Genomic DNA, 144,179 nt, shown 5'->3' on the forward strand with positions numbered 1-144,179 from the left:
CAGTGAATAACTTGCGTTCAGCTCAAATATAATGAACAACTTACGAGGCAGTCAATTGAACAGGTATGAGATACTATTTAACAATGTTCAATTCTCATTAGAGAGTTACCAATTATAGTCATGCAGTAAAAAGTTATATTGTACGGCAATAATGCAAATTGTTTTATTAAATTCAGAATAAAAATGTGTGTATTACCCAAATTGAAATGCAAGTGTCCGATCTATGAATTTATGTGAATAACTGTAAGAGAGACGATGCCGTATAAAGCAAATGGTTACACTCTACTATTTAAAAAAGAACTGATCGTAGGCAGGCAATTTCGCTACAATATTTCATTGGTATAGCGCATCAAACGTTTTTCTTTTGATATACCTATGTGTACGTATTATATACATGTACCTGTTTTTTTTATACCTTTTGGGTGAATATATTTTCTCGCTCATCATGCCATTCAGGAAAAAGTGGCAACTTCAAATTCACATGTATCTTTTGTATATAAGTACACGTGTACATGTAATTCAATTCATGTTGTGGTTGATGTAATACAAATGTTATACAAATGTGATTACATGTACATCAATTATACTTGTTAGTATGGATTGGAAGTTTTCTTGTAAGTGTATCTTTTTATGATATACAAATAATATGTAGACGTACTTTACCGTTTATAATGGAATTCAGGAAAGAAACTGTTATAGTTTTATATGTTTTATGGCATTTTATATTAAGTGTCCCTTTTACAATTAATAATACTGTGTTTGCTCCGTCACAACTTACAAGTCCATCCGGTTTATGACCTTTTCATTACCACCTAGGACAATACATTAAAAAGTGTTTACCGTATATTATTTATAAGTAGAATTATAGATTTTTTACAGATTTCGGCATGTAGTGAAGTTTGTCATTAAATGCTTTATATTGATGAATGTAGACATTGGATCTAAAAAGCTCCAGTAAAAAAACAAGATTACAATTTTTTTTATAAATGTAACCCTCAACTGGGCTCGAACCACTGACCCCTGGAGTAAACGTCTATCTCTTAGACCACTTGGCCATCCGCGCTCATACAATGATTGATAAATTGTATACTATATATAAGCAATTTTCGTAGTATCACAAAATATAACGACAACAGCAAAACTCTCCAAATTATTAAATCGTTTCGCGTTGCAACGCTTTATAATTTTCAGGGATTTAAATCGCCAACAGATGCAAATAATGGATATTTTAGAGCATTGAAAATGTTCAGTATTACTGTTTCCTCACAAATATCATAACTAAAACAAAACTGTGTGAATCTGAAACAATTTTTATTTATTTTGTCAATTTACCGAAACGTGAAAAGGCCCCTTTAAAGCGTGTTCATCCACATACAAACGGGTTTTGATGTTGTTTGGTGTTTTTTTTTTTGTTTTTTTTTGGGGGGGGGGGAGGGTTAAAATAATGCATACAAGCAATCACTTTTAGGGTTTAACAGGGTTTTTAAATAATGTTGTGTTGTCTTATTCCAACTTCAAAGAATAGTTTGTTTGTTTTACATGAACATTACATAGACCATCATAGGTTACCTTTGATCGAAGAAAGACACTCAAGATGATAGTTGTTTTCCTGTTGCATGAACTAAATAAGGTTAAACAAACACATATTTTGCATTTTAACTACGTTTTCGAAGAAATTGAAAATTCGGCAAGCCAAGTCTCGGCGGATGGCATCAAGCTGGTGGTTAACAATCAATAACCTTAGTTTGCATTGACCAATTTTGATGACACTGGACAAAGACAGCTTGCATGGAGACAATGCTTGGGATTGTATAAGGGGCGTCTCGTATGAATATCAAGGTCGCTGTTTCTGAAAACAGAAAAAAAGTTTCCGCTTAATGAGTTTTGATTAAGATGCTACAATGAAAATATTTGTGGTGGTAGCTTACATGGGATTGTTCCTGGGGCCAGTAGGATCATAGTCAAGGCATTTGTAGATAAAGTAAAACAATGTAATAATAAAATAGATAGTTTCCAATAGATAACTTAAGTTGGCCAATCTTGATAAAACTTGCATGGAGACCTCGCGCAAGATTGTATTCAGGGTGTGAGGTGAAGGACAAAGTCACTGTAAATAAAATAGAAATTGGGATATTCACAATAACTTGATTTTTGATAGAGGTATTTTAATGAAAGTGTGTGTGCGGGTAGCTCATATCAAGACCTATTAAATTGGGATTACATTTCACCTCAGGAAACCCGATACCATGTGAGTCGTATAATACCATAGGGGACAGTGCTGTGTATTTTGGCATGAACTTATAAAGGGTAAGTAAATTGGAAAAATTAAAATTTTCAAAGTCCAAGTTGAATAACTGTGTTCTTATTCCATCATGCGGATGATTCCGATTGATAAACTCCTCTGCACGGGCTTGATAACAAGAATCTTGTCAAAACAAACAAGAAGCACAGTTAAAGTGCATTTAATTTGAATGTATGGACTAAAAGCGTACAAATAATTCAATTATGTGTTTTTTATTTACCATTTTTAACCCAAGCCTGGTATTTTTTATGCGTATTTAATGACCTTTCGTTAGTTTAGTTCAAACCTATGTATTTTAGCTCGATCGCATTTAAAGTACTTACTTTTTATTTGAAACGCTCCCGAGTTCTTTTCCTGGAGGGAATAGAACCAGTATAACGTGTATATGTGGGGAGTTCTAAAGAACGCTCCCAAAGACTACGTGGTGATGGAACCCGTGACCTCCCGGTCGCTAGGCGGTCACCATGTCAACTACGCCACGGCGACATTTTGTTCTTGCTAATTAACAAAGTCTGCATTATTCCACTCAATGTTCTCATGTAAACAAATGCATAAGTGACAGCGCATTATTTTTGCGATTAACGCGTATACGAGAGAAGCGACGGTAAGCATATGAAGTGTATTACATGAACAATGAAGGGGACCTTATCGTACTTTTGCTACTCGTATACGGAAAGAGCATTTTCTCCATTCCTGGTTATAAGTAGATTGAAATCAAATATTTTGTGACGATGATCGTTTAGTAAAGTCCAACTATACTGACAAGTACTAAGAAGTGGGGTCTCTTAGCGTAGTTTATAATCAAGGCCTCGGGCTAGGTTTAGTGTGCTTGGGAAGAAGTATTGTCCGAAATTTTCTCTTTGTCCGAATTTGGATTGATCCTAACGGTTGAGTGCAGAAGCTCAGAGACTGTAAGAAAAGAAATATTTGTGTATATACTACAGTGTACATAGACGGTGAAGAACTACACGATACTGGTGGTGGGAACGATGACCTTTCGTTCAACTCTACTGAGATCTTGTAGAGGTTCGTCTACATAGGCGGTGAAGATATACAATAACAACAACAACAACATGGCCGCAAAAAACTGTTATTGTTGGCGTCAAATAAATCACTTTCAATAGCCTAAAATAACTTTTTATTACATAATTAACAGATCAGGAAAACACTCATACTTCCTTTGTAATGTGCATACAAAAGAAAATCCACTAACCCTGATAAAGAACGGTGTACAGATTGTGTGCTTTGTCTCACGTAGAACTTTTCGCGCCTGATGGTCACAATATACTAAATAGTTTCAATATATAATTTAATAAGCGAAAATAAATGCAATATTTCGCACATAGAGACCCCCATAACCATACCTTTTCTTAAAGGCCATTCTAAGCAGAGTCGATTTGTACAATAAAAAAGATATGTCATGTTGGAACCAAGAAAGAACTTGTCAAAAGTCAAAATCGACTGTGCTTGAAACTTTTTTCCCGCCGTTTTTTAGTTGAATGTAACTTTTTTCAGTGCAATATTTTACTATAGTCTCTATGTTTATCATATTTCAGGGATTTAGTAGTGAGCCCCAATTCACGCCCTACTACTTTCTCCAGAAGATAAAGCTAGAACAATAGTTTAAAGTGGGCAGCATGCCTTCGAATCAACTATGATATTTTTTTAGAGAGTACAGCCCATGAAACGGTTATTTAGTATACTGTAACCTATGATTTGCGCGCTCGATCTGCGCAGTTAAATACCATATCCGGTTACTTCGTCTATTTCAGAGAATGATCGTGAATATTTGTTTATTTTTCATTTTCTTTTTTCTGGAATATGTTGTTAACGCAAAATAAAATAACAATATTTTAAAATGTGCTGATAAATACCAAATAAGGTCTTCAAAAAATGTCTCAGAAAAAAAACTTCTTACTGTCTCCGTAAACACTCGTATCTTTTCGGCCTAGACCGTCAAGTGAGGAACTTATTTTCGCATGAATATGTAAACAATAAAAACTATGTCGTAATCCAATGCTTAGAAATTTTTCTTCCATAATATTTGTTTACCCTTTTTATGACACTGTCATGTTATATAGTGATGTTCTGTATTTATAAGGCGGATTATTGAGAAGAACTACTTTTATTGCGCATGAATTAAGTGGTAAATCGGAATTTCGGGAATTTGGTTTTTTGGCAGCCAGCCAATTCGGATAGGCTCAGAAATTGGTATCATTACTATAGCCTTGGGGCTACGCCGGTGCAATCCACTTTTATTGTTGTTTTTTTTGTTTAAAGATAGTCTCTTCTTAGCAAAAATTAAGTTTAGGCGGAAGGTGTTGTCGCTGATCAGCCTGTGCGGACTACACAGGCTAATCTGGGACGACACTTTACGCACATGTATTAAAACCCCTTTTCACAAAGCACTGCCCAAATGTTAACTCAGGACTGAAAGTGAACTTAGTGTGGGGCTTTAACCAATAATAGTGACACAAGCATGACACTCACCGAGCTGAACCATGCACCTGTGTGCGGATTGTTACCATTAACAGCAATTTAAAGATTACAATCATTTAATAATTTAATCCAATATAGATAAGAAAGATGAACATCATTCTGTATTGATTTAATACGAATAATTGCATACACTTGACACATAATTTTAGCACGGTCGAAATGATTAACTATACTATAAATAATTCAGTCCCATAACTGCACACGCTGAACCACTAAAACTTGTCTGTTCGGAAAACGCCCGAATAAAAAATATTACGGAATACATGTATATGTATTGCTGTTTCGCGTTTTCCGTTTGCCTTTAATGTTTTTTATTTCATGTTCACATAGTTTGTATGTGTTTTATCTGCCAGCCCGTACTAGACGTTAGAGCAATCTGCATTCAGACTGCACACAACAATCCGCTAGATCTCAATTATGTAACAGATTTACTTTCACCGACACAAACTCACATCAACGCCATAAAATATTAACAACATTTATTGTTTAACAACATGCTGTGTTTGTCATCTGTATATATTTATGAATACATTTTGTGGTTGATGTTTGGTCTTATATGAATGTACACTACACTATTGTTGTCTTAGATTAACGTATTGGTTCGCATGTCTTTGTGCGTATATATACCAAACATACTTGTATAATACCATTGTGTTAATAATTATGTTAATATATTTGGCTCATTCTTGCTCCAATCCAAACTGTTAGACGTAGATCAAGATCTGTGTTTCGTATTGACTTTATTTGTCCATAGGTGGAAACGCAGACGATCGTGTTGAGTTTTTATGTGTCTTTCTTCTGTGCCTTCGTGCGCCAGTTAATTGTTAAAGGGACCGTCAACCACGAATGACGAAAAAAAAAAAGTTCTATAATACCGTATTTTTTTACAATTATTAGTTTATATTGATTAAAATATCACGACTGGTATATAAATTACTTTAATTTTTTTTTAGTTTTCATATTGTCAGTATATTCGGTAATAAATTTTGCTGGGTACAGGTACCAGGTAACTACCCGTTAACTATAAATAACGCAAGGAGATTAATCATCATCGTCACGTAGTAAACCCAGGAATGCAAATTGTGCATGCGTAGTGAATTGTTTATATTTAACATATATAAAATGATCAATCTACTTGCGTTATTTATGGTGTGTATATCGTTTTGTCACCTATTTCATGACTGAATATACTGAAAATATGAACTTTTTGTTTCAAGTAATGTAATATACCAGTCGTGAAATTTTAATCAATATAAACTGATAATTGTAAAAAAAAGGTATTTTATTACTTTTCTTTTTTCGTCATTCGTAGTTGACGGTCCCTTAAATGCTTATTTTACAAAAAGTCATTTAATAAGAAAGTCTTCAGTACCCTTCCTTATAGCCTGACATTTAATATCTTGCAAAGCCCTCCTCAAACAAAATTCGACAAATCACTGGTTTAAAAACTGTATACACATGTTTCACTAGTACACATAACAATGCACAAATGTCTTAAACATTAAATCGTATCTTCAAATCTTACGGAATATGACAACGGGTGTCTGTCTGCTCATAAACGACTTGACATGCCGTTGTCAGACTGCTTTACCGTGGTGTCGGCGGAAGTGGATAGGTCGAGTTCCACCTCGAGCCTCGCCGTTTCCTCCGCGGGCTGATCAGCAAACGCCTTGCAGCAACCAACCTTCCGGCAGAAGTAACAGTTTCCGGTGAGCCGAAACAGGCCGCGATCATATGGCTCTAGTGACCGGCAGTACACTGGCAACCACATCCAGGTACGCAACTTTGGTGGAAGTGATGTAGGACATCGATGCTGAACTATTTTTATAGCTCCAATCGTCAATATAAGCAATGCTATAGGGATGAGTACGGCCGCTAAGGCAATCCACGATACGACGGACAAACCGAATAACGCCGCCGGAAACAAGAAGAACGCACAAATTAAGTAGGCAACAGCAAACCACCGGTACTTAGCTGTCTGGTTACCCAAGAATTTTGCAACGCCTATTGGGGGCCGGAAAAATGGTAGTGGATAGAATATTATAGTGCCACTGATGTTGAAGAAAAGATGACATAATGCTATCTGCAGGGAGTTTCTGATCTTTTTAGGGTCCTGGGCGAATGCGGCAAGAATACTTGTTGCAGTTGTGCCAATATTGGATCCCAGAGTCAGAGGATACATCCTTTCAACTGACAGCACTCCGATGCCGACCAGGGGAGTCAGGGAGCTCGTAAACACTGAGCTGGACTGTACCAGCATCGTCATGCCAGCGCCTACCAAAATGGCAAGGTACCCTGTGAAGTATCCACAATGGCCGGGGAAATCCGCATTGATGAACTTCCGGATCACGTGCGCCATTTGTCCTCGTAGAAGCGAGTGAAGGCACTTGACGATGCCGATGAGGCACGAACACAGGATAACGAGGGATACCAGCAGCAACACGCCGCCAACCGCGGCGTCCGACCAACCACCGTCACGTGACACGTACTCAAACATAAATGTACCTGCAGCAAAAACACGATATTTATGTTTTTATTTGCGAACATGCATATCCCATTATTTTTATTATGTAAATCTAGCAAATCGTACTTTCGTAGCAAATTTTACTTACAATATCCACAGTTGACCTTGACCTCCTTGACCTGTTTCACCAGTGTCCCATTGACAAGCACCGTGGTTGCGTTCTTGACCTTGTCACAGCACACGTGCTTTATGATGGACATGGTCTTGTCGGCGCTTATTTTTCCCGTAGCGATGTTTTTAATCACGTCTTTTTCAATCTAAAATATTTCATCGAATTATCCAAACAATTGCACTAGTGCGGTAAATATTGAGGAAACATTGTTGCTTTATTTACATGTTAGTGAATATTCAAGACTTACATGACGCATAAATTTAAGAAGGTATTTAATAGCATATATGTCTACATAATAGCAGGAACTAGAAAAGGATTATAAGTTTAGTCTAATACTCCACCATATTTAAAAGCGAAATATCAAACGATTTTTTATATATCTTCTCTGAACGACATAACCAATCTCTAAACATTAGGTCACAATTTCATAATGGTTTCAACAGGAACTAGAGTTGTTCTCGAGCTCGATTGTGGAAAGTTCTATTTATCAGTCACAATAGTTAAAGCGTGTCTGTGGGTGTCCGTCCGAGCTTGTTTGGACTAGTGCTTTGCTAGTCGTCATGTGTTTTTTGAATAACTTAAACAAAGGAACATCTCCCAACATCAAGGTCACACTTATAGGTCACACTTATAGGTCCAATGTTACATTTTGTAACTTTACCATGATATTGCCCGGAGTGTAATTTTATCATTATTTTGTTCCATTTATCTGTCAAAACACTGTGGAGACGGCGTGTACCGTGTAACAGCCGTTTTTACCTCAAAAGTTAATGTTTCGCTTGCTTCAATTTGACAAACAACAATTAGCCCAGACCGAACCGTAATTATTCATTATGAAATCTAAAAATAATTAACCGCACGTGTTCACAATGTAGACACTAGATCAATCTAGCTGCAAAGTCACCTTTGTACGAGCATCATACAGCTCGTCCAGAGAGTCTTCATCAACAATTGCTTACAACAAATGTCCACCATGTGCATATTGCGTGTCGCCTGTACAACCTGTATCCAAGTTCAAAGGTCAACGTCGTATTTTAGTTTAAACCTATTTGTTTCAACTCGATTGCATTGAAAGCCTAAAGCTCTCGAGTCCGTTTCCTTGACTACAACCAGAACTTGGTGTCCATGGGGCAAATATAAAGAACGCCCCCACAGTCGGGATTAAACCCCTGACCTCCGGACACCATATCCACTACACCACTGCGACCTCTTGAGACGTCGCACTTCAAGGTCTGATTAACAATTTTATTCATGATTGTAACTTAACCGTTCATCGTACAAAATTATAAACAATTTACCGCAAATCTTTCACTCGAAAATCGTGTATCCAAATGTAAAGGTTGCACCCCAAGTTCAAAGGTCAAACCTTCATGATTCAGCTTGTTAAATTATAACGGTAATTAATTAGAGTTGTTCCGATATGTTGCCGAAATAAATCGCGTTTTTTCATTATTATTGGAGAAACACCTTACCTGAATAATTAGAGATGTAAATGGTTTCGTGACGACATTAAGAAAATCCCTTTTTCCGCCCATATTGGTCTGAAGATCCATCGAATCCACTATCACATTGGTCACCTTCTCCAAGTAACCTGCAAGTCATGTACGCACTTATATTTGGACCGTGCTCTTTGAAAAGGGCGTTTAATGCATGTGTGTAAACTGTCGTTATAGATTAGCCTGTGCAGTCCGCACATGCTAATCAGGAACGACACTTTCCACCTAAACTTGTGGTTTTTTTTGCTAAGAATAGACTTTTCATAAACGAAATATATCATAAAAGCGGACAGTGTTGTCCTGTGTGAACTGCACAGGCTAATCTGGGGCGGCACTTAACGCACATGCATTCAACCCCTCTTTCACAGAGCACGGCCCATTTAGAACACAGTTGACTCACGTCACGAGTTAACTGGAAAGTCGTGGTTTCATAACAGTTAATGTTTTATGGCGACACATACTAAAATGTACATCAGTGGTTTTGAATAAATTAGATGTCAAAACATTGAATGCACACACATGCATCTGCAAGGTACAACACACGAATGCGTTTTCGCAAACGTTTAACAATATACGCTTTGTGAGTCTGTAAAATTAATGTCCTATGGCTCAACTGAGTACCAGTTAACTGTGGTGGCGTTGTTTAATGCATGCGAAGATAACATGGATAGCGTACTATGACCAGGGACTTTGCTATCGTAACCGACCCTCCCCATTGCATTGGCTGTCGAGTGAACCTTCCCACACCCTCTTCCTCCTCACTCACTAGGTTGTCGTAGTGGACCCTCTCTTACCTTGTTTCTTCCCATTGCAATTGCTTTCGAAGTGGACCCTCCCCCACCCTTCTCCTCCCCATTCCCTTAGCTGTCGTAGAGAACCCTCTCCACATTCTTCCTCCCCATTCCAATGGCTGTCGTAGTGGACCCTACTCCACCCTCTTCCTCCCTATTTCTTGGCTTGGACCCTCCCAGTAGAGGACCCTCTCCCACCTTCTTCCTCCCCATTCCTTTGGCTGTCGCAGTGCACCCTACTCCACCTTTTTCCTTCCCATTCCCATGGCTGTCGTAGTGGACCATCCCCACCTTCCTCAGAATTCCCTTGGTTGTCGTAGTGCATCCTTCCCCAACCTCCTCCTCCCATTCCATTGGTTGTCTAAGAGGACCCTCCATCTCTCTCATCCCCACTCCCTTGGCTGTCGTAGTGGACCATACTCCACTCTCTTCCTCTCCATTCCCTTGCCTATCATATTTGACCCCCCACTCTCCCCGCCCTCCTCCTCCCCACTCCCTTTCCTTTTCTAGTGGACCCTCCCCACCCTCCTCCTCCCCACTCGCTACCTGTGACGACCTCAAGCGGCAGCAGCACCAGCACTGTTAGCCAGTTAAACACGTCGTGCACGGTTGCACCAGCGAATGCGCGTCGGAAGTCGTTCTTATTAGCAATCTGTCCGAGAGAGACGATGGTGTTGGTGATGGAAGTTCCAATGTTTGCACCCATGATAATTGGAATGGCCAGTGGGACGGTGAGCACTGAAACAGCCGGCGTGATATTTTATATAACACGATAATCACAGACGGAATACAGACGCATACGAACATCTACGAAAACAGGACACTCCCAGTATACAATGACTTACATTCCCCACCGCCGACCATGCTAACGACGATGGAGGTGGTGGTGGAAGAGCTCTGTAGTAGCACCGTGGCCAGCACGCCGATCATCAGGCCCGCCACAGGGTTCGCAAGGATCTTGTTCTCGGAGAACGCTTTACCGGCAGTTTTACCTGCATCACATCGTAACATAACATATTTACAACATAGGTCAAAATACCGGGATACTATTTCAATTCGCGAAATGACTGCTTAATTACAGAATCTGAAGTCGCATGGAGAATATATCAAACTATCCAAATGCTAGTTACGACTGATTCCCGGTCCGAATTCCGTATAGTGCACGACGGTGATTTCAAGCGCGCCACCTACCGCCAAGAAGATTGAATGCGTCTCCAAGAAAACTGAGCGAGCAGATGAAGAGATAGAGGAAACCCAGCAGAAGGACGATCTTGCCGATGTAGTGCCACAGCACGCGCACAATCTTCTCCCTGACCGTCAACTCTGCGGAGAGAATTCGTGCAGACGTTAAAACACGGTATTGATCGGATCGTCTTATTCTTGTCTCAATAAAGGCTAAAATGGGTCTAGTTATAGGAGCTGGTATCAAGGTAAGTTTGATCTATCATTCGAGACGAGTTGTAAACGGTGAATGCATTAATATGACAACGTGTTATCATTGATAAAAACAAATCACTGTTGGCTTCAATTATTAATGCTTTTAGATGGCCACAATCATAAGAACCGATAACGAATGAAGAATACGCTGTTCAATAGTTTTTTGTTCTGACAGTGATTTTTGTTTCCAAATGGAACACTGCATTACACCCAGTAGCTAGTGGTTGTTCAAACTGTTTACTATATAACGTAAAATGTAAACACTGATCGTAACATATATTAGGAAGAAAAGTTTGGTGAGTCACTATTGGAACGTACTACTCACGTGACCAGGGTGTGAAGTCTACCTGGAGTTCTGGAAGCGCCCACACGTCTTCCTCGGCAACCTGAAAGCAAATATAGACATCGATGAATAATCAGCCATCTCACTGCAAACATAGACATCGATCAATAATCAGCCACTTTACAGCAAACATAGACATTGATAAACAATCAGCCATCTTACAGCAAACATAGGCATCGAGGAATAATCAGCCATCTCACAGCAAACATAGACATCGAGGAATAATCAGTTATCTTACAGCAAACATAGACATCGATGTAAAATCAGCAATCTCACAGCAAACATATACAGCCATGAATAATCAGCCATCAAACAGCTAACACAGATAACGATGAATAATCAGCCATCTTACAGCAAACATAGACATCGATGAATAATAAGCAATCTCACAGCAAACATATACATGTACATCCATGAATAATCAGCCATCTAACAGCTAACACAGACATCGATGAATAATCAGCCATCTTACAGCAAACGTAGACATGGATGAATAATCAGTCATCTAACAGAAAACATAGACATCGATGAATAATCAGCCATCTTACAGAAAACATAGACATCGATGAATTATCAGCCATCTCACAGCAAACATAGACATCGATAAATAATCAGTCATCTAACAGCAAAAATAGATATCGAAGAATAATCAGCCATCTTACAGCAAGCATAAACCTCGATGAATGATCAGCCATCTTACAGAAAAAATAGACATCGATGAATAAGATGAATAATCAGCCATCTTACAGCAAACATAGACATCGATAAACAATCAGCCAGCTCACAGCAAACATAGACATCGATGAATAATCAGCCATCTCATAACAAACATAGACATCCATGAAAAATCAGTCATCTCATAGCAAACATATACATCGATATATGATAAGCAATCTAACAGCAAACACAGACATCGATGAATAATCAGCCATCTGACAGCAAACATAGACATCGATGAGTAATCAGCCATCTTATAGAACACATTGACATCGATGAATAATCAACAATCTCACAGCAAATATAGACATCGATGAATAATCAGCCATCTCACATCAAACATACACATCCATGAATAATCAGCCATCTCACAGCAAACATAGACATCAATGAACAATCAGCCATCTCATAGCAAACATAGACATCCATGAATAATCAGTCATCTCATAGCAAACATATACATCGATGAATGATAAGCAATCTGACAGCAAACATAGACATCGATGAATAATCAGCCATCTGACAGCAAACATGGACATCGATGAGTAATCAGCCATCTAACAGAAAACATTGACATCGATGAATATTCAACAATCTCACAGCAAATATAGACATCGATGAATAATCAGCCATCTTACAGCAAACATAGACTTTGATAAATAATCAGCCATCTTACAGCAAACATAGACATCGAGGAAAAATCAGCCATCTCACAGCAAACATAGACATCGATGAATTATCAGTCATCTTACAGCAAACATAGACATCGATGAATAATCAGCAATCTCACAGCAAACATATACATCCATGAATAATCAGTCATCTGACAGCAAACATAGATATCGATGAATAATCAGCCATCTTACAGCAAACATAGACCTCGATGAATGATCAGCCATCTTACAGAAAACATAGACATCGATGAATAATCATGCATCTTACAGCAAACATAGACATCGATAAATAATCAGCCATCTCACAGCAAACATAGACATCCATGAATAATCAGTCATCTCATAGCAAACATATACATCGATGAATGATAAGCAATCTAACAGCAAACATAGACCTCGATGACTAATCAGCCATCTTGCAGCAAGCATAGACATCGATGAGTAATCAGCCATCTTACAGAAAACATTGACATCGATGAATAATCAACAATCTCACAGCAAATATAGACATCGATGAATAATCAGCCATCTCACATCAAACATACACATCCATGAATAATCAGCCATCTTACAGCAAACATAGACATCGATGAATAATCAGCCATCTTACAGCAAACATAGACATCGATGAATAATCAGCCATCGAACAGCAACGATAGACATCGATGAATAATCAGCCATCTCACAGCAAATATAGACATCGGTTAATAATCAGCCATCTAACAGCAAACATAGACATCGATGAATAATCAGCTATCTTGCAGAAAGCGTAGACATCGATGAATAATCATTCATCTTACAGCAAACATAGACTTCGATGAGTAATCAGCTATTGCATTAAGCATAGACATCGATGAATAATCAGCCATCTTACAGCAAACATAGACATCGATGAATAATAAGCAATCTCACAGCAAACATATACATCCATGAATAATCAGTCATCTAACAGCTAACACAGACATCGATGAATAATCAGCCATCTTACAGCATACATATACATCCATGAATAATCAGCCATCTTTCAGCAAACGTAGACATGGATGAATAATCAGTCATCTAATAGAAAAAATAGACATCGATGAATAATCAGCCATCTTACAGAAAACATAGACATCGATGAATAATCAGTCATCTAACAGCTAACACAGACATCGATGAATAATCAGCCATCTTACAGCATACATATACATCGATGAATAATCAGCTATCTTACCGCAAACGTAGACATGTATGAATAATCAGTCATCTTACAGAAAACATAGACATCGATTAATAATCAGCCATCTTACAGAAAACATAGACATCGATGAATAATCAGCCATCTCACAGCAAACAAAGACATCGATGAATAATCAGTCATCTGACAGCAAACATAGATATCGATGAATAATCAGCCATCTTACAGCAAACATAGACCTCGATGAATGATCAGCCATCTTACAGAAAACATAGAAATCGATGAATAATCATGCATCTTACAGCAAACGTAGACATCGATAAATAATCAGCCATCTCACAGCAAACATAGACATCCATGAATAATCAGTCATCTCATAGCAAACATATACATCGATGAATGATAAGCAATCTAACAGCAAACATAGACCTCGATGACTAATCAGCCATCTTGCAGCAAGCATAGACATCGATGAGTAATCAGCCATCTTACAGAAAACATTGACATCGATGAATAATCAACAATCTCACAGCACATATAGACATCGATGAATAATCCGCCATCTCACATCAAACATACACATCCATGAATAATCAGCCATCTTACAGCAAACATAGACATCGATGAATAATCAGCCATCTTACAGCAAACATAGACATCGATGAATAATCAGCCATCGAACAGCAACGATAGACATCGATGAATAATCAGCCATCTAACAGCAAATATAGACATCGGTTAATAATCAGCCATCTAACAGCAAACATAGACATCGATGAATAATCAGCTATCTTGCAGAAAGCGTAGACATCGATGAATACTCATTCATCTTACAGCAAACATAGACTTCGATGAGTAATCAGCTATTGCATTAAGCATAGACATCGATGAATAATCAGCCATCTTACAGCAAACATAGACATCGATGAATAATAAGCAATTTCACAGCAAACATATGCATCCATGTATAATCAGTCATCTAACAGCTAACAAAGACATCGATGAATAATCAGCCATCTTACAGCATACATATTCATCGATGAATAATCAGCCATCTTACAGCAAACGTAGACATGGATGAATAATCAGTCATCTAAAAGAAAACATAGACATCGATGAATAATCAGCCATCTAACAGCAAACATAGACATCGATGAATAATCAGTCATCTAACAGCTAACACAGACATCGATGAATAATCAGCCATCTTACAGCATACATATACATCGATGAATAATCAGCCATCTTACAGCAAACGTAGACATGGATGAATAATCAGTCATCTAACAGAAAACATAGACATCGATGAATAATCAGCCATCTTACAGAAAACATAAACATCGATGAATAATCAACAATCTCACAGCAAATATAGACATCGATGAATAATCAGCCATCTCACATCAAACATACACATCCATGAATAATCAGCCATCCTACAGCAAACATAGACATCGATGAATAATCAGCCATCTTACAGCAAACATAGACATCGATGAATTATCAGCCATCGAACAGCAACGATAGACATCGATGAATAATCAGCCATCTCACAGCAAATATAGACATCGGCTAATAATCAGCCATCTAACAGCAAACATAGACATCGATGAATAATCAGCTATCTTGCAGAAAGCGTAGACATCGATGAATAATCATTCCTCGTACAGCAAACATAGACTACGATGAGTAATCAGCTTTTGCATTAAGCATAGACATCGATGAATAATCAGCCATCTTATAGCAAACATTGACATCTGTGAATAATCAGCAATCTCACATCAAACATAGACCTCGATGAATAATCAGCCATCATAAAGCAAACATAGTTTCGATTAATAATAAGCCATCTCACATCACAAACATAGACCTCGATAAATAATCGGTCATCTCACAGCAAACATGTATACATCTGATAATAAACAAACATATAACGATCAATAAGACAACCAACATACAAAAAACCGATTAATAGTCAGTTATCTGAAAACAAACATACATATACAGATGAATCAATCTGACAGAAAACATATAAACTGATGAATATATAGCATTCTGAGAGTAAATGCGAATGATAAGTACCAAGAAACAGTAGTTATGATGGATCTCAGTGCCGCCTTCGATACTATTGACATACAAATGATAACATCAATGCTACGAATTGATTATGAAATAGAAGAAACTCCTCTTAATTTTTAAAAATGTTATCTGACTGAAAGATCTATGCGATCTGATCTGAATTTCTCTTCTTCAAATTCTGAATCCATTCTTACGGTGTTCCCCAGGGCTCTAGCGCAGGTCCCGTGATATGCACTATGTAAATTGCTGCGCTGAAAAAGTTTGTCCAAAAATATCCATCAGGCGCGTATTTGTTTTTGCGTTTTCTGTTCTAAATTTGCTTTGTTTGTTGTAGAACTGTGTACAGCGCAATTGAATATCGGCAAATATTTTTGCGCTATATAAGTGTTTTAGTATTGTTTTTGTAAACAAGATACACCGCTGAATAGTCAACAATCGAAAAGTGTACATACAACGATGAATAGTCAGCAATCTGGCAAAACACTTTTATAAAACGATTAACAGTCAACGATGTTACGGCAAATATACGACGATTACGATGATGACGATGATGACGATGATGATGACGATGATGACAACGACGATGACGACGACGAGGACGAGGACGACGATGATGATGATTATGATGATGATGATGATGATGATGATGATGATGATGATGATGATGATGATGATGATGACGATGATGATGATGACGATGACGATGACGATTATGATGATGATGATGATGATGATGATGATGATGATGATGATGATGATGATGATGATAATGATGATGATGATGATGATGATGATGATGATGATGATGATGATGATGATGATGATGATGATGATGATGATGATAATGATGATGATAATGATGATGATGATAATGATGATGACGACGATGACGACGACGAAGACGACGACGATGATGACGATGATTATAACGATGAAAATGACGATGATGATTACGACTCCGACGAAGACGATGATAATGATGATGGTGGTGGTGATGATGATGATGATATTGATGGTTGTGGTGATGATGACGACGATGACGAAGACGATGATAATGATGATGATGATGATTATGATGATGATGATGATGATGATGATGATGATGATGATGATGATGATGATGATGATGATGATGATGATAATGATGATGATGATGACGACGATGACGACGATGATGATGATGATGATGATGATGATGATGATGATGATGATGATGATGATGATGAGGATGAGGATGAGGATGAGGATGAGGATGAAGAGGATGACGACGACGACGACGATGATGATGATGAGGAGGAGGATGAGGATGATGATGATGATTATGTTGATGATGATGATGATGATGATGATGATGATGATGATGATGATGATGATGATGATGATGGTGGTGGTGATGATGATGATGATGATGATGATGATGATGATGATGATGATGATGATGATGATGATGATGATGATGATGATGATGATGATGATGATGATGATGATGATGATGATGATGATGATGACGACGATGACGACGACGAAGACGACGACGACGATGATGACGATGATGATTACGATGATTATCACGATGAAAATGACGATAATGATGACGACTCCGACGATGCCGACGATTATGATGATGGTGGTGGTGATGATGATGATGATGATGATGTTGATGGTGGTGGTGATGATGATGTTGACGACGACGACGACGATGATGATGATGATGATGATGATGATGATGATGATGATGATGATGATGATGATGATGATGATGATGATGATGATGATGATGATGATGATAATGATGATGATAAAAGGGTGTACGTACCTCCGTTCGTTTTTCCTCATTTTCATACGCCGGATTATCGACGCCTCCATTTTCCTACAATGAAATCAGCGCATTTGCAAAATTACATACACATTGTCTTTTATTCTTTAACAAGTTACACTTCTAAAGAATCATTTCAACGGCAATTTTAATTAATATTGATGCTGATAGTAATAATATACTACAGGTATTTTTTTTAGGAATATTGTTTGTTAGAAGCAATTATAAATGTCAGTAAAATCGTTAAAAATCGAACTCCCTATTACGTAATCGAAAGCTTCAATAAAAAGGAGAAGTGAAATGTGGAAGTTAATTTTTAAAGGTTATTTTGTTGTTCGTAATATCATGTCTAAGGAAGTAGATACGTAAGTTATCTAAGTCTGTCACATGATTCGTTTTGCTTGAATTCGTCGGAGGCTTACTTTGATGCAAACAATTAGAGAACAAAACATTCAAAAACATTCAAAAACCTTTTAACATGCCGTTAAATAAGTTTTTATTGCGTATACTACAAGTGCTCAACTCGGCAAACACCTACCTAAATAAAAAATATATTAAATGTGTTTAAATGCACGAAATAATGTCTGCAGAAGTAAGTAATTTAGTTTAAACATATTTAGAAAAGCTCGCGTCAATCTAAAGCCTAAAACTTATAGAACCGCCCCTGAGTCGGTATCCTGTGTTGAATCCGTACATGATATCTCTACGAGAGATCTAAAGAACGCTTCCATAGTCGAACCAATAACCATATTGACCGCATTTGGTTGGTGTTTTCTGTTTTAAAGCTAGCAGAGTTTAAATATGCATTTCTTTTAAGGTCTAGAACACTCACACCACCACTTCCACATCAATTAAGCATCCTCGCGACTACGGGGCAATGCCCGACAGACTAAACACTTAACAGACTACGCTAAACAACATCGGCCGCTCGCCGTTCATTTTAGGTATTTTTTTCACTGCCCCGGGCAACAGATGTCTGGCGGGCATCGTTCGATTCTTGCCGATTCCATTCCAGCGATAAGACTATTGCCGTACAGGAAACTATTAAATGCAACTAAAAGGGAAACTAGATTGGCATAAACTATATATGAAAAGCGTTGGGATGGTAACGACTATTAGAATATTCGATAAATAAACAACTATTTAAATACTTGTTTGCTATTCGAATATTCACTCTTTATTATATGTAAATACGGGTTTCAGTTCATTGAAGCACGTGTCACTATTATGCGCGTGTTAGAAACATTTAATGTCACTTAGAGTTCTCGAGTGGTATCCGAAAAATCGCTCCAACGGACAATCAACCCTACGCTTATTTTAACAAAGCGGACGTTTGCTTATTTTACTGTAAAATACTGTAGGAGCGACTATCCAGGTTGTCAAAGCAACGAAGGGACAAACGTCCGACTTGTCTCGTTCCCCGGGAATTCTAAAGCTAATTTGTCGTTCTTTCAAACTAAGTATGTTCACATTTATGTCAATATTCTGTAAAATGGCTTCTACATTATCGAAACTCCTGCTCAAAAAAGCAAGGTGAGGAAGCTTTTTATCAAAGATAATTTCATTTCGTATTCCGTAGCGCGTTTCACGACATCGGATTTTAGGCGGGAATAAAACTCGGGTACAATCTTAATTGTCCGAGTACGTGTTAGTATATTTTCCGTACCCTGGGTATATATACGTGTATTTTGTATCTTTTCTTATAACATATTTGTAGCATCTGTAGTAACAATAAAAAACGTACTTTCGGATTTTGAACATTCATACATATTGAAAACCATTCTATCGAATATTCGAATATTTCAATAACACAATATTCTAATAGCATTGTTATTCGATGATATAATTAGCAAAAAGCATCTTTATATAAAATTTGCTATAAAATTTAAAGAATATACTGTTGTACTTTAAATATAATGTGAATATATTTACCACATTTAAAGAGTTATCCAAAATTTCTTGCCGTGAAGTTGTTTTATTAAGCATGATTTTAATGCAACAGCACAATCGCACTTAATATCCAACGTTTCGCATTTCAAATTAAGTACAACATCGCAGAAGGTATAAAACCGTAACTCGCGTTTTCAGACGCTATGTAAGTGGAAAGCGAAGGCCGAATAACGTTATGGTTCAATTGTCATCTAATTATAAGACAAAACGACGTTAAATGAGTAAGGGCCGAAAATTAATGTTCGCAATGATGACAGCAGATGACAGTTTGGCATATGAAGTTGCAATAATTGAACGATGTTTTGTATGGTGAACCTTTCTGGTAAATTTTACCATTTTCTTCAATAAACAATTTTGAATCATCGAAGTCATGCATCCAAGTAACACGCCAAGAATTTTACCGGTTAGTTTCATTGTTTATATCTGACTTACTAGTATACAGCTGTATTCACAATTAAAGTTTATCCCATATGTATCCTGGTTTCTAGCAATGGGCAAGTGCTCCAACGTTTCTAAGGACAAAATATTAAGTTTAAGAAATTATTATTATATAATTTTCGTCAACCTGTTTGGCTTGATGATAATAAGCAATGGATTTATTGGTTGGCTAGGAACAGAAGATTAATCAAATGTTAGAAAACTATGAAATCGAGCTCATTATGAAAAATGTGCGCTATTAACTGTGACCTCTGGTATTCTCTTAAAGAGGCCTTTTCACGTTTGGGTAAATTTACGAAAAAAAAATGGTTTCACATTCGCAAATTTTCGTTTTAGTTATGATATTTGTATTAGAGGAGCAATAATACTTAATCTTTACCATGCTCTATAGTAGCCATTATATGCATCTTTTGATGATTAAAAAACCTGAAAATTATCAAGCGCTGCAACGCGAAACGATTGAATAATTTGGAGAGTTCTGATGTTGTCGTTACATTTTGTATAACCACGAGGATTTCTTATATAAAGAAAAAAATATATAAAAATACATCAATAATTGTAACAGCACGGATGACCGAGTGGTTTAAGAGGTAGAATTTTACGCCAGGGGTCAGTAGTTCGAGCCTTGTTTAGGGTAACTTTTATTTTTTATTTTATTCTTGATTTTTTACTGGTGCCTTTTAGATCCAGTGTTTGCATTTAATGTAAATGCAGACGAAGGCGTGTCAGACTCTTGTCAAAAAGGAATTCACCGCCCTCATCTATAGCCTCAATTGTGTCTGAATACTGATCGTTCTTGTCTTTGTCGCTATCTATGAGGATATATAGTTAATTCAAAAATTGTACAATAGTTCATTTGAATAATGGAATAAGGCCAACACGGCCCATGCTCGTCGTGGTTAGAAGAATCATACGAATGTGTCACAGTAAAGTGTCATTCGTGATGGACATGCGTTTTCATGAGGATGAATACTTATCGTATATGGTCTGATACACATGCGCCATATGACAAATACTATACAGCTTACACTTTGATCTCAAATAAAATATAATAACCGCAACCTTGAACGCTCGTTTGCTGACTGAAGAATGTCATTGAAGTAAATGACTATCAACGAATTGCTTTCCAGATGGCAACTCGCTGTAACTACTGTCCACGATTGGCGACACGTAACTGATCGTGGTGTTTTTCGTGTCGTTTGCTAGGTAACTTGTGTCCACAATTGGTGACACGTAACTGATCGTGGTATTTTTCTGAAATTCAAGGCTTAGAAACGACATCATGCGTGTCAATCAGTTATGATAGCCTATTGTTTACCCGATGCGTGTCAAAAAGTTATGATACCCTATTGTTTACCCAATGCGTGTCAATAAAATATGATACCCTATTGTTTACCCGATGCGTGTCAATAAGTTATGATAGCCTATTGTTTATCCGATGCGTGTCAATAAGTTATGATAGCCTATTGTTTACCCGATGCGTGTCAATAAGTTATGATAGCCTATTGTTTACCCGATGCGTGTCAATAAGTAATGATAGCCTATTGTTTACCCGATGCGTGTCAATAAGTTATGATAGCCTATTGTTTACCCGATGCGTGGCAATAAGTTATTATACCCTATTGTTTACATGATGCGTGTCAATAAGTTATGATACCCTATTGTTTACATGATGCGTGTCAATAAGTTATGATACCCTATTGTTTACATGATGCGTGTCAATAAGTAATGAAACCCTATTGTTTACCTGATGCGTGTCAATAAGTTATGACACCCTATTGTTTACCCGAGTGCAGTCAGTTAACGATTTGACAACAACAGCTACAACGATCGGACATGGTATGATCACCACTTCATTACATACGGTTTTACAACGATCGGACATGGTCTGATCACCACTTCATTACATACGGTCCTTTGGAGCGTTTCGAATAAGTCGACTTTGATTATATATGTACGACACGATCGGGATTGGGTTCCTCGATCTGCGCGTTCTTGTACTTGTATTTACCATACAAACGCCTCGGTACGACACGATGCAACTGTGGTTGCGATCGTGTCACATTTCTATCGATGGTATTCATGCCAATAATGACTTGGTCCGAATAATATCAAAACAGCCCGACATACTATCACTTTTATTTTTTTAATTGCAACAGACCGTAGAAGAACGCGGCGTCTTTTTTCGCATAGGATCGTCTAGGATAACCACGATGCTACTATACGATCATAATTGTCGTACTTTTTTGCAATACGACACTGTATGACATAGATGTCAGACGGTAATATCACACGACAATACTTCAACGGTACGTATGGCTTAGAAAATAGTAAAGCTATCGTAAACATAACCGTGACAATTTGTTTCCTTTCGTCATACATACGGCACACTTAACTTGAACCGTAACATTATTTTCAATAATATTTTCAATATCGTATAACGCGCTCGGTGTATTTTCGCGGAGGGTCAATCTTTAATTAACATATGGTACATTAAAATTCTTTTAAGAACTTTTTTGGGGATATCGCAATTAATAGACATGTTAATCGTATCAGCCTCGGGCAACTGCACGTTACAATACTGGTATTCATGTTATAAGATGGATTGCTTCGTCTATCACGCTAGAACTAAGGTCGTGATTTGTCAATTGACAGAAACACGTGTACTTACGTGTAAGCATCTTCTGAGCATTACATCTTGCACTTATTCGCATTCATTCGTGTGCAAAAGCAAAAGCTTGTATGTAAACATTTCAAATGTATTAAGAAAGTCCGCACAGGCTAATCAGGGACGATACTTTCTGCCTAAACATGACTTCGGTAAGGGGACTTGATTGAAACTAAAAATACCATAAAAGCGGAAAGTGTCGTCCCTGATTAGCCTGTGCGGACTGCACAGGCTAATCTGGGACGACACTTTACGCACATGCATTAAGCCCAGTTTTCTCAGAACAAGGCTCATATGGAGGAGTGATGGCAACTATGTGGTGGATAATTTATATAGCATGATTTATGGAATTTTGTCCTGCGTGTTTCAAGAGTGGGCCAATTCATATTTGTTACCGAGCTTGAGTTGTGATATTTGTTTGTTCCGAAGGTTTGGATACACGCCTTTGTACCTTTTCCAGTTGATTTATTTAAGGTTTTGTATGTGGGTCCCAGACACTGGAGGAATATTCTAGTTTAGGCCTACCTATTGCTTTGTAAGCATGAACTTTAACTTTTGATGAGCTAATCTTTAGGTTGCGGCCAAGAAATGCTAGTGCTTGGTTTGCATTATTAGTGATTGAGTTAATATGTTTATCTGATTTGAGGTTACTTTAGAGTGTAAGACTTAAGTGTTTTGCATGATTTACTTTTACTTTACCTTTTAATGCCTAGCATCTAGAAAAAAGGCCTTAGCAAACAGCGCAGACCCAGATGAGACGCCGCATAATGCGGCGTCTCATCTGGGCCTGCGCTGTTTGCTTTAAGGAATTTCTGTAAGAAATATTCAAAATATAGAAATAACTATACTAGACATACCTAATTTTGGAAATAAATTGATCAAATTTAGAAGGATGAGAGAGTCCACTAGGCTTAAATGGGTTATTTACAGGGATCGCTTCCTAGACAATATTTCTTCTTATTACATATAAATTGTTAAAGCAACATCGTCAGCATCAAGTATAATTCAAAGTAAATAAATTATTTATTACACGACAGCACGTATAACATATTGCTCTTGATGAAAACTTTTCTTATTTGAGCCGCGTTCTGAGAAAACTGGGCTGAATGCTTGTGCTTAAAGTGTCGTCCCAGATTAGCCTGTGCAGTCCGCACAGGTTTATCAGGGACGACACTTTCCCCTAGCAGAGTTGTCGTTCGTGCCTCAACAAACATGTGAATGTAATGAAACGCAGTATAAGAGAGTGACCCGGGGTCTTAAAAGTAGTTACCGAGCCGATAATGACCAATCGAGCGACACTGGGTTTGGATGCTAAGACATTGTGTCTGACTCGATTTGATTGACATGCGTGGATCATGGTGAGTCGCAGAAATTGTGGACTTAATTAGCGCTGTTCAACTCTGTACATTAACGGAGTGGTAATACAAACAATCGATAGTATTATATGATTAAATACCCAATATTTCTTAGTGTTACTCTTTCTTTGCGGAACTCGAACAAGAAATTATTATAATGTTTATATTTAAATATCTGATAAATCACTTTAGCAATTTGTTTTTTTAAGCTATTATAGTTAGAAAATCATTCAATGCAGGTACACACATTGCAATCTACTTGTTTTTGTTCATTAATTATGTAGCCTTGAATAAAATAAGCCACGATCAATTTACAATTAACATTTATTATCTTTAATTACGATTTTTTTTCCAATTACCACACAATCATCGATCACAGTAACATTATCAAGCGTGTCTTTGTTTTGATCGTTCAATATGTTATGTATTATACAATAAGATTCTGCAATATATCAAACTATACATAAATGTTACTTCAACTGTCAAATTTATGCGACAAAGACCACAACCATTGTGATATTTTATTGAATATTTTATCCACTTAACATGAGAGTGTCTCTTAAGGAAATGTCAGCTTCAACTTCTACAAAACAAAAAAATGTCGGGAATGTGAAAAGGGTATATTTATTTAAACAGAAAGTGATGTGAGCATTAAAGGGGCGTTTTGGTAGATATTTAAGTTTGTCATTATTTAAAGCTAAAAGCTTCAATTAAAAACAAGAATAAAATTAAAGAAAGAAAAAAGTAATCCTCAACTAGGCTTGAACCACTGACCCGTGGAGTAAAAGTCTAACGTTTAGACCACTCGGCCATCGGTGCTCATACAATCAATGTTGTATTTATACTTAATATATGCAATTCTCGTGGTGTCACAAAATATCACGACAACAACAGAACTCGCTAAATTATTAAATCGTTTCGCGTTGCAACGCTTTATAATTTTCAGGTTTTTAAATCGTAAAAGATGCATATAGTGTTTTTTTTAGCATGGTTAATGTTCAGTAGTACTGTTTCCTCACCAATATCATAACAACAACGAACATTTGCGAATCTGAAACAGTTTTTTTTATTTTGTCAATTTACCAAACTGAAAAGGCCCCATTAAGACTTCAACGCTTCGAAGGTACGAGCAGTACTGGTATGAAATATTTGGTCTGGTATACTAACCGAACATGCGAAAAATCTTACTTTTAAAACAACTGAAACGACTCTCCAATAAAACAATAAACACAAAATAGGTTAAAAAAGGCAAAATCAAAGTGCGTTATTTTAAAACATATGAAAAGGCTAATTCGTCACACAAATATTACATGCATGTTACCTACATTCGTTAGAAACAGGCGTTAACAATTTCATCAAGCGATATTGAAGATACATGTTTACGGTCATATCTTGAACGGAAACTAAAAAATACTTTAAAATATTTCAAGTAAATGCATGTTGTTTAACTTTAACATGTCTAACATGCCATATGTACTTGTTAAGTTTCCCTACTACACGACATTTTATATTCTGTATTTTTTGTTTTGGGGTTATCATCGATGTTATGACTAAACTATCTCCTCGCAGAGATGTCGCTCCATGCTCTCACATGCAATCTCGCCCTTCACAAGAAAATTCTACCAGATTTGGTAGGATTTATTTATTTTTGTTGAAGTGTTATATTCTGAAAAGTTAATTCATTCTATTTTATTGTTTGAAAAAAAAGTGTTTTATGTTTAGGTTCATAATTTAAAAATAAATTACCTAAAGTGAAATAAGTATATATACGAGTAGTGATATTCAGAGTGTGCGAACATCAACCACTGTTTTCTCTCTGTTGTTGGTCTGCATATATGCTTTTGAAGAATAACCATGAATACACACAAATCAAACAGTCTTGTAATATTTAATAACAACTGAGTCATTTTTAACATGATTTATAAGAACAATATGCAAAATAGCAAAAATAATACAATACCAAATTTTCACTTTATATCACAGAACACAAAATCTAAAAACATCTGCAAATATATTTTAAAATTTTCTAGTTAAGGTCACACTTCTGTCTACCATCGAACACAAACAAGGTATGAAAACATCGTATGACAATAACAAATACGGACATATTCAGCGGTAAAAGAAAATCAAGAAACTATTATTGAGCCGTTCTCTGTGAAAAGGGGGTTTAATGCAATTGCGTAAAGTGTCATCCCAGATTAGTCTGTGGATTCCGCACAGACTAATCAGGGACAACACTTTTCGCCCAAACTTGATTTTTGCTAAAAAGAGACTTTCTGTAAACGAAAAATACCATACAAGCGGAAAGTGTCGTCCCTGATTAGACTGTGCGGAGTGCACAGGCTAATCTGGGACGAGACTTTACGCACATGCATTAAACTCCCTTTTCACAGAGCACGTCCTATTTACAATAATACAAAATGTTCCAATGTGCGCCTATTCTGATTCGGCCGAAATAACTTTAACCTTCACATGGTAACGCCGAGACATTATTTCGCTGAAAACGTACTTACAAACTGATGCTAATGAACATTTTGAGCAAGACTCGCGTATACAAAGTGGGATATTGTGATTGAATATATTTAACGATTAAATACGGATGTATTTCGTTTTCATACGAAACATTCGCTTTCGCGCCAATAGAAAACACTTCCTTACACTAAATATATGGCAATATTTCAATAAATAGTGTTTACAAAAGAAACGCCCGCATGCTTGCAAATGGTGTATTAACATCATACTAATATAGGGTGAGTAAGACTAAAACAAGTACAGTTAACATTGCGTGTTAAGCGCACATGGCTTAATATAATAATAACTTGTTGAACTAGATGCATTTAGAAAAGAAGACAAAGTATTTAAAGGGACAGTTCACCGCGATTGACGAAAAAATAAAAGTTCTAAAATACCGTATTTTTTTTAGAATAATTAGTTTATATTGATTTAAATATCACGACTGGTATATTACATTACTTGAAAAAAGTTTTAAAGTTTTCATATTTTCAATATATTCGGTAATAAATTTTACTGGGTACAGGTACCAGGTAACTACCACTTAACTATAAATAACCCACATAGATTGATCATTATCGTCACATGGTAACCCAGGAATGCAAATTGTGCATGCGCAGTGATTTGTATATATTATATATATATAATTATCAATATACCTGCGTTGTTTATAGTTTGTATATCGTTATGTCACCTATTTTCGCGATGTACTTTCGATTGCACATCGCGTAATTTTATTACAGAATATACTGAAAATACGAACTTTGTTCAAATTATATACCGGTTGATATTTTAATCAAAATAAACGAATAATTGTAAAAAAATACGGTATTTTAGAACTTTTTTTTTTCGTCAATCGCGATTGACGGTCCATTTAAACAGTATGTATAGCAAATTTAATTATTATAGCTGTCTTTAGATCTCATATAACATACAGGAAATTGTATTCGTATGAACATCCATCTGCAAGTACAGCAGACGATATAAAGCAGGCAAACTGTGACTGCTTTGAAAACAGCGCTTAAATAATTAAAACATATTTACAAGAATACGAATTTTGCCTGAATGCGAACAGATAATGACACTCTTGCACATGCGCGTCACGATGTGGTATTTGTTGCCATGTTGTGCCGATCCGCAGTAAAGTGAATGTCCTGTGACTGACTGTGAACACCGGCGTGGAAGAATATCTTGTTCAAAATCACAAAACGTCTTCAGGATTGATCATTTCTGTGCAAGCATTTGCGTGAACTCTGAAAACAGAAAGATACTCTCTCAACAGTGGTCTCACATATACAGGAAAGTATTGAAAAGCAGGTTGTGAAAGTGAAAAGCTCTGCTAAGCAGACGACATTGGACTCTTTCTTTAAGTTAACCTAAATGACAGTGTCATGATGAAAAGTACATGTACATGTATGTTCACTTTTTTAAAAGCCGGATATTTGTACAATGTATAAATTGATTACTTTTATATTTTATGCAAAAATATTAAAGTTCATTGAATTTGTATTATATGTCCATCAATCGCCGTTAATGAAATGTATCATGATTGTACACGTAAGCAGTCCTTGTACAGGAAGTGGACACAACATGTCAGTTAAACCGCAATTATCCGAGGAACACCCGTAACATTAACACGCACCGTTGTCATACAAAAATTGCAAAGTACGTACCCTCGTAGTCGATGAGCCCGTTGCCGTCGGCGTCCACGATAGCAAGCATCTCGTCCACCTCTTCGTCCCCCAGCTTCTCTCCCAGGTTGGTCATGATGTGCCTCAGCTCGTCCACTGTCAGGTAGCCCTTGGCTTCCTTGTCAAATACCTGCACAGTCACAGCACACACGTGCACAGAACGTTTGATAAAAATTCACTATTTATAGGTATTCGTATGTATTTTCATGCTTCATGGAAAGCTCTGTTATACTTTCCCCTATGGCCTACTCCTAGGTTGTATGAATGCTTTGTTATACTCCCCCCCCCCTTAGTCAGTAGTTAGTGTACCTTGACGGGCTGGTTATACTCTCCCCCAAGGTCTACTACTAGTGTACATTGAATGCCTTTTTATAATCCCCCACATAGTCTACTACTAATGTACCTTGAAGGTTTTGTTATACTCTCCCCTTGGCTTACTACTGGTCTTCCTTGAAAGCCTTGTTATACTCTCTGCCATGGTCAACAGCTGGTGCACCTTGAAGGCCTGGTTATACTTTCCCCATGGTCTACCACTAGTGTACCTTGAAGGCCTTGTTATACTCTCCGCCATGGTCTACCACAAGTGTACATTGAAGGCCTTGTTATACTTTCCCCCATGGTCTACCACTAGTGTACCTTGAAGGCCTTTTTATACACTCCGCCATGGTTTACTACTAGGCTACCTTGAATGCCTTGTTATACTCTGTCATTGCCAACAGCAGGTGTACCTTGAATGCCTCGTTACTCTCTCCGCCATGGCCTACTATAAGTGTCCTTTCAAGGCATTGCTATACTCTCCCCCAGGGTCTACCACTAAAGCACATTAAGGCCTAGTGATACCCCCGTGGCCTTCATCTAGTGTACATTGAAGACCATGTTATACTCTCCCCCATGGCCTACATCTAGTGTACATTGAAACTAGTGTACCTTGAAGAACATGTTATACTCTCCACCATGGCCTACATCTAGTGTACCTTGAAGAACATGTTATACTCTCCACCATGGCATACATCTAGTGTACCTTGAAGAACATGTTATACTCTCCACCATGGCCTACATCTAGTTTACATTGAAGAACATGTTATACTCTCCCCCATTGCCTACATTTAGTGCGCATTGAAGAACATGTTACACTCTCCCTCATGGCCTACATCTAGTGTACTTTGAAGAACATGTTATACTCTTCCCCATGGCCTACATATAGAACCTTGAAGAACATGATATACTCTTCGCCATGGCATATTACTAGTGTACCTTAAAAATCCATCTTATAATCTACTAGTGAACATTGAATACTTTTTTATACTCTCCCTTATGGCCTATCCCTCGCGTACATTAAACGCATGCTTATACTCTCCCCATTGCCTGTTACTAGTGTACATTACATCGTTTGTTATCCTCTCCCCAATGGCCTACTTCTAGGGTTCCTTAGAGGCCTTCCTATACTCTACCCAATGGCCGACTACTACTATTCCTTGAAGGTGTATACTACTTTCGCCCATGACATACTAGTTCACTTTGAAAATCGTATTGTTCTCTCCCCTATGGTCCACATTTTATTTTACCTTGAATGCCTCCCTTATCTGGTTAGCTGAGCCCGTGTATGACATGCGGTTGGCCATCATGTCTAGGTACTCCTCGAAGTCGATCTCGCCGTTACCTAGGTGACAAATAATACAGTGAAGACATTGCTCAATAAATAATGTATATATTAAACCTGCAGTAAAAGTAAATTACATTTCAATCACGATTAATCAAATTATTTACTAGGAAGTATACTAACAGTTTATCTGATATCATGTTGTATTCAATTACATACTGGTAAACGAGAAACGGATCTGCAGTTTTACAAATGACGGGGATTAAAATCACAACAAACGACCTGGTAGTAAGTAGTACATATAAACTTCTTGAGAGGGTTACTGTCCGTAATTTTCTAAATGAAATGTCTTATATGTGTACTTTGATAAAATGTCTTATATGTGTGCTTTCATTTTGTTCATGTTGTTACTTAATGTGTACCAGAATGAATTACGACTATCACATAACACAGGCCTACATTTACAGAGGTAGCCCCATGATGCATATGATAGTTCACTGCAATATTGACCATAAAGAGCGCGTGTTGATTGCGTTCATCCGTTGAACGTACCGTCAGCGTCCACTTCCTGTATGATCTCATGCAGCTCGGCGTCGGACTTGGTTTCCCCCAGGGACCTCATCACGATCCCCAACTCCTTGGTGGATATCGTGCCGCTGCCGTCCTTGTCGAATAGCTTAAACGCCTCCTTAAACTCTGAAAAGAAAGCGCAGCCAGTGCCCTGCTCTACCTATACTTTAAGGCCAATCTCCACGCAGAATTGTCATTCCATGCTCTCACATACAATCTCTGCCATCACAAGAAAATCCTCAATCTCTTGCACGACGGTAACATTACATTCACCTCTGTGATGGGCTCAGAACGGACTATTTTTATGAAAGCGTCTCATTCATGTCATGATCATTCCAAGCGTTCATCATGGAGGTTACAGTATACTAAACAATCTCGTGCACGACGGTTACATTACATTCACTGCATTATAGAAAACCATCTCATACCATAATATCTTATATCAGTCTTAATTCATCATTATGAAATTGATATGTTTTTATTTTATGTTAACAAACCTACATGCATACATACGTCGAAGCAATGCCTAACGTCACTCAATAAAAATTATGTTCAATTGTTTACATTTGTGAAGCGCGTGGAATGATTCAATCTGCGTAAATGGGCAATAAAATTGGTTCCAAAGAGTTGCTTTGAAACTCGCAAGTTTTTGCACGATGTATCGTAAATTTAAAATTCCTTTTTCATTATTTTACGCCTCTGATCAAAACAAATCCAAATCAAATATTCTTTGAATGCGTTTGTTCGGTTTTGCCCAGTTTCTGGGCAATATGGCATGCTGAGCCTTTCGCAGAGGTGTATGTGAGAGCAAGGAACGACAACTCTGCGTGGAGATTGGAAAATCCTACCAAATTTAGTAGGAATTATTTTTTTATGCATTATATTATAAACAGTAGTACATTTTTTATTGTATATTTAGAAAATAGCGTATTAGTTTACGTTCATAATATAAACAAATTACCTTAATTTTAAAAAGTTTAAAAAAAAAACAGTAAAATTGTTGTACCACGTGGCAAGGCTATCATCACGTGGTTGGTTATGAAGGCATGAATTTCATCAAGCTATGCTGGTTCCAGTCAAATCTCTGCGCGGAGTTTGCGTTAAGGTACTTGCGCAAATTTTTCTACGTAAGTTTATTAAACAGTCAATACCACCACACGGCTGTGGATTAATTTTGGCAACGGAAAATAAATAATTTGGACCAATTAAGTAAAGGGTCATAATCTTATGTTATATATCGCCCCATTGGTGCAAAAAGGTACCATGTGACATTAAAAGTAGAATATGTGCCATCTGGTGCGTCGTCAGTTCTTATCACATGGACGTAATTTTATGAAACTTTGTAGTTGACTACTATTTGATGTTCCTACTTTCAAATATATTGGCAATGTTGTTGCAGAGAGAGCATTAAACGTTAGTTTGCTCAGTGTCAATATTATAAATGTTACATTTGGCCTTTAAAGCATATGTTTAGCGAACCTCTAAATTTTTGGTTTTAGACTTGAAGATTTTTAGGGTTCCCCTATAGATGTCAATATAACAGTTCAAACAGTTAATTGTTTATACAATAGACAATTGTCCATGAGTATACAGCTCATAAATGTTATGTATATAACACACGAGTGGTCAAGTGATTAGTAAGTTTTATAAAAAAAAATAGAGTACATTTTCATATACAAACAAAAAATAAGTGAGAGGTCTATCCTTATTACCACGATAAATCTAAATAAAAAATCAAGGTATGGCAATTCTAACATGGACATTTATAAGCAAATTGTGTTGAAGGCCTCTAGATGATTTGCATACCAATTAAACCATGGGTTTTTCGGTTTTAGACAATAAGATTTATTAATGTTTTCCTAATAATTTTCGAACAAACTTTGCAGATGATCTAAGGACGAGGCTTCATACAAGATACGAAAGCCTCAGTCTTTCTGTCTGATAAGTAGATTTTTTGTTAAGATTTTCGCTGGTATAATTCTTTGTAAAACTGGTGATCCTCAGGGCAATACCAGTTTTGATAATTGGATCGCCGTGCTCGGTGAAAAGAGGGTTTATTGCATATATGCGTAAAGTGTCGTCTCAAATTGGCCTGTTGCAGTTCGCCCACTTTCCGCCCAAACTGGATTTTTGCTAAAAAGATACTTTCTTTATACGAAAAATATCATAAAAGCGGAAAGTGTCGTCTCTGGTTAGCATGACTGCACAAGCTACCGTAATCTGGGATGACATCTACGCACATGCATTTAACCCCATTTTCACAGAGCGCAGCTCATTTGTATATTTGGATGTTCACGAATATACAACTATCTGCAATAATCTAAAACTAGTATAATGTTATAAAAACCTTATAAATATACCACCGATATTTAAATCAAGGAACTTTGAAAGTAAAAACTAGCGCAATACCGCACTATTACCAAGGCTTTACAATCTGTCAAGAGCGCTTTTTAAAACTTTTTGTTATTTATACATAGTTACAAAATTATTCAAACGCAAAATATTATTGTTTCGACTTTGATGATTTTGTTTAATATTACTGAGTCTTAATTGTTATTTTCTTTATTTGAATATTATGTGTACATTCTTTTTTAATATATGACTTTTATAATATAAACATTGTCATTTTCAAATATGTGAACAATACCCTTTAATATTTACAATGCGTCAATAGATCAGTGTAAAATGATTATATACCTGAAATTTGCGCCGGCGTTAACTTCTCAGTCTAAAATAGAGAAAATGCATATTTTATATAGAATGCCGTGCAGGGTCATTTATATATAGACGAGGAATTATTGTTAAATACCGTAATTACTCTATGTTTTCGGACACTTTAAAATAATTAAAAAAAATTCGTGTCCAAAAACTTAGATACGAAAAATATTCACAAAATACAGGTGTCCGAAAACTAAGAGTCGGGAGTTGAAGTGTCAATTGTATCAACGACAACGTTATAGCACGTGCTTGTAAATTACCATGCCGTATAGTATAAATTACATTTATATATGTGTGCACTGCATTTAAAAACATTAAGCACGTGCTTAATTTATTTTACAGAAAGTTACTACTAGGTTGTACTTTGACCAACGAGTTCAAAGATGAGTATGTGATGTACCGATACTCGCTTGTATGAACATGTAATTAACGCAATAAAAAAAGCAAACTATGAATTCTTTGTTTGTTAATTTCCGATAGTTGTTGTCTATTGAAAGTATATGGAACAAAGAAATATACCCAGAAACATTAAACATACGGTATCCGGAGAGGCGCCCCCCCCCGGAGAAGTGCCTCCCTCCCCCCTCCCCGGAGAACTGCCCCCTTATTTTAAAGGGGGCGGATAACTGCCCTCCAATCAAATCTGTAGGGACGGAGAACTGCCCCCCCCCCCCCCTGTCAGAATTAAATAGGCGGAGATCTGCCCCCTCACAATAATTCAAGGGGCGGATAAGTGCCCCCTGTCTCAACATCATCATCACACCTTTTTACCGCAAACAGCTACTCAAACAACAATGGTTCCTATTGTTAAGTTCAATGCAAACGGTGAGCAATACATTACTTATGGCGAGTACGTAGTGAAAACAATACTTACGGGTAATTTTACGATATACCCGTACACCTTTTATCCGATAACAATTTAATTTCAGTACAAGTATATTCACCCCCGGAAACCCGATATACTGTGAGAAGTTGAATGTGCTAGGAGAAGTTGCCGATAGATTTCGATGAATTTCGGCAGGGTAAGTAAATCCAGTTCTATAATTGTTTAAAGGCATTTTTGAATTAAAATATATTTTGGTGTATGCAAAGGAGGTATTACCATGTATGTTAGAAAAATCCTGGTTATTAATATTCAGGATTTATTGAAATATGGTTATTTAAAGTCGACCATGCTGGGATTTGTCCCATATTTAGCACTTTATTAACAAATTTCTTTAAAGGTATACCAATGAAATGGTTTTTGCACCGACAGTTACATATATAAATATTAACCAACGTCCCCGAGTAACATATCCGCCAGGGTTTCGTAACAAAATTCGTATATTATTATAAATGTTTAGATTGCCTACCGGACGTATATTTTTACCTGTATGAATCAAGTGCTTTACATTTACAATGATTTTTAAACAATAAAAAAAGATACAAATAAGCTGGAAATTAACTTAGCTTCAGAACGGATATAATTATAAAACCTCAAAGTTCAATGAAAATGATCTACAATGCATCAGAGTGGGCATAAATCAGCTGTAATAGTGAGCTTTTAAGTTTATAAATGAACTGCACTCATGTCATAGCTCGACATATTTGTACAGCACCATGTCATATCATTTTTTCATCAACATATTGAATGTAAAGTCGAAATTTTCCACCAATACGAATTTTGTTAAGCAACCCTGGCGGATATGTTACTCGGGGACATTGGTTAATATAATTGTCGGTGCAAAAACCTTTTCATTGGCATACCTTTAAAGAAATTTGTAAATAAAGTGCTAAATATGGGACAAATCCCTGAATCGTCGACTTTAAATAGCCATATTTCAATAAATCCTGAATATTAATAACCAGGATTTTTCTAACATACATGGTAATACCTCCTTTGCATACACCAAAATATATTTTAATTCAAAAATGCCTTTAAACAATTATAGAACTGGATTTACTTATCCTACCGAAATTCATCGAAATCTATCGGCAACTTGTCCTAGCACATCCAACTTCTCACAGCATATCGGGTTTCCGGGGGTTATATTTTCATTTACCGAACTGAATAACATAAATTGTCAACGTTCGCGTGTTAATATTTTTTAAGTCCCATTTTACGCATCTGCACCAATTACTATAAATAAATGCCATGTAAAAGTCGTGTTTTAATAAGAGCGCGAAACATAGTCGAGTCCACGCAGAAAAAGCGTGTGCGTTAATACAGACAATGTGTCGTAACTAAATATAGACATGCAACTAAGTACATGTAGTACTTATGAAAGAAACATTACATCTGAATTAATGCACACAAAAAGATAGTATTGACCCATTGAACATAGCGAAAAAATACATAAATTTACAAATAATAAATGTAATTCAATAGGCAAAACGGATGTCTATATATAAGGTAGAACACAATTGTCTACCGTATAAACATATACTTTTGACGGAAACAGTTTGCATTTAAGTAGTAGTAGAAGTAGTAGAAGTAGAAGTAGTAGTAGAAGTAGTAGTAGTAGTAGTAGTTGTAGTAGTAGTAGTAGTAGTCGTAGTAGTAGTAGTAGTAGTAGTAGTAGTAGTAGTAGTAGTAGCAGCAGCAGCAGCAGTAGCAGCAGCAGCAGCAGCAGCAGTAGTAGTAGTAGTACTAGTAGTAGTAGTAGAAGTAGTAGTAGTAGTAGTAGTAGTAGTAGTAGTAGAAGCAGCAGAAGCAACAGCAGCAGTAGCAGTAGTAGTAGTTGTAGAAGAAGTTGTAGTAGTAGTAGTAGTAGTAGTAGTAGTAGTAGTAGTAGTAGTAGTAGTATTTGTTGTAGTTGTAGTAGTAGAAGTAGTAGTAATAGTAGTAGTAGTAGTAGTAATAGTAGCGGCAGCAGCAGCAGCAGCAATTGTAGTAGTAGTAGTAGTAATAGTAGTAGTAGTAGTAGTAGTAGTAGTAGTAGTAGTAGTAGTAGTAGTAGTAGTAGTAGCGGCAGCAGCAGCAGTAGTAGTAGTATTAGTAGTAGTAGTAGTAGTAGTAGTAGTAGTAGTAGTAGTTAGTAGTAGTAGTAGTAAGTAGTAATAATAGTAGCAGCAGCAGCAATTGTGGTAGTAGTAGTTAGTAGTAGTGGTGGGTTGGTGGTGGTGGTGGTGGTGGTGTGGTGGTGGTGGTGGTGGTGGTGGTGGTGGTGGTGTGGTGGTTGTAGTAGTAGTAGTAGTAGTAGTCAGTAGTCGTAGTAGTAGTAGTAGTAGTAGTAGTAGTAGTAGGTAGAGTAGAAGTCGTAGTGGTAGTAGTCGTAGTAGTAGTAGTAGTAGTAGTAGTAGTCGTCGCAGTAGTAGTACGTAGTAGTAGTAGTAGTAGTAGTAGTAGTAGTAATGTAGTAGTAGAAGTAGTAATAGTAGTAGTAGTAGTAGTAGTAGTAGTAGCAGTAGTAGTAGTAGTAGTAGTGGTTGTAGTAGTAGTAGTAGTAGAGTAGTAGTAGTAGTAGTAGTAGTAGTAGTAGTAGTAGTAGTAGTAGTAGTAGTTGTTGTTGTTGTTGTAGCAGTAGTAGTAGTAGGAGTAGCAGTAGTAGGAGTAGAAGTAGTAGCAGTAGTAGATTCTCTGATGGGTGTTTTCACAAATCCTAAATAACACGTATACTTAAACGATGTGGTTATGAGTGCCAAACAAAGAATCGCCAAAACTATCAAGTCAAAGATTAATGCCCTGTCGGGTTCTTTATAGAGAATGTGAGCGGTTCGATCGTGCTTGTTGAGCTGGTATATGTATAACAAAGAAATACACTTGGTCTTATGAAAATGTGTATGTATTCGTCATTAAAACAGGATTTTTCAACTTTATGAACATTTATCATTTTATAAAGATATCATTAACGCGCGTTAAACTTATTTCGGTAGTATAATACTTATTGCAAATATGGTGTTGTTTGTTTATTATTTAATTCTATTATAGTTAGATTGTTAGGGTCTTGATGTTTTCATAGAAGTTCTTCTTAAATTGTCAGATATTTAAAACTTGTATTTATATGTCACACTCATTTAAACCGTAATTACTCGTAAAATTTATCTCGTTCTCGAAGAACATAATCATGAGAACCCACGTCTTTACTTCATTTTTTTAAATAAAACATGTTCATTTCATGAACGAATTGGTTTGAGATATGTACAATAAATGATCGAACATAAAATAAAATACTTTATCAATCATCTATTGAACACAATTTTAATGAAGTTTCCATCATACATTATACTTGTTTTATTAACATATTAAAAGCAACAAAATAAACATACCATAGTTTATTCTTTATTGAAAACCAATTTCCTTCTATACGACACTTTCTAAATCTCTTGTCACACAGACCCAGTTGTAAACTAAATAACAACCTTACACACCTACACGAAATGGTATTTACCTTTCTACTTTGAAATTTGTAATAATCTCTAGTTTAAATCTGATCGTCTTATACTACCTGATCAGATTTGAATTGCCTGTACTTTTCATCAATAGAAATAGATGAATACGCGCTGCAAATGGCGTCCTATAATAGGGCCTACGGCCACTCGACTGAATACGAAAGTGATTGCCAGACAAATTTAAATCACATGTCACATATTGAATAGTTGTCTTAGCATTTAGATCGATCCATTGACGATTATTTTATTTCAATAATATTGTCGTTATTTGTCATGGCAAGGAATCCGATTAAACGCTTAAATGAAGTATGGTAGTGTAATTGTTATTTGTTGTCACCGCAACAGCATTAAAGGAGCTTATGATTTTTCACCTAAATTTATAATTTTATAATAAATACTGTTTTGTTAGTAGATAAATCATAAATGTTAATGTTTCATACATATTGGAAGACCACTATAGAATGTTACATAAAATACGAAACCTCTGCCTCTTCAACTTTTTCATTACTGTAAATAGACTACATATAAAAACAAGAAGCCCAAATGGCATTTTACCTCACGGAATGTAATATGCCAAATACCAAGCCTCTCGACATTGCGATTTCAAAGGAGAAGTTCAAAGGTTCTCGATGTAAGTGTAAGGAAAACATGTAACAACCAGCGCGGATCAATCCAATGGCCATGATTTGATTTTTTTTGAGGATCACCATTAGATCTAACATGACATCAGTGTGGCCATACCACGTGATTCGTGACGTCATGAAATACACCAAACATCTAAAACCGTGCACAAGTTTTTTTTAACGTTGTCACTGTATACACATAAAAAAGGAAATCACAGATTAGTTTGAAGCTATTTATTTTAGCTCGATTGTATTGAAAGCCTAAGGCTTACTTTAAACGCTCTCGAGTCCTTTTCTTGGGACAAGAACCAGTACTTTGTGTCCATTGGGGAGATCTAAAGAACGCTCCCACAGAGGGGATCGAACCCGTGAACTCCCGGTCGCTAGGCGGACACCATATCCACTATTCAATCCCAGATTGGGGCCAATTTTGACATAAATGGGGCATACATGTAGTCGGATTAAACTTGGAGATGACTACCATACGATGTAACTTGTCAAATATTAAACATTTGTGCCAAATGTTTCCCACATCAACAATTTAGTTTAGATGTTGTCATCCACAAATACAGAAGAGTACGATTGAAACAACTTTGAAAAAAATAGTCTATTTACTGTAAAGTGTCGGGAAAATACGCGTAGCGGTTTAGGCACTCTGGATCAGCAGACGACTTATCTTACAAGGGATTCCGTAAATAAACGATGTATCACGATTGCGGTTTAGGGGGATATTTCGTTTGAAGCAAGTAGTTGACGGCGCACGACGACGGACGCCACATACTACACAATTTCATCGTGAACATTTCGTGTTCAATTGATCATGCAGTCTTTAAGACTAAAATCTTCACGGAGTAAAGGGCATCTTCCCTACAAAGTTCATGTACCTCGATACCATAATTCAATAAAACGTATGAAAAAAATATTCTTACCGTTCTTGTCATTACATTATGCATCAAGACTAACTGTCCAGCGCCGTTTGATACCTTTGTTTACATACATTTCAACTAACTGACATTTTAAACAAACGAGTGATTTAATTGGTACAATGCGGAGGTGTGTCTTCACAACTGAAGATTTCATTCATAAAGACTGCATGATCATTGTCAACTGGGTCATGCGAGTTGTGTATCGTGTTATTTCTTAAAAGTTGACACAGCATTTGTAAAAATATTGCAAGACATATACATTTCCAGAAAGGAAATTCATTTCTGCGTTGAATAAGACCGAGATCGTGAAAATCGCTGCACAATTGATGAAGATATGGCTGTTCAAAGCGATGCACCCGTTTTGGGGTGATTTTGAGTTGCATACCTTGATATATATATATTTGATAGTGAATTTTTTTTTTCAGAAAAGATAATTTTTCGTTATAATATGATTATTTATCATTCAAAATGATGTTTTCACTAATTAATATCATAGCAACACGCTAACCACCTGTGACTGTACTAAATCAATAAATACAGCTAATAAAGTGTGTGCACAGTTTGCTTCAGGATGAAACGCAAAAAGTCATACACTAGGTATTTTATGTTAACAACTTCCGCTCATGAAAACAGAGTTCAATGTCGCCGTTCTTAATTCAGAACCTCCGCGCAAAGATTTGACGGGAACCGGCATAGCTGGATCAAATTGTATGTGAGTGCAAGGAACTACAACTCTGGGTGGTGATTGCACCTGCGCGTCTTGGTGCATCTTACAGCACATTTTAAATTCAGGAACTTTGTTCATTTACCAATACTTGAGGACTGTCTGGTTATGATGTTATAATAAATAGCAGGTGCAAGGTATCTTTTGCAGTGCGAGCAGTTTGATTATAGTTAGAGAAACGCGGGATTGCAGACACATCGAGTACAAATACCTCATATTATAACTGCGAAGATTCAGTCATACGGAGTTGCATACATGTACATGTATATTCGCAGTAAGTATTCGATTCAAAATAAGTTATAATAGATGAAAGTGTAAATGGTATTTACGATAAATGTATTGATATAACGTTTTAGGTGTTCCAAAAAACGGATATAAGCGCGTGTTGAGGCGGGTTTTTTTGCTGGTACTTTATCCAGTACTGCGTCTGCTGCTTTTGAATACCGGTTAATAATTGAGTTAGGGTAATAATTATTTGTGGCAATGTTACGCGTTGTTTAATAATTGCTATGATTTGTGGCAGCAGCGTAAACTGTTATAGAAATTCGCAAACGAAATACAGAAAACAACAAGCGCACAGATTTATATGCTTAGCATAGCTCGTGTTTATGGTGAGTTGAACCCTTGTTCCTTTTTCCGTATTCGAATAAGAAATAGTTCCTTATTACTTCTTAACCTAAACGTATTTTATTAAAGCGTTTAATCATAAATAATACTAACAATTAGTAAATTAAAACAAAACAAAACGTAGTTTTGTTAATGAATTAATTTTTTAATAACGAATAAGGAACCAGTTCCAAATTAATTATTCAAACCAAATTAGCAACTTTTACTCTGTAACTTTATCATCTTATATAAATCTAGTCCGCACAGGCTAATCAAGGACGACACTTTCCGCTTTAATGGTATTTTTCGTTTAAAGGAAGTCCCTTTTAACCGAAAATCTAGTTTAAGCGGAAAGTGTCGCATTGATTAGCCTGTGCGGACTGCACATTCATTATGCCCAGTGTTATCAGAACAAGACACGTATAGTTATAAGTATGAAGCATACGCAATTCCGAGCGTATTGTTTCCCTTACACGTTTGTTCTTGCAACATACTCATGGAGTTATCTTGAAATCCACACATACTAGAACATAGAGAACGAACCACACCTGTTGGAAACAAGTTGTAGATTTGAAACCAATACATAAGGATAAACCATTTAACTTCCCTGCTTCGTGTTCTTAAAAGCGTGTAGGCTGACATTTACAGAACCATTAACATACCATAAATTTGCAATTCCGTGGAATTAGTCCCCCGATATTACACAAGAATAACGCAGCGTTAGGCGGTGTGAGTTGCATGGATGTAAAAAGTAATGTGCGCATCTAGTATTAACAATCTTTATTAAAGACTGAGAATACGGGGAAATTGTAGTAAGAGAGGCATGCTAAATCGCCTTATTCATATCACTCGCGTTTAAGTATGTGCTTGAAATAACGGTCGAATTCTTCTTCTTTTAATCAACGATTATACTGTGCCGACCTTCAAATGAGATGAGCAGACGAGAAACAAAGCTTTATTTTACGTATTCGAACGAATGCATTTTCAGGTGACGAAAAGCCGTGATATTTGGGCGTTGTTTAAGTCCCATCGCCGTGATGACGTCACGACTGTTTGTGCTGCGGGACATGGCTGATGACATCGTGACAAGATCCCACGAGTTTCTGGCCCGGCCTAATTCGCGCCCGCTTCAATCCATGAATCGACTGAATGTGGAGTACAAGTTCACGAGCAGGCGGGCGCGACTGGTGAGTGTGACGCTTTACTTCCTGTCGGTGACTATCGCGGCTGTGGTGCTCGGCTGCTTCTACATGTTCTACTGGCGCCCAGGAACAGACCGGTTGTACGGTCGTACAAACCATCATTGACGAACGCTGTTTAACTCGTTTATGTGGGTTATTTTTGTAGAACAGATCAAACAAATTGTTTCAGAGTGTCTCACATAGATTCTAAATGTTCAGTGCATCAAAATTATTTATTTAAAATAAACCTCGCTCAATGTATTATAGATTATAATAATTCGTAGAAAATGCTGTGTCATTGTGGATCGATTATACCATTTCAGCCACAAACGTTAAACACCAATAGGCACACGTGTTTGGAATCTATATGATCAGGAAAGTTTATGATTTTAAAATAATTAATATAAATAAATGTTTCTTCATAATCATGCACTCAATAGTATTCAGATTAAAAAGTATTCAAATTCCTATTGCTTTTAACAAAATACAGGTTGTATCAATCGTTGAAATAAAAAATCCCGTATTACGCTTCTCGCTGTTTCCAATAGACTGATCCCGGAAAAGCACGAGTTTTGAAAAACCCACTAATCACCCCAGTACAAACAACGCTGGTACATTAAATCAGCCAATGATAGCTTACTTTAAATAATAACGGTTGATACGGTGTGTGTTTTTGAATGGATTATAAATGGGTCATGTTTATTTGTACCAGCAGATTAGTGGGTTTTTCCAAAAAGTAGCTTTTTCCGGGATACATATATTCCGTATTACCATACTAGCCGGACTACTTCGACCCATTTAATGACGTCACATTACACGCACCGAAAGTAGAAATATTTTATATTACGAAATATATTACGTAGCACATCGTGTGACGTCATTATCAAAACTCTGTAAGGACATGTCGGACGTGGTGTTTTTTAGCAGTAAACTATGTGTTAAAAACGTATTTTGGAGTGTGTGTGTGTTTATCATGCATAAATGTATATTTCGATAGGAATACAATAAAATAGTGTGGTTTAAACTAAGTTTCGATAGGAACTTTTGGAAGATAGAAGTGGAAGTGCATATCGTTTAAACGTTTTTGTCATAAACATCGGATTAAAGTTGTCAACTTAATTGTTATAAAAATTGGATAAACGATGGCATTGAGGTAAGCGTGTCGGAAACCTGTGTTTTCCCGGTTCGAATGTTTACACGTTAACTTACATAAACTGTATTCATACGCGTCTTAAATAAACTATGGCGTACCGTTTAAGTCATTGTTTTGTCAGTTTTGTTAAAGTAAAAAATACATGTGTGCACTGTTTTCGTTAGTTGTTGTATATAATAAAAGGAATATTACGCTAGTCAATTGTTCCAAGAGTTTGTATCACTCTCGTGGCTTGTGCTATTTCGCATCACACTCGAGGCTCCGCCTCTCGTGTCATACGTCATCACACAAGCCACACAGTGATACAAACTCTTGGAACAATTGACTAGCGTAATATTCCGTATGTATCACGAAACTGTATTGGTAACGTCCTTATCAAATTCAAAAAAGTGCAATGTCGTTATTAAAAAAAAAAAGATTCCCTTCAATTAGCATTCAGAACGTCTGATTGTATTCTTTTAAGGTAGCGCACCTCTAATGATTTCCCGCGATTTCTTCGAAGGTTGAAGAGCCTACTATTAGGTGCCGTAGCCTAGTGGTTAAGGCGATAGACTAGAAATCTTTTGGGATATTCCCGCGCAGGTTCGAATCCTGCCGACGACGTATACTTTTTTTGCGACGCGTTTTATTTATTTTCTAACGTAATTTGATTTAATATGGCATATAAGCTATATTTATTGTTAAATATGTTGCAATTTTTATGCACATTCTTCAATTATTAAAATTGAAACAACGTTATGGCGAAATTGGGTGATTTACTGTTGAAAATACGAACCATGCATGTTGCATTATTATTTTTATTTCAAAAAGTAAACAGTAAATCTGTTTATTTCTTGGTATTTTTGCTGTATATAGTGTTTCTATAAAAACTAAGTTTAAAATATGACTTAAATGATACTATTTTGAATTTTATGACAATTTGTTTTTAACCGACCCAATTTTTACTTAGCTGAAATCACTTACATTTCATGGCGCTCTTCCATAGATACAAATTTGTAAAAAATAAATGTCTGTAAAAGAATACTTATTTCATCTTGTTTAAACTTTAAACACCTTTACAGCATCTGTACACACCAACTGCATGCCCATATTTGGAAATTTGAATGAATTATGGAACTTTTATATACCCCAGGGGTGAAAATAAACTGGGCAAAAGCCGAGCGTGGGGGTGGTTTTGAAAAAATCGGTATATTTTTTTAAAAAGCATGGAAAGCCTACCTACAAATTTGCATGTAGTTCAGTGAAATGATGCTGATTAAGAAAATGATTAATTAGATTATATTTGGATATGTGCCCATTAGAGGTGTGCTACCTTAACTGTTAACACGATGTGTCGGTTAACAACGCTGGGGTAATACAATTAGAGAATAGTTGTATTTCTAAAATTAATGAGAATTATCCATTTGTTAACCTGTGAACAATGTATGTGGTCCAAACGACGGAACTTTATTGTAAGCAGACAAAATAAATGTTCTTAACAAACATAGCACCAGTGTTCAGTAGTAGCTGTACATGTAAACCTTGTTTTATAGGAGTAACATATCAGCAGCGCTCAGTGGGAGATACATATAAGAAGTGTTCGATAGATTATATCACTAGTGTTAAATAAGAGATTAACATATCATTAGTGTTCAGCAGTAGAAATCACCAACTTAAAATAGCGAATTTACATAACAACACTGTTCAGTAGATGATATCAGCAGTATTCAATTAAAGATTAATACAACCAGTGGTAAGTAGGAGATACACACCACCAACGTTCAATATGAGATACATATCACCAGTGTTCAATATGATATACATATCACCAGTGTTCAGTATGAGATATATATCACCAGTGTTCGGTATGAGATACATATCACCAGTGTTCAGTATGAGATACCTATCAGCAGTGTTCGGTATGAGATACATATCAGCATTGTTCAGTATGTGATACATATCAGCAGTGTCAAGTATGAGATACATATCAACAGTATGCAATATGAGATATATATCAGCAGTGTTCAGTATGAGATTCATATCAGCAGTATTCAGTATGAGATACCTATCAGCAGTGTTCGGTATGAGATACCTATCAGCAGTGTTCGGTATGAGATACCTATCAGCAGTGTTAGGTATGAGATTCATATCAGCAGTGTTCGGTATGAGATACCTATCAGCAGTGTTCGGTATGATATACATATCACCAGTGTTCAGTATGAGATACCTATCAGCAGTGTTCGGTATGAGATACCTATCAGCAGCGTTCAGTATGAGATACATATCAGCATTGTTCAGAATGAGATACATATCAGCAGTGTCAAGTATGAGATACATATCAACAGTATGCAATATGAGATATATATCAGCAGTGTTCAGTATGAGATTCATATCAGCAGTATTCAGTATGAGATACATATCACCTGTATTCAGTATGAGATACACACCACCAGTATTCAATATGAGATACACACCACCAGTGTTCAGTATGAGATACATACACCAGTATTAATTATGAGATACATATCACCAGTATTTAGTATGAGATACATATCACCAGTATTCAGTATGAGATACATATCATCAGTGTTCAGTATGAGATACATATCACCAGTATTCACTATGAGATACATATCACCAATGTTCATTATGAGATACATATCACCAATGTTTTGTATTAGATACATTTCACCAGTATTCAGTATGAGATACACATCACCAGTGTTTAATATGAGATATATATCACCAGTGTTCATTATAAGATACATATCACCAGTGTTTATTATGAGATACATATCGCCAGTTATTAGTATGAGATACATGTCATTAGTGTTCAGTATGAGATACATATCACCAGTATTCAGTATGAGATACATATCACCGGTATTCAGTTTGAGGAACATATAACCAATGTTTAGTATAAGATAAATATCACCAGTGTTCAGTACGAGATACATATCAGCAGTGTCGAGTATGAGACAAATATCAGCAATGTACAGTATGGGATACATATCAGCAGTGTTCAGTATGAGATACATAACAGCAATGTAAAGTATGAGATATATGTCACCAGTGTTGAGATAAATATCCACAATTTTCAGTATGAGATATATATATATCACCTGTGCTCAGTATGATATAAATACCAGCAGTGTTCTGTATGGGATATATATCAGTTGTGTTCAGTATGAGATACATATCACCTTGTCAAGTATGAGATACCTACCACCAGTGTTCAGTAATTGATTCATATCAACTGTGTTCAGTATGAGATAAATATGAGCAGTGTTCAGTATGGGATACATATCAGCAGTGCTCAGTATGAGATACATATATTTAGTGTCAAGTATGAGATATATATCACGAGTGTTCAGGATGAGATAAATATCACGAGTGTTCAGTATAAGATAAATATCAACAGTGTTCAGTATGAGATACATATCACCAGTGTTACGTATGAGATGCATATCACCTGTGTTCAGTATGAGATAAATATCAGCAGTGTTCAGTATGGAAAACATATCAACAGTGTTCAGTATGAGATAAATATCAACAGCCTTCAGTATGAGATACATATCACCTGCGTTTAGTATAAGATAAATATCACCAGTGATCAGTATGGGATACATATCAGCAGTGTTCAGTATGAGATAAATATCAGCAGTGTTCAGTATGGGATACATATCAGCAGTGTTTAGTAAACGATACATATCAGCAATGTTTAGTATGAGATACATATCACCAGTATCCAGTATGAGATACATATCACCAGTATTCAGTATGAGAAACATATCATCAGTGTTAAGTATGAGATACATATCACCAATATTCAGTATGAGATACATATCACCAGTGTTCAGTATAAGATAAATATCACCCGTGTTCAGAATGAGATACATATCAGCAATGTTCAGTAGGAGATACATATCAGCAGTGTCAAGTATGAGATAAATATCAGCAGTGTTCAGTATGAGATACATATCAGCAATGTTCAGTAGGAGATACATATCAGCAGTGTCAAGTATGAGATACATATCACCAGTGTTCAGTATGTGATATTTATCCCCAGTTTTCAGTGTGAGATACATATCACCTGTGTTCAGTATGATATAAATATCAGCCGTGTTCAATATGGGATAAATATCAGTTGTGTTCAGTATTAGATGCATATCACCTGTGTTCAGTTTGAGACAAATATCACCAATGTTCAGTATGGGATACATACCAGCAGTGTTCAGTATGAGATGCATATCACCAGTGTTACTTATGAGATACATGTTACCTTTGTTCAGTATGAGATAAATATCAGCAGTGTTCAGTATGGGATACATATCAGCATCAGCAGTGTTCAGTATTAGGTACAGTTCAGCAGTGTCAAGTATGAGATACATTTCACCAGTGTTCAGTATGATATTAATATCACCAGTGTTCAATAAACGATCAATATCAACAGTGTTCAGTATGAGATACATATCACCAGTGTTCATTATGTGATACATATCAGCAGTGTTCAGTATGGGATAAATATCAGCAGCGTTCAGTATGGGATACATATCAGCAGTGGTCAGTATGAGATACATATCAGCAGTGTCAAGTATGAGATACATATAACCAGTATTCAGTATGAGAATATCAGCAGTATTCTGTATGAAATACATATCACCAGTATTCAGTATGAGATACACATCAGCAGTTTTCAGTATAAGATACATATCAGCAAAGTTCAGTATGAGATACATATTAGCAGTGTCAAGTATGAGATAAATATCACCAGTATTCAGTATGAGATACATATCAGCAGTATTCTGTATGAGATACATATCAGCAGTGTTCGTTATGAGATATTAATCACCAGTGTTTAGTATGAGATACATGTCAGCAGTGTTCAGTATGAGATACATATCAGCGGTACTCTGTATGAGATACATATCACCAATGTTTAGTATGAGATACATATCACCAGTGTTCAGTATATGATACATATCACCAGTGTTTTGTATGAGATACATATCAACAGTGGTCAGTAAGAGAAACATATCACCAGTTTTAAGTATGAGCTACATATCACCAGTGTTCAGTATGAGATACATATCACCAGTGTTAAGAATGGTATACATATCAGCAGTGTTAAGTATGAGATAAATATCAGCAGTAATAAGTGTGATATACATATCACCAGTATTTAGTATGAGATACATATCAGAAGTGTTAAGTATGAGATAAATATCAGCAGTATAAAGTATGAAATACATATCACCAGTCATCAGTATGAGATACATGTCAGCAGTGTCAAGTATGAGATACATATCACCAGTGTTCAGTATGAGATAAAATATAACCAGTCTTCAGTTTGATATACACACCACCAGTGGAATGCGTTACCTATACAAACATACAGGTCCATGCATTGTTCGTCAGTACCAAGATGGCGGCGTCAGGGGCGGTAATCCGGGAGTAATCGATTTCTGGGATTGTCTATATGAACGCATGATACAATTGTAACACTCTAAAGCATTTATTTGTTTAAGACGATACATGAAAGGGACTCGGTATTCACAGATGTTCGTTATGTTAGAAAAAATGCCATTTATATTTTCAGACAAAACTATGCTATTTTGATAAGACTACAACTTTATAAAAGTTTTTAAAATATGTGATAAAAATCTCCTGGTCGCGATATAAACTCGTTATCCCGGAACCATTAAGACTTTTAAGGTTACCAGCGTATTTTGTAGCTATGTTCGTGATACGTGGATTTTGCCAATTGTCGATGAAACGTGTAACAAACGCATTTTTATCAAACAGATTTCGATTGAAGATTATCCATTAAAAAACGGCTTATTTTGGCATTTTCTTACACAGGAATGTTATTTTGGTTGTATCAATATAATGCGTATACGTTTTTACCGAACTTTTGTTTGAAAATTGTCATATTGCCGAGCTGTGATTAAGTGCCTTTAACATTATGTTTCCTTATGCTCACATAAGATATACAGTGCAGGTTCAGATATTTATTTTGGCAAAACTCATCTGCATTGGCCATAATACGCGTTCAACCGCTCCTATTATTGCATCGACGAACACACAAGAGAGCCATTTGTATTTCCAGCTACTAAAACAAAAATAAACACCACTAAATATTATTCTTCAAACCAATATTTGTTGGGAGCTCTGTGAGCGAAATCTTTTTAGATCACAGCCTGATATTTTGGTCGTTCTTCAACAATGACACTTGATCGATACAAGTGATGGAGCAGATACCGAGAGGAAAATGCTCAACTAATGTACAGCACGTATTCATTGGAGATGTGTTTGGTTAAGACCAACTTTATAGCTTAATATTTTAGACGTAGGCTGGAGCGCTCTCGAGTATTTTAGGACAGATCATGAAAGTGCCGTTTTTATAGTGTGGGGCGTTTTCCATGTATTTAGTATAACAACACTATAATTGATGTATAAAGAAAACTATAAAGAGAATCTTCTAAAATGAATTGTAAATGATGATCTTGGATAAAGGACACAAATGTTATTCATAATAGGATCGAATATATGTACAAGGGCGTCACTAGATGATGATGATGACAGGTTTTTAACATGAAGGATAAAATATGAAGTGACAAATATGTATCGGTAAATAAAAAATGATAACTAAAGAACAAATGATATGGCAGTGTAAATTTAATCCAAAAGAGCGCCATTCTAAATAATGAATGCGCGTTCCTCTATTAATATTGGTCATCTTGGCTGAGAACTTTGCTGACGAAATACGGACTTGTTTTTGCGACCATTTGGTGGAAAAGTTGCCGCAGATTTTTCATACTTAAACTTAGTGTAATTGTCAATCCGTAAGTTTCAATCTGAAAGACTCGTCACATTTCCATTAATTGAAGTCATTCACTGTAACTGTTGAGCAAGTTTTTGACGTGACTTATAAATAAGTCTCCATGAAATACTTTTGCAATCAAATGAACAGTGGTGTTTCTTCAGACAGGACCTCTCGTCTTAACGTCATAAGGGGTGTGGCTGACGGGATCATGGCGCGGTCTCACGACATCCTCTCAAGGAACCGTCCAGGACAGCATAACGCGCACTACACGGTGCGTCTAGAAGCCAAGTTCACGAGCCGACGCGCGCGACTCACAAGTGTCACTCTGTATTTCGTGCTTGTGATCAGTGCAGCCGTCATACTTGCAATGTACTACAGCTTTCTGTGGCGTCCAAACACGAACAAACTTTTCCACTCGATGTCCTATAAAACCGGTTGATTTCATTCACTACAATGTATCTATGTTTGCATACGTTCAACACATGGCTACGATCCGAATGCTAGCGTGTGGACTAAATGTTCTGTAGTTCAGTTTATTTTTAAGTACAATTATAAAACTGTGTGTACTTAATAGCAAATATGAATAAATCGACAAATCGCCAGCTAACAAGTGAATTTTGATACCGACGCGTATTACATATAGTTGTTCAATGCTTTCAATGCGTATGCGTTAAATTAAATCTAATGGTGTCCTATAGTTGGTTTTGTGATACATCACACACGCCTGAGCTGGAATGTTGTGTAGCAATATACATATTAATAATGGGCACATGCATGTATATCTTTGTGGGATTTCATCAATGTTACTAGTTTTTAACCGTCTGTATGGCTTTCGTGTATTTTTTAACTGGGTGCCTATCGGTTACATGTCGAGACAGTTGCCAAGGTTACATGCACATTCATATCGTAAATATAGCACAATGAGTGTGACCTTGACATGGCGCACGCGACATTCCGCGCAAAAGTCCTCTCCACACGGCGAACATATTGTAAAGCCTGCTTTTTTCAATCTGCGGTGATGAAGTTACTGTCTATACAATCTTTGACGTGCACATACGTTGAAAGGTGAGCTGTATTTTGTCTCAATTTCATCTCTGACCTCTAAGTGTGACCTTAAACTTTCAGCTAGTGATACGGGTCTTACATGCGACACATCCCTCTTCATCTTTTGCATACACTTATATGTACTGATTTATTTTTAAAATCAATGATGAACTAGCACTCCGCGAGTTGGATGTGTCGCCTTATGGTAGCATACCAGTGTTAATTGTTTACTATTATATTGGGGATGGGACATTAATTCTTAATGTTGTAACAATCAAACTTTTACCTTTTTTTGACCGATTTTTTGAATCGCAGTCGCAGAGTTCGAAACCTGAACGCGCATGGAAATGTGTTGTCCAGATACACATGCATACCAAATATGAAAGCAATATCTGAAGGGACACATAAGTTATGACCATCTTTCGAATCACGGTCGCAGATTTAGAAACCTGACCGCTGACCTCAAGGTCAAGGTCACCGGGGTCAAACATTGTATGCGTATGGAAAGGTGTAGTCCAGATACACATGCATACCAAATATGAAAGCAATATCTGAAGGGACACAGTAGTTATGAGCCTTGTTCGTATCGCGGTCGCAGATTTCGAAACCTGAACGCTGACCTCAAGTTCAAGGTCACAGGGGTAAAAAATTGTATGCACATGGAAAGGTGTTGTCCAGATACACATACATACCATATATGAAAGCAATATCTGAAGGGACACAGAAGTTATGAGCCTTTTTCGAAAAGTGACGCCGCGGACGCCGACACCACCGACGCAAGTAACACCTATATGCCCCCTGACCATATAAAAGTCAGGCCACACAAAAATCAAGTTACAGTTCAGAAAAGCAAGAACGCACGAACGTACAGTGTGGCGCAAGCGGACTCGACACAACAGTATTTTATCTATGATATTTACTTATGTTGCATACGAAGAACATTAACTTGTGTACCATGTGTAAATACGACGAAAAATATTTTACAGTTGTTAAAAAGATCTTAATGTAAACGTTGGCAGAGTCATTAATCCTAATGAATAATGTCGTTACTTGCGAGATAAAAAAGTATAACCACCATAAAAATTAAAATACAACTTGCAGACCCGCAGGCTATATTTGTTACACACTTATCGGGATCGCTTAATGTAGATAATATAAATCTAAATACGGCATCATTCGTATTGGTGATATATTATTTGTTCTTCGGTACTGTATTTCATTATATTTTTATTTTAAAAAATATGTGTAAAGATAATTACGTCGTTTCGCTTAATTACATGGATCGAAGATCTTTACATGTTATACCAAAGCATCTTTCAATACTGGTATTAATAAGTTTGTAAAAAGCGTGATTCGTACTACGAGTGTATTTTGCAAATATGGACTTGAAAGGCCGTGCGTTAAAGAGTTACTTTGTTCAGTATAATCTACATTGACAGGCGTTGTCGCTGTGCACGATCACGATTTCGCACTGCTAAAAAGTCATTGTTTTACTGTACGGCTTTTGAAACGAGAGCTCCGCGGTCGGAGACAGATGCCCCCCCCCCCCCCCCCAACAGGGCCTTCATAAATTATTTTTTTGCAACAAAACTGATTTATCGCATCAATTAGTGTCACAAAGACCTGAACCTTTGAACAAGCGACTTCAATTTCAATAGGGGTCATCTGCAAGGCCAATGCACGTGTGAAATATCAAACCCACCGGTCTATTTGTTTACCAGTTATTGATCGGAAACGATTTTCACACTTATTGTAGCCTTGACCTTTGATCTAGTGACCCAAATTTAAAAAGGGGTCATCTAATGTCCAGTACCTATTAACATGGGAAGTATTAAGCCCATTGGTCAATCCGTTCACAAGTTATTGATCGGAAACAAACTGCTCGAAAGACATCCAGAAAAACAATTTACTAGTACCCCACTCTTCTTCGAATGGGGGCATAATAAACATAAGCTGATGACATTTTGATGCCATAATATCAATAACAGAACGAAAAAGTTAAATAATTATCGATTTGTATAACACGACACGACGCATCAGACCAAAAAGAAAGTGTTTGCAATATAAAAACAAACAAATTGTTCATACTGTGAATAACATTTTAATTCTTTATTCGATATCATCTTGTATTTTGCACCATTAATGCAGGCATCCACATGTACAATATCAAAGCTATTATATCGCCAGTGTCACTGTGTCAATAAAAAATATTTGTAACTTGAATGATATGCGAACGTATTCTCTCTGTTTTTTTAGAACCATTAGCATCCAGCTTCTCTATTTAAACTGATCAGTGAAAGAAAGGTTGCATGTCGCCACAATCGATTATTATTGGCCTCGTGGTCTCGACAGCTTCACCTGGGTGTCGGCTTCGCTTTTGTCTTTATTGTGTACTGCATGTGCAAACGACAATAAGTTATTATGAGAACTGAATAAATAGAATATGTACGCTGCAACAGCTGTAAGTTTCCAAACCTAACGATTTAATCAACCGCACATCGGTATATTTGATGAACGCGCATAAACAATTTTAAAATTTGTTCGGATGATTCGCGTTTGGCGGAAATAACTACGTGTCCACCACCGTGTGCAGGTCGAGAGTTATGGCACGCGTACTACCGTGTGCAGGTCGAGAGTTATGGCACGCGTACTAAAAAGAAATGGGAAAAAAGTTTCACTTATCATACTATCAAATACGCAAGAAGAAATCATGGTGTATTTGTGGACTGTGTCATGCTGTTTTACTTGCATTGTGAGTGATGTTATCATGCGTTTGAGTAAAGCATTCACGCGATGTTCAATAATAAACACGAGTAGCTAAGTCAAGGGTTGAACGCACATAAAAAAGAAACAATTACAAAGAGAGTAGGGCTACTAATTATTATTTTGAATTATCTTTCACATAAAGCAGATTTATTTTCGTTACTTACAGCTGCAGACTTCTCAAGCCCGATTCCTTGAAATAACAAATGGGCCGTGCTCTGTGAAAAGAGGTTTTTATGCTTGTGCGTAGTGTCGCCCCAGATTAGCCTGTGCAGTCCTCACAGGCTAATCAGGGACGACACTTTCCGCTTTTATGATATTTTTCAATTGAAGAAAGTCTCGTCTTAGCAAAAATGCAGTTTAGGCGGAAAGTGTCAACACTGATTAGCCTGTGCGGACTGCACAGCCTAATCTGAGACGACACTTTATGCATTAAACCTGCTTTTAACAGAGCACGGCCAATATTTCAGGTCTGTAGAGATCATTGGAATGCTGCAAGCTGTTACAAAGAGCATGGATGTGAAAACCTCAATATGTACATGAATATATACATATCATAGAAAGTATTGACTCGCCATGCAAAGAGAAGGCTAAAGACTTGTAATCTAGAGCGAAAGGACACTGTCAAGAGATCATGTGTACATAACTATTGACAGTACTGTTTTGTGAAGTTGATTCTTGAAGCAGACGAACATACGCGCTTGAAAATCTTTTTTTTAACAAACAATATAATAATAATAACAATAACATTATTAAACAAGACTATTGCCAAGCAATAAATGTCCCCTAACGGTTAAACTCCGCCATTTTCAGCAATATTTCTAGTCTATTTGTTGCCATAGCAACCAGAATTCTTGACGTAGGAACAAAATGAAATGATGTGCATAATCTCCATATTGCCACCTGTCCATGTTTCAAGTTTCATGAAAAAATATGAAGAACTTTTAAAGTTATCACAGGATCCAGACAAGTGTGACAGACTGATAGACTCACAGAGCGCAAACCATAAGTCCCCCCCCCCCCCCCCCCCCCCCGTTTCACTGGTAGGGAACTAAAATGATTGCAAGGCAATGAAACATATAACGTCATCGTTGCATATGTTACGTGTATCACGATGCAGAAATAGTGTTCTGTGCAGCAACCACACACGGCTGATGTCAGTGTATAACGACTGTACGTCAATGTGCCACGTTCAGTCTAGATGTGCGTGAGACACTGTCCTGCCGTCAGTGTGCCCAGTGTGTAACAGTGTGTGTGAATTTATCATCTCATCTGTTGTTGTACAACGCAATACGCCCATCCAGACTTGACGTGAACAACTGAAAGCAAAACATCTTAAACAGTTTTACACAACTGAAGTTAATGAATTACCCGGAAAAAAACGATCAGTAAAGATACAGTTTATCACAGTCAAACACATTATTCAATGACAAACGCGGCCCATTCGTGAATAATGTCAGAACACTAATATTAAACATATAAAAACTTATATTTTAATTCCAAGTGTATCCTTAAAGGATGCCAGCATGACTGGTACCTGAGGGTTAAGGGGGTGGAAGGCGACATCTGACACGACGTCCGTCTGGCCCTGCAGCTTGTGTAGGTACGTTCCTGACCGCATGTCGAATATGTACGACTGAAAACACACATATGCCTGACCGCATGTCGAATATGTACGACTGAAAACACACATATGCCTCACTGCATGTCGAATATGTACGACTGAAAACACACATATGCCTCACTGCATGTAAAATATGTACGACTGAAAACACATATATCCCTCACTGCATGTCAAATATGTACGACTGAAAACACACATATGCCTCACTGCACGTCAAATATGTACGACTGAAAACACACATATGCCTCACTGCACGTCAAATATGTATGACTGAAAACACACATATGCCTCACTGCATGTCAAATATGTACGACTGAAAACACACATATGCCTCACTGCATGTCAAATATGTACGACTGAAAACACACATATGCCTCACTGCATGTCAAATATGTACGACTGAAAACACACATATGCCTCACTGCATGTCGAATATGTACGACTGAAAACGAAAACACACATATGCCCGAACGCATGTTGAATATGAAAGACTTAAAACACACATATGCCCGACTGCATGTCAAATATGTACGACTGAAAACACATGATAGGGTCTAATATACTGACATACAGACAAGATAAATAATATAAAAATATCATTTGATACAACAATAGTGCTAAAGGCCCTAAAGCAGTCACACCCAAGTAAGTGAACTGTTCTGAACAGATGGTGTTTCATATAGACTTATAAGGAAAACTGCACCAACAACTTGCAGCCATCTTTTTGAACAGCCAAAATCATTTTAAAACACAGCCAAGACATGTTCAATTTGTTCATTTTCACTGTCAGTTGGTAAAAAGGGTGACTTCTAGAGTTATCAATTGTTTAACATAGCGATATCAGAAAAACTCCCACATCCTTATAGCTGTAATGTTTTCAATAGATGGCAACCATATCTTACCAATGTGTCACGTGTTTAGAATATATATTCTATATCCTTTGCACACCTGTAACGTATGAGAACGTACATGTTTTTTCTCTCCTCAAAACCGGGGCGATTTTTACAGTGAACGAATACAACGTTATAGAACGCAAACAAATTTCGTTGTTTCAAAACCTGACCCCATTTAAGCGTAGGAACCCTGACACTTTTTTTCTTAAAAAATACAATTAACAATGTTTGTAAATCAACTGAAACTTAATCAAAGACAAAAATTAAATAAAGACTGCGACGTTCGAATGTTCAATAAACAGTCTGTTGACTATAAACTTGTCAAATAAATTTTCGACCATTTATGGTTAATAATTGAGAGTTAACATCAATAAATATTTAAATGCTCAAAATTCATCTTAAAAAAGCAAATGAGTGGTATTTTGAAAGCAATGATTATCTGTCATGTGTGTGGTATAAACTTAAGAAAGTTCTGCATTTCAAATGTTTTATGACTACGTTTTGGCAAAAAACATCAAATCATACAACGGATCATGTGTAATATTGTTTATTGATCTGTATTGATTTTTTTTAAATAGGTTTTCATACGTTACAGAGGTTTATTTGCTATTGACAAAGTTCGTAAAAATACATTACAGTTCTTCTTAGTATCCTCATGCGCTTCATTTTTCAGTTGTACAAAGGCGTAAAAATACGGTAGAAACCAATATGGGGCATCCCTTTCTAAAACAAATTATACCGTATTTAAGCAGATAATTGTTTGACGATAAACAACTGTGACGGGTTAAAACGTATTTTAGGCCCGGTTTTCGTTGTAAACCGTAAAATGTATGCTTAAAAACGCGAAAATCCGTAACAGTATTGAAAATTGTGAAAAACGTGCACGTTTAACAACATTGCAGGTGTTACCTTTAAATAAAGCCCCAGTTTTGAGGAGAGAAAAATTGTATACGTTTCAATACGCTACTGCGTTTCGCTGCAAAAATCGACCAGGTGCCCAAAGGGCATAGACAATTTCACAATTAAATTTTGTATCTTTAATCTGACCTAGTTTTTTTGCTTACATGACCCAGTTTTAAACTAAACCAAGATACCCATAGGACAATTAATCTCATCAAGTTTAATGAAAATAGGGCATAAATATGGCATCTAGATTGTTAACATTTTTTTTAAATTTAATTTTACCTAGTAACCTAGTCTTTGATACCAAGTTACCTCGTTTAGATATTGGCATGTTCACAAGACTGTTCTTTAATTTGACCTAGTGACCTCGTTTTGTCATCACGTAGCACAGTTTTTAACTTTGCACAGATTACATTAGAAAAATGTTCTGATCAAGTTTCATGAAGATTGAGAAATAAATATGGACCCCGCACCCAAATGATCCTGATTCAAATTTAGCCCAAATATCATTGGAAAAAAGTTCTGACAAAATTTCATGAAGATTGGACAATAAATGTTGCTTTAAGAATGTGTTCAAAAGCTTTTTTCTATCATTTGACATTGTGACCTAGTGTTTGACCCCATGTGACCCAGTTTGAAACAAAGCCAAAATATTTTTCGGACAAATATATTGACCAAGTTTCATGAAGATTGGGGATAAATGTGACCTTTAGAGTGTTCACAAGCTTTCGTTTCATTTCACTTAATATCATTGGTTTGATCCCAAATGCCTTAGTTTAAAATTGGACAAAGATATCATGGCGAATAATTTCGATTGGGTAATAAATGCGTCCTCTAGAATATTCAAAAGGCAAAATGTTGATGGCGCAAGTTGCACACAGCATGACAGACAAAAGGCTATCACACAAAAGCTCAAGATAGTTTGGTTTGCTCAGGTGAGCTAAAACAACTCTATAGGGATGGTAGTATAAAAATATTCATTATCATTTTGTTCATTATGATTGTATATGCCACCAGACTATTAAGTAACATGACACTAAATTATTTATTACAGTTAAGACTTTTCAAAAGCATTATACATAACACTGTGCAAGCATTAAATATTAATTTCATGGCCTATGTATTGCTCAGATATGCAAAATACCTAATAACAACAATTCTTAGACATGAAGCTCTTTCCAGAAGTAATAAAACGAGACTGAATCAGACATATCAGATATCAAGTGTGAATGTCAGTTATAAACGCATTTGTTCTTCATAAGATCTGCCCCACACACTACCAGTGGTGGGAGGGGTACATATTTTCACTAGGTAAACAGTTGCTATGGTGATGGAATACAGAGCTGCTACTTACACACTTGTCCTCGGATCCTGTCGCAATGAACCTGCCACAGGGACTGAAGGCCAGGCCACACGGGTGCACGCGGTTTAGGTGACCCTCATATCGCCGAACACATCTGCCAACAAACACTTCAGTGAAAACACAGGACACGGTATGGCTGTGTATCAACCCTTTCCCACTCAGAAACAAAGTGAAAATGGCTATGTGCATTCATAAAACCAGAACAGCCTGCGAGTAACTCGCAGTCTGTTCAGGTTTTATGATGTTTGCTGCTCATCAGTATCTAAGGGTTGGAAATGAAGCCTTTAAAACTAAAATCCAGTAACAATGTGTTTAATTAAATTTAACTTTCTAAGGGACTATAAACACATAGAAATACGTAGCTTAGTGGTAAAGTGTTAAGTTACAGTCTGACACATGATACATGGACATTACTATCTACACTATCTCCTATTTTCACTGACCTGTTAGTGCGGAGGTCCCACAGCTTGATGCAGTCCCCTGCAGCTGCGGATGCAAACAGATCATAGGCCCCTGATGGATGGGATACATACTGAGATCCCTACAAGAAACACGACAATTCTGATAACTGAATGAACCATGTAATCATTGCTTTATCAAAACCAAAAACTAAACAAAAATATTGTCAAATGAACCTAAAAGACTTATTTAAGTAATAATGCTATGGTATTTTCTTAATTTGATCTCCATTTACTGTGCAGGTTTTCCAAACACAATATTGACTACAACAACGCCCAACCTATATTTGTGGTCCAAAGCAGTCTCAATATATTTATTTTATAACAGAGATCTTGACCGCAACGACAACAACCATAGAAGCAAGATTTACATTCAAGGTATCTGACAAAGGTATAATTTCAGTATTAAAACTAGTTTTGAAGTTGTAGAGCAGAAAAATCAGTTTTATTATCTTAACAAAGCCTATGCTATTTAAATATTCCTCTGAGGTTTCCATAATGACGTTCCATTACATTAGTTAAATTTACCCCAACCTATGTTAAAAAAGCCATATTCAACTGACAAATCACGCCCAATGCTTAGGAGAGTAAACAGAATGAGACTTAACTTGACATGCACAACATTCAAAAGATGAACATCTTTCATTGTCATAGGCAGGAGCATAAAGAGATCCTAATAAGTGACTTACAAATGCAGGTCCAGTGCTGAGAAATCAAACTACAGATTTTACTGCTTCATCTAGCGCACACATGACATATAAATACATCATCTTGAAGAGAGACAATCATGCCAACATCTGAGAATAAGAGACTTACTGATCAGTGAGTATCTCTCACACGAAATTTAGCATTTTTCTTGAAATACTTCCTCAATAATGTGAAATATTGCATGAAAAAATTACTTATACATCATGGGCTCGAACTCCGCCATGGCCGGTCCCAAGCCCGGATGAAAAAGGAGGAGGGTTGTGCACAGGGCCAGAACCCGAGCCACATTAAAAACCAACACGCTACAGAAACCAACACCAAAGAAAACAACAATACCGGACCAAGGATGGAAGCACGCCAGGAAACTGGACCTAGGACGGCTAATCACCCGATAGCAGATATTCTTGGACCAAAGTTATCACGGCGGGTGGGCTGCTGGAATGTTAGGACACTACCAGACCGGAAAGCTAGCCCAAGTGATGAAGGAGATGGAGAGTTATGGAATCAGCTTGTTAGGAGTAAGTGAGGCGAGATGGACAGGCACTGGAAAAAGACAGCTTGCATCAGGACAAACCATAGCCTTCTCAGGAAGATCAGATGACCAGCATGATCAAGGAGTAGCACTGATTATGGACCAAGAAGTACACAAAAGCCTGATAGAGTGGAAGCCTATCAACGAAAGACTCATGTCAGCAAGATTCAACTCTGCATACGCTAAACTCACAATAATTGTAGTTTGCTATGCACCAACAGAGGTTGTGGAAGATACAGAAAAAGACGCCTACTACGACCAATTACAAGAAGTCATTGATTCAACACCAAAACATGATGGCCTTCTTGTCTAAGGAGATTTGAATGCGAAAGTCGGACATGACAATACAGGTAAGGACTCTACAATGGGCACACAGGGATGCCGAATAAGGAATGGCAATGGTGAGAGATTGGTAGAGCTATGCGAAGAAAACAACATGGTTATTGGGGGCACAATTTTTCCACACAAGAACATCCATAAGGTAACATGGAAATCATCAGACGGACAAACCGATAACCAGATTGACCATATCATCATCAATAGGAGATGGAGGGGCAGTTTGCAAGATGTAAGTGCGATAAGGGGAGCAGATGTTGGCAGTGACCATACACTCGTCATAGCCAAGTTGAAGTTAAAGTTGAGAAGAGTCAAAAAAAAGGAGAGCAAAGGAATCCACGCCTTGATGTAGGAAATCTCAAAGATCCAATGGTCAAGAGAAATTTCCAGATTGAGCTGAAGAACAGGTTTAGGCTGTTTAATGACCAGCAGGAAAATGATGTTAGTTCATTCAACCAGGAGATTCTTGAAGCTGGATTGAAGATTCTTGGCACAGTACGAAGGAAGAAAGAACAATGGATATCCCAGCAGACATTGAGCAAGATTGACGAACGGAAGGAGGTGAAGAAGTTGTTGCAGACAAAGTCGGAGCAGATAAAACAGCAGCTGAAAGACACTTATGCAACCTTGGACAGAGACGTGAAGAGACATGCTAAAGCAGACAAGAGGAAATTCATTGACAGTCTGGCAACTGAAGCCGAAGATGCAGTGGCAAGATATGGGCACGCTGTATAGGATCACAAAGATATTGACAGGAGGATTAACTTCTACAGAAGTTCCAGTGAAGAATTTGCAAGGGGAAATTGTTTCCACTGATGTAGAAAAACTGAGTTATTGGAAAGAACACTTTGAGAGAGTACTCAACAGTGCGGATCCATCCACTGAAGCAGTTATTGCTCCTGCAGAAATCCCACTTGACATCAATACAGAGCCACCAACTATACAAGAGATCAGACAGGCCATCAAGAAGTTAAAGAATGGAAAAGCCCCAGGTATAGACAGGATACAAGCAGAGTTGCTTAAAGCGGAGGAACAGATAACTCCTACCGTACTTGCTAGTATACTACGAAAAGTATGGATCTCAGAAACAGCACCTGAGGATTGGAAGGTGGGACTAATAGTTAAACTGCCGAAAAACGGTGACCTTACAGAGTGCAACAATTGGAGAGGTATAATGCTGCTGTCAATGACCAGTAAGAATTTTAGCAGAATTGTGCTTGACAGAATTTCAGCTAGTGTAGATAAACTGCTGTGGAAAAACCAAGCCGGTTTCAAGAAGGGTAAGTCATGTTCAGATCAGATTTTGACACTTAGACAAATCATAGAGCAAAGTCACGAATGGGACGCAACCGTCTATGCGAATTTATTGACTCCCAGAAAGCATTCGACAGCGTGAACAGGCCAGCATTATAAAGGGTTTTAGGCCATTATGGAATCCCAGGCAAGATTATCTCTGTCATCAAAATGCTTTATTCAGATTTCAGTGCTAAAGTAATCTGCGAAACATCTCTCACAGAGAACCTTTTGATCAGGACAGGCGTGAAGCAGGGGTGTGTACTGTCCCCTCTACTATTTTCGTTGTGCATCGACTGGCTGATGAAGGAAACCACTAAGGATACAGTCCAGGGACTCCAGTGGACGTTCACAGAAACACTGGAAGACCTTGATTTCGCTGACCACATCGCACTTCTCGCCCAACGCCACCAAGACATCAAAACAAAGACGGACAAGCTAGATTCTCTTGGGAAGCAGATATTGGCCTCAATATCAACGTAGACAAAACAAAAGTGATGAGAATAAACGCCAAAACAGAGCAACCAGTTACCATCAACAATTGCGCTATTGTAGAAGTAGATGAATTTTTGTATCTTGGGAGTAAATTCAGAAGAAGATGTCAATTACAGATCATCCAAAGCCAGAGGTGCTTATGCAGCATTACAGAATATCTGGAAGTCCTCCAAGCTAAATTTTACCACCAAGATCAGGATTTTCAAGACTAACGTACTTTCGGTCCTGCTGTATGGTTCAGAATCCTGGAAAGTCACAAAGCTTATTTGCCTCAAGCTTGATGTCTTTCAAAGAAGGTGTCTCAGGCAGATTCTCCAAATCCTCTGGCCAAACACTATATCCAATACAGAACTCCACCGCAAAACAGGTACAACCCCAATATCAACACAGATCAAGCGCAAAAGATGGCGCTGGATTAGTCATGTTCAAAGGATGGAGGAAACAGCCATTCCTAAGGTTGCAATGCGATGGACACCAATTGGACGTAGAAAAAGAGGTCGACCAAAAGAGACAGGGAGCCGGTCAGTTGAAAAGGAGATAAGGAAGGAAAATTGGAGCTGGGGCCAGGTGAGGACATGGGCAAAGGACCGGGTACATTGGCGAGCTTTGGTGGAGGCCTTATGCGCCAATAGGCGTGAAGAGGACTAAGTAAGTAAGTATCATGGGCTCGTCATCTACAAGCGAATTTAAACAAAGCATTTGTTTAATGTGTGCAAGCATATGAACGAGGGAGGTGTATGGGGTCATTAAAGGTAGGTAATTTTCCACTGTACAGAAGTATTTACCGGATATTTGCATGTATATAATTTAAGTGTTTGGAAACAAATTAGAGTTAAAATGAAACTTTTCTCATCATGAATGTTAAAATGACGCATGTACATTAATTTGATGGTGCAATATGTCATCTTCTGCATGTGCAAAAAGAGTTAAATTTGCTTCCATTCTCAGTAAATATAAATAAGCAAGTTTATTTATAGACCTTTGTGAAAAGAAGAAAATCAGGAAAATCCAAACAGTAAATTTATATTGTTAAATGAGATTTGTGTATATTTCATTTGATTGTTTACTTAGTACATTTTGGAAGCAATGCAGATGGTTGTCTGCAACAAATTGATTCAGGTTTTAATATAAAATATCATTTAAGTCATGTGTGCGTGTTTGACACATAAGATTCTGGTTAAATAAGAGATGGTAAGACAAATAATTGAGACCTGCTCTTTTGAAGTAGATGAACCAAAATCTCAAGCACACAGATCAGGTTTCAATAAAGAATTTCTTTTGAGCATGCACATGCTATTGATATTAATATCCATGCTATTAATGTGAAGAGGTAACATTTCCTTGTGACAAAATTTGTACGAATCGCAATTGTTCAACTATAATACTAGCATTTGAACTAATTGCTGCTGTCAACTTAAAAAAAAAACAAGCATCTGTAAGTATCTAATGAGCAAATTGTGTTTCAGAATTACATTATACAAATAAATGGAACGTCCGGTATATACTGCAGTCTGAAAAATACTCGCTAACCAGTTCAGACACACAGTGAACAATATCAGGACAGTGTACCTCATTTTGGCAGACAGCATGGACAAGCCTGGAGTGTACATCGGTCATCTTCCTCACCTGCTGTCCAACATTCATGTCAAACAGCTCAATACTCTTATTGCTGCAGGCACACAACACGATGTCTATGTAGGGGCGTTAAGTCCGCACATCTAGTACTAGCAGCAATACTCTCACAGAATCACAACAACGGCTTTTAATTATAATTTATAAATACATTTGTCCATGATGACATCAACCATGCAATAAGTTTAGAATATTAAGACACTACCAAAACAGACACTTGAACTTAAAGTGTCTGTTTTGGTAGTGTCTTATTCTAAACTTATTAACCAAGTCTTGTTAGAATTTGCCATTTTTTGCCAAAGGATACACGAGAGAAAGCTGTTAACAGCTGTCATTGCAGTCACTTGTTGGGAGTCCATGTTCCAACTTTGGACCAGTTTGTACTTGCTCTGCACTAAATACCTGCATTAGAATTAAAATATGAATAGGTTTTATAAAAGTTTTAAGGGACAAGTAATGTTATGAACTCCCATAAAATAATAAATATATGTAATAATTACACATTATTAACAGAAAACAAAAAAAATCCATAAAATAAAACTGCCGTTTATAAATGAATGATTTATTTTTGTAACATCAGGAAAACAAACAGTAAATGTGAGCGGACAGTACCTTTGAATATCGTTCTTGTTAAGGTCTATGAAGTACTTGTACATGTACAGGGTGTTGACCGAGCTCAGCAGGATGAATTTGTCCATGAAGTAGAACTTGGCAAAGTGAATCTCCTTGCTGAATAGGGGGTTCTCCTGAGATAACACAGCCTAACTCATTCATTCACACACTTGTACAATGTCAAAATACAGTAATTATATCATTAATTTAAAGCCTGGTTGGCTCTCTATTAACTGTTCTGATCTGGGAGTGTTTGCCAATCATTTAACATGACTTAAATTGCTTATACTGAATTCAGATTTATTGTTTTTCATGATTTTTGCAGAAACTGATCGCTGACTCATCCTGTGGTCATATCTAATATTTGAGTGACTCTCTTACAGAACCGGCCATCTACCTATTCTGTTATTATATGTGATGTGTTCATGACTTTCTCACTGAACTTATCCTGTACTCACCCAGCATTCATATCTGATGTGTTAATGACTTTCTGACTGAATTCATTCTGTACTAACCCAGCTTTCATATCTGATGTGTTAATGACTTTCTCACTGAACTCATCCTGTACTCACCCAGCATTCATATCTGATGTGTTCATTACTTTCTGACTGAACTGATCCCGTTCTCACCCAGCGTTCATATCATATGTTCATGACTTTCTCACTGAACTCATCCTGTACTCACCCAGCGTTCATATCTGATGTGCTCATGACTTTCTCACTGAACTCATCCTGTACTCACCCAGCTTTCATATCTGATGTGTTCATGACTTTCTCACTGAACTCATCCTGTACTCACCCAGCATTCATATCTGATGTGTTCATGACTTTCTGACTGAACTGATCCCGTACTCACCCAGCGTTCATATCTGATGTGTTCATGACTTTCTCACTGAACTGATCCCATACTCACCCAGCTTCCATATCTGATGTGTTCATGACTTTCTGACTGAACTGAACCCATACTCATCCAGCATTCATATCTGATGTGTTCATGACTTTCTCACTTAACTGAACCCGTACTCAACCAGCGTCCATATATGATGGTTTCAGGACTTTCTGACTGAACTGAACCCATACTCATCCAGCATTCATATCTGATGTGTTCATGACTTTCTCACTTAACTGAACCCATACTCATCCAGCATTCATATCTGATGTGTTCATGACTTTCTGACTGAACTCATCCGGTACTCACCCATCGTCCATATATGATGTGTTCATGACTTTCTCACTTAACTCATCCTGTACTCACCAAGCTTTCATGTATGATTTGTTCATGACTTTCTGACTGAACTCATCCTGCACTCACCCAGCTTTCATATCTGATGTGTTCATGACTTTCTCACTGAACTCATCCTGTACTCACCCAGCGTTCATATATGATGTGTTCATGACTTTCTCATTGAACTCATCCTGTACTCACTCAGCGTCCATATCTGATGTGTTCATGACTTTCTCACTGAACTGATCCTGTACTCACCCAGCGTTCATATATGATGTGTTCATGACTTTCTCACTGAACTGAACCTGTACTCACCCAGCGCTCATATCTGATGTGTTCATGACTTTCTCACTGAACTCATCCTGTACTCACCCAGCGTTCATATCTGATGTGTTCATGACTTTCTCACTGAACTGCACCTGTACTCTCCAAGCGTCCGTATCTGATGTGTTCATGACTTTCTCAATGAACTGAACCCGTACTCACCCAGCGTTCATATCTGATGTGTTCATGACTTTCTCACTGAACTCATCCTGTACTCTCCAAGCGTTCAAATCTGATGTGTATATGTCTTTCTCACTTAACTGAACCCGTACTCATCCAGCGTTCATATCTGATGTGTTCATGACTTTCTCATTGAACTGATCCTGCACTCACCCAGCTTCCTATCTGATGTGTTCATGACTTTCTCACTTAACTGAACCCGTACTCACCCAGCATTCATATCTGATGTGTTCATGACTTGCTGACTAAACTCATCCTGTACTCACCCAGCGTCAATATCTGATGTGTTCATGACTTTCTGTCTGAACTTAACCCGTACTCACCCAGCATTCATATCTGATGTGTTCATGACTTTCTGACTGAGCTGAACCCGTACTCACCCAGCATTCATATCTGATGTGTTCATGACTTTCTCACTGAACTGAACCCATACTCTTCCAGCTTAATATCTGATGTGTTCATGACTCTCTCAGACAACTGATTCAATACCCACTCTGTTTTTATACATGTTGTCTTAATGTCTCCCAAATAACATATCAAGCACTCACGCTGCGTAAGTATCAAATGATTGAAAGACTGGTTGACAGAACTAATGCTCCACTAACCTTGCGCTCTGATCTGGTGTTTTTTAAGACCCTGTCAAACACAAGCACAGGCTCTGACTGCCCTTTCACCCAGACCCGTGCTGTTTTGTCTTCAGAGGAAGTAATGAGACGTGAGCCACATTGGCTCCAACACACATCAGACACAACATGATTGTGGCCTACAAAGAAATATTGTTGACACGCAAATGGAACTAAATGCTCATTTAATTTAAACTTTATCAAATATTAGAGATCATGTCAACACCTACTATATGACCTTGTCACTATGTTTAAAAAATCAAAGACTTTATTTAATAGCATGATATTAACCAGCATGGCTCTAGCAGTTTTATCTATAGTAAATATATTGATAGTTTCCAATTACACAGTAACCAGTGATTTCAAACTGGTTATGCACTGTTTCAATAATGAATAATAACAATTGAAAATTATAAACAATTTGCACTAACAGAGTGTTAAACAACTTTATTTTTTATGTTATGAGCTTGTTCTCAAAAAATTAGATAAAAGTTTAAACCCCTTAAAATTAAAACAGATGGTAGAAAAGCATTAAAAAAAAAATGTATTGATGAAAAAATCATGAGTGTCCAGAGAAATAAAACATTTTCATATGGCGAAAAAAAAACTATGGGGATTTAATATCTTTAATCTATCAAAAGCATCAAATACTGATGATTTCCACAAGGATAAGTACCTGTATACGCTGAACAGCCTTTCTTGGAGATGGGCAGAGAGAACACAAGGGCTGACTTGTTGGCTAGAGCACAGGCAAGATGGCTCCCTTCATCTGCAATACTCACACAATAGTATTGTGGTACACGTATGGGCTGTGCTCTGTGAAGAGGGGGCTTAATTTATTAGCATAGTGTCGTCCCAGATTAGCCTGTGCAGTCTGCACAGGCTAATCAGGGACAACACTTTCAGCTTTTATGATATTTTTCATTTACAGAAAGTCCCTTTTTAGCAAAAATCAAGTTTAGGCAAAAAGTGTCGTCCCTGATTAATCTGTACAAAGTGCACAAGCTAATCCAGGACAACACTTTACCCACATTTATTAAACCTCCTTTTCACAGAGCATGGCTCATATATAATTTGTATAAAGTCAGTACACAATCTTATACAGGGTTTATTTCTGCCTTATCATCATCACTTACAAAGAAAATCAATCCTGTTTGTTCTGTGATATTTATTTTTTGGGCAACCAGAAAATGGCATAAAACAAGGGAATACGAAGTTTGCATATGACAACCTTATACACCATGATTCATATAATTTTGCCTCTACACACTACATGTCCTGATCTTTTTTAATTTCACATTACCGAATTCAAAGACTGCTTTTTTATATTGACTTGAAATACATTAAATACATAATTTTCTAATTCATGATGCTAAATTATACTCCAGGAAAAAATGCTTCATTAAGGTTCAAGAAATGTGTCTGTAACTATGCAAAACTTACCACTCCAATATAAGAAAAACAACTTTTCTGGGTATAACACATTTCTTACTTAAACAACATGAGCAGTATACATAAAAATAAAAAAAATAACTTATCTTGGTCTCTTATGTAGATATGACCCCAATGTACCAACCATGTCAACCATGATTATACAAAGAAACCAATCAAACCATGTTTGGTGAACAAAAAACAACTGTTGTCCAGTAGACAGCGCAACATACAGGTAAATGCATTCTGATTACTTGTTAAAAAATTTAATTAGAAAACAGTTAAAATTGTATTATATTTTTTATACATGAAGTGTATATATTGTCGAAAATTTCACTGAGTGCCTACACATCTAGAGTCAGATTTGATTGACTCACAATCCAGTTATAGACATAAATAGTGCCTACACATCTAGAGTCAGATTTGATTGACTCACAATCCAGTTATAGACATAAATAGTGCCTACACATCTAGAGTCAGATTTGATTGACTCACAATCCAGTTATAGACATAAATAGTGCCTACACATCTAGAGTCAGATTTGATTGAGTCACAATCCAGTTATAGACATAAATAGTGCCTACACATCTAGAGTCAGATTTGATTGACTCACAATCCAGTTATAGACATAAATAGTGCCTACACATCTAGAGTCAGATTTGATTGAGTCACAATCCAGTTATAGACATAAATAGTGCCTACACATCTAGAGTCAGATTTGATTGACTCACAATCCAGTTATAGACATAAATAGTGCCTACACATCTAGAGTCAGATTTGATTGACTCACAATCCAGTTATAGACATAAATAGTGCCTACACATCTAGAGTCAGCTTTGATTGAGTCACAATCCAGTTATAGACATAAATAGTGCCTACACATCTAGAGTCAGATTTGATTGAGTCACAATCCAGTTGTAGACATAAATAGTGCCTACACATCTAGAGTCAGATTTGATTGACTCACAATCCAGTTATAGACATAAATAGTGCCTACACATCTAGAGTCAGATTTGATTGACTCACAATCCAGTTATAGACATAAATAGTGCATACACATCTAGAGTCAGATTTGATTGACTCACAATCCAGTTATAGACATAAATAGTGCCTACACATCTAGAGTCAGATTTGATTGAGTCACAATCCAGTTATAGACATAAATAGTGCCTACACATCTAGAGTCAGATTTGATTGACTCACAATCCAGTTATAGACATAAATAGTGCCTACACATCTAGAGTCAGATTTGATTGAGTCACACTCCAGTTATAGACATAAAGAGTGCCTACACATCTAGAGTCAGATTTGATTGACTCACAATCCAGTTATAGACATAAATAGTGCCTACACATCTAGAGTCAGATTTGATTGAGTCACAATCCAGTTATAGACATAAATAGTGCCTACACATCTAGAGTCAGATTTGATTGACTCACAATCCAGTTATAGACATAAATAGTGCCTACACATATAGAGTCAGATTTGATTGACTCACAATCCAGTTATAGACATAAATAGTGCCTACACATCTAGAGTCAGATTTGATTGACTCACAATCCAGTTATAGACATAAATAGTGCCTACACATCTAGAGTCAGATTTGATTGAGTCACAATCCAGTTATAGACATAAATAGTGCCTACACATCTAGAGTCAGATTTGATTGACTCACAATCCAGTTATAGACATAAATAGTGCCTACACATCTAGAGTCAGATTTGATTGAGTCACACTCCAGTTATAGACATAAAGAGTGCCTACACATCTAGAGTCAGATTTGATTGACTCACAATCCAGTTATAGACATAAATAGTGCCTACACATCTAGAGTCAGATTTGATTGAGTCACAATCCAGTTATAGACATAAAGAGTGCCTACACATCTAGAGTCAGCTTTGATTGAGTCACAATCCAGTTATAGACACCACTGAGTGCCTACACATCTAGAGTCAGATTTGATTGACTCACAATCCAGTTATAGACACCACTGAGTGCCTACACATCTAGAGTCAGATTTGATTGACTCACAATCCAGTTATAGACACCACTGAGTGCCTACACATCTAGAGTCAGATTTGATTGACTCACAATCCAGTTATAGACACCACTGAGTGCCTACACATCTAGAGTCAGATTTGATTGACTCACAATCCAGTTATAGACACCACTGAGTGCCTACACATCTAGAGTCAGATTTGATTGACTCACAATCCAGTTATAGACATAAATTAATGTGTGTGTTTTCAGTAATTTCCTCCCCCCCCCCCTTCCCCCCCACACACACCATACAGATTAATAAAGTAATTCTCATAAAATAAATGTTTTACACTTCCTCTTTGCAATACTGTTTATGTTCGGGATTTGGGATCGTCAATTTATTATAGTACAACACTCGAGAGATGCGACGGTTTCAACTCTTTTATTTATCATGGCAAAACATGGCCATACATTCATTCATGACGTTACATGGCGATTCTCTACAAACAGAGATATGAAAATAAAAAAGACCAGGTTCAAATCGTTATCAAACTACAATTCCTAATACATAAACATATATAATATGTTCACAAATGTTTACTCTTTCAAATCATGTAGATCTAATATCTTATAGTACATAAAAACTAAACTATCGTATGTTATTAATTTTTACTTAAAACAAAATTAAATATGCGTGTATAATAAAAGATATATCAAAACTCTTACCGAACTTTGGTGTCTTATAATGTATTTAGCTTCAAACCCTGAATAATTATGTGTTTGTCTTATCAATGGGCCGTTGCCGTCAACTTGTGTTTTTCTACTGGCTGAAGTTTGTTATGTGTGATGTTGACGTAAAAAAGGCGGCGACGTTAACGTGACGCCATACTTTAAAGCGCCAAAAATAAAAACGCGCTAAATATCAAGTTAACATTTTAACAATTTAAAAACTTAGAATTTAAAATATATTTAATTCTCACAGTTTACATTGCTGATATACAATGGCTCTAAAATAATTGTGCATCTATTTATGTTAGATTATAAAACATGCAAAATCAGTGAAACAAATAAATATTTCCTTTTCTGATTTCATAAAAATCCAAAGAGCAGATTAATCATCAGCGCTTGTATCTCAAAAATAATTCTAAGCAAAAAAATATAACTTATTTCAGCAAGACAAGTACAATGTATAACGCGTTGAAAATGGCAATCAAGGCCAGTGTATCAGATATAACAATCAAGCATAGCAGAAGTATTGGGTTATAAGTAAGAAGTCTACACTTAAACATTTTTCTGCTAGTTCTAATATTCTGAAATTTTGCAGTGCATCCCATGGATGGATTTGCGCATAAGACAAAATTGTGGCATAAGATGTGCTTGTTTTGTGTAAGTGAACACTTCTATAAGGCACAACTAGTTTATTATTTATAAATAAAAATGAAAACAAAACCACTCAAAAACACTGTAATAGAATCCGAGAGCATATAACCCTTTCCCACTCTATAGCAAACTGAAAATGGTTATGTGCAAAGAGCATAAAACCTGAACAGCCTGCGAGTAACTCGCAGTCTGTTCAGGTTTTATGGTGTTTGCTGCTCATCAGTATCTAAGGATTGGAAATGAACCCTTTTAAACTTGAATCCAGTAAGAAAGGTCTTTAATTAAATTTAATTTTCTAAGGAACTGCAAATGTGTCAAAATATGTATCTAAGTGGTTAAGTGGTAAGGACCACCATATACATGGTCCTGAGTCCTCACCTGAGACTGCTATTGCACTGACTGCGGTGGGTCTCTCTGCCACATTCTCTTTCAAGGTCAGGTGCTGTGGGGGGCTGCCCTGCACAGGGTACTCTTGCACTGGTCTGCACACAACAAACACACAGGCATTGCTATTAACAATGGCTAAGAAGAATGCAGCAGAATGGTTGGCAAAAATTATGAAGAACTATCCAAGCATAAAAAGCCAAGCGCGGCCTAGAGAGGGTTTATTTGTTGGCTTACCAGTCCATTCCGAAACCAATGAGCGCCTCATAGCCTTTTATCCATTGATTACCGTATATTTAAAAAAAAATTGACCTTTGTGTTGACATTAAATTGAACTACCCAAATTAGCTGAAATGGAAGTTAAGAATGTCAGTTTGCAATTAAATAATGCTGGTTTTGTTTAAAAAAACAACACAAAGAAATGGCACTATATATTGCCTAAAGTACAACATAATAATAAAATGTGCCTTTTTTAGGTCAGGTGCCATGCACATCTAACCCTCTAGATTAAACACTTATACTCTTTACACCATTCTTGACTGTCAAACTTATCTACGGTAATTATTCCAATTATTTTCGGACCCTTACTTTGCAAAGTACCTCTTTTTAAGCAAAATAATTACATTTTGTCTCTTTGTTTTCTGACATCCAGACTTTCTCCTATAATTGAATTTTTATGAGTTGCATTTTATCAGAATTGCACCAATTGCTCTAATGCATTTAGACATCACAAATGTTTTTACAATTGGATGTAAGTGATTAAACCATGTTGCTAAATGAATGATGTCAATAGACTATGTAGAGGTTGTAGACAATGGTTTCAGGCCTAGCTGAAAGATGAATGATGTCAATAGACTATGTAGAGGTTGTAGACAGTGGTTTCAGGCCTAGCTGAAAGATGAATGATGTCAATAGACTATGTAGAGGTTGTAGACAATGGTTTCAGGCCTAGCTGAAAGATGAATGATGTCAATAGACTATGTAGAGGTTGTAGACAATGGTTTCAGGCCTAGCTGAAAGATGAATGATGTCAATAGACTATGTAGAGGTTGAAGACAATGGTTTCAGGCCTAGCTGAAAGATGAATGATGTCCATAGACTATGTAGAGGTTGTAGACAATGGTTTCAGGCCTAGCTGAAAGATGAATGATGTCCATAGACTATGTAGAGGTTGTAGACAATGGTTTCAGGCCTAGCTGAAAGATGAATGATGTCCATAGACTATGTAGAGGTTGTAGACAATGGTTTCAGGCCTAGCTGAAAGATGAATGATGTCAATAGACTATGTAGAGGTTGTAAACAATGGTTTCAGGCCTAGCTGAAAGATGAATGATGTCAATAGACTATGTAGAGGTTGTAGACAATGGTTTCAGGCCTAGCTGAAAGATGAATGATGTCCATAGACTATGTAGAGGTTGTAGAAAATGGTTTCAGGCCTAGCTGAAAGATGAATGATGTCAATAGACTATGTAGAGGTTGTAGACAATGGTTTCAGGCCTAGCTGAAAGATGAATGATGTCAATAGACTATGTAGAGGTTGTAGACGATGGTTTCAGGCCTAGCTGAAAGATGAATGATGTCAATAGACTATGTAGAGGTTGTAGACAATGGTTTCAGGCCTAGCTGAAAGATGAATGATGTCAATAGACTATGTAGAGGTTGTAGACAATGGTTTCAGGCCTAGCTGAAAGATGAATGATGTCAATAGACTATGTAGAGATTGTAGACAATGGTTTCAGGCCTAGCTGAAAGATGAATGATGTCAATAGACTATGTAGAGATTGTAGACAATGGTTTCAGGCCTAGCTGAAAGATGAATGATGTCAATAGACTATGTAGAGGTTGTAGACAATGGTTTCAGGCCTAGCTGAAAGATGAATGATGTCAATCGCCTATGTAGAGATTGTAGACAATGGTTTCAGGCCTAGCTGAAAGATGAATGATGTCAATAGACTATGTAGAGGTTGTAGACAATGGTTTCAGGCCTAGCTGAAAGATGAATGATGTCAATAGACTATGTAGAGGTTGTAGACAATGGTTTCAGGCCTAGCTGAAAGATGAATGATGTCAATAGACTATGTAGAGGTTGTAGACAATGGTTTCAGGCCTAGCTGAAAGATGAATGATGTCCATAGACTATGTAGAGGTTGTAGACAATGGTTTCAGGCCTAGCTGAAAGATGAATGATGTCAATAGACTATGTAGAGGTTGTAGACAATGGTTTCAGGCCTAGCTGAAAGATGAATGATGTCAATAGACTATGTAGAGATTGTAGACAGTGGTTTCAGGCCTAGTTGAAAGATGAATGATGTCAATAGACTATGTAGAGATTGTAGACAATGGTTTCAGGCCTAGCTGAAAGATGAATGATGTCCATAGACTATGTAGAGGTTGTAGACAATGGTTTCAGGCCTAGCTGAAAGATGAATGATGTCAATAGACTATGTAGAGATTGTAGACAATGGTTTCAGGCCTAGCTGAAAGATGAATGATGTACATAGACTATGTAGAGATTGTAGACAATGGTTTCAGGCCTAGCTGAAAGATGAATGATGTCAATAGACTATGTAGAGGTTGTAGACAATGGTTTCAGGCCTAGCTGAAAGATGAATGATGTCCATAGACTATGTAGAGGTTGTAGACAATGGTTTCAGGCCTAGCTGAAAGATGAATGATGTCAATAGACTATGTAGAGGTTGTAGACAATGGTTTCAGGCCTAGCTGAAAGATTAATGATGTCAATAGACTATGTAGAGGTTGTAGACAATGGTTTCAGGCCTAGCTGAAAGATGAATGATGTCAATAGACTATGTAGAGGTTGTAAACAATGGTTTCAGGCCTAGCTGAAAGATGAATGATGTCAATAGACTATGTAGAGGTTGTAGACACTGGTTTCAGGCCTAGCTGAAAGATGAATGATGTCCATAGACTATGTAGAGGTTGTAGACAATGGTTTCAGGCCTAGCTGAAAGATGAATGATGTCAATAGACTATGTAGAGGTTGTAGACAATGGTTTCAGGCCTAGCTGAAAGATGAATGATGTCAATAGACTATGTAGAGGTTTTGGACAATGGTTTCAGGCCTAGCTGAAAGATGAATGATGTCAATAGACTATGTAGAGGTTGTAGACAATGGTTTCAGGCCTAGCTGAAAGATGAATGATGTCAATAGACTATGTAGAGGTTGTAAACAATGGTTTCAGGCCTAGCTGAAAGATGAATGATGTCAATAGACTATGTAGAGGTTGTAGACAATGGTTTCAGGCCTAGCTGAAAGATGAATGATGTCAATAGACTTTGTAGAGGTTGTAGACAATGGTTTCAGGCCTAGCTGAAAGATGAATGATGTCCATAGACTATGTAGAGGTTGTAGACAATGGTTTCAGGCCTAGCTGAAAGATGAATGATGTCAATAGACTATGTAGAGGTTGTAGACAATGGTTTCAGGCCTAGCTGAAAGCTGCTATTCAGTTGCAATGAATGTCCTTAGGACCCTATAAAATGTATTTTTGATTTCGTTTTGCATCATTTTAATGAATAATGTAAACAAACGCCAATAATTCACACACACACATTTCTCCCTATCTAGTTTCATTTTCGACAAGGAAGTTAAAAATTAATACTACAGTATAATAAATGTTTATCTTCGTACAAGGTGGTCAAAGATTAATCTTATCTAACTGCAAATCAAATTATTTAACATTTGACATCATTTTAAATTCATTTCAAACATATTTAAGTAATAAATACTTCATAAAAAGACATTTACAAACAGGTTATTACTAATCAATACTGTTGGGCAAGTTACATTATACACAAGCATATTAAAATTTTGATGCAATAAGTATGTCGTAAGGGTGTCTTTAACTTTTGAACACTGTTTTTAAGTTGGAATGTCAAAATGTAAATTAGAATTCTTCTTATGACGATGAGATAAATTTCAGCTACTTTTATATAATCAATCACTTTACAGCTAAAATTAGCCGGCAGTTAATTGGTTTCTATGTAGACATTGTAAAGTCATTAGGAGAAAAAACAATGTTGGCATGATTTATGCTTTGACAAAGTTTCAAAGGGGGTATACAGAGTACAATATAAAGGTCAATTTCGAACCCCAGTTACATATTTTTGTCAGTACATTTAGTTCTGTTATTGATATTAAAACTTTCAGGGTATATTTGTGTGCACCTATATTTTTAGACACGAAAGAACAACAAAAATTATTTTTTTTAAGTGTCCAAAAACATACGACTTTATCATATGATTGAGTTTAAGGAATCCTAGATAACCTTTTAAGAACATTTTCTAGACTTTAATACCTATCACAGCGGTGACTTTTTGTAAAGGTAACTTACACATGTTCACAATGTCATAGCTTGAACCTTACTTGCAGTTAATTTCTTATAAACTGGTAAACTAAACACAAAATGGCAACCTTCCACGAAATACCTCTATTTTCTGATTTATCGATAACAAATTATCATGTATATATTCGTAAATAAAATATCTTATTTGTTGAGGTTTGTTGTTTAATTATTATAAACATCACATGTACCTGGGCTTTGGACTTGATTTGACTGGTGTTCTGGACTTCCCGTTGAAAATAGTCTGTGGCTGAAACATGGTTGTTCTGCAAGAGGGAAGTAAATCATTTGTTCAGGAAACTATAGTAACAAAAACATATCAATAGTACATGTAATCAAAAGGCTAAAGTTTAACATTGATTTTCAATTACAAACGAATTATTACTTTAGTTTAACCTGTTGTTTTTTTAAGTATAAAAACACATATGACTCATGTGCTGTCGGAAAACAAGTATTTGACAACAGTTTCAAATTATGTGCCTCATGAATAGAAGCATTTGACAAGTGTGGACTTATGTGCTGCATGAATACTAGCATTTGACAAGTGTGGACTTATGTGCTGCCTGAATACTAGCATTTGAGAAGAATGGCCTTATGTGCTGCATATGCTGCCTGAATACTAGCATTTGAGAAGAATGGCCTTATGTGCTGCATGAATACTAGCATTTGACAAGTGTGGACTTATTTGCTGCATGAATACTAGCATTTGACAACAGAGTTATATGCTGCCCGAATACTAGTACAAACAAGAATATCAGTGAAACTGACGGATGCTCCCCGATGATGCGCTTTGTCAATCTATGTGTTAATTACCACCTAAAAAATCTTTTATTAGCCTCGGTGACCTTGACCCCAGTGACCTCAAACCTCATCAAAAGGTAGAGGCCCATGCAAGGTACCTACATGCCAAATATGAAAGAGATCAGTAAAGTATTGAGGGTGCTATGAGAAACTGTTACAAAGGCGTGACAGAAAATATATTAATAGCCTCGGTGACCTTGAGCCCAGTGACCTCAAACCTTATCAAAAGGTAGAGGTCCATGCAAGGTACCTACATGCAAAATATGAAAGAGATCAGTAAAGTATTGAAGGTGGTATGAGAAACTGTAACAAAAGTGTGATGGAAAAATCTATTATTAGCCTCGGTGACCTTGACCTTGAGCCCAGTGACCTCAATCCTCATCAAAAGGTAGATGTCCATGCAAGGTACCTAAATGCCAAATATGAAAGAGATCGGTAAAGTATTGAAGGTGCTATGAGAAACTGTAACAAAAGTGTGACGGAAGGAAGTAAGGACAAACTGGCACGATATGCTCCCTGAAAATTTTCGGGGAGCATAAAAATGTATATGATAACAGAGAAGCTGCACAATAGATAAATAACTATCCTCAATGTACCGTGGTTGTGTGGTGTAGCCTGAAGATTTGATCTTCGTTTTGAAGGTGAGGGGCTGATTGTCTTTGATAACACCTTTCTTTGTCGGACTTACATATTCTGCAGAAAACATTTTATTAAGTATGATTGATAAATGAGGAAGAACTTATCAATTTTGTCATTCATACACAAAAAGTGACTTTTTTCAGGACTATATTTGTTCAAATTGGAAACATTAAAACTTTAACAAAATCTATAAATGCAAACATGTTACTGTAATGGGCATCATATAGATCTATCTTAAATGTGGATAAACTTATTTCATTCAATATTATGAACAAGAGCTGTCAGAGGACAGCGCGCTTGACTATTCAAGTGCTTGGCAGTATAACGTAAGCCATCATGGGGAAATTGGGGGGGAGGGGGGGGGGAAGGGGGGGGGGGGGGTAGGGGGGTGAGAGGGGGGTATAATGTGGGGTGTGGTAATTTATTAGATGATGTTTAAAAAAAAATTGGGGGGTGGGGGGTAGGGGGGGTGGGGGGTGAGAGGGGGGTATAATGTAGGGTGTGGTAATTTATTAGATGAAAAAAAAAATGGGGGGGGGGTGGGGGGTATGGGGTGGGGGTGAGAGGGGGTTATACTGTGGGGTGTGGTAATTTATAAGATGATGTTTAAAAAAAAAATGGGGGCGTAGGGGGGGGGGGTAGGGGGGGTTGGGGGTGAGAGGGGGGTATATTGTGGGGTGTGGTAATTAATTAGATGATGTTTTAAAAAAAAATGGGGGGGGTAGGGGGTGGGGGTGAGAGGGGGGTATAATGTGGGGTGTGGTAATTTATAAGATGATGTTTAAAAAAAAAATTGGGAGGGGGGAGGTGGGGGGGGGGGGAAGGGATTCTGGGTAGGGGCGTGGGGTATTGTTTGGGTGGACTCCATTGTTGTATTCAGGTAAGTGTTGTTTTGTCAAAGTAATAATAAAATGTGATCATAAATAAAGAATTATGGAAATTTAAGCAAAATGTTCAATTATCTAAGTGTAAAAGGGGCCATAATTATGTCAAAATGCTTGATACAGTGGTCTGCTCTTGTTTATAGGTTGGGGTCATGTTGGTAAACAAGTATGCAACATATAAAAGCAATATGTCAAAGGATATAGGAAATATTTGGGGAAGTACGCAAACTTTAACATAGATTTATCAATAATATGCATATTCTAAGTATAAAAGGGGCAATAATTATGACAAAATGCTTGATAGAGTTGTTTGCTCTTGTTTATAGGTTGAGGTGATGTTGGAAAACAAGTATGCAAAATATAAAAGCAATATTTCAAGGGACAATAAAATTAAATGGGGTAGTACGAAAACTTTAACATTTGCTGCATATTCTAAGTGGAAAAGTGGCCATAATTATGACAAAATGCTTATAGGTTGGGGTCATGTTGGTCAACAAGTATGCAAAATATGAAAGTAATATGTCAAGGGACAAAGAAAATATTTGGGGTAGTACGAAAACTTTAACATTTGCACGCAGACGCAGACGCCGACACCGGGGTGAGTAGAATAGCTCCACTATATATATTTCATATAAAATTGTCGAGCTAAAAACAATTAACATGAGATATATCATGATCAGCTTTATAACGTTCATAATGTTTGTATTAAAGGGATCTTTTCACAGTTTGGTAAATTGACAAAATTGAAAAAAGTTGTTTCAGATTCGCAAATTTTCGTTTTAGTTATGATATTTGTGAGGAAACAGTATTACTGAACATTTACCATAGTCCAATACAGGCATTATATGTATCTTTTGACGATTTGAAAACCTAAAAATTATAAAGCGTTGCAATGCGAAACGATTGAATAATTTGGAGAGTTCTGTTGTTGTCGTTTAAATTTGCAAAACTATGAAGATTGCTTATATTATATTTAAAATACCTAAGCTTTGTATACCCGGCGGAATAGCCGAGAGGGCTTATGTGTTTTTACTTCAGACTAATTCCAGGACTCCGGGGGTCACTGGCTCGAGCCCTGGTATCGGCTACTTTTTTTTCCTTTTATATATTTTATTCTTGATTTTTTACTGGAGCTTTTAAGATCCAATGTTTACATTTATCAATATAAAGCCAAAATCTGTGAAAAGGCCCCTTTAACACTTTACCACTTAGATACGTATTTTTGTATATTTGTAGTCCCTTAGAAAGTTATATTTAATCAAAGACATTTCTTACTAGATTCAAGTTTTTAAGGCTTAGATACTGATGCGCAGCAAACAGCATAATATCTGAACAGACTGCGAGTTGCTCACAGGCTGTTCTTGTTTTATGCTGTTTGCACATGGCCATTTTCACTTTGCTTCTGAGTGGGAAAGGGTTAAGGTCATGCAATCAACTGTTAGTGACAAGTGTACGGGGTACTCACCTCTTGGCCTTCGCTCCTTGTTTTCCTTTTGTTTTGAGGTAATGTCAGCCCTCAATGGAGAGTCATCTAACAGACTAGCCCTTATACAACAATATATTAAATGTATGTCCAACAATATTATGCTGGAAATGGGTAAATGTTTTCCTTTACATTTATTGACTAAACTGATAAAATTCCAGTTCATCCAACAAACAAGTAATTCACAAAAATTTCATTTTATACGACTAACAAGAAATTATATCAAATAATTATAGAACCAACAAATTAGTCATAAAAAGAAAAAATAATGTTCGTGCAAAAGACTGCTTTTTGAACAAATCATTGTACAAACAACTTCACAACCCAGATTTCACTTTTCTATGGACATGTCTAAAAATCATGTTTAAATACATCAAACAATGAGTATCAAAGCAAATATCAAATATGTGAGAAATAAGTGTTGCTATACAGATATCAAGTTAGGCTACATACTTGGACAATACTGATAAATCTGGCTGCTTCTGAACACTGCTAGCTCTAGACGGGGGACTTCCCACAGACCTGTCTCCTGACAGTCCATCTTCCAGACTGAGATCATGTGACGGGTCATGTGACTTTGTGAGCGAACTGACTCTCTCCTTCTCCTTTGACTGGTTCCATTTCAATACATGTACTACATTCTCAAATGGGCTGCCTATTACACACCACATCTAAAAGAATAAGGTAACACATTTTTTATCAATGAACATAGGCTGTCAATCAAAGTTTCATCAATACAGAAACAGGCTGTTTAATAAGGCAACAGCTATCAGCTTGTGTCATTATAAATTATCACCCTATTTTTAGACATCAATTGTAAAATGTGAACCCATTTATTTGTAGAATTTATCTATGCAAAGACATCAATTTTTACTCATGTTGATTAAATTATAAGTTCCATTTGTGCATTAGTTTAATATAATGTATAAGCATTATGAATTCCTGTACAAAGATCAGTAAAGGAAACAGCAACTGATAAAGTACTATAAATTATATTTAGGCAATGCTAACTTGTAACTTGTGAAGTATTTCTGTACATCATTTTGAATTACATTTAAATGAGTATATGTTTATATAAAAAAATTGTTAAGCAATATGGTCCCCTACTGGTGAAACTGCACCATTGTCAGAGTTTTTATATATTTTTTTTATATATTTGTTGCCAAAGCAACCAGAATTTTTGACGTAGGAACAAAATGAAATGACGTGCACAATCTCCATATTGCCATCTATCCATGTTTCAAGTTTCATGAAAAAAATATGAAGAACTTTTAAAGTTATAGCAGGATCCAGAAAAGTGTGACAGACTTACTGACTGACTGACACACAGAGCGCAAACCATAAGTCCCCTCCGGTTTTACCGGTAGGGGACAATAAACCATAATATGTGGTCTGTACATCACCAATGCAGAGTAGTAAAATAGTAATACAATTGAAATTCTTTCTCTGCCATTGCTATTTAGTTTGAATTATGACACTATGAGGTTCATTTTTATGTACACTTTAATGTTAAATCAATAATTCTGGGCCAAGCAGGTTTAGAGCTACTTTTAAACCCCAAATACCTTTGCATTGACCTTTCCAGGGTGGTGACCCAACTTTTGTCCATGTTTCTGCTTTTGTAAAGTAAGTGTGTATCTTGTCAAGTGCATTTGTTTTGTCTCAGGGTTAGCCAACTGGTTCCTTGCCATAAATAACCATTTACCACTTAGATACATATTTTGACGCATTTGAAGTCCCTAAGAAAGTTAACTTTAATTAAAGACCTTACATAGTAAATTCAAGTTTTAAAGGCTTCATTCCAACCCTTAGATACTGATGAGCAGCAAACAGCATAAAACCTGAACTGAGTGCGAGTAACTCGCAGGCTGTTCTGGTTTTATGCTATTTTCACTTTGCCTCTGAGTGGGAAAGGGTTAAGATGATATGAGCATTTCACTGAGATATATGACACCAGGAATATGTGCGCATTCTTGAAATTGAATTTTATTATGGAATCACCTGTTGGTTGGCTCCTTGACCGAATATGATTGAGCCAGCGGCATTGAAGACCTTATTGTCACTCTCAAGGCTGCTGGTACAGCATATTGGATCTGAAATACAGGCAGCGCCCATTAGAAAAAAAACAACGTGACATCGGGAAACTCACTCCAGACATAAACACCATACTTTGACATAAATTTAAGGCAATTTTTTTTTTATCGTAAAGTTACATTAGCCTTAAGTTTAAAATTTAAGTTTTCTGATTACTTATAGATTCAAAGGTCATTTTTGGCAAGGTTTGATAATTTGGTTTATAACATGAAGTTTGTAATCACAGCTTTCAAATACTTTTCAAACAAAACTTTAAAATGTTTTTCTCAAAAAGCACGCAATTTTTATGGCTTCTTGATGATGATGATGATGATGATGATGATAATGATGATAACAATGACAAGAGTTTCTTTGAATTCCTACATATGAAGAGAAACTTCAGTTGCACAACTTAACTGGCTAAGTCTTGTCTATATGTAGGCAGTGTACTCACCCTGCAGGTCAATATACTGACAGGCGTCCAGGGATCGGGCATTCACCCTCACCAGCCCCGCTGTGGTGCCGACCAGCAGCATGGGCGAGTCAGTCAGCAGATCACTGCAAATATACACAACTATGTGCTCTTCAAGACTGGAATCACTTAATATACATGTACATTTTTCTAATCAAAATTGTGATCATGTATTCAGGTCTTTTTTTCCGTAAAATACAAATGCTTAAAAAGGTGTAATATATTAGCTCATAAAACTTGTCTTTCAATCAATTCTGTCCTGATTTGTAGCCATAGCTACGTGTGTGAATAAACTGTAGAATAACTTAAATATGAAATCCTGGCCACTATTCTCTGACATACCTGACAACACTGGTCTTGGTTTGAAGGAAGGGCAGGTCTCGAGACTGAGCAGAGGTTTGTCTCGAGTCCTGGTGCACATAGGTGAAGTAGAGACCGAGGACTGATGATCCTGCCTCCACCAGGGGACCAGAGCCAACCTCGTCCTGGCCCTCACTGAACCGGCCTGTCTGTCGCCATGGCACCCGGCTACTCACCTTCACAGGACCTGACATAGGGGGAGAGAACTAATCATTATCTTCATTTTTTATGTTCACCCTCTTTACATTTGTGTCTTGTGCGTTAAGTGCCATCCCAGATTAGCCTGTGCAGTCTGCACAGGCTAATCAGGGACAACACTTTCTGCTTAAACTTGATTTTCGGTAAGAAGGGTCTTCCTTCAAACTAAAAATACCATAAAAGTGGAAAGTGTCGTCCCTGATTAGCCTGTGTGGACTGCACAGGCTAATCTGGGACGGCACTTTACGCACAAGCATTAAGCCCAGTTTTCTCAGAACAAGACACATTTATATTTACAAATTTAATTCAATAATGCTCAGTTGTACTTTCCAGCAACTGTATCACATGCGCCATAGCAGATAAAAATAAAAGGTCCATATACTGGTATGTGACATCCTGATACTATCCAAATAAACATATAGATCAGAAATAATTGCTAAAATGTGCAGTCATAGTAAAAAAGGAATTCTTCAAAAGGTATCCTTATATAGGTCATTCATGAAAAAAACAATAACTGTATGTACCCGTCTAATGAATTATAACCAATAAAATTATGAGAATACAAAAAGTGACTGGTAAATTATAAGTGTTTTCTCAACATAACAAATTGCAAATCGGGAAAAGGTTGCTACAAGCTTATGCATACATTCAACAAAGGGTGTATTGCATTTGTACCAAGCTTTTTGAACTAGTTAATTATTTTATCAAATAAACATCTCTGATCATTGCAATTTATAATTTGTTTGCATACAATGTCATTTTAGCTATTCAAAACATTAAAGAACCCAAATCGATTTAATTATGCGTGTAATTATTTGCATGCTACGCTATTTGACAAAACTGTTTATTGCATTTTTTACCTAAATTAAATCATAAAGACGATGACAGTCACGGTTATTAAAAATTACATTTTTAGGTCATATTTGATTGTTTTCAGTTTTATTTACATAGGAATATATTCACCACACATATATGATGAACATATTTTACTTCTTTAAACATTGATAATTGACATTGTTAAATTGTAGATAACCAGCTATTGTTACGAAGTATGCACCTTATTGGCATTATAGATTGTGACTTTTTGTTTACCTTACAGTCCTTTTAAGATATTTGGGGTGTGAAATCTTTATCTGTTGTTTACCCGTCAAGTGCATTTCAATCAAGCATGTTTATAACATTGTTTGGTATGAGTGGAAAAGGCCTGCACAGGCTTATAGTCTGTTTGGATTTAGTCAATAAACATGAAAATTGGGCCATTTGTACGAATAATTAAGGAGGAATAACAGTGTTTTTTAGTGTTTTTTACAATTATACAAAATTAATATACCAATAATACACCAGTAAGCAGATATTTGAATATCATAATATGTTTTATCATTCCTAAGTTTAACTTAGTAACAAATCAGCATACAATTGTAAATTTTTCGTTTTTCCATTTTATAAGTCAAAGTCCTGCATATTTTTTATCTAAAGTCACAGTTCTCACAATGAGTAATTATTTTATTTAATACAAATTTAATCATTTTAAAAAGGTATATGCTGGCAATCGCCTCATGTTGATATTCATATAAATTATTAAAATCTCACTCCATTTTTACTTCAAATATTACAAGTTGTTTTTGCACACACTTGTACCAAATATACTTGACAAAAAATTATTATACAGAAAATTAATTTCCATTGTCAAACAATCTTAATTGGCACACCTTTCTTGATTTCTGCTTGGGCCAGGTATCTATTCTCTTGCTCCTTCGTTACAATCTTGTTGGCATCCACTTGGTGCAGGCAGCGAAAATCATTCCCATCAGTTAAGTCAATAACTCGCACCTTGAATAATTAGTCAATACAGTTGGATACATTTCATACAGCAATTACCAGTGAAAGATAGTTAAAACAGTTTTTGTTACTTTAATTTCACCGTGCCATGTTTCCAAGTTTAAATAAATATGTTTTTGGATTTGGGTTACTTTAATTTCACTGTGCCATGTTTCAATGGCTGCCCTGGGGTCATGGACTCACCATTCCGTCTGCAGCCCCAATGGCCACACGGAGGTCATGGACTCACCATTCCATCTGCAGCCCCAATGGCCGCCCTGGGGTCATGGACTCACCATTCCATCTGCAGCCTCAATGGCAACCCTAGGGTCATGGACTCACCATTCTGTCTGCAGCCCCAATGGCCGCCCTGGGGTCATGGACTCACCATTCCATCTGCAGCCTCAATGGCAACCCTAGGGTCATGGACTCACCATTCTGTCTGCAGCCCCAATGGCCACGCTGAGGTCATGGACTCACCATTCTGTCTGCAGCCCCAATGGCTGCCCTGTGGTCATGGACTCACCATTCTGTCTGCAGCCCCAATGGCCACCCTGGGGTCATTGACTCAGCATTCCATCTGCAGCCCCAATGGCTACCCTGGGGTCATGGACTCACCATTCCGTCTGCAGCCCCAATGGTCACCCTGGGGTCATTGACTCACCATTTCATCTGCAGCCCCAGTGGCCACCCGGAGGTCATGGACTCACCATTCCATCTGCAGCCCCAATGGCAACCCTAGGGTCATTGACTCACCATTCCGTCTGCAGCCCCAATGGCAACCTTAGGGTCATGGACTCACCATTCCGTCTGCAGCCCCAATGGTCACCCTGGGGTCATGGACTCACCATTCCATCTGCAGCCCCAATGGCCACCCTGGGGTCACTGACTCACCATTCCATCTGCAGCCCCAATGGTCACCCGGAGGTCATAGACTCACCATTCCATCTGCAGCCCCAATTGCCACCCTAGGGTCATGGACTCACCATTCCATCTGCAGCCCCAATGGCCACCATGGGGTCATGGACTCACCATTCCGTCTGCAGCCCAAGTGCAGGCTGTCAAGTGACCTTTTTTCAAAAAGTAGGAAAAAATAGGAACTACTTTTGCAAGAAAAGTAGGAAAATAGTAGGAAAAAGTAGGAACTTTTCCCTCAAAAGTAGGAATACATAATACTAATTTTTTAGACACAGGTCCAGGAAACATAGCTTGAAACAGAGCAGGAGTGCCATCACATGTTCTGTATGGATACCCACTTGAAGCTACCTTAAGGGCCCAGAAGATTTCAGCCTTTTGTATCTGTTCCTTGTGTGATGGTTGTACTTGCATACAGATAGATTTATCCCCACCACCCTGAGAGCTGCTTGGCTTTGGGGCACTTCCACGCTTTTGTGAATTATCATGCATGTATTTCATGTTTTCCTTGTGTTTTTATCCATCTGCATGACTTATCAGTTGATTAGCACCAGAATTACAACAAGATGGACTTCATTTAGACAGTAAAATATCTTGCAAACTCATTGCCGGTATCTCTCTTGCACCATGATCCAAGTGTTTTTCCACTGTTGTCCAACTTCTCCATCCATGAAGGGTTAAACTTTGTTTTCCCACTAGGCATTTTAGCACTTAGTGTATCTATGATAATTAAGTTTCAAGCAAAGCTACCCTGATAAAGAAGTATAATAAGATGCTGTTCATTTTGGTGTCTCATCAAATAATTAAGTGGTTTGAGGTCTTCTGTGTATGGATATAAAAATGGTAATATATTGTGCATGTTATATCCTTAAGCAGAAGACCAAATTTATTTAGTGATACACCAACTTGTTGTACAAGATTAATACTAGTATATAAACCAGTGTCAATGCTCTGCTACAGCTACATTGTGAAACCTTTAAATTGACAATAGGGTGCAGTTATAATAACTTAAGTTACATTCAAAATGACTGGTCATTGTAGAGCAGATTGGAGATACTGGAGATCGGACCTTATCACCTGACATCTTTTATGACATCATTGATTGGGCAATGAAACAGTTGCACTACATTGTTTATTCCAGTTTCAAATAATGGTTTTTACATTCTTGATTACTTCGCCTGAGTGTAATAATGCCGTTAAATAATTTTAATACTACGCTGTAACACCTTGAAGTTACCTCACTAGCTATGGCATCATTAGACAAGAATTGTGTTTGTCAGAAACACAATGCCCACTATTGCGCCGCTTTGAAATAAAATTTCAATATATCATTTGGCAGGTTTAGAAAATATCTCCCTTTTAAAGCTTATTACTTTCCTTGGATTGTACTTTTTTACTTTTGACCTTGAAGGATGACCTTCACCTTTCACCACTCAAAATGTTCAGCTCCATGATATACACATGCATGCAAAATATCAAGTTGCTATCTTCAAAATCAATATTGCAATAGTTATGGCCCATATTAAAGTTTTCGGACAGACACACTGACAGACAGACAGACAGACAGACAAACGGACTGACAGTACAACTGCTATATGCCACCCTACCCGGAGCACAAAAATGTATCGGGACATTTAGGCTCTGTGCATTTATCTTCAATTACTAAACATGATGTACCTATGATATCAATAGAACATCATATCTGTTGTCATGTAATACAGAATTTTTTACATTATATTTGTAAATGATGAAAACTCAGCAAAGCATCAGTTTTATCTTTTTCCAATAACTTGTGTAATAAATTCCATATTTCATAACCACTCATACAATACATGTATCTCTATATCTCTACATTCCAAACAGCAATATCATGTAAACATGCATAAGGTTTGGTCAAATTGTTGTCAATAGAGACAAAATAAAACTGGAATAAACAATGGGTGCCCTCAGCTCTTGCATCACTGGGAACTGTGTAAGGTATGTGAAGTCTGCAGTGTACAAATGCTAAGGAAGTAAACAAGGCACTATTGTTACTTAAAAAAAAAATGTCAATTTTTTCAAAAGTTACATAAGAAATAAATATTTATGCTTCCTGAAGAGGTGCTAGAAGACAGTCAGCATGGGTTAATTGTCAGGTCTCATCTAGATGAATGCACATTAACAGGGATACAGTCATGCCATTGATTCATTCATCCTGCAAGTTTACTAAATAAACTATTTAAAAAAAATATTCTCAATTGAAAATGAAAAAGTAGGAATAGTAGGAAGATTTGGTAAAAAAATAGGAAAAAGTAGGATCCTGATGAAAAAGTAGGAAATAGTAGGAAAAAGTAGGAAAAAGTATGACCGCTTGACAGCCTGCAAGTGGCCACCCGGAGGTCATAGACTCACCATTCCCTCTGCAGCCCCAATTGCCACCCTAGGGTCATGGACTCACCATTCCATCTGCAGCCCCAATGGCCACCCTAGGGTCATGGACTCACCATTCCGTCTGCAGCCCCAATGGCCACCCTAGGGTCATGGACTCACCATTCGGTCTGCAGCCCCAATGGCCACACTGAAGTAATAGACTCACCATTCCATCTGCAGCCCCAATGGTCACCCTGTGGTCATTGACTCACAATTCCATCTGCAGCCTCAATGGCCAACCGGAGGTCATAGACTCACCATTCCTTCAGCAGCCCCAATTGCCACCCTAGGGTCATGGACTCACCATTCCATCTGCAGCCCCAATGGCCGCCCTTGGGTCATGGACTCACCATTCCGTCTGCAGCCCCATGGCCACCATGGGGTCATGGACTCACCATTCCATCTGCAGCCCCAATGGCCACCCAAAGGTCATGGACTCACCATTCCGTCTGCAGCCCCAATTGCCACCCTGGGGTCATGTACTCACCATTCCGTCTGCAGCCCCAATGGCCACCCTGGGGTCATGGAGACTCATGGCCATGCTGAGGAAAGGGGAGGCGGTGAGGATGGGGGACTGGTAGACCAGCGTCAGGTCACACACGTTCCACACCTGACAACAATATTACAGCATGCATCACAGTGTGTATACAATATGTCAGTTCTAGTCAAATAATAAATATAACAAGAGGGCTATGATGGCCCTGAATCACTCACCTGATGGAAGTTTTACTATGATTTGACCAGATGACCTACTTTATGACCTCAGATGACCCAAATACAATCCCAAGCCAGATTTCATCAATTAATACATTCTGACAAAATTTCATTAAGACATGATGAAAACTGTGACCTCAGTCATCTACACAAGGTTTTACTAGAATTGGTCTGGTGACCTAATTTATGACCCCAGATGACCCATATACGATCCAAAATCAGATATTATCAAGATAAACATTCTGATCATATTTCATCAAGTTCAGTTGAAAACTATGATCTTCATTGTCTACACAACGGTTTCTATGATTTGACCTAGTGACCTAGTTTCTGACCCCAGATGACCCAAATATAAGCCCAATCCAGATTTGATCAAGATAAACATTCTGACCAAATTTCATAAAGATCTGATGGAAACTGTGACCTCTATTGTCTACACAAGGTTTTTCTATGATTTGACCTAGTGACCTAGTTTATGACCCCAGATGACCCAAATACAAACCCAACCCAGATTTCATCAAGATAAACATTCTGGCCGAATTTTATTAAAATTGGATGAAAATTGTTCCCTCTACTGTCTACACAAGTTGTTTTTTTAAACTTTGACCTACTGACCTAGTTTTTTACCCTAGATGACCCAAATTCGATCCCAACCCAGATTTTAACAATACATACATTCTGACCATATTTCATTAAGATCTGATGAAAACTGTGACCTCTATTGTCTACACAAGGTTTTTCTATGATTTGACATAGTGACCTAGTTTCTGACCCCAGATGACCCAAATACAATCCCAATCTAGATTTTATCAAGATAAACATTCTGACCAAATTTCATAAAGATTGGATGAAAACTGTGACCTCTACTGTCTACACAAACAAATTGTTGACAGACGCACGCACAACGGACGCCGTACATCACACGATCACATAAGCTCACCATGTCACTTAGTGACAGGTGAGCTTAAAACATTTAATGATTTTAATCGAATGTAAATCAATGTCAAAGACCACAACTCATGGATATTTCAACAATATGGACTTTGTTGAGCAACAGGACATATTCTGAAGCAAGTATAAATGAAAAAATGTATGTACACAAAAAGCTTTTTAAAAGCTAATACAATGAAGCATTTTTAATATTTTAAGATTGAACACTTACAGACAAAAAAATTGTATTGATGTTTTTAATTATAAATGCTCACACAATAACACCCATTCTATGCTACAACTCATGAACAATGGAATATGCAGGTTTCATGAGGTTTCTTTCAATTGCTGCTGTAAATACCTTGAAGGTCCTATCCTCAGAAATGGAGACAAGGGTGGCAGTGTAGTGGGGACAGAACTCTGCCGCTGTCACCGGACCATCGTGGCCCTCCAGCACTGCCACCTTGCACTCACGCTGCCACAACACACAACAAACATAATCAGTTCAACGAGTCGAGACATCCAGCTAACCCTTTACCACTTAGATACATATTTTGACGTGTTTGTACTCTCTTAGAAAGTTAAATTTAATTAGAGACCTTTCTTTCTAGAGTTACTCAAAGGCTGTTCTGGTTTTATGCTGTTTGCACATAGCCATTCAAACTTTGCCTCTGAGTGGGAAAGGGTTAAACATTAATTAAGTTTAGTCTATGATTAATTGGAAGAAAATAAAAACTGCACCAAGACTCTGAAGAACAAAACAAAACTTACTTTGGCTTTTGTATGAAATATTTGAACTGTTAACCTTGTTATTTCCACAGGCAATAATGTCCTTGATATGGAAGTTTATTTAAATGTTATTAATAGATGTGGAATTAATTTCAATTAAATATAGCCCAATTTGTGCATCAAGTGTACCTGAGTTAGTAAGATGACTATTTCATATCCAGTGCACACTGCTACTTTAGAGTCATCAGGACTGAGTGCACAGTATCGTACATATCCCAGAGTAGTGCCAATCACTCTGCCCCGGACCTTTTCCCCTGGAATAGAAGACTTACTATTCTCAAAAATGCGCCAGTGTTTCAAAATCTGATCTAGTATGAGGGTCATGACCACCCTAAAGCACTAAATTGGTTTCAAGGAACATCAATAGTCAAGCACTTGACTTGGTGACCTTGTCTTTAAGAATATATGACCCATATTCAAACATGGCCTTCATATTGTCAAGCTTAATATTGTACATGTAACTATGTTTTTTTCAATATTGGGTGATAAATATGGTGTCTAAAGTGGTTACATAGTTTTTATAAGATTTTATCTTATGACCTTGTGTTTGGACACGCATGATCTAGTTTTGAACTTGGTCTAGATAGTAGATACTGTCAACATAAGCAATCTGACCGGGTTTCATCATGAATGAATCATAAACAAGGCCTCAAAATGGTAACAAGGTTTTTCTAAGATCTGACGAAGTGACCTTGTCTTTTGACACACTTGACCAAGATTATATCTCGACTTTGTAAAGATCAACACTCTGATAAAGAAATAAATGTGGCTCCTACAGTGGTAAAGCAATCTATGTGGCTTCTACAGTGGTAAAGGAATCAATGTGGCTTCTGCAGTGGTAAAAGAATCAATGTAGCTTCTACAGTGGTAAAGAAATCAATGTGGCTTCTGCAGTGGTAAAAGACTCAATGTAGCTTCTACAGTGGTAAAGAAATCAATGTGGCTTCTACAATGGTACAAAAATCAATGTGGCCTCTAAAGTGGTAAAGGAATCAATGTAGCTCTACACTGGTAAAGGAATCAATGTGGCTTCTAAAGTGGTAAAGGAATAAATGTGGCTTCTACAGTGGTAAAGGAATCAATGTGGATTTTTTCAGTGGTAAAGGAATTAATATAGCTCTTCACTGGTAAAGGAATCAATGTGGCTTCTAAAGTGGTCAAGGAATCAATGTGGCTTCTACAGTGGTAAATGAATCAATGTAGTTCAACAGTGGTAAAGGAATCAATGTGGCTTCTACAGTGGTAAAAGAATCAATGTGGCTTCTACAGTGGACAAGAAGTAAATGTGGCTTCTACAGTGGTAAAAAATCAATGTGGGTTCTACAGTGGTAAAAAAATCAATGTGGCTTCTACAGTGGTAAAGAAATCAATGTGGCTTCTACAGTGGTAAAAAGTGTTTTTTTACATTTGACTATGTTTTCGGGCTCAACCTAGATATAGTAAACGTGAAGTTTCAGTCTCCTATAGAGTGGTAACATCTAAACAATTATGACTTATGATGCATGAAGACGGACCAAGGGCGCAGGGTGACCACTTTGTGCTCAGTTGAGCTAAAGAATACACCAGTAGTTTTTAATTCATAATAACATTTAAAGGCAAAAGTAAAATTTAGATACATAGGAGCGCAAATGGTCCAATGTTACCAGAGTCTTGAAAGAACTAAAGTGTGCTGAGCTGCTTTAGTGATGTGTCTTTGATTATTTTTGAACTGCAAATATGTTATTATAACAAATGTTCTGATCAAGTTTCATGACGATTAGACAAAAAAATGTGACTGCAACAAAGTTCACAAAGTTTCACTACAGCCACAAAATAGCATCCTCCCCACCCCATTGAAGCCATTTTTTCAACAGACCAGAAACATGTTTAAATTTGGCAGAAATGTTATTGGAATGGAAGAAATGTTTTCAGACAGTTTTGCCATGATTTGAACAAAATGTTCATTCGAAAGTGATAACAAGGTTTCTCTATATCAATATATTGAAAAATGCACCCCCCCCCCAATAGTGACAAAGTTTTTCATTTTTCAAAAGGCCAAAAACATTTTTGAACACAGCGGAAATATAAATATTAGAGTAGCTAAAACAAATACTCTGTGCAAGTTTCATGATGACTGGACAAAATGTGACTTTTATAGAGTAATCACAAGGTTTCAATAAAGCTATAACTGAGACTTGCCCCACCTCATGGCAGCAATGTTTGTCAATGTGCCGCAACCATTGCAAATCATGCCAAAATATCAGAAAAACAATATGTTCACAACAAGATTCATGAATAGAAGAAACAAGAGCACCGCATAACGGGTGCCACGCTCGGCTACGGGTGCAGTTTTGAATTAATGAAAGCTTGTCAGATTATTTTAATTTTTTTTTTTAGGTCACAGTGACCTTGACCTTTGACCTAGTGACCCCAAAATGGGTGTGGCATGTAGAACTCATCAAGGTGCATCTACATATGAAGTTTCAAAGTTGTAGGTGGAAGCACTTTGATTTTAGAGCCAATGTTAAGTTTTTAGCACGATGCAAACGGCGGACATCAGACGGCGGATGGCGGACAACGAGCTGGCTATGACAATACCTCGGGTTTTCTCCGAAAACATCGGGCTAAAAATTGACTTCTACAGTGTTCACAATGATTCACTATAACCATTTAAGAAAAACTGCCCCTACCCCTGGTTTTCTGATGTAACTTATAGAATTTTTAAAGGATTTCTCTTATAATTGAGCATGTTGTGCTCAGGTGAGATTTATAAAAAAACATCTGACCTTTTTCTACTTGCTGTCGAGCCTTCTGTAGGTCCCAGACAATGACATAGTCATCAGCTGCAGAAACGAGAAGTTTGTTGAGGGCCACATATCCTAGAGCAAGTGCAGTCAACGTCTTCCCATGACCCACTAGCTCCAATGGCTTCATGAAAGTTACATATTCATGTACCATTTGATTGAGAGTGAAATGTACAAATGTGAAAAGCAAAAACAACTTAAAGATTATAACAGAATGAACCAATTTCATAAATGTTGAATTGTCATCAGCTTTTTTCATTCACTTGTTACAAAGTATCAAGTATTAACTAATAAAATTCCTGTAAATATTGAAAATTATTTACCATTAAACAATTTTGCCAACAATAATACATGCCGAAATTACTCTAAGTTTTCAGATATTTTAAAATAATTATTTTTTTCCGTGTCTGAAAATTTAGATACAAAAAATATTTAAAAATTACAAGTGTCTGAAAATTTAGAGACACACATTTAGGTGACCTAAAATTATAATTATATTGAAATAAATGCAATGTACAATAATATTCTTGTGATTAACCCTTCTTTTTTTGCTTAACAAAAAATAAATACAAATTCGCAGCTTTGCTAACTTTTGCCTTTAATAGGCAACACTGTTTCAAAGGCTGATGGGTGAATCCATCATTTTCTACCAGTATACAAAGTATATGGTTATTTACCCCATTACGCGAATGTAATGGTCCATTTCCCTCAGGCATGCATCTGCCAGGTTTTATTACCTTAATCTGGTTGTAAAAATCCACGATTGAAGTGTCACAAGATAAGCAAAAACAGGGCCATAGTCTGTAGAATAGCGCGGTAAAATATACTGTCCAAAAATTAAGAGACATTAAATATGGACGACAACGAGTACATCCAAAAATTAAGAGTAAAAAAAAATTATTTTTGCTAAAAAAGAGGATGTCCGAAAACTTAGAGTGTCCAAAAACTAAGGATTATTACGGTAAATCCAATGCCAGAACAAGACCTGTCAGAGGAGAGCAAGATAAACTATTGAAAGAATAAAAGAAGATGGGTTTTAAAGTGAATATGAGAAAATCACACACATCAAATGCTAATTCAGAATCTATTTTCAAATAGTTCAAATTACATTCCATCAAAATAAAAGTCACTGAGCACAAAAACTGTTCAGTTTACAACAATGTTTTTAATATAACATGCATGTCTCATTTACATGGGTTCAAAGTGCCAACCTTGTAAGACAGGTCCTGTAAACTCCAGACTCCTATCACTGTCCGTGTTTTGGGTAGTGCCAGATAGACACCGTCACAAGTGAGCTGAATGTGGGCTGGGGTGAAAGCCACTCGAAGAGTGCTTACATGACTTACATCCATACTGCAAGATCATTCAGTGAAAAAACAAAAATAAAATAAAAACTATAAAAAGTATTTTATACAGACTGCTATAATGTGTTGTTTGTATCTCATTTGGTGAACTTTTGAAATCATGATTTGGGCAATTAATAATTGTTTATCAAATGTAAATTTATCGAAAAAAAAATGAATACTGAGTATTAAACAATATCTTAGGCTATGACACGGATTGAATTTTTGAGCCATTGACAATGTAATGGTGTCAATTGGCCTCTTACTCATATGTGTTGCCTGTATTTTGTTGTCTAGACATTAGTTAAATGCAACACTGATAGTGACATTTTGAGCACTTAATAAACGCATGCACAGGACACACAATGAAATGCACTATTGACCTTATCGCAACATCCGGGCACTTGCGTCAGTTAGAGTTACATGCCCCTTGACGACGGTGAAAACAAAAGCGCAGTCGCCATTTATTTGCATTGAAATATTTAACACTGCTCGCAATTTTCTTAAGTTAAGGCACATCTTCGCGACCATTTTTTAGAATAAACATACCCAGAAATAGAAATTCTTTCATAATAAATTTAATTTAATGAACGAACACAAATAAGGATGAAAACAAACAACCAATAAATTTTAAATATATGCAACATATAGTAGCTGATTTTAACCTCTATATTTGATACCTTATTACCTTGTTACGTATTAAATAAATTCTCATGATAAATGTTATCGTTTTTATTTAATTCACACCAATTTCGACACTTTTTGTTTCCGCATGTTAGGTATTTGAATGCCCCTTTCTTCATCACAAACCGATTATCTCGTTATGATCGGATACTGTCCAGACAAAGAAAACATGGTGTCATAAAGCCAGCTGGGGACCTATACTTGGGGCTCTGCATAAACCACATGTGGTCATTAAACACAATTTATGATACCTCTATGTCATCTCTTGTCATACTAAGCAGTCATTTAAGCCAAATTTTTAATGCCGAAATAATTGAATATACAGTTGCTTTATAAAACACGTTGACACCTTAAATAAACATTTAATTAAATTAAATGCAATATTTTTCATTTGATTGTTTGCATCAGTCTTAAAATCGTGTAAGCTTTTGTATTCTGGTGTTTAATTGCCCCTTTGTTTTGCATAATCCGATTATCTCATTTTGATCAAATATTGTCCAAACTTAACTGACAAAAAGGTGTCATAAACCACACAGGGGTGTCAATTGTCCCAAATTTGAAATCCGGAAAATTAATCCGTAGGATAAAGGGAAGAGAGGGCCCAACCCCCCGAGCCCTAGCTTTTTGTTCTTTTTTTTAATAGTCTTTCTAGGTGCAATTTCTGGTGAGTACAATGCAAAATATTATAAACCAAACCATCCGTAACACCGCATGTGTATTTGTCATTCTAAACAAATGATATTAAGAACTTCGAAATTAAATTAAAATCGACAAACCAGCGTATCCGAAAACGACTGTCCGAAAACATGTCGCGATACATCATTTGCAAATGAAATAAAATATGCATATCGTTTGACTGCAGAAAATGAAAACCAGTAACCAGTAACCTAGCAAATACGCAGTCAATATATAATTTGATTAACATATTGTTTTAAAATATGATATTGCAGTGCTTTACTTAGCCAGTTACTGCTCATGTCAGTGCCAGCCGCTTACCAATCAGAAATCAATAAATAAAATCGGTACCAAGCGCAAATGTCCGGAATACTGACGATGCTATAACAATATTCGTTCTGAAATGATCCCGCACTAAAAGAATTTTGTCCCTACCCCCACCCGCCTTAAACAAACTCATCGGATTTACATTCACCTCAAAATCAACCCTGGCCGGCTCAAATCCGGATTTCCGGAATAATCCGGAAAATTGACACCCCTGCCACACTAGGTGGTCCAGACAGTGTCATTTAACACGATAGATGCCACCATGTCTCCTCTTTCTGGTAGTATTAAGCAGTCATTTGGATGAATAATTAACGCCACTGTACTTAACAGTTGCTTAAATTAGATATGTGACATATGGTCAAATATAAAGTCATGTCCAATTTAGATTATCAGAAATTTACACCATAAAGATACTAGCCCGATTAATTTATTAAAGTATTTAATAATTATAAAATTCACGTAAAAAAACAAGTAACGTATTTAGCGTGTATCAGTTAATTAAAAAGACGTCATTCCGTATAAAGATTTAATATTACGACAATAAAAGATCGACATCATAAAAAAGAAATTACGTTTGACAGCAACGGGGGTAAATAATGTTTGAAAAACAAATATTTATACAGATATATGTGTGTTAATTTTAATATTTGTCACTCGTACTCATTACAATGAACACAACTATGGCTTTCAGTAAGTCATGTCCCTACGTATTTTACAGCTTCACATTAGCATGATAAATTGACATAGTAGAAATATAATTATAATGTTCGAAGATGAATGAACCCTGAAAAGAACGACAATACTTATTACATCAACATCTACAAGGATACTCCCATTATTACAGAATAAACGAATTTACCCGGTGTCTCAGTGAGAAAGTTAATCATGAATGTCGCCGTACTCGATCATCGGCCACTTGGTCGGGTCATTTTTCCAACATCCAGCTTGCAATGTGTACTGACATTCATTAAGTCCAATTAGTTTTATTTTCTGATCATATCGGGCTTTCGAAGTGCAATCTAACCCTTCATAATAGTCAAAAGACATTTAAAACACCAATTACAGGACATTTAATGACCTATCGACTTCCCAATAGGAATGCAATTGACGAAATATCAGCAGAGGTGCTCAATCAGCGTAGTAAATCGACCGTATCTAGGGCATTGTTTTCACCGTCGCTAAGGGACTGCCCCTTTTGTGACGTCATCGCGATAAGGTCAATTCATAAAACCTGTTGTTTGATAATAATAATAGCATATTTTCTGTATAATTTATAAAATTAATAGTTAAAAATTGATATGTAGAGATTATTGTTATTTATCTTATTGATCTTGTTAAATCACGAGAGTCTTGAAAATTTAATTTTACAACCGCTAAGGTTTACAATGTTTATCGTCAATCCGAAATATCGTATCTCCGAATTTATGCCATTTGCAGTTATTTGTAATATTGAGTTTTACTATATGAGTGGTATTTTTATAATGTTTCCAGTTGTTTAATGTCGAATATTACATACATTTATTATCGTCAGAAGGTATTAATCTTAACAACCGCATTAGAAACATCTAAAATGCTAATCAGCGTCCGATGTAGCCATGACTTCGTCCAATCTCACAGGAGAGTTGTCGTTCCATGCTCACGTGAATATATTGTATTGTAACCATCGCGCAAGAGATTTGACGTCGCTTATGGCAAGCGGTTCGACGCATAATCCCAAGAAACTAAGTTTTTCATGAGAACCTAGGTTCTCATTCTGCGAACTTAGGTTTTCATTCTGAGAACCAATGTTCTCGCTTGAAGATTTCAAATGGCTTCCAGAACCCAAGTTTTTATTCGATATCCTAGGTTTTCACCAGAACCCAAGTTATCGTAAAATGTGCATCAAACGGCGATAGCATAGGTTCTTATTTGAAATCCAAGGTTCTGGTGAGAACCTAGGTTCTCAGAATGAAAACCTAAGTTCTCATGAAAAACCTAGTTTCTTGGAGTATGCGTCGAACCGCTTGCCATAAAAGTTCTTGTTTGATATCCAAGGTTTTCACAAGAACCTAGGTTTTCGACAGCTTTTCGCGTCGTTCTCTCGGATATCCTAAGTTTTCATGAGAACACAAGAATTCATTTGGGATCATTAGTTCTGGTAAGAACTTATGCAGTTCGAATCAAGGACTTGGAGATTTTAAGTCGCGTAAGCTGAATGTGGTATTTCGAAGTTAATGATGTCCGCCAGCGCCGAAGACTGCTTTAAGTGAGGACCCGGAGAAATGTATCAGCACGCCTACCTTATTAATTTACTTGACCCTCTAAAGATCGGATTCATTTTGAATTAAAGCTGCAATTGTAAGTTTGTTAGTCGTAAATAAAACATTTTCAGTGTTGGTGTGGTCTTGTATTTTAAGGGGAAGCCGGAGTTGCAGGACATGCCTCATCGCAAAATCAACATCATCCAAAAACTAGACGAATCTATCCGCCAACTAACATCAACTGCTAAAGAAAAGTACATCATCTTAGCCGGCGACTTTAACTGCCCAGATATTGACTGGCCCAACCTGATTGTGAAAAAAGGAGCCTCTGATAGAGATATCCAACAAGCCTTGCTAGACCTATCCATAGAACATCGACTCACCCAAGTCCACGACCAACCTACTAAGAACAACAACATTCTCGACCTCGTATTCACTAATAACCCATCTCTAGTTAAAACATCATCATCAGTCCCTGGTATAAGCGACCACGCCATGGTGGTTACTGACATAGATATCATCCCCCAGAAGATTAAACAAAAGCCTAGAAAGATTTTTATTTTCTCTAAAGCAAACTGGGATAGCATCAACGAGGACATGCAGCACCTCTCAGCCACAGTCGTTACTGAAGCAGTAAAACAAGATTCAACCATTCAGTCACTATGGGGCACTCTAAAAGCAGGCATTGAAAAGTCAATCAATAAACACGTACCATCTAAAATGAGTAAGAAGCATAAGTCTCTACCATGGCTTAACAAAAACCTGAAAAGGATGATCAGACGTAAATCAAGACTCTACAAACACGCTAAAAAAAGTAAACAATGGAACACCTTCAAGTCCTTCCAAAAAGAATGTAAAAAGGCATTTAAGAAAGCCGAAATCAACCACATCAACAACACAATACAAAAATGCCTGGATGAAAAGAACACCAAACCCTTCTGGAGTTACGTAAAAACCCGCAGACAAGATGGCTCCGGCGTTGCTCCCCTGAAAAAGATGGGTGGACTTGTTAGCGACAATAAGGAGAAAGCCCAGCTGCTAATTGACCAGTTTAAATCTGCGTTCACCAAGGATACTGGGGATACACATCTTCCTGACACCACAAAGAGATGTCGCACACAAATACCCCCACTCAGTATCACCACAATAGGCGTTGAGAAGCTCCTCCGAAACATCAACCCTGCCAAAGCCCAAGGACCAGACATGATACCGAACTTAGTATTGAAGACCTGCGCCAGCCAGTTAGCACCTGCTTTATCAACAATATTCCAAATATCCATAGACTCTGGCAAACTCCCTCGAGATTGGAAAGACGCTTTCGTTTCACCTGTCTTCAAGAAAGGCGACGTCCACTTAGCTGAAAATTATAGACCCGTCTCCCTCACCTGTGTAACATGCAAGCTTCTAGAACATATCATTTGCAAACATATCCTAAACCATCTGGAAAATAACAACATCTTAACTAAACTAAACCATGGCTTCCGAACCGGATTCTCCTGTGAAACACAACTACTGACCACTGTCCATGACCTCCTCTCCAACTATGACTCTGGCACGCAGATAGATATGGCTATCCTGGACTTCAGCAAGGCCTTCGATACGGTCCCACATAAAAAGCTCCTGCATAAACTGAAGCAGTATGGCGTCACTGGAAGCATAAACCACTGGCTCGAGGACTTCCTTACAGACAGGAGCATGAATGTTGTTGTGGAGGGAGAGAAATCAAACCCGGTAACAGTCGACTCCGGCGTTCCACAGGGCACAGTCCTACGCCCTCTGCTTTTCCTCTGCCACATAAATGACCTACCCGATTCAGTTAAGTCCTCGGTCCGCCTATTTGCAGATGACTGTTTACTCTACCGCCCCATCAGAAGTCGCCATGACCATGAAATCTTACAACAAGACCTGAACAAACTTGAAACCTGGGCCAACACATGGGGCATGCGATTCAACGCCAAAAAATGTTACATCCTGACCATTAACCAGAAAACCTCAAAATTTTACCAACTCGAAAACCACATCCTTCAACAAGTCCCAGAAAACCCATACCTCGGAGTGACAATATCAGAAGACCTAACTTGGAGCTCACACATAAATAAGATCACCAAAAAAGCAAACTCTACACTTGGCTTCCTAAGACGCAACCTGAAACACTGCCCCGAATCCTGCCGCAAAACAGCATACTTTGCCCTAATTAGAACTACTCTAGAATATAGCTCCATTGTCTGGGATCCACTCCTCCAAAAAGACATTGATAAAATTGAAAAGATCCAAAAACAATCGGCGAGGTTCATAACTGGCGACTACTACACCAAAACACCAGGCTGTGTGACAGACATGCTGAAGAGTATGAAGATCCCACCCCTCCAGGAAAGAAGGAAGGCAAACAGACTGATCTTCTTCAAGGTGGTTGAGGGGCTGGTGCCAGCAATGCCTAGCCAAGATTTCCTAACCCCAGTCCGGCAATCCAAGCGTAGAATTACCCCTAAACATTTCAAAGACTTCAAAGCAAACAATATCGTTGAACAATATTCAGTTAAAAACTCTAAGTGTTTCACACCAATCCAGTGCAAAACTCAACTTTTTAGAAACTCTTTTTTCCCTAAGACACTAATTGAATGGAACAATCTTGATGAAAGTGTTGTTCGCGCAGACACAGTTGACACGTTCAGGTCAACTGTCCTACAGTGGGACTAACCACCCTCTCCCCCGTTGCGCCTACACCGAAAGGTCCTGCAACGTACCTATCCAGATCCAGATCCAGAGGACGAAACCCGACCTGTCAAGTAGGATTAACACCAACCAAACGCACATGCGTCTGGGAACGGGGCTTGAATCAGGGTCGCTTGGGTGAGAAGCGCGTGTACTAGTAACTGCGCCAACCGAATAGACATCGCATACGTTAAGATGCGTCGATCGGTCATTGTCGGCTCGGGTATTACTTACATATACCCCGGAAACTCTTCAGTATACTTAAATGTATACCGGGAACGGAAAATATACCAACACGTACCCCGCCAATTAAGAGTGTACCCGAGTTTTATTCCCGCCCAAAAACCGATTTCGTAAAACGCGCTACGAGATACGAAACAAAATTCTATTTGAACAAAACCTTCCTCAACATGATTTTAGAGTAGGAGTTTCGATAATATACAGGTCATTTACAAAATATTAAAAAAAAATATGAACATAATTATATTTTTTTTAAACGCCGACAACAACCAATTTAGCGTTGGAATTCCCTGCTACGTTTCAGTATATTTTCAGAACAGGGGTACATTTAAGCATACCTAAGAGAACCCGGGGTACATGTCATTAGCACTCGAGCCGACAATGACCAATCGAGCCTTAGTTGAGCGTAACCTTCATAGAACAGAACAATTTTTATCAGAATATACTTTTATAACACATAAACTTAACGGTTTCTAGTAATTAACACAATGATAGTACACAATTAGTTGGTATAGTAAGTGGAATTTGCAGAGTTATTATAATCTAGCAATGTATATTGAACATAAGAGGATAATTTTGAAATGACATGTTCGTTTTTATATCGTCGAAAAAAGTCACAAACGCTTTGTATATTTTTCCCAGTTCGATGTTTATATTTTTAGCAAAACATTATATTTCAAGATTTTGCTGCTTTATGTGTAATATGTATGATAACTATAAAAGTTGTCGTCTTAAAATCGTTGATAAATATCTTAATATTAGACAATATGCCATTTAATAGATAGGCTATGAAGCCATTTTATGCAATGACTAAAAGATAGGTAGTCACAATAACGGCGGACGTTTAAGTATCTATAAGTCGGATACGCGTCATGCCATTGTACACGCACGAAATGCACTTAGCGCACCACAAACGTCTGTTCCAAAACAATGAGTTTATGAAAATAAGTAATTAATTTATACAGCTGCGATATGCGCTTTTTTAGTTCTTTCCTGCAGGATTCATACTGTTAAACACTTAAAATGGCTTTGTTCTGGATATGAAGCTATACCATTTAAAAGGAAAGTTTTCACAGATTTAAAAACAATTATTAGAATGTCTAAACAGTTTTACTGGAAAAAAAATAAAAAATAAATTGTATGCATTTTAATGCCATATAACGACATCTTTCTTTATTATGAATAATTCGATTGCTAGAAAGTATTTAAGTCTGTGTACCTAAAGTGGAACAAGGTGTGCACATCAGAACTTGAGTTTTATTTTGTTGTCGTTTTCTCTCTATTTGAACAAAATAACACAATCTAGCTTAAATCAGTGGTTTATTTTCGTTTCGGACATCGATACTATTTGGAAAGATGGATGATGAAAAGCAGCCTCTGATCCAGAATACGAGTGTAAGAGAAACAACTGCAGACGAAATATTAAGAGATAGTTCTTTTTGTTTAAGTTATATTAAGCTTGTCCCTGTCACCCTGTTATTGCATTTTGCCGGTGGTGTTGGTTACTATGCTACAATTCAGTGGATTCGTGAATATGTGAAAGAAACGAGTGGATGTTTAGCCAACACTTCTTTTAACAAAACAGAAAATGGGAACTGCATTGGCAATGGATCATTAGGAAATATTGATCCTGATTCTCACATTGAACAAGAAACGGCGAAATGGATCATGTACACATCGCTGGCAACTGCAATCCCAGCATCATTTTCGTCAGCCTTGTTGTGTTCGTTTTCGGATAGTATAGGGCGAAACTTTCTCTTTGTTGTTGTCGCATGTAGCACATTAGTTCGACTTACAGTTTGCTCATTGAGCATGTACTACAAATGGAATCTATTATGGATAGTGTTGGCAGCTGGACTTGATGGACTCACTGGTTCTGTTCATACCAGCGTATCGGCCGGGATATTGTTCTTGGTCGATATTACACGACCTGGACGACATCGCACCATTGCATTGAGCGTCTTCGACGGCCTTCTGATGTTCTGCAGTACAATATCTGGAATCATGTCAGGGTTCTTGATCAAACATGCCGGATTCTTTATATCAACAACCGTTTGTACCGGTTTAGCTTTGTTCGGGTTATTGGTGATTGTGTGGTTTCTTCCCGAAACGAATATTAATATTGACAATTCGAAATCATCAAGCCTTTGCCTGAAAGTCTGGGCAGCGACCTTATATTGCAACTGTAGAGAGTGGAAGTATATCAGGAGGCCATTTGTGTTGATAACTGTGTGCTACTTCTTCCAGAATCTTGCTGTGTCACACAGAGGTTCAATTGAAATATTGTACCAGCTCGGCAAGCCTTTCTGTTGGACACCTGAGATGATTGGCCTGTTTTCCGCCGCTCGCTCGACAGGGCAAGGGTTGATCGGCGTTTTATCCATTATCCCGATCAAAAAAGGCCTGTCTGAGATCAACGTAGCGCTCATAAGTGCAGTCTTCAACACTGGGTCGTATATCTTGGAGGGCCTAGCGACAACAACACTGGAATTATTCTTAGGTAAGAAACAATTAAAATATTGACACTGTTTGCTAGAGAGTCGATAGCAAAGACTTTAATTTTTTGTCCTGTTATACGTATACCTTTTTTATATTAAAGTTAATAATGATACATTATGTTTAAAATGTTACACACAATTGCAATTAGGTGCAACCAATGTGTGTACATGTTATTTTTGTATAGTTCCAGTGTTTGCCGCATTCGGTTTTGTGGCTGCACCTATGCTGAAAAGTTTATTGTCTTCTTTGACGCCGGCAAGCAATCAAGGTAAGGATTCAGACCAAGTATGCGAGATAACTTATTACCGGCCAATGATCACGTTTAAAATTCCATACAAAGAATACAATAGAATCGTACAAAAAATTTGTGTATGATTCTTCTGTTCCTAGCTGACCAGATATATCTAAATTAACAAGGCTATTGCCAAGCAATATATGTGCCCTACCGGCTCCACCATTGCCAGATTTTTTTTAAATATTTGTTGGAATAGCAACCAGAATTTTTGACGTAAGAACAAAATGAAATGACGTGCATAATGCCCATATTGCCATCTATCCATGTTTCAAGTTTCACGAAAAAAAAATATAATGAACTTTTTAAGTTATCGCAGGATCCATAAAAGTGTGAACAGACAGACTCACAGACAGACAAACTCGCGGAGCGCAAACCATAAGTTCACTCCGGTGAAACCGGTAGTGGACAAAAAATGTTGATGTTGATCGATTTATGATTTGGACACTACGATCGTATGTTCTCTTGTGCTGGTGTCTTACATACTTTTATTACAGCGAGCTTTTATCATACCTTATTGTTTGCGTTCCATCGGAGCATGCGCGCATACGCGTTTTCGTCTAACGACTTCTTCTCATACACCCCTAGACAGAGTTTAGCGAAAAAAGGAATGATGACCTTTCTAAGTTGATTTTATCGTTCAGGTCCGTGGCATATATAGGTCACAAGAGCTATTAATAGAATTTAATACTGAAAACTTACACAATCTTCTTCTCTGAATCCCAAAAGGTCACGGGTTAAATATCTTATTTGTAACATCGTCTAGTGGTCATTTATCTGATTTATTCAAAACATGTTCCGAAGTTCTAAAATGACATGGGGTCACATGATTTTTATTAACTTAAAGAGTAAAAAAATACATCACAAAAACTTCCCAGACTAGTGCAGTTCCTTCGAGTTAGCTCTCTTGTTTTGTCTTAAATTGCAATCGCTCTTTTTAATACGTATTTTTGAAATTCAGTATTATTCGAATTCAACTTACAATACTTAATTGCAGTTTGTTTGTTTAGCTAATTGTCTATTGATTTCAGGTACCTTGGTGGCGATTTTATTGACAGTGGAGACAGTTACAGAAATCGCATCCTCATATGGCCTCAATCAGCTCTACTACATGAGTGCCCCATATTTCCCCGGCGTCGTATTTCTTGTCCTGGCGGGAATGGCATCACTCGCGGCAATTTTTGAGATGTAAGAAAGAGGTTTTGTAACAACAGAGTATATATATATTTTTTATATTCTATGTCTTATAATGGGCATGCGCCAAATGATATCTTAAAATTCTTATAACATGACTTAACGTCCGTCGTGTTTTCGTTCGTACAGTACGTAATTGAGTCCGTCAGTTACCACATAATATGTATGTTAAAACATTTTCTTTCTAGAGTATTCAAGCTCACGCAGAATATCAACTACGGGAAAGACGAAGAAAAAACACGGACAGACATTTTGGAAAAAAAAAAATGAAAAAGCTGTGATTAACTATTGAAATTATATACATATATTGCATGATTACACTACCAGATAGCTTTATAAGAAGACGCCATTTCTGTTCAACATCATTTTAACGCTTACTTTTATGAAACTTAAAATAACAATAAGTACTTTTTGAACGATTGCTATGAAATGAATTTGGCAGTTTTGGTAGTGATTTCAAAGCAAATATTAAACATGCCAGCTTAATAAACTTCGAAATACAGTTGATAATCAACGTATTGATCTGTTTAAGATCGGAATCTGATTATTTTTGTACCGATCAGTAATTGTCCAATGTTCTAATCGAGAAAAAAATATGGGTATATTTGTTGGATTATTTCTTTGGCATAAATATGGCATAAAGTTACATGTGTGGCCTTTAACTTTTTATGTACATGAAGATAAACATGCCTTAAATACATGAGTTAATGATTTTGTTGATATTGTTGAAGGAGCAGCTGTCCCGTTTTTAAAAAACAAACAAATAATAATAATAATAAATATAATAACCATAGCAACAACAACAACAACAAAACATGGTACGATGATATAGAAGAAACAAGAGCACCGCCTTGCGGGTGCAGACCGCTCATCAATTTTTCTTTTTAAAGGTGAAGGGACCTATCTCAATACTTCAATAAAAAAAGATGGAGGGGTGGGGTGGAGAGGGGTGTATAGTGTGGGTGTGTGGTCATTAATTACATTATCTTCCAAAAATACGAAATAAAAATATATATTTAAAAAAAATTGGGGGTGGGGAGGAGGGGAGGGAGGAGGCTGGGGGGGTATAGTCATTTATAAGATGATCTTTCAAAAAAAAAAGAAAAAAAATACTTTTTTTTGGGGGGGGGGATTCGGGGGGGTGCATGGGGGATGGTTTGGGTGGAGTCTATTGTAGTATGTCAGGTAAGAGTTGTTTTGTCAAAGTATCAATCAAATCTGATCATAAATAACGAAGTCATGGCAATTTTAGCAAAATTTAATTATTTGACCTTGAGAGTCAAGGTCATTCAAAGGTCAAGGTAAAATTCAACTTGCCATGTACAGTACCCTTATGATAGTATGAAAGTATTTGAAGTTTGAAAGCAATAGCCTTGATACTTTAGAAGTAAAGTTGATGTTAACACAAAATTTAACTATATATTCAAAGTTACTATGTCAAACAAGAGATGTGTTTGTCAGAAACACAATGTCCCCTAATGCGCCGCTTTGATTTTTTTTTACCTTTGACCTTGAAGGATGACCTTGACCTTTCACCACTCAAATGTGCAGCTCCATGAGATACACATGCACGCCAAATATCAAGTTGCTACGTCCAATATTGCAAAAGTTATGAAGAAGGTTAAAGTTTTGGTTAAAGTTTTTGAATTTTTTTACCTTTGACCTTGAAGGATGACCTTGACCTTGAACTGCCACCACTCAAAATGTGCAGCTCCATGAGATACACATGCATGCCAAATATCAAGTTGCTATGTTCAATATTGCAAAAGTTATGAAGAAGCTTAAAGTTTTGGGACACACACACACACACACACACACACACACACACACACACACACACACACACACACACACACACACACACACACACACACACACACACACACACACACACACACACACACACACACACACACACACACACACACACACACACACACACACACACACACACACACACACACACACACACACACATACTTGTAAAACCTTCCAACCGGGGAAATGTGTTCTAAACCTACCAACCGGGGACCACCATTTCCACATGTTCTAGAAAGCTGAAAGTGATAAAGAACAGACAAGTTTCGAACCTAAAATACGATTTTGACATAAAAATTATGATAAATAGGGTAATAAATCAAAGAAAATTTTACATGCACACCGGGGAATTATGTTCGTACCAAATGAGGAACTGCGATGTGTGCCAACTGGGGAACGGTGTATACCAACAGGGGTACTAAGTGCGTACCAACTGTGGAACTTCAATGTGTACCAACTGGGGAATGGTGTATACCAACAGGGGAACTTAGTGCGTTCCAACTGTGGCACTTCAATGTGTTCTAACTGGGGAACGGTGTATACCAACAGGGGTACTATGTGCGTACCAACCGTGGAACTTTAATGTGTGCCAACAGGGGAATTGTGTTAACCAAGAGAGGAACTTACGCGCGCTATTACCGTGGGACTTCAATAATGTCTAACGGGAAATTTGCGTTTACCAACAGGGGTAATTGTGTGTAATCATGGTACCGTTGTTAATAGGACAATGGCGTGCACGTTCATGGATAATATTTAAGTTAGTACAAAAATTGAAAAGAATATGTATGAAACAATATTTAAATTAAATATGTTTATCATATGACCTTATATGAGTTATACAAAAATGCCTTATTTGATTGACTCAAATATTATTCACATCAAAATAAGCATAAGAGACAAAACGCAAATCAAACAATACATTTATGACTTCATTAGCTATAAGCCGACTACAAGAATGCAAGTGCTGCATTATACTATAACAATCATGGTGCAATTAATCAACAAATGAATACAATTCGTTCTTAAAACTAAAAAATAATGTTATTTTTTTCAGGCCACGCTATTTGTCAAACCGAATGAAGGAGAGGGGAAGCCGGCTTAATTGTTTAATTCCTTTTTTCCATCAGAAAAAAGCATTCACGATTGTCACGTACTATGAAGTTTTTTATCCTAAAAGTAGAACTGTCCATATGCATGTAGATTGAGTAGGGTAAATTTACTTTTTCCTTACTCTGACATTATAAAATAACTCATGCATTTAATCCCCTGAAACAGGTAAACATCAGAAAATTCATTCACACGCATGGCAACTTCCGCTTCACTTAAATTGTCTTAAATACATTTATTGCATTTTCAAAAATAATAAAATCTATAACTTTAAACAACCATGAACGTTTTACAACGAATGTGGCGAGGCACTACAAAACACTAATAATTAAATATGAACCAAAGCAAACACTTATCAAACACGTAGTTTAATATTATTTTAAATTACTTACATTATAGTATATAAACTTACTGGGAGTGCACATGTGGATCAATTGTTAGACCCTTGTTGGTGCCAACTTAAAAATAATATGTACCAACAGGAAAATTATAACAGTGTGACTCAATTCTGAATATACAGCACCAAATCGAACAAGATCAATTTCGCATACATGTCAAAACACTTAATTACATTCCAGATGGCAGATAACATGGTTAACATAATGATTAATCACTTAAAACAACCGACATTATAGCATCATATCGCAAAGTGTATAAACATGATTAGTTATTAGCTTTGTGCATGCATTTACATATCACATATAAATATATGTTTCAAATATGTTTTGTTCTAGGTAATCTACAGCTTGTTCAAGTGTGTGTATATGAAGAGTTTTCGAAAACAACAAGTAAATAGCTTGTGTTAGAATGCATAAAAGAGGTCAGTCGCAAACGCGATAAATTGTTTTAACAATATCTTAGTCTGGGAAATGGGTATGTTAATTGATCTTTAACCATAAATGAGACAAAAACATAACTAAATCTGGCATCTTAGTAATTTTCATCGTCGTTGAATTATAAACTTCAATTAAAAACATGGGAAAAAATGCATAACTCCTCGTGAATTTTTGTAGATCAAGCAATTTTGATATGAAAAACATATAAACATACCAATTATATACACAAAGCAAATATGTGAATTGATAGCTAATGTGAATATCAACACGCAAAACAAATGTGTAGGAAATTATTGTAATATTTTACAACTATTTAATCAATTCTAGTGCGATATTTACGCAATAATTTACATTTTGGTAAATTTTTACTTTAAAATAACTATTAAGTACTCAACTGCAAGTCAGACACCTGTCATTCAAAACAAATTTTGTAAAATTGAAAAAATATTCATTTGTATTCTTCATATTGTAGCAGTAGTTTAGCAGTAGTTTTTTATGTTATTTACATTTATCTTATTACATCTAAAAGTGTTTGTTTGTTATGCATGAACAAAATGTTTGTTTCCATTTATCCGACTGAATTTTTTTGTGCCTTCTCTGAACGTTTAGCTTTCTAGATTGATTTGTTATCATGTTTGCTATATTCATTCATATTCACCAAGTTTAGGGTAAAAAATAACTTGTATAGTGAGTAACTCGTAGAAACTCGTAATAGAAAGTACAAAGAAACACTCTTTGGCCGAACTATATACCAATCCTAATTTGTTCGGCGATATGATTATTAACAAATATCGTTTTTGACTGAACCGTATTAATAAAACATTCAAATACAATAAGCACACATATATCTTTTTCGAAAAGAGTATATAGAACAAGAAAACACAAAAAAGTGGCAACTTCATCCTTTAACGTATTCTCCTAAACGTGCATTATATGTGTAATATTTTTTTAAGTTAAAAGTCCCCGTCGCTTTTTTGTTTCAATTAAATTTCTGCAAAAGTCTTTGACAATTTTCCAACTTCTGTTGTGAAGGTCATTCTCACTTTCAATACATGCAAGTATTTCTTTTTTCCCTGGTAATTTACCCATTATCAAAAAACGATCAAAGTGTCTGTGAACAGCTCCTTTTTCGTTTTCACTCCATTGCTTTTTGGCTGCTTGTTTTGTTCTCCTGGTATTGGAAGTACCCTTTTCTGTACATGGATAATCAAACACCATATGACGTCGCTAACTGCCATGTGTAAGATATTCATATTAAATATATATACTTCAGTACAATTTTTCATAGCAAATTTCGACAAAAGCGTCCAGGTACTTACGGCACCTGATAATGACATCGATGTAACACGACAAATTTGGAAACATTATTTTGCCTTATGAATCAAACAATTACTTTTTTAAAGATTGGCTGAATACACCGACGTAGCATGTCATAACATATACCAGGTTGTTCCAAACATGTTATCAAAGTTCGAAAAAGTATACAATGAATATTTTTTACAGATACTAATAAGACAAAACGTATGCACGGTTAAATGAAAGGTATTGTACTTCTCTGGACAAATGTGTTGGAAGGAAAAAGAACTGGTGAACGGACTGTGGTTCACGGTAAATCCTGTATGTATTGTGCGGTGGTGGGTATAAAATGAACTATCTTTTCTTACCCATGTCAGAATGTATCGTATAGTAAACTATCGAGTAGACGCTATTGTTTTTTTGTCGTTAAGATAAAATATCAACCAATGTCCATATGTAACACGCAAGTTAAATTTCCTAATGTCTCAGAGTTTCATACACAGTAATTGGCAGCGTATAAGTCTAATACTGAAAATTAAAATTAATGACATTACACTTCTTGGATAAGCGATAATTAACGTTTTTTGTGATTATGATGAAGTCGATGTTTATAGACTACAGTGGTTAATACACATGCTCATCAGTTTCATTGACAGGTGTAAGTTCTAAATTCTTTGTGTATATGAAGATTTTGAAAGACAAGTAGTTCATAGTCACTACAACTGGTAAACAATATTTTATTCTTTTAAAATTCGCGTAACCCAGTTACCAATTAGCATCACCCGGAATAAATATTGGCACAATATAATTTAACGCAAAATTACGCCCATTTCACTGAAGAATAAACCAAACCAGAAAATACCCCTTAGTAGCTTCGACATAGTGAAATATTACAAACCGTCTCATCGCTTTCTTCCGTGTGTACGGATGTTGTTTGTCCTGGTTCCTGGCTGTCAATAGATCTAGTAGTCAGTGTGTTGCCTATTCAAAAACAACAACAAAAAATGGTATAACACATAATTTAGTCAGAGTTAAAAAGTTTGTTATTCATGAAACCATTTAGTTCAACGCATTTGTATTAATGCATGTGTAGTAATAACAAATCACTGTGAAACATACCCATTTTTTGTTCCGTGCATTTCTGACAATTCAAATAACAAATACACATTATCAGACAGACCGCATTAAAGTAGAGCTTGACGACGTTCAATGATTAAACATTTTAATTTACGGCAAAAAGATATTTGAATATCTGTATCTAAAATGAATAACTCATGAATGAACATGAATGTAATCATAAAACTGATTGGCTATATTTATAAGAATAATAATTCAAAAGACATTTAAAGCTAATTTAAAATGGGATAAATATCAGTGATAAATCCATCACAGATGACATCTTTACAATAGAATGTACCTTTCTCCATGGAAGTGTTGGTACTCCATAATCATATCGGAGTTCCTCGCCAATTGCAATGTCTCTGTCGGCGAAAGTGCATAGATGGGGAGTTTGGTTGACTTCAACTATTTTCATTACACATTTTTGTTTTGCGTCTCCATTTTCGGCATCATTTATCATTCGACCCTCATGAAATATATCGTTGGTAGCGTCAATGCTGAATAAGACATTTAAATAAACACTTCTGGTGCTTTAAACTAAAATAACTCGCATGCCATTTTTAATTATTATGGTGAAAAAACTAAAGATAATTCTTCTTCTAATGGCGTGATTTAAACGTTTGATGTGCAAAGTAAAGATAATTTGTAGTTACCAGCAAGATTTGTCTCTGTATTTAAAAAAGTAAATGAAGCTGCCTTAACCCCCCCTTTTCATACTCCTTTTCTAATTGCCGTGCATGTTTTACTCGTGTTATCAGAGCCCCTTTGTATTCGAGAAGAAAGTCTCCTTTTTTTAAAGGCTCAGTGGCCAAGACTCCTTCGTCTGAAATATTTATATTTTTAGACAATTTATATTAATAATCATTTTGGTCATATAATTGAAGGCTAGATATAGGCGCCAATAGTGTTTTATTCATAAATAATCAATAAATCTTTATGCTACTTCCATACTTCTTCACAGTATTAAGTAACCCAATAGTCCATGTTTGTTTTCTTCTTTTTAATGGAAAGGGGCTACGATGTTCTTTTATAATTTCTAAACGACTTTAAACATAACCATATACAAAAATATTTGTACCTATGACATCATTGACGGTTTTTACTTCAAAACCTGGTGGATCAACGTAATTCTAACAGTACGTTCTTGCGAGATCAAGGGTACTTGGACCCTTTTGGCTACTAAATGTAAAAATGGAAATGTCGATGAGAAAAACAACAAGAGCTGTCAGAAGACAGCGCGCTCGACTATTCAAGTGCTTGACAGTATAAAGTAAGCCACCATGGGGAAATTGTTCATATTCAATAAGGTCAAGGTACTATAGTCATATTCTAACTGGAAGAGGACCATAATTGAAACATATTGATCCAATGTCAATGTCATGTAACTTGTGAATATGTTACTATGTCGTAATAAATAAGCTTAAACCAAACATATTGATCGCTTATGTTTTAAAGAAGTGGTACATTATAGACGATTTTGAGTTCAGGTTTCCACAAAACATATGTATTGAACATTTGTAAAGACATAAAACAAACTAATAAGATTGTATTTTAAGTTTGATAGCAATAGCTTGGGTCGGTAGGTTAGACGGTCTTAAGAAAAAAAAATGCTTTTTTTAACATGTTAAAAAAATAAGGACAACAAAAACATTTTTTTTTTGGGGGGGGGGGGTAAGTGTTGTTTTGTCAAAGTATGAATCAAATCTGATCCTAAATAAAGAAGTTATGGCAATTTAATCAAAATTTATTAATTTGACCTTCAGATTCAAGGTCCAAAGGTCAAGGTAAAATTCAACTTGCCAGGTGCAGTACCCTCATGATAGTAAGAAAGTATTTGAAGTTTGAAAGCAATAGCCTTGATACTTTAGAAGTAAAGTCGATGTAAACACAAAATTTAACAAAATAGTCAAAGTTTCTAAGTGGAAAAAGGGCCATAATTTTTACAAAATGCTTGTTACAGTTGTCTGCTCTTGTTTATAGATTGGGGTCATGTTGGTCAAGAAGTATGCAAAATATGAAAGCAGCATGTCAAGGGAACAATTAAAATATTTGAGGTGGTACGCAAACTTTAACAAAGAATTATTAATAATATGCATATTCTAAGTGGAAAAGGGGGCCATAATTCTTACAAAATGTTGTTTACAGTAGTCTGCTCTTGTTTATAGATTGGGGTCATGTTGGTAAAGAAGTATGCAAAATATGAAAGCAATATGTCAAGGGACAAAGAAAATATTAAGGTAGTACGCAAACTTTAACATAGAATAACCAATAATATGCATATTCTAAGTGAAAAAAGGGGCCATACTTCTTACAAAATGCTTTTTACAGTTGTCTGCTCTTGTTTATAGATTGGGGTCATGTTGGTTAAGAAGTATGCAAAATATGAAACCTTATGTCAAGGGGCAAAGAAAATATTTTAGGTGGTACGCAAACTTTAATAAAGATTTATCAATAATATGCATTATCTAAGTGGAAAAGGGGCCATAATTCTTACAAAATGCTTGTTACAGTTGTCTGCTCTTGTTTATCGATTGGGGTTATGTTGGTAAAGAAGTATGCAAAATATAAAAGCAATATGTCAAGGGACATAGAAAGTATTTGCGGTGGTACGTAAACTTTAACAAAAATTTATCAATAATATGCATACTTTAAGTGGAAAAAGGGGCATAATTCTTACAAAATGCTTGTTACAGTTGTCTGCTCTTGTTTATAGATTGGGGTCATGTTGGTAAAGAAGTATGCTAAATATAAAAGCAATATGTCAAGGGACATAGACAATATTTGAGGTGGTACGCAAACTTTAACATTCCAACGCTCACGCTAACACCGACGCCGGGGTGAGTAGGATAGCTCCAATATATATATATATATATATATATATATATATATATATATATATATATATATATATAACTAACGAAAAACTGCCTAGAGCTCTACTTTGTTTAACGTTTATTTATAAAATATATTCGTGAAATATGTACCGTAAAACAAGCTTTGTAATCAAATGATATTTATATAAATCGATCTTTAGAATTCGTCTTCCAGTATTACTTTAACGTTTACATAAAAACGCTTTTTAATAGTAATTGTAAGTTGAAAACATAATTAAAAAACTTACCTTAGTTTAATGCGTTTGTTCGCTCGAAACTCCATTTTTCCAACTTACTTTCACTAAATGATATAAATACCGAGTGTATGATTTTTAAACAGCGCAACCGGGGAACTGTTATATGCCTGGATACACACTCGATTGTAATTTGGTCAAGATTTGTGTATATTTTGTGCATGCCACAAACCCGCTAATCGGGGAAGGCGTTGGATTTCTAATTTAAATTGACAGTTTGGTATTTTATACACGTAGATTAGAGATTTGCGCCTAAAACCAACCGGGGAATTCCCCGGTTGGTAGGTGTTCCGCGGTTTGTTGGTGTGTATTCATACGATTTTCCCCGGTTGGTAGGTTTTACAAACTCACACACACACACACACACACACACACACACATACAATGACAGACAGGCCAAAAACAATATACCCCCGAGTTTTCGATCCGGGGACATAAAAAGGGCTATAATTCCGTCAAAATGACAACCAGAGTTATGCAACTTGTCCTGAACAGTCCCCTTATGATAGTTTGCGAGTGTTCCAAATCTGTAAGCAATAGCTATGATACTTTAGGAGTAAAGTGGACCAACACACAAAACTTAACGAAATTTTCAATTTTCTAAGTATAAAGGGGCCATAATTCTGTCAAAATGCCAGTCAGAGTTACTTAACTTTGCCTGCACAGTCCTCTTATGATAGTTAGTAAGTGTCCCAAGTATGAAAGCAATAGCTTTGATACTTTAGGAATAAAGTGGACCTAAATACAAAACTTAACCAAATTTTCAATTTTCTAAGTATAAAAAGGGCACATAATTATGTCAAAATGGATGCCAAGGAGATGACAATAGCTCTTTTTTTCAAAAAATAGATGAGCTAATAAAAGGCTGCATTTAAATTATACATTAAACATATTTCAACAATGTAACTCGAATCAGAATAGAATTGAGTTAGTAAAGGCTACAAGTGACTACAAGAAAACCTTATGTAAGTGTAGACTTGAATACGATAATAAACAATCAACCTGCTAGATACTAAACGCGTAAAAAATGCGAAAGAATATTGGAAAATGCTTAAACAAAGTGCTGGCCTACCCACACCAAACATACCTATATCGTGTTTTGAACAATGTTTTTATAGCATAAATAATCCAAATTATCTCTTTTTTAATCCAAATGAAGATGTTTATTGTTTTAATGAGAGGTTTGTAAAACAAGATTTTCTAGTAATGTTTGATGAGCATGAATGTGAAATAAGTCAGGAAGAAATTAATATTAAAAGCAATAAAACAATTAAAAGGAGGGCGTTGCGCCGGGCCTGATAAAATGAATAATGAATTTTTTATGTACGGACATACAGCGTTTTCGCATTGCCTACTTTCTATATTTAATAAAGTACTATCATTAGGATTTTTCCTGGAATCATGGTCAGATGGTTTTATAGTTCCGCTACGTAAAAGAGGGAGTATTAATATTTGCAATCATTATCGGGGCATTACTTTATTAAGCTCCATGGGTAAATTGTTCACTAGAATTATTAGCAATCGAATAGATTTAAGGGCCGAAAAGTATTTTGTCTATATTGCAGCACAGGCTGGTTTTAGAAAGGGTATGAGTAATACAGATAATATCTTTGTTTTGCATGGCCTTATAACACATATGATCAATAATAATAAACATTTATATTGCGGTTTTGTCGATTTTAGCAAAGCATTTGATTATGTGGTCAGACCAAACCTTTGGTGTAAGCTTATTCGTCTTAGGTAAGAGGTAAAATGCAAAATGTTACAATACAAAGGATGTATCAAAAATTAACATTCATAACACAGTGGGAAAAGACTTTAACTGCCTTTTTGATGTAAGACAATTTGAGTGTTTATCTACATTTCTCTTTTCTCTATTTTAAACGATTTAGAAGAAACGTTCATCTTAAATGGGTTCGAAGGGGTCGACTTTTTGATGGTTTTAAGCTCCTATATATCGTGACATATTTCATTATGAATTATTTAACTTAAGTTACTTACCCTGTATAGTTAAGAAATTCCTATGAAAAAATAATTTATGTTTATTTTGCTGATGTTCATAATACTTTATATAGTAATAATAGTAATAATACAATTGACAAAAGCTTTATTAGTTTCTTTTCGTGTAGTATATGTATACAAAGTGTAGTATGTGTATAAAAAGTGTAGTATATGTGTATAAAAATTGTAGTATGTGTATACAAAGTGTAGTATGTGTATACAAAATGTAGTATGTGTATACAAAGTGTAGTATATGTATAAAAAGTGTAGTATGTGTATAAAAATTGTAGTATGTGTATAAAAAGTGTATTATGTGTATAAAAAAGTGTAGTATGTGTATACAAAAAGTAGTATGTGTATATAAAGAGTAGTATGTGTATACAAAGTGTAGTATATGTATACAAAGATAATTATGAATAGTCTTAACCAGCAGCTATCAAGCTGAGTGCTCTACCGAGTCACCCTTTATAAGAAGACGATTTATTGAATAATTGAGTCTCTGGTATAATGATCGCCATTATGAATGAATTATTTCAAATATGGCATATGTTACGGAAGATTTCGGAGTAGATATATCACGCCTCACACAGGCAAATGAGTTTTGGTTTGTTACGCGTAGCGCAAGGCTCTCGACAAAGCCCTATGTACACATCATGCAGTAGACCAGTTTCACAATACTACCGCTATTTCTATTTTTAGATATCACATGACGCGTAGAATTTCAGAAAGAGGCTGAACGTGTAACATTCTTTGGCGGAGAAGATACATGATTTTATACCAGTTGATTGTTGTGTTTTACATTCGGAATTTTCATGAGCACTTACACTGGTTACAATAACGTCAAACATATGCATACAGGCATGTGCTTAGTCAATAACTTCAAAAGTAATTATAATATAAACATTAAACATTCTAACACCTAAATTATATGTCAACAACATAATATTTAGTACCATTAGTGTATATTTATAAATTTTATTTCATTTTATAAACATACGAGTTACCAATGACCATCAGAGCAAAGGTGGTCTGAAGACTAAACATTGATAATTAAACAATACAAAGATATACTTAAGCCGTATAAAACAGTACATAGCATTATATATCTATAATTCTCAAAGGTATGGGTCACTCTGGATCAGCAGACGATTTATTTCATAAATCAATCTCTGGGTTAATAGTCGCCATCTGTTCTGTGTTCTTCTTCAACCCCCTTTGTAGAGGAACCAAACAATCGTTTGTAGACAGTGAATAATCCTCCATCGAATATAAACACTATATTACGCGTTCACACTATTCACTCACACACAGTTATTTATCTACACCGTACACACAAAATTGGGAATTTGGGCAAAGAACAAAAGTCCTGTCTTTCTCTTAAAGCTGTTCCAAGTATTGCCGCATCTCCTCCACCAGAATAATAAGTTAAAAATCCGTTAAAAATTTAAAAATTTAAGAGCATAAAAAGTACGTCCTTCCACCACAACACCGCCACCGCCATCTTTCGAACTAGGTTACGCATGCGCAATTAATTTCCTTCTATATTACATATAAAATAGTTGATGTTCGATATCAATTTTTACCATGACCAAGCGTTTCAACACTAGATCATCATACATCATTGGAAAGATAAATGCATAATCTTTTGAAAAAAATGCATGCCATCAAATTCTATGTGTTGTAACTCAAAATATTTACCTTAGAATAGGCACACCAGTTTTGACATATGTGGAGGCGACCATTTTTACTCAAATAGTATGACCTACTTTCAAAGCCGGGAACCATCAACAGAAAAAGTAGAGCACAAAAATGGCTTTTTTTCTTATTGCTTACAAATATACCTTCAAATTAATACCAAAAACAACCATTTGCATTCTATTTTACAAATCCTAGGCAGCATTCACTGAACAATGTGTGCTATATATCAAATTGACTGGTTTGGGGTTATGTGACCACTACTTTCAAAAGAACAACAACAACAATAACAGTAGAAGACAATTTTAATGGCGAAAAGTTGAAAAATTGAGTACGTGTGTCACGGTTGTTGAGTGGAATAGTGTTATTTTCAACTGTGTACGAAGCATGTGAACTGGTAGTGGAATAACCGAATTGTTGGTGGAAATGGAATTTAGAAATATATCTAATAATTCATCATTTTTCATGTCATGATCGTGTAGAATTATCATCACTGATGACATCAGCATCATTTCTGTGGAACATTGCAATATTCAAAATACAAGTGTTTCATAGCTATGGTGCTTTTGACATAGTTCACTAACCATCAAGACTGAAATGATTCATGCACACAGGTAAAGTAAATAATTGAATTTGTGCAGAATGTTTATTTTTTACAAATTATTATTTAATTTAACCAATTTATTTTAGATAGATTGCACTGAAACTCAAAGTCTAAAGCTTAGTAAGACACTTAAGCCAGTTTTCTGAGAAGAAACAATACTTGTTCAGAGTATAGCAGGCTCATGCGGCCTCTGGTTTATTTATTTGGCCTCGGCCTTTAACCTGGGTCGCTTTGATTTCAGGTGTTTAGCCCCCATATCATCAAGGCTTTCTCGACCCTATATGTACTTATTCATATTGTTTAAAGATTTTGAGAACCCTCGCTCAGTGCCAGTGGGGATAAAACAGGGACCTTCTTATAGCTAGATGAATGCATCAAATATGCCAGCAACACTTTATAATCAATAACTTTATAGTTGATGATTCTGTTCTTTTAACTACATTACTAATTTACCAAAACAATGTGAAACACATTTTTATGCTCCCAAAGGAGGGCATATAGTGATCGCACTGTCCGTCTGTCTATCCGTCACACTTTGCATTTAGGTTTCAAAAAAAATGCTCATAACTTCTATGTCGCTTCAGATGTAACATTCATATTTGGTATGCATGTGTATATGGACAAGGCCTTCCCATACACACACAAATTTTGACCATTTGACCTTGAACTTAGGGTCGGCGTTTAGGTTTTGAAAAATGCTCATAACTTCTATCAAAGCGTTTATCGGGGGCGTATGTCATCCTACGGAGACAGCTCTTGTTTTTGCTACTGTCCTCTGCACAAACCATGATATATCTGCATATATGCATCCAACCAAATCAGTAAAACTATTTGTCACTTAATTACAGTAAACTTATTGCATGTTAACTTTTCAACAATATATATATATATTATTATATATATATTATTATTATTACATTTTACTTATATTACTATATATATATATAATTATATATATAACAGATCTTGAAAAAAACACACATCAAACTTCAAATTGTTTTAGTAAATAATAGGCTTTAATTGGTATTGTGACATTGACAACACTCATGCATGCGACTATACAATTATACAACTATGGAACACATTATTTATGAGAAATTCCAATACATCAACATAACGTCTCAGATTTAAGGCAGATAATCTAGTGCTTTTTTGCTGCCATTTTTACTATTACACATTTTTTCATTTTATGTTATGATGCATTGATCTTGTTTCTAAATTAACCAAGCAATCATGTTAAACTTTTGAAGAAAGATGTTGTCTGATAAATATTGAAAATATAATCACTACAACGTGAACAAAATTCAGTTGAATACTGTGACCAACGAAGATTTGCCAAAGAGCAATTCAGATCATGATTTAAATTAAATACAAGTAATATGAAAGTCTGCCTATTGGATCCCAGTTATGACTTATTTGTCAAATCTGCACATTACTGTAATTTGCCCTTGGCCATGTAGATTTGGGGACTAAATACCATCAAGTCATGTAAAAAGGAGCAGGGTATAGCACGCTGCTATTGAGCTCTCTTGAGCTTTCACATGAATTTTACGGGTAATTTTCATACAACAAATGATATTATATAGTGTAATGATAAAGCATTATGAGCACAAATTATATCTCTTACTAGTGGTGCAAAAATCAATTAAGTGTCACATTTCAAAAGAAAATTTATATAAAAAGGTATTATTAATTGTTAAAACGTTATAAAAGGTTATTTCAATTCACTAAAGCATTTAATTACAAGAACAAGTGCATTTTATGTCCATTACAATACATGTTACAGTATTGGCATTGTATTTATCTGCATTTGATGTGCATTTAATACACTTAAAAATGCAGACCAGACACACTTCTAACAGAAACAAATGTATTTTTTCTGCATTTTTCCAGCATTAATACTCTTCAAGTGTATTTTTTATCATCCCAAATACACTTTACCAGAAAAAAGGTATGTTAAAGTGAATTTTCAGTTTGTTTTAAGTATATTTTCAAATGCATTAAGACGTTGAACAAAAACTTGAAAATATTTAATATACTAAAGAGAAGTAATAATTAAAGTTTTGTATGAGCATCAAAAACAGTGTCAAATTCATACCAGTGCTTATTTAGTAGCAGTAGGCCTTATATGGTCTACTTGTGGTAGAAATAATGCATTTTGTATAATACAACATACATAAATTAAAAAATATAGCTGCCCATACAGTTCAATACAATGTTCAATTAACTACACTATGCAAAGTTGAAATATGACATCAAGCTTGGAATAATCTTTTCAATAATGTATAATATGCTGTTTTAATTTATAAGTGAAATAGACACTTGCATATAAAAACTGATTTTACATCAACACTAAATGTTAAATTTGATTTTTAGCTCCACTGGCCAAAGGTCCTGTGTCCATCGTGCGTCCGTGCATTAACTTTTCCTTTAGACATCTTCTCCTAAACTACTGGTCCAATTCTGATGAAATTTCTTAGGAATGTTCCTGGGGTGAACCTCTTTCAAATTTGTTCTAATTATGCCCCTGGAGTTAAATTTGACTCTGCCCCGGGGGTCACAAAATTGAAAATTTGCTTATATAAGGCCTATTTTGTGAAAACTTTCAAAATCTCCCGTCCATAACCATTGGGCCTAGGGCTATCAAATTTGGTATGTAGAGACATCTAATAGTCCTCTACCAAATTTGTTCAAATTATGCCCCTGGGGTCAAATTTGACCCTGCCCCGGGGGTCACAAAATTGAACATATGCTTATATAGGGTATATTTTGTGAAAACTTTACAAATCTTCTCGTCCATAACCATTGGGCCTAGGGCTACCAAATTTGGTATGTAGTGGCATCTTATAGTCCTCTACCAAGTTTTTTCAAATTATGCCCCTGGGATCAAGTTTGACCCTGCCCCGAGGGTCACAAAATTGAACATATGCTTATATAAGGCCTATTTTGTGAAAACTTCAAAAATCTTCTTGTCCATAACCATCCGGCCTAGGGCTATCAAATTTGGTATATAGTGACATCTTATAGTCCTCTACCAAAGTTGTTCAAATTTAATCCCTAGGGTCAAATTTGACCCTGCCCCGGGGGTCACAAAATTGAACATATGCTTATATAATGCCTATTTTGTGAAAATTTTTAAAAAATCTTGCAGGGCTAGCGCTGGCCCAAAATTTCTTTGAGCCAACCAGTTTTCGTTTTTTCGGCGCGCGAAAACTGGTTTTGAAATAATAATATATAAAATCAACTTGCTTATATTTCTTTTAATGACAACAAGGACATATCACACATCATAATATAACATACAATTAACAATATAGGAATAATGATTATGGTACTTGTCAAAGTACAAACATAAGTTATTTTATACATGTACATTTAACATTGGTGTCGATTGTCCCAAATTTGAAATCCTCAAAATTAGGCCTGGGGTCTTGGAACCGCAGCCGTAGGAACCGTTGAACCCTAAAGAAATAAAGGGCAAAGCCTCCACCCCACCCAGAGCCCTCACTATTTGTTCTTTTTTATAGTCTTTCCAATTGCAATTTCAGGTGAATACAATTCGAAATATTATAAACTTCACCGTCCGTATCACCGCATGTGTATTCCTCATTCTATTGCTTCTATAAAAAAAATGGAAAATAAATTATTATCGACGAAAAATAATGTATCCGAAAACGACCGTCCGAAAAAGTGTGTGCGTTTTGCACATGAAATAAATGTGAATATCGTTTGACTGCAGACAATGAAAACCAGTAACCTAGCAAATACGTAATTAATATACAATTTGGTTGACATATTGCTAAACAATAGCACAGTTTGTGGGTAAAAAACAACTTAATTATCACCTTTTAATTTCAAACGATACTCGGCAAAAACTGAGAAGTGTTACAGCATCGACATAGAACTAATTATTTTATTAGGCCTATCATCCTTTAATTCAGATCAATAGTCGGTAGAAAGGTGTAAAGTGATAAGCATGGAAATGATTTATTTAGTATTACGCTTCTTTTTCATTTGTTTATCTTTAAAAACGACGTTTGCCATCGGCCGCTATATTGTTGGCAGACGACAATATAAGCTGTGTATTTCAAGAATCCAGTGTCTGCGCATGAATGACCCAATATTATGTGTGAGCGAACTCAATGTTGATTGGCCAGCTACCACGTGCACTTCAATAACAATAAGGTCACGCGATGGCGCATGTTCTGGTGCAAACCGGTTTTCGTTTATTGTTCAATTGCGAACACTTTCATTGAAACAAAGAGAACATTATAGAAAACCAGTCTGGATTTAAATGGCGGATGTTTTCAATGAAATTTTACGAGATTTTAGCATTTTCGCAAATCAGATTTTTCTTGAGCCAAATTCTCAATATTTTCGCAAATGGCTCAAATGGCGAACGACAGCGCGAGCCCTGACAAGATTTCCATAACCATTAGGCCTAGGGCTACACAATTTGGTATGTAGTGACATTGTATAGTCCTCTACTTAGTTTGTTCAAATTATGCCCCAGGGGTCAAATTTGACCCTGCCCCGGGGGCCACAAAATCAATTATATGCTTATATAGTGCCTATTTTGTGAAAATTTTAAAACTCTTCTTGTACTTAACCATAAGGCATAGGGCTACCAAATTTGGTATGTAGTGACATGTAATAGTTCTCTACCAAGTTTGTTCAAATTATGCCCTTTGGGTCAAATTTGACCCTGCCCGCGGTCACAAAACTGAACATGCGCTTATATGGGGCCTATTATGTGAAAACTTTAAAAATCTTGTTGTCCATAACCATTGGGCCTAGGGCTACCAAATTTGGTATGTAGTGACATCTAATAAACCTCTACCAAATTTGTTCAAATAATGCCTCTGGTGTCAACTTTGACCCTGCCCCAAGAGGTCACATAACTGAATAAACGCTTATAAAGCGCCTGTTTTGTGAAATCTTTAAAAATCTTCTTGTCGAAAACCATTCGGACTATGGCTACCAAATTTGGTATGCAATAACATCGTATAGTCCTCTACCAAGTTTGTTCAAATTATGCCCTTTGGGTCAAATTTGATCCTGACCCGCGGTCACAAAATTGAACATTATATACGCTTATATCTTGCTTATTTTGTGAAAACTTTAAAAATATTCTTGTCCTTAACTCTAGGACCTAGGGCTACCACATTTTGTATGAAGTGAGATATAGTAGTCCTCTGCAAAGTTTGCTCAAATTATGCCCCTGTGGTTAAATTTGACCCAGCCCAGAAGGTCACAAAAGTGTACATGTGCTTAAATAGGGCCTATATTTAAGTATTTGCACATGCAGAGAAATTTGTTTCAGCCTTTTTTTCAGCAGTGGAGCGATACAGGGCCATCGTGGCCCTCTTGTTTAAATACTCAAAAAATAAAACCGTGTTCATGCTTGCATGAACACAGTTTATAAATGCTGTCAGAATAATAAAATATGCAATTACTATAAATACAAATGCCAGGGAAAAGTGCTTTTTGTACTAAAAAATTTGAATGAATATTACAATAATACATTCTGAATACTTTGGTATGTAATTAACAGTTTTGTCTGAGAAAATCACTAAATTTTATATATTTATTCAAATTCACATAATTCATATTTCAAAAACACATAATTACTTCAAATCCTTTCACACAATACTGAAAAAAATGCACAGTTTCTGATTGTTATTCATTCTTTATTAATTTATACATGTACCATTTTTTAATCTTGATGCATCCTCAATTGTATTATGCACGTCTTAATCTGTTTTAACAATTATAATATAAAGATTAAGGCTGACTCAGTAAAATAATAATCCATGATTTCTGCAGTACTTGCAGACAAACTAGGAATACTGCTGTGATATTATCTATCTATCTAATGGGATATTAATTTGGCTTCAATAGAAAACGAGAGCGCCGATGGCGTTTAAAGCATAGGTGCAAGATACAGGGAAGAATGGCGTCACGTGGTATAATGTAGTTCGATATCGCCATCCGCGAATTTCTAAAATCAATAATTTCAAACAATTACCGACTATTTAAATAGATAATCTTTCCATTTACATCAGTGTTTGAAACGCTTATGAAAAATAATTACCCAAGCCTTTCAAAATTTAAGCACGGACAGATCTGTATCGAACTATTATTTTCACAAATGAAAATAGACGCTACCCTATTCGTCTGCGTCAAGAATTTGTCGTAAAACTTGTGGTAAGCGTTAGATGCAGACGTGCACAACAGATTGAGTTCTGAATACAGATTTCTGAATGAATTATAGAAACTATTTATAGATTTATAGAAACTCCTCACAGCAGTTACTTCCCTTGCTTCGCCCGGTCAGTAACTTCTAGTATAAGGGAGGCCACTGCGTAGGAGATTGAGATTTATAGTGCAGATAGAATTGTTTTACGAACGAAATTTGTTTTAGGTTATAAGAAGATTTTTTGACATAAAACGGTCTTAGAAAAATTCACTAAAAACGGTGTCAGCAATATTCTTGGAAGAAAACGTTAGAAAAACGTTTCCAAAAAAAAATTGTAAGAATGACCATATACTAAATTAAATAGATATTTCGTCTGATTTTTTGATCAGGTAAGGCTTCATAATGGGCAACCGATCGATGTGGATTTTCGAAATGTGGTATATACCATAAGCATAGGTGCGTAAACGCACCTATGCTAAAAATCAAAGCATACACATGTATATATATATATATTAGTTAAACTTAAATTGATTGACCATCGATATAAAGATATAATAATATATGTATATATATATATATATATATATATATATATATATATATATATATATATATATATATATATCTATATATATATATATATATATATATATATATATATATATATATATATATATATATATATATATACTTGTAAAACTAAAAATTAAATATGTATGTTTCTATTACATCATTTAGGACTTTTATTTTCAGACAAAGTAGAGTGAAGCTTAAAACAGTATCCAATTGTAACAGTCAATTTTGGGAAAATCAACCTTATAATTATTTTCTGTGTTGGTCAATGTCATAATTGTAAAAAATGTATATTGAACTGGAAGTTTTCTTTATTTTAAATGATAACATTTGCTTGGTCAGCCATAATTGTCACAATCAAGTGGTCTTTTTACACTGTAGTTTTCTCACTGACTATGGGTTTGTTCTGAGAATGAGCCACACAAAGTATCGTTGGGGAGATGAGTTGTCAATTTTATGTTTATCAGTCTTTCATAATCCAGTAAACCTGTAAAAAGTGAATTTGTAACTAATAATCACACAATATACACAATTAAAATTGTATGCATTTAGATTTATTTAGTACTGCACATTAATCATTTTCCAAAAATATGTAGCAACATTATATTATATAATGCTACAATACTAAAGTAATTTACTAATTAAAGGTCGCTGATGTGAAATGGATGTGGTGTCCACCTAATGATCTGGAGGTCACTGGTTTGATCCCCAGTGTGGGAGCATTCTTAAGAAATCTCCAAGAGACACCCAAGTACTGGTTCTAGGCCCAGGAAACGAACTCAAGAGCATTTCACATACATGTATGTAGTTAGTACTTTAAATTTAATCGAACTAAAAATTGGATAAAAATTAAAAACTGAAACCCTTATTAATACATTTTATTTTGAATCAAGCAAATGTGGAAATTCATTAAAAATAATGAGAAAAACACTTTTTCATCGAAATCTTAGAGGGTTCTTCTATAAAACAAGCTAATCTTTTTCAAAAAAGTTCTACCCATTTAACAAGGCGTAACACAGTTTTGTTTCCGAAAACAGGATAAAACATATTTTGCCGACCCCAAAACTTTGTGGTTTAGAGATGTCGATTAAGTTTGCTTAAGTCAAACATATTCACTAAATTTTGATTATCCCACATTATTCGCTTAATATTAATTTGAAACATAGCTTAATACATATTTTAAAATATAGATTATGTTGATTAATTCATGTCATTAAATGTTCTTTAAAAAGTGGAAAATCGGTTAAACAAAATAATATTGAGACGAACTGCATTACCTAATTTGTCGCGATGGTAATGAAAACATCATCATCATCATCATCATCATCATCATCATCATCATCATCATCATCATCATCATCATCATCATCATCATCATCATCATCATCATCATCATCATCATCATCATCATCATCACCACCACCATCATCATCATCATCATCATCATCATCATCATCATCATCATCATCATCATCATCATCATCATCATCATCATCATCATCACCACCACCACCATCATCATCATCATCAGCAGCAGCAGCAGTAGCATCAGCATCATCATCATTATCATCATCATCATCATCATCATCATCATCATCATCATATGTTACGGTTTTAAGTATGTGCTTCGAGATTTTTTTATGAAAGCATGTGGCTGTCCAATTTTCGTAAAGATTGTTCAACATGGTCGAGTTTTGGCCTATTTTGAGTATGCTCACCATGGCCAGGGCTCTGGAATATGTTTTACGTTTGAAACACTAATTTTCTATCTAGGTTGATATAAATATCTTTTTTTAATTTAACCTTTAATAGAAATTTAGAATATTTAACTGTCGCCAAACAGTAGACACACCCTATTTTCGATTTATTTTCTCGAACTAAATTATGAGAACAAATTACGTACATTTTCTCGAGCAACACGTGATATTTATTGTTTCTGAGGGTGGTTTGATCTCAGGTCACAATCCAAAAACACCCATTGGTAATTTGACATATCTATTGAAAGGAATATCCACCATCACCTGCATGCCGCTTAATTACTCTTGCATTTTTCTTTTTTGTATTTGTTTCAAAAATATCTTCTTCTTTCGTTCGTCCTTATGCTTTCTCCATCAGTAAGTTCAATATTGCCTGCACATATCGTTATAATGATTTCTCGATTTATGTAAATCCTATATTCTTGCGAGTTAATGAAAATGCATCATTTTGGTCAAAGTGTTCATTTTGCTATCTTCTTGTTGTTTTGTTATTTTTTTACGCATAAACTGCGTTAAAACATTTCAGGGTAACAATAAGAAGGCTGGGTTTGGTATAGATATGATGGGCGCATAGGCATAAGACGCATTTTCGCATGCCTTTAAAAAATCTCATTGCAAATTGTAAATGGCACATTTTAGCACGATGCTTTTCGATACAAAATTGAATTCAAAATATAAAATATAGCAAACTGGCAAATAAGGGTAACATATCCAGGCGTTCAGGAACGATTTCCAGACGTGCTGATCGAGTACGGCAAACATGTATGGTTCAATAATTAAACGATTTTTCTCTTATCGTGACAGTATACTACGTGTATTTCGTTAGTGTGTGTTTTATCATATTGAAAGCAAAACTGTGCTTATCGAGAGTCATTATGTCTTCCCTTGACGAATTAGACCCTGAAATTCTGCGAGATGGATTTTAACGCGTAATTGTAACTGGGCCATAATTTGTGTTGTTTGAACATGCAGAGAGTAGTCCGGGATTCCTTACACTGAACAGTGCTACATCCTTTACGCTGTGCTCAGACACAGTGATGTAGCCAAATATTAGAGGATCTCACTCGAATCAGCCTATGAAATATTCGAATATATTCATTCGTGTCTGCTGGCGTTATGTAAAGGTCAAACTGGGTAAAACATCTACGCCGAAGTTCAGAGACTGGTGGACACCTTGTTAACTGCTACGGTTAATGCATCAACAACAAAGTACGGGTCAACAGGACTCTGTTTATAACTACATAATTCTTGAGTAAAAAGTATTGCTCGCAGACTTTTTCCATCAATTATCTTATTGTATATTTATGCCCCTCTTCAAAGAAGAAGGGGTATATTGTTTTTGCTGGCTGTCTGTCCTTAGACCAGTCTGAATGTCTGTAGACCAGTTCGTTTCCGATCAATAATTCGTCAACAAATTGACCGATTTGATACTTGTGCATTGGCCTTGAACAGTAGATTACCCCTTTTGAAATTGGGGTCACTAGATGAAAGGTCAAGGTCAATATCACACTAAGATTGAAAATCGTTTCTGATCAATATCTCGTCAAAAAATAAACCGATTGGACTGATACTTTACATGTGCATTACCCTTGGACAGTTGATGACCTCTATTGAAATTGGAGTCACTCAGTCAAAGTTCAAGGTCACTATTACACTATATAAGTGTGAAAATCGTTTACGATCAAGAACTCGTCAACGAATTGATCGATTGGCTTGATACTTCACATGTGCATTGGCCTTGGCCAGTAGATTACCCCTACTAAAATTGAGGTCACTATGTCAAAGGTCAATGTCACTATCACACTAAGTGGTTTCCGATCAAAAGCTCGTCAACGAATTGACCGATTGGCTTGATACTTCACATGTGCATTGACCCTGGACTGTAGATGACCCTTATTGAAATCGGGGTCACTAGGTCAAAGGTCAAATATCGCGTGTCGCTTCATGTATCGTGCAAAATATCATGTGTCGCTTCGTGTATCGCGCAAGACACGATATTTTGCGCGATACTCAAAGCGACGCACGATATTTTGCGCTACACACGAAGCGAGTCACGATAGTTTGCCGATACACGAACTGATGAAGCCACTGCGATATTTACCACGATGTATCGCCTTTTGGGCTACCTACACAAGGACGATATTTTGTGATACATTCTCTCGCGTCGCTTCTAGTATCGCGCAAAATATCGTGTGTCGCTTCGTGTGTCGCGGAAAATATCTTGTATAGCTTCGTGTGTCGCCCTTGATGAAAAAAAGGCGATATTATAGATGGCACTTTCCGGATTCCGTACTATACCATAAAAAGGATGATCAACGTACAGTGCACACACTTCTCGACCGGTGCGTTAAGACACACTCTTTATAAATGTGAATGGTTTTTGTTCATTTCAAACTTTTGCGAGTAAAAAAGCTATAACCTAATTTTGCCACAATGGGTTGCGTCTAAGATTATGCAATAGCGAACAACTTCGGTGCCTCCAGCGCTTTGATTTATAATGCTGAAAGATACGCTAAGTATATTTAACGGTTTGCATGCATGCGAAATTTACATGGTGATACTGGGTTAGTGTTGGATCATTTTGTTAACGAGTCTTGCTTGAAGATATCATGAATCCTACCAGTTTGCAGATATGTCGGACTCCCCCCCCCCCCCCCCTCCCCCCACCCCCCGGCTCCCATTATCTTGCTGAGGAGTCCGGATGTCAATCAGGGCACCTCGGACAATTCCGCCATATCGGCGATCGTCTGACGGTGTGGTGTAGCCCACTGTCCGATGCGTTCAGATTGGTCCGGATGTATCAAGATTGCTGGACGATTGTTCGACTATCTCCGGAATCCTCCGTATTCATTAAATCGTCTGCCCATCCAGAGTGAAGTAAAGATGGCGGCGCCCTTGACAAAGTGTAATTGTGTTTCTGTTTGTGCAACCTACATTACGAGAAGAAAGTTTTCATTAAGCCAATATCATTCAAAAAAGGTAAAATCTGAATATTGACGTTGATGGGCATTTTGACACACCTGAAGAATGGGTGGGTTGATATTAATCCAACTGTAAAACAGCTTATCTGAAGTGAAGCTGTCAACCATCATGACCATGTCAACTGTCAAATTTTGCAAGACCAGTAAAATATAAATCCGTTCTCTTTCAATAAATGTATTCCTTAGGCAAAGTGACCTAAAATTCGCCAGTAAATCATATAAAACAACACATGAACTGCTCATTTTCACTTAAATGATGTGTTAACGTGGCAAACATTTATTAAAAACACAATCGGGTGAGCATTTAGGCACAAAAGTCGGGTATCCGTACCTTTTTTTATACCACAAAAAATCATGCTTAAAATTCTTTCAAAACACATATGTTATCACATTAATCCTATGTTTTCCCACCTTATGTAATCTGATCAATTAAATAACACAACTTAATTTAATTGTAATTTTCTATAAATATTGGTCCTTTAGCCCTGGTATATGCATTGTTTAAGGTTGTTTTACATTATTTCCAATGCCCATAGGGTCCAATTATAAAACTGCCAACTTTCAAACCATTTTTTAGCTCACCTGTCAGGAAGTGACATGGTGAGCTTATGTGACCGTGTGATGTCGGGCGTCCGTATGTGCGTGCTTGCGTGTGTGTGGTTGCGTGCGTCCATCAACAATTTGCTTGTGTAGACAGTAGAGGTCACAGTTTTCATCCAATCTTAATGAAATTTGGTCAGAATGTTTATCTTGATGAAATCTGGGTTGGGATTGTATTTGGGTCATCTGGGGTCAAAAACTAGGTCACATGGTCAAATAATAGAAAAACCTTGTGTAGACAATAGAGGTCACAGTTTTCATCAAATCTTTATGAAATTTGGTCAGAAAGTTTATCTTGATGAAATCTGGGTTGTGATTGTATTTGGGTCATCTGGGGTCAAAAACTAGGTCACTAGGTCAAATAATAGAAAAACCTTGTAAAAACCTTGTGTAGACAATAGAGGTCACAGTTTTCATCCAATCTTTATGAAATTTGGTCAGAATGTTTATCTTGATGAAATCTGGGTTGGGATTGTATTTGGGTCATCTGGGGTCAAAAACTAGGTCACCAGGTCAAATAATAGAAAAATCTTTAACAGCATAATTAATTGTTTTTCACTAAGTGTATTATAATTGTTTATATATCAGATTAAAGAGAATAAATTTTTCTTTATTATGGTTTTCATTTCATTAAAATCCATAAAGGATAAGTGTTATTAATCGTTGCTTAATTATTGAAAAAAAAATTCCTGACATGCCGTCCCAGATATTAACCGCTTTCAGTTTCAGCTGTAGACTGTGCTTCAATACATCGCTGTGTTATTGACCTGAAAAATTGATGCGCAGTCGGCATTTACACCAGTCATCGAGACAAATTACTGATGTGAAAACAAATCGTACATCGTAGCGGCTTAAATAAACAATTACATTTGATTAAAGATTGCTGCCGATTTAAATCAATTTGAGTACTTTTTGCGTATATTTAATGAAGTATGGGAAGCTGTGTTTAGACTTAAGTTGAGAAAAATGGCAAAGAGATACTTGCCTGTTGGATATAAGGTGAAAGAACTTGAAGGTGCATAAAATAAGTGGCGCTGGGAATGGTTACACGAGAAAGACTACGCTGTAGTCTACGGGCGGGGAGTGAACTGGTTGAGAAAAGTGGAAGCTTGTGGAAACGCAGTTTGAGAAATTTGTTAGAAAACCCTGAATTATCAGTCTTGTGGGAAGAAGGCATTTCGCCTCCACACAGTGGACCCTAATCACATAAAGAATATAAGATTCATCAAGACCAACCAGGTACTGTTTTTATTTTTTTAATCTAACACCCCGAATTTGGTCGTATTTTCTGTTGCTAAAGTTTACTGTTTAGGTTGTTTTGCATCAAAAATCGGCAAGATAGATCTAGCAAATTTGCCAATTTTTTTTATTAATACTGTATGATTCATTGATTGTGAGCTTTTAAAACATTTTGACCTTTGAATAAAGCATAAAACAGGAAAAGAATTTTAACAGTAATTGAAAATAGGATCAAATACGCCATTTTTGCTGACTAGGACAGGTCTTTTTTAGTTAAATAAAATGTTTTATTGTCCCCAACATATGAGCCAAGCAGCAAGAAATGGTGTTTTTTTTTACTTTTTGTTAAACAAATATGGGCAACCTACCGTAACCCAACTTCGAAGACAACTAAATTCGACGATGTTCTATTTTTATCGATTAAATGGATGATTATTGTCTAGTGTCTTGGAATCATTTCAAAACAAAAGGATTGGGATAAAAACTAGGGGAACCCATGCTGAAATTTTCAAGTTTAACTGTTGAGCAGAAGCAACCATACCCAATTTTCTTGAGTGTTTGTGGAGGCTTCTGGCAGCATGATTCTGTGAATATAAATGGTGACAAACATTTGATTCTGCATTTATTAAACATGTACTATTGACTTTTTAAAGTATGAATGAAAAATATAATAATTTGTAACGACTGTTACAGGTTTTACCGGGTTCTTCAAAAGCAACACCTGCAGTCGAGTCCATGCCAGACAGAGGGTGCATGTGAATAAATTGCCTTTTGACTAATTTTTGTGTGTTTCTTATCAAATACATGAAGATTTTTAAATATATGTGTATGTTGTTTTTTTAAGAAAATAGAATCACCAGAACAGGTACAGGCACCCTTTAAATGCGTCGAATCCAGGAGCTTCCGGGGGCCTCCGGCCCCCTTGTCCCCTAGACCCACTGAGTGCCCTGCGGACCCCTGGCCCCAAGCTTTAAGTTCAGGATTTTCAAAATATCCAACTTTGATTCCTGCAAATGCTTTGCTTAAACTTTGGCTACAGTTTCTAAAATTTGGCTACACAAAATTCCATTTGGCTAAAATGTTGGCTACAGAAAATTTTGGGCAAGGGGAGCCCTGTTTGGATTGTATTTGGGTCATCTGGGGTCAGCAACTAGGCACTAGGTCAAATAATAGAAAAACCTTGTGTAGACTATAGAGGTCACAGTTTTCATCAGACCTTATTGAAATATAGTCAGAATGTTTGTCTTGTTAAAATCTGGGTTGGGATTGAATTTGGGTCATCTAGGGTCAAAAACTAGGTCAGATTAAAAAAAAACACTTTTGTAGAGAGTAGAGGTCACAGTTTTCATTTAATCTTTATGAAATTTGGCCAGAATATTTATCTTGAGGAAATCTGGGTTGGGATTGTATTAGGGTCATCTGAGGTCAAAAACTAGGTCACTAGGTCAAATCATAGAAAAACTTTGTGAAGACAATAGAGGTCATAGTTTTCATATGATCTTAATGAAATATGGTCAGAATGTTTATCTTGATAATATCTGATTTTGGATCGTATATGGGTCATCTGGGATCAAAAATTAGGTCACCGAGCCAATTCTAGTAAAACCTTGTGTAGATGAAAGAGGTCACAGTTTTCATCACGTCTTAATGAAATTTTGTAAGAATGTATTAATTAATGAAATTTGGCTTGGGATTGTATATGGGTCTAATAAAATCTAAGTTCATGAAGCAGGTTAGTCAGGTGAGCGATTCAGGGCCATCATGGCCCTCTTGTATTGTTTTTCTTATATAACAAATTTAGCAAGACCGGTATCATATTTTAAAGATAAATGTATCCCCATTCAATAAATGCTGTAAAAAAAATATGGTTTCGCAACTTCAAAGAAAGAGAAATTCACTCAAAGGCAAGCATCTTGGGAAAACAGTTTTTCAGAAGTGAAATTTCGACAAAAGCCCTGTATGTCAGTAAACGTACCCCAAATGTTCATCTTTGAAATGTCTTTCAAGGTTCTCTTTTCATGGATAAATTATGTTAATTATTTGAGTAATTCCCCTTTTTTTGTTTGTGTTTCTTTAAAATCTTATTCTCGGAATCTTCAATGGTAAGCTGTTTCATGCTTGTTGGTCAACATCATATCAGGGTCAACCCATGCGAAAGACAAAAAAATCTTACCGGACATGAGGCCCAATAACTTTTAAAATGTATTGGACCTCGCCGCATTTTACCGGACTTTAGTCTTTATTCTGCTTTAATCAAACAATTAAAATACATTGTATAGTTTTTTATCGTTATGACGTTCACAATGTTTAATAACTATAAATACAATAAAATAACAATTAAATGTATGCCCGTTTAGTCAGCATTTCCGACCGTAAATAACGCCAAAAATCGGTCGTATTACGTATTTTTAACAAATGGCGGAAGACACTCGGACCTCCGATATTCCGCACTCATAATGTTGTCTAATATCGAGTAATAGTCACATTACACCGCCATGTATGCTGACACAGATGCACCACGAAAACTTCTATGGTAACTTTTCAGTCGCCAAAGTGTCCAATCGGTAACGAGAATGCGTATCATAAGGGCATTATTCTAGACCCAGTTGTTCGTGCACTAGGTTATTTTATCCCATTGTTTAGCGCTAACCGCCGGTTTGAGTTATCCAAGCTGGGTTACTAACTAGTCTGGATAAATGCGTTGTTGGAAATATTTACCCAGGCTGGATAACTATCCATGTTGGGTAAATTTATCCACTTGTTAACTTTTACACTTATCCCATAATCCATTGTAAAAGCAAAATGGCCGACATGTCGTCAAGCATATTCTGGGAACAAGATTTAAAAATAATATAAAAACTTTAATTTTAAATCAGTTATATTCAATCCATTGAATGTTTTGAATGTTTATAGATCAATGAAACAACTATGTATTTTCTGTATTGTATTTGATATTTGTCGTGATTCTGTTAATAAATTGCGAATTAAAACGTGTATAATTAACGTTTAACGCAATCATGAGTGTAAAGGTGGGTTCCCACTGCCAATCCGATCAACTCGATCATCCCGATCACCGAACTTTCCCAACAAAACCTGACCAAGCTCGACTAAAAAGGGTTTACACGACTTCTTCTCGACCTCTTGTCGATAACAAACGACCCCCACACGAATCATTCACGACGTCCACTCAACCATCTTTCCGATTTCTGCTCGATCATCTTGACCTATAGGCAAATTACAAATTGCATGCGGTAACAATTTAATTTAAATAGAAGTATATTTCAACATGTCCATTTTTAGAACTGAATAACACATTTTTTCTACAGCCACGTGATATTTAAGTCTATTTGTACGCATCTGCACCATTCACTACACATGATGCCATGTAAAGCCTGTGTTTTAATAAGAGCGCGAAATTTTTGCTGACAGAGTTGAGTTTCACGCATGGAAAGGTTTAAGCGTGAGTGTCAAAACAGGCCATGTGCCGTAACTATATATAGACGTGCAACTCGGTACATGTAGTATTTCAAAATAAAAATAAAATAAATCGGCATTTATGCACACAACGAGATATTATTGACACATTGAAACTATAGACAAAATACGTAAATTTATGAATAATAAATTAAATTAAAGTCGCTCATTGTTTGGTCGTTATAACCAAATATGACCAGTGAATATGAATATGCTCGCACATTGCGTCATTTGATTTACGCATGTTAAATGGGAATGATCCCATCCAAAAATTCACTTTTCATAAGCGCTTGCATAAAATGGCTGACATTTGTGTTTATAAAATTCTTAAACACATTAGCATCAATACTGGTCATATTTTGGTTTTGAACATTGAAATAGGTATTTGTTCATATTCTAGTTTCGTTTTCATTGTTTTACCAAAACACACAATTTATTTATGGTCGGACACAAGGTCCGACAATGTCGGGAATAATACAGGACCTCAGCAAATTTTATCGGAAATGTCCGAGGTCCGATGTCTTTCGCATGGGTTGTCAGGGTTTCAATGGCCCAAAAAAGATTGTTGCACTTAATTTAGCCTCTTATAAAGTTATTGCCATTTTTTGGTAATGATATTGGACACAATTCAAAGTATATTTAAACTTAATCGTTGCCTTTTTATAATGCCCCCGGTAGGGTGGCATATAGCAGTTGAACTGTCCGTCAGTCAGTCTGTAAGTCCGTCCAAAAACTTTAAAGGGATCTTTTCACGGTTCGGTAAATTGACAAAATTGAAAAAAGTGGTTTCAGATTTGCAAATTTTTGTTTTAGTTATGATATTTGTGAGGAAACAGTATTACTGAACATAGTCCAATATAGCCATTATATGTATCTGTTGACGATTTGTAAACCTAAAAGTTATAAAGCGTTGCAATGCGAAACGATTGAATAATTTGGAGAGTTCTGTTGTCGTTTAAATTTACGAAACTACGAAGATTGCTTATATAAGGTATAAAATACTTAAACTGTGTATATCCGGCGAAATAGGTTTAAAGGGAGATAATTTCTATTTATCATTTGGCAGGTACAGATCATTTTTACAAAGGAAGAAATATTTTTATTATATCCCTTTAAAACATATAACTTCTCTTGTAAAAATTATCTGAACCTGCCAAATGATAAAAAAAATTATAATAAATTAAAGAGGTGCAAATTATTTTTAATTTATTTAAAAAATAAATCACTTTAATCAATTAATGATTTTGCAGACAACTGTGCATGTAGAGTCCTTGCCACCAGAACATGTAGAGACGGACTGGATTGGGCCAGCCGACAAAGTGTCCAATATTCGTCAGATGAAATTATTCATTCCTCCAGATGAGTCGTCCCTAGAGCGAGACTATCGACTGAAGCGAGAGGTCGTTCAGAAGTGGCACCATGAGTTCTGGACGGCACATAATAAAAGGTTTTTCACAGTAAGTAGGTCTTACAACAGTTCAGATAAAAACAATTTTTCCAATAGTTCATGGTTTATCTATGATACTGCATCAGCTACTTTTTTCCGTTCTTTAAATGTATACTGGTATACAAATGACATACTTGAAATCTGTAGTCATTATCGAGGAAATGGTGATAGCTCTTATCATATTCTTAAAGTAATAATCCATGAGATTTGCATGAGTGTATGTATTAAATAAATGGTGACAATTATATAAGTAATGGCAATTTTATTTAAAGGTCAACAACATTTTCTCCAGCTCCATGTTTTGCTACCGTTTTTTTTAAAACAACTCATTTACAGCTTAAAGAAAAGTACATACAGGAGAAGTTGGCTGAGAAGGGGGAGGCAGCTGATGACATCAACAAAGTAACACCTGAAGAGCTGTCAGTCTTTTATAAGAAGTTTCTTGATGATAACTATCCAACACATATTCAGTATAACAAGTAAGTCTTCTTCACATTACAGACACAATACAGACCGATGTTGGTACCATATATGTAGTATTGTGAACATGTGAATTTGTTAAGAACATAGAACTCAATCCATAGACAGACAGAAACAGAATTGTTTGTACTATAGCATGTTAGCATGTTTTATTTTAAAGCTCCCAATAATTATCAAGTGTTAATTGGTTGTCACTTGTCCTTAATTTCCTATTTCAGGCAAATTTGTTTGCACCTTTTATCACAATTAACCTAAGGGTACAATTTTTTATTTGAAGACAGGTCACACATGACAGAACAGTAAATCATTTGTAATTTGACTTAATTAACCCTTTAGCACTTAGATACTTATTTTGACACATTTAATGTCTCTTAGAAAATTAAATTTCATTTAAAGCCTTTGTTATTAGATACAACTTTGAAAGACTTCATTTCCAGTACTTAGATACTGATTAGCAGCAAACAGAATAAAACCTGACCTGACTGCGAGTAACTCGCAGGCTGTTCTGGTTTTATGCTGTTTGCACATAGCCATTTTCGCTTTGTTTTCTGAGTGGGAACGGGTTAAAAAGCTTAATATCTGCTGTAAAAGGTTATTTGTTCTGTCTCACACATCAGATAGTTACTGAGAGTAAGATGGTGAATGTTTTTAATAGGACAGTGTTGTTTATGAAGATTGATGTTTCCATTGTTTTTTAATGGTACAGTGTATTGGGTTGTCTGTTTCAGAGACTGGTATAAAAAGAATATAAGTCTTCTGTGGCCGGCGCTCAAAGTGAACTTTTACAGATTGTTTGCAAGGAGGAAAGAGTCAGCAAAAAACAAAAGATAACACATAACATTAACTTATTTGTTTTGCGGATATTTTTGGCCATATTTGCCCTGGTCGAGTAGTTGTAAACACTGAACTATTGTATAATAGTTCTTCTCAATCTTAAAGGGTTGAACTTTAAAAAATTAAATCCCTAAAAGCCAAGGTTTCTATTGGTGAAATCGATATAGCTGTCACAATGATTGAGTGATGTGTGTGCATTCTTGTGTGTGTGTGTGTTTCTGTCAAAATTTGTTCAGATTTTAAATTATTATTTCATCTTCAAAAGTCACATTTGATTATAATTCAGCTTTTCTGAACAGTTATACTACACATGCCAGATTATGCCATGTATACAAGTTAATATCCCCCGCCATAGGCGGATTGATATTGTTTTGGCGTTGTCCGTCCGTCCTTCCGTCTTTCTGTCCGTCCGTCCGGAGCCATATCTTGGAAGTGCTTTGGAGGATTTCATTGAAACTTCGTATGAGTATGTATATGGATAAGAGGATGATGCACGCCAAATGGCATTGTACACCATCAGTAAATAACAAAGTTATGGCCCTTTGTATCTTGAAAAAATGCTTTTTTTGTGTGTCCGGAGCCATATCTTGGAAGTGCTTTGGCGGATTTCATTGAAACTTGGTATGAGTATATATATGGATAAGAGGATGATGCATGCCAAATGGCATTGTACACCATCTGTTAATAAAGGAGTTATGGCCCTTTGTACCTTGAAAAAAATGCTTTTTTGAGTGTCAAATATAATACTTTTGTGTCCAGAATCTTATTGGCGGGGGATATCAATTCAACAAATTTGCTTGTTATTATTTGTTTAATGATTGATACTTTGTTTATAATCTCATTCTATATTTGAAATGTCTGTTTTATAAAAAATGTATGTACAATGTTTAAATAAACGGATATAATGTTTTTGTGTATTTGTTAAACAGTGCAATATTATGATTATACATCTTGTATCATACGCAATTTTGTTTTACGATTCTTCATAATAACTTAATAGTGTTTCGATGCAGTGTCCATTGAGCGAGAATCAAGTACATGTAGTTTTGGTTTGATTGAAAGAAAATAGTGGATCAGTGAACAAAGGTATTCTCTGAATATTGTTAGCAGATCTTGCTTACTTGTGGGGTAAAGGGTCTAGCAACACCAAAATCACCTATTTATTGCGACATCCTCTTATTGAGGACGTCAAAGTAAATTGTGTTTAATCTTATAAGAAATGAGCTCGAAAATCAAATATTATCAATGTAATAATGTTATTATGAAACCCACCCCTTTTAGTGGGGGTTTACTGGAATCCCCAACGTGTTTGTCCGTTTTTCCGTAGACAAAAACCTGTCTCCTACACTTTTCACCTGACTTAAAAGATTCTGATATGAATTTGTGCGTGTGCGGATTTTATTATCCAAATTGAAAAAAATATGCTAGCCCTTTTCCGACGATGAAGTGAATCTCTAATCCACAAAAGGACAATTACCATTCCGCTTGGTGATTTTTCCAAGTTCCGGGAGTCAGCAAAGTCAGCAGGAGAGGACGTCCGACTCGAGGGATGACGGTACTCGCTGAATTAGCAGAGCCGCCAGCAGAAGTTCGCCAATTCGACGGTCCTCCGGCGATGTAGTGAGTCAACTATCCAGCTACGGACCATAACCATTCCGCTTGCTGATTATTCGGAGAAGTCTTCAAGAAAATCTTCTGTGGGTGACTCTCGCAGGAGAGAACGTCGTACAATGTGATTGCTTCTTTTGAGAGATTTGTTTACAAATCATGCAAACGCAACCATTTTTCTTACTTACAGCATGAAATTCATGTGACATGATGAATATTTTAATTTTATATTGTAAATGATTAAAGAAAATTGAGCTACAAAAGCAATAAATTGTGTTGATTGAACAATTTTTTGCACATACAATCACACCAAATATTGTTTAACTTGTGTCTTAATATAAACTGTTAAATGATGCCCCTTAGATGCTTGGCGTCAATTGTTTTCTTGTACAATTCCTGAAAGCTTTCATAATAATTATCAAACAGTTATGCTCTGCCTATAATTATACCCCCACAAACGAAGTTAAGGGGGGTATACAGGAGTGAACTTGTCATGTATGTTGGTCTGTCGGTCGGTCCGTATTAAGTGTCCGCTCTCTAATTCAAGTTGTTTTCATCCGATCTTCACCAAACTTGTTCAGATGTATCTAGATGATGTCTTGGTCAATTTCGAATATGGATCATGCCGGGTGAAAAACTAGGTCAAGGGGTCACTTAGTGCGTTTTTAACATTGAGCATGGTGTCCGCTCTCTAATTCAAGTAGTTTTCATCCGATCTTAACCAAACTTGGTCAGAAGTTTTATCTAGATGATCATAAGGCCAAATTCGAACATTTGCCATGCCAGATCAAAAACTAGGTCACGGGGTCACCTAGTAGGTTTTACACATTCAGCACGGTGTCCGCTCACTAATTCGAGTAGTTTTCATCCGATCTTCACCAAACTTGGTCAAAAGTTGTATCTAGATGATGTGTAGGTCAAGTTCGAACATGGGCCATGCCTGGTCAAAAACTAGGTCACGGGGTCACTTAGTGCGTTTTAAACATTGAGCATGGTGTCCGCTTTGGATCTAGTAAGAAAGGTCTTAAATTTAACTTTTTAAGGGACTACAAATGCGTGAAAATACGTATCTAAGTGGTAAAGGGTTAAACCAAAAAAGAAAAAGTTAGATATCGGCGTACAAGTTTTCATGTCAGTTGGTGCAAATCAACGGATGGTATCGAAGATGATGTGCACACACCTATCAATCTTTAATATGGCAGACACTGGGACTGATGCGGCCTATGACTGCAGGACCCACACGTGTTCCTTTGAATATGATAATTGCTGCTCTATGGGATGTTTACATTTATCTATATACATATTTACTGACAGACGTTCAAGGAATAGGTAACAGTAACTAGACACAACAACAGCAATACTATAAAATTACTAATTGCAGTAATACTGTTCTGACTAGAATATGAGTAACGTTCAAGACACAATTGCAAATACAGTAGCAGTCTGAAATAACATAACATGCTATTGAATTCTTGACTCTCCTGCATTATCCCTGCGTCCATGGAAACTGATTACAATAATCAGTGAACTGTACGATATAAAATGAATTGAATGCCCCATCAAATTGATGTACAGCATCATGATGCGGACAAGCATGGTACGTTTGTGACAGTGGAAGGCCTGTCCGATGTGGCCTCAGGTACATTTATCTTCTTTGTAAAGAAGCAGAACATTCACACCACAGTGTAATGTAGCTCACGTGTCAACTTCGCTCAATTGTGTCCGACCCCCGTTCAAGAATAACGGTTTTATCTTCTTGTTCTGGTGTGAGCGTTATTTTGTAGAATCTACAAACAGTAAAGTTATTTCAATTGAGGGCGATCATTAACATCGATGTATATTACAATGTATAAATTGCGTGTGTACCTACACACTTGTAGCTATTAGTGTTTGACCTGACACGCTTATTTGGGAATGTTTGATGTGACGATTCCATTCAGGAATGTTTAAATCGCTTATAGCAATTCCTGAACTTACACTTGCACCTAGCAATGTTTGGAGTAGCACTCGAATCTAGCAATATTTGGAACTAAAGTCTTACCAGCATTGTTTGGAGAAGACATCCCAGATAGCAATCTCTTTCATTAGCAATGGAAGAGATTATTTTATCTAGCAATGTTGGCAGTGGCAATCACATATAGCAATCTTTAGAGTGACAATCTAATTGAGCAATGTAATGGTAAATGGTCCGTCTGACGGATTGATTTACCGACGAATGTATGGACCTCCCCCCCCCCCCCCCCCATCTCCCTCCTTCGGCGTGGGATTTAACAAGGATGACATTGGGAATGTTTGATGAGACGATTCCATTCAGGAATGTTTAAAATTTAAGTCCCGTCTTGCAATGTTTGAAGTGAATATCGCATCAAGCAGTTTTTGAAATAAATATCGCATCTAGCAATGTTTTAAAGGACAATAGCATATATGAATGTGTGAAATGGCAATCGCTTATAGCAATTCCTGAACTAACACTCGCATCTAGTAATGTTTGGGGTAGCACTCGAATCTAGCAATATTTGGAATTAAAGTCGTACTAGGATTGTTTGGAGAAGACATCTCAGATAGCAATCTCTTTCTTTCGCATTGGTAGAAATAATATCATCTAGCAATGTTGGGAGTGGCAATCACATATAGCAATCTTTAGAGTGACAATCTAATTGAACAATTAAATGGTAAATGGTCCGTCTGACGGATTGACTTGCGAACGAATTAATGGACCTCCCACCCCCTATATCCTCCCCATCGGCGTGGGATTTAACAAGGATGACTAGTAACAAAAACGCAGATGGTCGTTAAGGTAATTAAAGGATGATTTTAAGAGAGGTTGTAGCTTACAGCACGAGGAAGACGACGACCATGGAAAGCGCGGCGATGAGAAGGAAGACGGCGCCGTTGTAAAACGAGACTGTGGCAGAATATACCTGGTTAAATAGGAAGTCCGCCATTACCCCGCACACACTCTGCACCAAAACGATACTGGCGAACAGCGAACCTACCAGCAAACAACAGATGTGAACTTATAACATGGGCATACAATTAGCATTTGTCCATTTCAATAGACGATCGTTATGCGAGCATATAAAATATAATACAATTACAGTAATCCTCACCATTACTCATTACGGACCTCTTCGTATAATAACCTTGATTAAGACAAAAATACACATTAAAGTAAATTAATTAAGCTGCTTACAAAAACTGTATTTTAGTTGCCCATTCTCATGTTGCATGATAAATAAATTGAGATCAAACACGTGGATGGTGTGAAGAATGAATGTATGAACTGCACAGTTACCTTGAGTATCAGCCGGGGTCATTATAGACAGCAAGCTCTTGAGTAGAGGAACTGCGAGGAAGGCAAATGTGGCCAGCACTGGTACTGCAATTAGGACAATGAGACTGGTCTTTGGCAATGTTGGTACACTGTGTACGGGAATGTTCTCTTCTTGATGGGTTTTACACACAAACATGAATCAGAGTATGGAACGATTTATCTCAATACGA

At 36.4% G+C, this 144,179-nt stretch overlaps 6 protein-coding genes and 2 long non-coding RNA genes across 18 annotated transcripts in view; 3 read left to right on the forward strand and 5 right to left on the reverse strand.

The window, feature by feature from the left end:
- Nucleotides 1-6,170: 6,170 nt before the first annotated feature.
- Nucleotides 6,171-20,271, reverse strand: LOC127874519 (sodium-dependent phosphate transport protein 2B-like). Its single transcript, XM_052418878.1, has 9 exons — nucleotides 19,903-20,271; nucleotides 17,971-18,024; nucleotides 11,487-11,547; nucleotides 10,916-11,047; nucleotides 10,570-10,716; nucleotides 10,271-10,462; nucleotides 8,910-9,028; nucleotides 7,414-7,582; nucleotides 6,171-7,306 (listed from the first exon to the last, which is right to left on the reverse strand). The coding sequence occupies exons 1-9, from the start codon at nucleotides 19,954-19,956 to the stop codon at nucleotides 6,354-6,356; spliced, it is 1,881 nt and encodes a 626-aa protein (XP_052274838.1). The 5' UTR covers nucleotides 19,957-20,271; the 3' UTR covers nucleotides 6,171-6,353.
- A 5,986-nt stretch (nucleotides 20,272-26,257) lies between these two features.
- Nucleotides 26,258-38,052, reverse strand: LOC127873860 (neo-calmodulin-like). Of its 2 annotated transcripts, none has more exons than XM_052417915.1 (6): nucleotides 37,842-38,052; nucleotides 33,451-33,481; nucleotides 30,736-30,879; nucleotides 30,149-30,243; nucleotides 28,566-28,713; nucleotides 26,258-28,145 (listed from the first exon to the last, which is right to left on the reverse strand). In XM_052417915.1, the coding sequence occupies exons 3-6, from the start codon at nucleotides 30,803-30,805 to the stop codon at nucleotides 28,117-28,119; spliced, it is 342 nt and encodes a 113-aa protein (XP_052273875.1). In that variant the 5' UTR covers nucleotides 30,806-30,879; nucleotides 33,451-33,481; nucleotides 37,842-38,052; the 3' UTR covers nucleotides 26,258-28,116. The 2 variants fall into 2 exon arrangements, with proteins under 2 accessions (XP_052273875.1, XP_052273874.1); XM_052417914.1 differs by having other exon boundaries at nucleotides 37,720-37,844.
- Nucleotides 38,053-42,376: 4,324 nt separating this feature from the next.
- LOC127874813 (uncharacterized) lies at nucleotides 42,377-50,462 on the forward strand. Its single transcript, XR_008047113.1, has 2 exons — nucleotides 42,377-43,055; nucleotides 50,022-50,462. It is a non-coding gene; the product is annotated as an uncharacterized LOC127874813 (long non-coding RNA).
- A 2,529-nt stretch (nucleotides 50,463-52,991) lies between these two features.
- Nucleotides 52,992-98,336, reverse strand: LOC127873861 (WD repeat-containing protein 27-like). 6 transcript variants are annotated; one of them, XM_052417917.1, is made up of 24 exons: nucleotides 98,255-98,336; nucleotides 94,886-95,027; nucleotides 93,657-93,798; nucleotides 91,021-91,145; nucleotides 90,464-90,577; nucleotides 88,946-89,068; nucleotides 85,026-85,146; nucleotides 83,101-83,305; nucleotides 82,741-82,844; nucleotides 82,215-82,306; nucleotides 80,667-80,884; nucleotides 80,196-80,275; nucleotides 77,804-77,900; nucleotides 76,598-76,672; nucleotides 72,037-72,140; nucleotides 67,544-67,636; nucleotides 66,850-67,007; nucleotides 64,517-64,650; nucleotides 64,212-64,306; nucleotides 63,842-63,963; nucleotides 58,894-58,991; nucleotides 58,442-58,544; nucleotides 55,205-55,303; nucleotides 52,992-54,986 (listed from the first exon to the last, which is right to left on the reverse strand). In XM_052417917.1, exons 1-24 carry the CDS (start codon nucleotides 98,266-98,268, stop codon nucleotides 54,936-54,938), a joined length of 2,709 nt encoding a protein of 902 aa, XP_052273877.1. In that variant the 5' UTR covers nucleotides 98,269-98,336; the 3' UTR covers nucleotides 52,992-54,935. The 6 variants fall into 6 exon arrangements, with proteins under 6 accessions (XP_052273877.1, XP_052273878.1, XP_052273876.1 ...); XM_052417918.1 differs by having other exon boundaries at nucleotides 98,220-98,336; XM_052417916.1 differs by having other exon boundaries at nucleotides 98,252-98,331.
- Nucleotides 98,337-102,306: 3,970 nt separating this feature from the next.
- Nucleotides 102,307-106,382, forward strand: LOC127874808 (solute carrier family 46 member 3-like). 3 transcript variants are annotated; one of them, XM_052419444.1, is made up of 5 exons: nucleotides 102,307-102,409; nucleotides 104,143-104,395; nucleotides 104,579-104,662; nucleotides 105,718-105,874; nucleotides 106,069-106,382. In XM_052419444.1, the coding sequence occupies exons 2-5, from the start codon at nucleotides 104,218-104,220 to the stop codon at nucleotides 106,148-106,150; spliced, it is 501 nt and encodes a 166-aa protein (XP_052275404.1). In that variant the 5' UTR covers nucleotides 102,307-102,409; nucleotides 104,143-104,217; the 3' UTR covers nucleotides 106,151-106,382. The 3 variants fall into 3 exon arrangements, with proteins under 3 accessions (XP_052275404.1, XP_052275403.1, XP_052275402.1); XM_052419443.1 differs by lacking the exon at nucleotides 102,307-102,409 and having other exon boundaries at nucleotides 102,915-104,395; nucleotides 104,585-104,662; XM_052419442.1 differs by lacking the exon at nucleotides 102,307-102,409 and having other exon boundaries at nucleotides 102,917-104,395.
- A 3,903-nt stretch (nucleotides 106,383-110,285) lies between these two features.
- LOC127874809 (uncharacterized) lies at nucleotides 110,286-112,535 on the reverse strand. The gene is made up of 3 exons (XR_008047110.1): nucleotides 112,355-112,535; nucleotides 111,836-111,918; nucleotides 110,286-110,834 (listed from the first exon to the last, which is right to left on the reverse strand). It is a non-coding gene; the product is annotated as an uncharacterized LOC127874809 (long non-coding RNA).
- Nucleotides 112,536-130,824: 18,289 nt separating this feature from the next.
- LOC127873864 (COA8 family protein CBG23705, mitochondrial-like) lies at nucleotides 130,825-139,976 on the forward strand. 2 transcript variants are annotated; one of them, XM_052417925.1, is made up of 4 exons: nucleotides 130,825-130,991; nucleotides 137,557-137,763; nucleotides 138,090-138,232; nucleotides 138,962-139,976. In XM_052417925.1, exons 1-4 carry the CDS (start codon nucleotides 130,896-130,898, stop codon nucleotides 139,062-139,064), a joined length of 549 nt encoding a protein of 182 aa, XP_052273885.1. In that variant the 5' UTR covers nucleotides 130,825-130,895; the 3' UTR covers nucleotides 139,065-139,976. The 2 variants fall into 2 exon arrangements, with proteins under 2 accessions (XP_052273885.1, XP_052273886.1); XM_052417926.1 differs by having other exon boundaries at nucleotides 130,871-130,991; nucleotides 137,573-137,763.
- A 1,971-nt stretch (nucleotides 139,977-141,947) lies between these two features.
- The window catches only part of LOC127874033 (solute carrier family 46 member 3-like), a 3,789-nt gene continuing 1,557 nt past the window's right edge, over nucleotides 141,948-144,179 (reverse strand). The window contains exons 2-4 of one of the 2 annotated variants that reach the window (XM_052418138.1): nucleotides 143,971-144,054; nucleotides 143,597-143,667; nucleotides 141,948-142,462 (exon numbers count right to left, since the gene is read on the reverse strand). In XM_052418138.1, the coding sequence (XP_052274098.1) occupies nucleotides 142,424-142,462; nucleotides 143,597-143,667; nucleotides 143,971-144,054 (194 nt within the window). In that variant the 3' untranslated portion in view covers nucleotides 141,948-142,423. Of the gene's footprint in view, nucleotides 142,463-143,510; nucleotides 143,668-143,970; nucleotides 144,055-144,179 lie in introns of both variants that reach the window. The other variant, XM_052418137.1, reaches the window with a different exon arrangement.

This window comes from Dreissena polymorpha, chromosome 3 (genome assembly GCF_020536995.1).
Source record: "Dreissena polymorpha isolate Duluth1 chromosome 3, UMN_Dpol_1.0, whole genome shotgun sequence".
Classification (NCBI taxonomy): Eukaryota; Metazoa; Mollusca; class Bivalvia; order Myida; family Dreissenidae; genus Dreissena; species Dreissena polymorpha.

Bases quoted from the DNA above. Each gene is read 5' to 3' on its own strand.
- LOC127873864 (XM_052417925.1), top strand. From the start codon at position 130,896: ATGGCGGCGCCCTTGACAAAGTGTAATTGTGTTTCTGTTTGTGCAACC. The intron at 137,764-138,089 runs GTAAGTAGGTCT...ACTCATTTACAG, and splicing joins ATAATAAAAGGTTTTTCACA to CTTAAAGAAAAGTACATACA. The intron at 138,233-138,961 runs GTAAGTCTTCTT...TGTCTGTTTCAG, and splicing joins ACACATATTCAGTATAACAA to AGACTGGTATAAAAAGAATA.
- LOC127873860 (XM_052417914.1), bottom strand. The intron at 30,244-30,735 runs GTACGTTCAACG...TTTGTCACCTAG, and splicing joins ACAGGAAGTGGACGCTGACG to GTAACGGCGAGATCGACTTC. The intron at 28,146-28,565 runs GTACGTACTTTG...TTCTGTTTTCAG, and splicing joins CGGGCTCATCGACTACGAGG to AGTTCACGCAAATGCTTGCA.
- LOC127874519 (XM_052418878.1), bottom strand. From the start codon at position 19,956: ATGCTTAATAAAACAACTTCACGGCAAGAAATTTTGGATAACTCTTTA. The intron at 11,548-17,970 runs GTACGTACACCC...ATTTGCTTTCAG, and splicing joins ATGAGGAAAAACGAACGGAG to GTTGCCGAGGAAGACGTGTG. The intron at 10,463-10,569 runs GTAAGTCATTGT...CGGCTGTTTCAG, and splicing joins CATGGTCGGCGGTGGGGAAT to TGCTCACCGTCCCACTGGCC.
- LOC127873861 (XM_052417916.1), bottom strand. The intron at 90,578-91,020 runs GTACACTTGATG...GTGTTGTGGCAG, and splicing joins TAGTCATCTTACTAACTCAG to CGTGAGTGCAAGGTGGCAGT. The intron at 82,845-83,100 runs GTATGTCAGAGA...GTATATTTGCAG, and splicing joins ACCAAGACCAGTGTTGTCAG to TGATCTGCTGACTGACTCGC.
- LOC127874808 (XM_052419442.1), top strand. From the start codon at position 103,252: ATGGATGATGAAAAGCAGCCTCTGATCCAGAATACGAGTGTAAGAGAA. The intron at 104,396-104,578 runs GTAAGAAACAAT...ATTTTTGTATAG, and splicing joins AACACTGGAATTATTCTTAG to TTCCAGTGTTTGCCGCATTC. The intron at 105,875-106,068 runs GTAAGAAAGAGG...TTTTCTTTCTAG, and splicing joins CTCGCGGCAATTTTTGAGAT to AGTATTCAAGCTCACGCAGA.